The sequence below is a fragment of the Plodia interpunctella genome, chromosome 9 (assembly GCF_027563975.2).
Source record: "Plodia interpunctella isolate USDA-ARS_2022_Savannah chromosome 9, ilPloInte3.2, whole genome shotgun sequence".
NCBI classification, from domain to species: domain Eukaryota; kingdom Metazoa; phylum Arthropoda; class Insecta; order Lepidoptera; family Pyralidae; genus Plodia; species Plodia interpunctella.
This window is the reverse complement of record NC_071302.1, coordinates 8,840,917-8,985,095: the sequence shown is the minus strand read 5'-3', so window position 1 is coordinate 8,985,095 and position 144,179 is coordinate 8,840,917. Positions and strand designations below refer to the sequence as shown.

At 32.5% G+C, this 144,179-nt stretch overlaps 4 protein-coding genes, 5 long non-coding RNA genes and 1 other non-coding gene across 12 annotated transcripts; 5 read left to right on the top strand and 5 right to left on the bottom strand.

The window, feature by feature from the left end:
• The first annotated feature begins 3,991 nt into the window (after positions 1-3,991).
• On the top strand, positions 3,992-13,588 carry LOC128672431 (uncharacterized). The gene is made up of 5 exons (XM_064436140.1): positions 3,992-4,994; positions 6,099-7,926; positions 8,526-8,731; positions 10,486-10,753; positions 11,511-13,588. The coding sequence occupies exons 4-5, from the start codon at positions 10,666-10,668 to the stop codon at positions 11,765-11,767; spliced, it is 345 nt and encodes a 114-aa protein (XP_064292210.1). The 5' UTR covers positions 3,992-4,994; positions 6,099-7,926; positions 8,526-8,731; positions 10,486-10,665; the 3' UTR covers positions 11,768-13,588.
• Positions 13,589-27,318: 13,730 nt separating this feature from the next.
• Positions 27,319-32,795, bottom strand: LOC128672208 (uncharacterized). The gene is made up of 5 exons (XM_053749189.2): positions 32,390-32,795; positions 31,795-31,952; positions 31,118-31,235; positions 30,347-30,505; positions 27,319-29,183 (listed from the first exon to the last, which is right to left on the bottom strand). Exons 1-5 carry the CDS (start codon positions 32,595-32,597, stop codon positions 28,987-28,989), a joined length of 840 nt encoding a protein of 279 aa, XP_053605164.1. The 5' UTR covers positions 32,598-32,795; the 3' UTR covers positions 27,319-28,986.
• A 7,660-nt stretch (positions 32,796-40,455) lies between these two features.
• Positions 40,456-43,855, bottom strand: LOC128672205 (uncharacterized). Its single transcript, XR_008404933.1, has 2 exons — positions 43,083-43,855; positions 40,456-42,465 (listed from the first exon to the last, which is right to left on the bottom strand). It is a non-coding gene; the product is annotated as an uncharacterized LOC128672205 (long non-coding RNA).
• A 5,265-nt stretch (positions 43,856-49,120) lies between these two features.
• Positions 49,121-52,608, bottom strand: LOC128672687 (uncharacterized). The gene is made up of 4 exons (XM_053749984.2): positions 52,590-52,608; positions 50,455-50,760; positions 49,661-50,147; positions 49,121-49,370 (listed from the first exon to the last, which is right to left on the bottom strand). The coding sequence occupies exons 1-3, from the start codon at positions 52,606-52,608 to the stop codon at positions 49,891-49,893; spliced, it is 582 nt and encodes a 193-aa protein (XP_053605959.1). The 3' UTR covers positions 49,121-49,370; positions 49,661-49,890.
• A 637-nt stretch (positions 52,609-53,245) lies between these two features.
• On the bottom strand, positions 53,246-57,327 carry LOC128672206 (uncharacterized). Its single transcript, XR_008404934.1, has 2 exons — positions 57,261-57,327; positions 53,246-53,897 (listed from the first exon to the last, which is right to left on the bottom strand). It is a non-coding gene; the product is annotated as an uncharacterized LOC128672206 (long non-coding RNA).
• Positions 57,328-61,907: 4,580 nt separating this feature from the next.
• LOC128672202 (uncharacterized) lies at positions 61,908-64,309 on the bottom strand. Its single transcript, XR_010369997.1, has 3 exons — positions 63,906-64,309; positions 62,262-63,364; positions 61,908-62,159 (listed from the first exon to the last, which is right to left on the bottom strand). It is a non-coding gene; the product is annotated as an uncharacterized LOC128672202 (transcript).
• A 732-nt stretch (positions 64,310-65,041) lies between these two features.
• Positions 65,042-99,321, top strand: LOC128672204 (uncharacterized). The gene is made up of 5 exons (XR_010369996.1): positions 65,042-65,422; positions 81,620-90,699; positions 91,734-94,779; positions 95,433-95,495; positions 97,237-99,321. It is a non-coding gene; the product is annotated as an uncharacterized LOC128672204 (long non-coding RNA).
• Positions 99,322-101,048: 1,727 nt separating this feature from the next.
• Positions 101,049-107,067, top strand: LOC128672203 (uncharacterized). Of its 2 annotated transcripts, XM_064436160.1 has the most exons (6): positions 101,049-102,788; positions 102,952-103,238; positions 103,321-103,684; positions 103,772-104,252; positions 105,136-105,366; positions 105,958-107,067. In XM_064436160.1, the coding sequence occupies exons 4-6, from the start codon at positions 104,225-104,227 to the stop codon at positions 106,200-106,202; spliced, it is 504 nt and encodes a 167-aa protein (XP_064292230.1). In that variant the 5' UTR covers positions 101,049-102,788; positions 102,952-103,238; positions 103,321-103,684; positions 103,772-104,224; the 3' UTR covers positions 106,203-107,067. The 2 variants fall into 2 exon arrangements, 1 of the variants encoding a protein (XP_064292230.1); XR_010369995.1 differs by lacking the exons at positions 103,321-103,684; positions 105,958-107,067 and having other exon boundaries at positions 105,136-105,826.
• Positions 107,068-110,833: 3,766 nt separating this feature from the next.
• LOC128672207 (uncharacterized) lies at positions 110,834-111,899 on the top strand. Its single transcript, XR_010369998.1, has 2 exons — positions 110,834-111,272; positions 111,635-111,899. It is a non-coding gene; the product is annotated as an uncharacterized LOC128672207 (long non-coding RNA).
• Positions 111,900-117,390: 5,491 nt separating this feature from the next.
• On the top strand, positions 117,391-126,930 carry LOC128672200 (uncharacterized). 2 transcript variants are annotated; one of them, XR_008404929.2, is made up of 3 exons: positions 117,391-123,676; positions 124,706-125,707; positions 125,921-126,930. It is a non-coding gene; the product is annotated as an uncharacterized LOC128672200 (long non-coding RNA). The 2 variants fall into 2 exon arrangements; XR_008404928.2 differs by lacking the exon at positions 124,706-125,707.
• Positions 126,931-144,179: the final 17,249 nt, after the last annotated feature.

Below are 144,179 nucleotides of genomic sequence, written 5' to 3'. Positions count from 1 at the left end.
TAGCTAGAAGCAAAGAAAAATTAATAATTTGTTCACCCCTTAATTTAATTACAAACATTCATAAAAACTAATCGTTAATAATTACACCCTAATATGTTTTTTTTAATCAATGCATGGATACATAACTTGAGATAAAATGTATCAACAGATCTTAGACAATAATGTTAATGTAAACTCATGTTTTTGCAAATAAATAATCTTTGTCTTTGAGTGAATAAGCATTTCTTGAGCTTGTTGAACCTCATCTTTAAAGTCTATACTGTTTTCAATTGCTAAATTGCAATCGTAATGTCTATTACCTTGCATATGCAATTTAACAAGCGTTGTGTAATTTAATATTTTCGTGTTGTTTTTTCTTTATTTTCAGTCTTTTTATTGTCTATTTATTGTCAGATAGTTGTAAATAGCTGTAATAAAACTTGAGGAAAAAAATCGTTTTATAATTGTGATTGTAGTATGTCCAGTTTCATATTTGAGCCGCAATAATAGTTGTAGTTTTTTTAATACCTGTAGTGGTTTTAATTTTTATATAATTGACTCAATTTTTTTTTCGTCAGACCTCGAGATGATAACTTTAGACAACGGCAAAACTGTGTATTTGCATGAAGGATACATGTTCTTTCTCTGGGAAAAACTGAAGACCAAGATACGCTACAACTGCTATTCTAACTGTGCTGCCTATATAATCACTTCTAACGAGGGAAGAATTGTCGACAAATCTGTCGACCATAGCCACCAACCGCCAAACTTGTGTATTCGTGGTGATGGAACTTACGAGAAAATGTGAATTTGATGCTATTTTTTGTTGTTTTTTATCTAAGATTTTTAGATAATAATGACACTTTTTAAACTTATGCTGATATGGAAAAGGACATCATAATTAATGTCGTAATAAAAAAGTAATGTAAAAAAGAGCCCTCCTATAGAACAACTAGTAAAAAGTTTCCAATCATATGGTGACTTTGTCACATTATCAGATCGTAAACTTAGTTGTGTAAGAAACTGAAAACTGATTCAACTTAATTGATTTTCTGAATTAATAAATATAAATATCAATATATTCTTTTTATAACCAATTCAAATAAAAACTGATTGGTAAAATTGTGTTTCGTTGTGCGTAGAGCGACTTTGCTATTTACATTTCATAATTGAGTCAATTCGCAGTGAGACGCAGCTAACCAATCACAGAGGGGTTAGTGCGAATTAGCATTTCACTTCTCTCCTTCGAATCGATTGGAAGTGAAACGCAGTGAACCAATGACATTGCTGTGTGGTTGTCGTTGCGTCACAATGGCGTAATATGATTGGTTCGCTGCGTCTCACTTCGAATCGATACCTAGTAAGAAGTGAAATACAAAACTTCTACACTGCTTGATCGAATACGTCTTTATGTCCTTGTCTTCCAACCATGACTTTCAAGAATTCTTTGTATTTGAATTAACACTGGTATGTTATTTTACAGTAACGGAATTAGAACTAACAACTGGTGGGAAATATCTTATGTATATGGGTCATAGCTATTGCTTCAAATCAAAATCGACAAATGTACTTGTGTGGACATGCGTCCAGACTGAAAAATGCGATGCTATTATAAAGATGACACCAAAACGAAGGTTTATATCAGCTGAAGGGACACATAAGCATTCTCCACAAAAGTATCAACGAACTTACAGCGGCAAATATTATAAGATGTAATCAGTTTGCAAGAGCAATTGCTCTTACTACTTTCATGTCAATAAAGCTTAATGTCAGTAGTGAATTCAAGGTTTTAGTTTCCTTCATCGATAATGTCTAACCTATTTCTTGTAGATAGTGTTCGATGAAAACATGATCTGAGCCTGTTTTATCACTTTCTGATAAAATATCATATTGTAATCTGATAGAAAAACTACCTGCTAGATAAAATAAATCTTCCTGAAGTTATAGTAATTCCTAATAATGACAGATGTTTGTCTACAGTGTTGATATCAACAATAGTTAAAAACGAATCTTAAAGTTGGTAATTTTATAGCAATAACCATTTGTATATCGTGTTGGGTGTTTAATGTATTTCATGCACAGATTCAAACAAAAACAATACAAAAAACATTGTACAATGAAATGTTCGCAGTTCTGGAAATAGAAATGGTAAACGGGAGGAAATATCTGTTGTACGCCGGTTACACCTTCTGCTTCAAGGCGACCAACAAGCGCGGGGAAACTTGGAGATGTACCAGAACACAGGACTGCAGGGCTGCCTTGAAGTTAGACGATAACGGAGACCTTCGAGCTGAAACCGGCTCTCATTGTCATGATCCACCGACCTTGCATGTCTTAGAGAATGGAAAATATATGAAGTTGGGACGCAAGGACTTGAATGAAGCCAAAGATGGATGTTCAGTGTTTCATAGCTAATATTTTTATTTTTAAACGCCGCGCTGACAAGTCGCTTTTGAAGGAGTTTTTGTTAATCGAAATTTAAAATGATTTATTTTATGTAGCTTGAAAGAAATTCGTTGATATTTTCGTTTCTAATGACAATTAACGCCGAAGATTGTGCGAAGTGAAGAAGAAATTGGAAAGCGAAGCCTGGCCTTATTAGCTGAGGAAGAAACCAGGAATACTCTCAAATGAAAGTGAGATTTTAGTATGGTGATGTCAGTATATTTGTCATTCATGAATTTTGTGTCCGTCCGTATCTACAATATTTATATAGGTCGGATAAAAAATAATAAATATTGTGAGTTACTTCTTTTATTTATCATTCAAATAACTACATTATCGATGTCTAGGTGAAAATTATTTTTCGTAATATAATATTCGTCTGGACTTCATCATTGAATACAAAGACAAAATATATTATATAGCAGAATTTTTAATTACTTATTTATATCCTGGCTACGTTCATCAGAAGGTTGTCTACCAACCAGGGAAGGCATGGCTATGGCAAGGCTATGCAAGGAGAGGCCTTTGCTTTGAAGAACATGGCTTTATTTTAATATCGAAATTATGTTCGTATCATAAGCAACCAATTTAAGCATTTGCGGTGTTTAATCTAACAAGATGTATATTTTTTTAATTTACAGTCTTGAAGCTTATAACACCGTTATCTGGCAACACGATGAAAAGATTCTATCTGTACAAAAAATACACTTTCTCCTTTAAAACCAGTAGTCGGTTCTGGCAGTACTGGCGGTGTACCAATAGTAGATGCAAAGCTCATATCAAAGTGGACGACAGAGGAGTATTACTCGAGGCCTGTGGTGAGCACTTTCACCAACCGCCTGAATATCATGTTGCTGATGATGGAACGTACATTAAGGTTATGCGGTAGGCGCTTCTTGAAGACTGGTCAATAGTGGACAGCTTCAATAAGAAGATTATGAAGATAGAAGTTCGGATTTATAATATCGGCATACTCGAATGCTACCCGATATGCTTGGACTTGCTTTGACTATTTTTTATTTATTAGCTTTTAGTTCTTTTTTAAAAATTAAATTTTAACTTATTTAAAATGTGTTTCTATAATTAGTTAATATGTAAAAAATACTAAACATTTGTACGCAAACAAGGATAAAAAGCGTCATAATAAATCTATATTTAGTTCTATTGTTTTCTAAGAATTTGATTTAAAAATATATAATACTATCCTTAACAATTGACCTTTTGAATTGACCTTTAATATTATATTTTTATATATGTACTGTGAACCATAAAGTTAATTTTTCTTCTTCTATATCTGAGCTTTATTAAGCTATAAACGCTTGATTTTAACGTCAGATTCTATAAATATCAGTCAATCAATATCAGTATCAATTTGGGTACCTAATACCCAAATCACTATTGTCGAAAACAGAAATGTTTTATTGTTGTTTTACAACTTTTGCCCCGCGGCTTCGCCCGCGTTTTTTTTCGCGCGTCAGATCATTATTTATTATTGTAAACAATATCTTGGGTTCTAAGCAACGTATCGTGATGAAAATTATACCAGATTTTAAGTTGGGACAAAAAAATACAAAATCGACTTCCCATATAAAAGGAATATCAAAATAATATTATTTTGATTTTCATGCTTTGAATATTCAAAGCGTGAAAATTTCAACATATATGTATCATGTTACTCGTAATAATCTAGGTTTCCATTGAAACATCGTTTCTAAAAAAATTCCCTCACTTAAAAATGCTGCAATGTGTAAAGCCCCTAATGATAAGCTAGTGGATTTGTAGTATAAATTTTTTATTTCCAGAAAGTCATGTAAAAGAGATACCAATGGAAAACGGCAAAAAATATTACACATACAAAAAGTATACATATTGTTTCGGGTCCAAGTTGAAATCGGGGGTAAGGCTGCGATGTACTAACACCAGTTCCTGCTACGCTTATCTCAAAACCAGCCGGGATTTGAGGACCACCGAGAGTTTCGGAAACCACTCCCATCCACCGCCAGAGTTGTACCGCACCAGCTCCGGAAAATATATAAAAATGTGAACCAAAAGTTCTTGAAAATGTCAGGTCCAAGAACAGATTCCACGAAATCTCTAAACATGAGCTTTATTAGTGTGTTTATAACAATAATAAATAAAAATGTTACACTTGGTGTGCGTAAAAAGGACTTTTAATTCACCTAATAGTGTAACGTCCAAGGAAATTTAGAACCTAGAAACGTAGCTTACTAGAACCACCATCACATTTTTATATTTCTTCGCGTTAAATAAAAAAAAAATTATTATGCCACACCAGATAAAGAATTTTAGTAGAAAGTCTTATAGTTCGACTCCTTGATGATAGCGTGAAAATGCTCCTTGCTCTATTATAGTCTCAACATTTTCTAAATCTACGGTTTCAAGTCTTAGGTACCTATTTAAATTGACATTTACGTTTCAGTCTTCTTTGCACAGTCGCAGAGAGGTGGTCAGCTTCTAATTTTCCAAGATTACTCCTACAGTCTCCTCAAGGTTAAGAACGAGGTGGCCCAATGGAGGTGTTCCATGGTACAGTCTGGTACCCTAAAGAGGTGCACAGCTAAGCTATACACTAACATAAATTATAAGGTCCTGGAAGTTAGTGGCACTCATACGCATAAAAAGGCGAGGTTTGTCAAAAGAAACGACATGTTGGTGAGGACATATTGAAGTGATACGTTATTTTTGTTATTTTGTTTTATATATTTATTTTTTTCAAATGTTTGGTAATAAAATATCATAGTTAATCGAAGCAACGACTATATAAATCCAAATCAGTATTAAATCAAATGTTTTCTGCACGATTAAGACGATTAAGAGAGGACATAATTATTGGGAATTCGCTTTTACTCTTTTATTAGGTACCACTGTATAAAATCTAGAACTTTTTGAAATGCTATATGGTGGATCGCTCTTACATATTTCTTCTATTGCCTTCTGTCCAGTGAAATTTTATTATAATTCCAAATTATTTTTTATTTATTTATATTATATCTTCATATATTGTTGAGACTATTTAAACAGCCTTATTAAATGTTAATGAGCTTAATTTAGTGTTTGAGAGAAAGAATATTCCATAAACAAAGGATAGTTAAATTAATTATTATTGTAATTAATTCAGACGGATCAAGTAGAAAAACATGCCTTTTCTGTGCCTTTGAGGTTAACGAATAACGGTACGGTTGTTGCATTATTATAACTAAGAAAATCAATGAATATATAATTGTTTTGTGAATATAAAATGTAATTTTATATCTCTGTTATTTAATATATGCTTTTCTTATATAGATGTTTTCATCGTCACAGCACTCATATGATACTCTTATTTTGTGGGCACATAAGACACTATATTTCTTTTAATTTAAAAGCAAAAATTATATCAGTGATCTAAGCTTACATTTTTCGATAATGAACAAGTGAGATCAGAGACAAATGCTTATTTTCTTTTAACATAGTTATAATCGTACGTGGCGTGGTCAACACGCCCGCCAGCTATCTGGATTATCACCACTGGCAAATATTTGTCATGTACAAACACAACGTCTGTGGTTTTGGGTGTCTTGTGCTCGTTTCTGTGTTTATATCCACAAGCTTAGTGCTTACTATATGTTATTGTTTGCTTTACTTAATTCACTAACGCTGCATTTTTTCGACAGGACAAGCTTTTTTGGAAGGCACATTCCTGAAGACGAAAAGGGCGGGAAAGCATCCTCTTTTAGTGTTGGCGGGTTACACATACAGTTATCAGAAACGCAACGCAGACGGGAGAATCTCGTGGTACTGCTCGAGAAGGTTGAAAGGCTGCAGAGCGGCCGCCATCAGCTTTGGATCCAAAGCATTTGCTTACAAAGAGCATGATCATCTTCCACCGAGACTTCGAGAAACTGGAGATGATTTCTCACTTTCAGCCTACATCGGCGAAAGGCTTACCTAGTTTCCTTGATACTCGTAATTTTGATTATGTTGATGGCTTAAATCACGAGAGCATATACGAGTATGATATATGTGTGTATAGTGCAACACGGGCCTACACTTCACAAAGTGTTGCTCTAAAGTTTAGTTAAATAGCCTTAAAGTAGAGATGAAGAAAGTAAGAACAAAAGGCTTTATAATGTGATTTTATTTTTTTATATAGACAGCTTTTGAATAAGAATATAAAATGAGACAGTTTATTCAAAATATGCATTTATTGGCCATCAGTATTAAAGTATCACTTTAGATTTGCCTTTTTTGTGTACATAATACATAAACTGTTGAATACGAAAGTTGCTTGTGACAATAATTTGCTATATTTAATATATTGTTGCGATTTTTTTACATTCTTATAACGTAACATTTCTTTAATACATATTTAAGAAAAAATGATCATGTGTAATGCCTCATGTTTTAATATATATTATTATTGGGATATTTATTCCAAAAATGAAACGTTTATTATTGTTTAAACTATTAATGAGACCGCCGAAATTAATCATTATATATAATTGTAAGTATATATGTTTATATGATAGAAGCGGAAAATATAACTGTATGTATTCCATAATGTCATGAGTACTATTTATTAAAAGTAAAGTAAATATTAGTTGAATTATAGAATCATAAATAGTAGACTTTTAGTATAGAATATAGGCAACGCATAAACTGATATAATTAATTATTGTTAATTTGGGAAATGTTTGAATAAAATAGGTTTAGCCGTATGACAATAGAGAAAGGTTTAATTTAGATAGTACCGTGGATAATATTATGCAAATACTCATTTATAAAAATAGCAAGATAGCAAAAATTCATTATTTTCCTAAGAACATTTTATATATACCATACCACCAATTTTATGTAGATTTATGTATAGTATATATGATGACAGATCTCTGTTGGTCTACATTTTTCCTAAATGAGTCAAGTTATCCCTTGATCACGCCATAAATTGCGAATGACTTTATCGATTTCATTCAATATTTTTTTCATTCACATCACTTTTTATTTATTCGTCAAAAAATCTGAAATACAGATTTTTTCACAGATTCAGATTTTTTCCAATAATGTTGCGCCTACCTATACCACGACGAATTATTGTTATCTCTTTCGCTTGCTATGAAAACGAAACGATACATGACAGTTTCCCAGGAAGCGTCGCATGAACCTTCGTGCGATAGTGGGGGCGCAGCATAAAATAAAAAAATAATAAAAATTACATATCAGAACTTCTGTTGGCTCAGTTGGTATTTTTAATATTTTTTAATGTATTAGAAATAATGTCCCATGTTCCTAGATATTTAACTTTCTTAATCATATTGCTTAACTTGTTGAAGTTATATTTTTATGTGTTGTATTATGAAATTCGATTAATAGAATCTAATTAATTACTCTACTAGTGGTAATATTGTAAATATAGATGCTGTATTATTATTATTTAAAAACTTGTGCTGAAATATGAATGTACGTTCCATAAATATGTATTGGGCCATTCCTGTAGGTCACCATGTGAGTATTCAATAAAATTAATTCTCGTAAATTTGTTTTCTGTCTCACTTAATAATCATGAATTGAATGTTTTAGTGGTTAGACTCAGGGTACTAAGAATTAAGGCAATATAACTAAGGTAATTTGCGCCAGATAATAAGATGAGTTAAAGCAGAAAATTATAAAAATGTTATAAAACTCGTATCTTTCAGTGTCTCATCATAGCGTGTACCCGATTTAATTCAGGGCTATGACGCCTCGAAACCCGATGTCTATTTAAAAAAACTAAGCCTTAAAATTTTGAAGATTGGGTCACGATTTTACTGGTCGCCAGCCTGTCATCAACTCTCTCTGGCTATTGATGCCTATCAGGCTGCCAAGGCTATGTATTCCTTAGGCTTCTTCTTCTTAGACTCTGCTAAATTTGTCAGGACCACAGAACTTTCTGTGAAGTCATACAGGTCCTTCAATGTTTATCCCTTAGTAGCCTCCTACGAAATCCACGGGAAGATATGGTGTGGTACTATTCTAGGACGGGACCACACGCTACAATAAGTCTAATGGAGTGATTAACGTTTAAGTGTTTGAAGTAAATACTTAATAAGTAAAGCATTTTTCAGATTCAGGTCCGTTTCTAGAATATGGCAAGAAATCAAAGGACAAGTATTCAGTATGGAGTTTATTTCTACGAACTGCTGACGGGAAATACTCAAAATGCAAGATATGCAAAAGGATACTTAAGAATAAACTATCGACATCAAGTCTACACAAGCACCTGAGAATTCACGAAATAAATCTGATGTATTTGAGAAAAGTGTCCGGTGATGTAAGTAAAATAAATGTAATCAAAACTGATGATGTTGATGCGGATGATGATGATGATTTTTACTGGAAATAAAGAAACGAAATATAAACTTTTGCAGTGTTATATCACTTTTACGCGTAAATTGCTAAAAGATCTGAAACAATGATAAAGTCATCAAATAATAACATTATATTAGAGCATGAAGTAGTAAGTATACTATAGTATAATGGTAGTAACTATTATGGATGGGTTTCATTGATTATTATACTTGATAATTAACGGCAAAACATCACAAGTCCATTCTAATCATGGAGACACCAGAGTTTGATTTTATGGAAATATATACATAGTCAATTTAGGTTCTTCAAATCAAAATTTTGGTGCCTCCATGTGTCGAAAGAACAAATCGAAACTAGTTAGACAGGAAGTAACGTCGTTGTATATGGACAAAAATCTTACGGAGTTATGTAACTGTAAAAATTATTATCCGTACAAAATTATTTCATGACTCTTTATTCCTAGTATAACGGAAGTATGTTTTAAAAACGGTATTGGGATCAAAATTAAGATAAAATAGTCCATTTTGATAACTAGATGTGATACTATGAAGGAAATTTGCTTTATGTAGCTAGGTATGTGAAACATTTATAAAAATGGACCAAAGGATCTCATTTGATTAATGAATTATTATCGTACAATACCATTACAATAACGCAATGAAACAAGAATTCATAAAGGGAAATGAATGTAACATTATTACAGAAGCGCTTTGTCGACGTGGGCAAGGCGTTGACACAAAAAAAATTGTAGAATATTTGAAAAAGTCACAAAATGAGAATTCCGTTTGGTATTACTTTCTGCGAGCTGAGAACAGTTTCCACGTGCAGTGTAAACTGTGCTCAAGGATCCAAAAAGTGTGAACATACTACCTCATGCACGCACAAGCACCTGAAGTTACATAACATTAGATTGACCCTAAATAACAAAGTATAATAAACCTTCTTTCTTGTTGTCTAATGTCATTCTTTTGCACTTACTCCAGGCCTTTTTGAAGGAAGTCTGCATAAGCTTCAGGACTTCACCTAATTACAACTTTATTATTATTTAAGACTTATGAATGAATGAAAATTTATTGATTTATGTAACAAAGACCCAATTTTCGTTAGTAATGTACCCGATTTATAAGAAGATATTTCTAGAGACTTTGTTATAGTTATGCTGTTGTTTTAATTATTAAATATATATTTTTGTAAGCCTTTCCATTTGTTAAATAATACTATAATAACCACAATTCTTTCAAGGTATCGGTTTTATTTGTTCAGGGGTTCCAAATGAACCATTTTATAGATTTTGCCTTTACTATCCCTTAAAGATATCTATGTGAAATGGGTATTAATGAATCAACGCCAATCTGGGTGATCAATGAAGAATAACCACTGATAGTAATACAAATACTACTATACCTATTGCGTTTTTAAACCGCGACTTTTCGGGACCAAAGAAACTCTTGTTAATTTCATTAATTCTCGACTCCATGTTAATATATTCTGACAAATCACACCGATTGAGCTAGCCCCAAAGTAAGTTCGAGACTTGTGATAAGGGATACTAACTCAACGATACTATATTTTTTAACAAATATCCCCGGATATATAATAAGACCCGGGTCAATCAGAAAAAGATCATTTTCCATCATGACCCGACCGGGGATCGAACTCGGGATCTCTCGATGTTGTAATAAAAGATAATGTATCTGACCTATGTTTCTTCATCAGGAATGCTAATACCCTCTGGGAAGGGAAAGCACCCATTGCTCATATACAAGGACCACACATACACCTTCAAAGTGATATCCAGCAACGGTGTGTTATGGCATTGCTCCAGAAGGACTCGTACAGGATGCAAAGCATTCGTGAAGACTTTACCAGATCGGATGTACGTGGTTCTTGCTGCGTATGACCAGCATTGCCATGAGGCCAGACTTGCTGTTAGTACGAAAGAGAAGAAGACTGCCAAGCAACAGAGAAGGAGTCCAGACTAATGGCACGTGACATTTAGTCCATTATTGGTATTACTTCGTTATTTTTTTCTTCGTAGTATTTCTTCTGATGACATTTTATGTTTCGTGCAAATAAATATATAGGAACATATCACATTCACTATACACGGGACTCTTCCAGTATTACGACACACATGTCCCAAATTTCGACATGTGTCGCGACCTAAAATCGAAACGTTCGCAGAAAATTCCCGATAGTCTGTGTATGTTATGGGTACTAGAAACGGTCTTCTGTGAAATCACTGGTCTCGAAAGAGAAAAGAATTGGTTACTAATAAAAGTTATGACAACACAATATTTATGCTTTGTGTTAAATTTGCTAAAGGCATAAATCCGCTAGCTAGAAACTGAAGAGGGTGTGTGTACACTTGTACAGTTTGTGACTATTCTTTTTTTAAGCTGCCGCTGGCTGATATGATCTTCTTAATTCGTTTTCTTTGCTCGATCTATAATATTTTTAAAATATTTTTTATTTATTTACTTAATAGTAATATTAAGAGATTACTGAAATACAATAATTATATAAACCTCATGTTTTTATTAATTTTATTAACACCCTTTCGTTACGGGTATAACGACTGATTCTTCATTTATTACATACCTTACGTAGCAATAGACTAAAATACAATTTAAGTGATTTATCATTGTTATGTTGTATTTTGTATTAAAAAATAAGTAAACAATAAAAACAACAAAAAATAGGTGCAAATCATTGAAATAACACGTGTTTTTTATCCCCAGGAATTCTAATACCATCTGGGAAAGGAAAGCACCCGCTGCTGATGTACAAGAAGCAGACTTATACATTCAAAGTTCCCTCCAACAGTGGGGTCCTATGGCACTGCTCCAGGAGGAACCGGACCGGATGCAAGGCCTTCGTGAAGACGGATCCTGACCAGTGGCACATCGTGATGATGGCCAATAACGTGCACTGCCACGACGCTAAATCTGCTCCGAAGAGAAAGAAAAGGAAGCCGCAATTTTATGAACAAATTTAAAAATTAATTGACATTCTTATACTTAAAAATTCGGATTACTATTTTTATTTTCAAATTTAAATTTATTCAAAGTATACGTGACGTGAAAAAGTTGATATGGTATGATACGTATAATTTAAAATTATTTTTGTATAGGTGCTAACACGTTGTTTTGTAAGCTGATAAAACTAAAACTTATGATATAATTCATTATAAGTACATCAATCTACCCTAATTCATTGCAAACTCGCCGCTATTACCGCGGAGATATAGAGGTTCATGCAGGGCAATTTGATGTGCTGCTGACAGTACCTAATTAAAAATATCTTCGGCTCTCATGTTGGCAGTTGGTTGGTACCATGTATGTCAAGGACTACTTAAACTAAACTTTTGAAGGAATATTTTTATATGAAGCTCCAACCTATATAAAACTAGCTTTCGCCCGCGGTTTCACCTGCGTGAATTTCTCCATGAAAGCGGAACACAAACTTTCACCCCCTATTTTTTAATTTCGGGATTGATTTTTGAAAAAAAAAAATTAATTACTATGTTTCTCCGTTGCTGTATGTACAGCATACAAATATGTTTATACATAGGTATATTAGTATATTACAATGTCTATAGATTAATCTAAACGGAGAGAAGTTTTCATTTAGAAGCAATTCTACGCAGATATTTCTGAAAAGCTAGAAATCCATGCAATTTTTTCTGAGTATTTTTCTAGATATAGTTTCTTATACAGGAAATATGTTTGATAATTAATTACGTTATTTAATATGTCTTATTTAAAGCACTTTATTACTTATGAGAAAGTGGCAAAGCAAATTTTTATGGACACTAATGTTGATCATGATAAAATACATCTACAATGTGTTTTTTGTCATATTCATTTGGTATTTATTTTAAATTGTGATCTCTTAACCTTTGGTCGCCACAGAGAAGGTCCATATTAATTTATCACGTAGTATCTATTTATATAATTATTAATAAATCTAGCAATAATATATAGACAAGGTTAAATATCACCTGTCTATTTTACACGTAAAACTTATATATAATAAAATAGGACCTATCATAGTTATTGATTCAAGTCGGTTAAATTTCAAATTAGTTTTGCAAATAGAGTATAAATGAAAATACATATTTTGTTAGATCTTATCTCTTAGACTACTAGACTATAATAAATACCTAGAATAAGAATTACTGTTCGTTAATGTCTTTGAGTCCCGCACATATTTCCGAATATCACTTGGCCAGGTAGCAACTGAGAGCGAAGTATGAGACTATCGAGTCGAACCAATCACATTCCAATGTGGTTGTAGTTACGTCATAATAACGCACTGTGATTGGTTATTGGTGGCTTCGTTTCACTGCAAATTGATTCGGTACTGAGATGCAAAGAGCAAAGTCGAAATAACGCTTGCTTTTTTCCACGTTGCCAAACATTAGTTTTGGCCGAATCAACTTTTGTTGAATCATTCACATATTCAATTGACATAAAAATCCTATATTTAATCATACTAATCGAATTCAGGTTTGTCGACCAGTTCCGTCCCGGCCAGATGTGACTCAATTTCTTTACTATGTCTTAATTAATATAATAAAGCTAAAGTGTTTATACGTTTGGTTGCTTGAAAGATTCTTTATTTGTGTGATAACTACATTTATAAGACTTATAGCCTATCCAGAACACCTAATTTTCCAAGGAAGTGAAGCTGCGAAGCACTGCTATATTATAAAATGTTCTGTATTTACTAACTGGTTCACTTGCACAATAACTTAGTTATTTAAGCATACTTTTATAATTACTTACATGAATAAATTTAATGTTTCATAAGTTGATTTTATTAGTTTACATAAAATATATCCTACCATCAAAGTTTACGCAATGATTCAGGTGCAGCGTTGTTTAGTTTAGGAATTTAAAATTAATCGGATTAGTGCTTATTAAAGATTAATTTAATTGAATTGTTTAGGTTCTAAACTGCGATAGTAAGTCCTGTGAAAAACACTTCTAATGTCATGATCATGCTGCTACTTGTTGAGAGCGATAATGTGATTCACAGAAGACATCAAACATAATTATGTTTGATGTCTTCTGTGAATCACATTGGTTATAAATTCTAACGGTAAAATTATTATTTTACCGTTAGAATTTATTCTATCACGTCGCGTTAGGTCTCACGGATTCAACAAAGAATTTTGTATTATATTAATTACAGGGATCAAATATCTGCCCGGTAAACCGGGACAGAAGTATCCAATACTGTCCTTCGAAAACTACTGTTACAAGAGAATAAAGGAGAACAAGGCTGGCAAAGTTTACTGGCGTTGTGTGATGGTGCACAAGGGCTGCTCAGTTTACTGCATAGTGGGTGAAAGCATGATAGAAGTACACCACGAACACAACCACCCCCCTACAGTGCATAGGACCAAAACGGGACGCTGGTTGATGAGTCAAGAGAAGGCGCAGGTAGAAAGCGAAGAAGGCAGGGAATATAAGAAGTAAAAGCCAAAGCAAATTGTGTGCAATAGGTTTCTAGTATGAGAGGAATGATCACCGGTCTGGTGCTTGCACTGATTTCCTCAAAGACAAGTTAAGTCGACGTTATCCTAATCAATAAAAATTAATTTTCGAAACTAACGTTATTTTTTGCTAGTCAGTACCACGCGCTTACTCTATCCGGTTATGGTTAGCACGAACATTCGCACGAAAGTAGTCGTATCGAAAACGTTAAAATTTGTACGGAAAACTAGCTTTTGCCCGCCAATAATAATTGATTCATATTGTCCGAAAATATTTTTTTTTAAAGCGGGCTAATCCTTGCTACTATACAATATAAATGTGAGCTTATTTTCTTTATTAAGGGTCACAGATTGACAAACACGACAAAAATATTAAGGCCAATGGACCAATGTGAACACTAGCGCCAGCACTACATTTCACGAATTATTTTTAATCGAAAACTAAACGAAAATTATAATATATTCCGTTGATGTATAATCATAGAAAGACAAATTTAACTTTGATGTAGGAGGAAATGTTAAATTTATTTTTCAACCCCTATAGTGTCTTGAATTATTGTAACATGGATATCAATCCATGTTACAATATCATAAAATAATTTAAAAAAATACTTAATTTATTTTTGTGCAGGCTATGACGGCACAGAACATTCGTTTAAAATAATACCTTCAAAAAGAGGTGGTCAACTTTTATTGTACAATGGTTACAATTACATCGTGAAACGCAATAACAAGAATGGAAACAAGGTATGGCAATGCTCGAAGAAAAGCTGCTGTCATGCTACTCTAGTACTAAATAACAGCTCCAATGTTGTGAGAGTAGATGAACATATTTGTCGTTTCGACGCCACAGAAAATGAAATGAAATACATGATGAATAAATGCTACGAAAGAGCTAAAACTGAAACGACTCCAATATCAAAAATTTACGCCGATCTTGTTGAAGAGATGAAAAATTCCGGTATTAGTTTAGAAGACATACCAAAATTTGAGAATGTAAAGAATGCTTTTTATAGACACCGAAATAATAGCACTGCGCGTTTCAAGTAAGAATGAAAGTTATGACAACGCTAAAGGTCCGGCATTTCGGTACTACTTAATTATCTTTTTTAAGGCAAAAGAATAACAAGAAAAAATGCCTTTTATTTAATACCCTGTTATACATTCAAAACCGCATATAAATAGTTTTGATTACAACATATTATTTCATTTCACCTCTAGTTGTCTCATTCTGTAATGCCATGATAGTGGCAAATTGACATTACTTAATTATTATATAAAGTAACTTATATTATATAAAGTTCCTCGAAGTTCCTGGAAGTGCACCCTAGGGGGTGCAAATCCAGGATCACCAGTGTCAATGAGAACCCCATTTTTGGCATTGTGACCGCTGTTATGGATCATAACCATACTTGCCCATTTGATAATTTTAAGGATAAAAATAAAATAACGATCACTGACGTCCTTACATTGAAAGTAAGGTTATTAAATAGTTAAGGTGATATTATGATGTAGAAAAGATGCGACACGAATTCATAACGGGAGTTATCTACTTTTAGACGAAATCTTGCTATTCCAAGTTGAATTTATGATTTTGAAGTCAGATGTCGAATAGAATATTTCAGAGCTAATACATTGTTATCTATTATAACGAGGATTGCTTTTGGAATTTAGTCCAAAACAAAAAATATGCTGTTTCAAAATTTCGCAAAACGCATGATAAAGATTCTTCTGGGTTCTAAATTTAAAAAGTGCACATTTAGAAAAGAGCCCATTTAGAGAAGTGCTCATTCCATACAGTGACACTACGCTCATGGCCCTTGAAACTTCAATTAATAATACAAAATGAAATTTATTTTTGCAGTATTTTTCAGAACGTCCGCAAGAGGCACAAGACAGCTACTTATTGATGGATTCTCGTTTATCTGCAGGAGTTATTGTCAGCACCACGTCAAGAAAATTTGGAAATGTACCACCCACGCAGATTGCACAGCTAAAGTGCATACTGTGAACGATGAGATAATCAATTTAAATAAAATACATAATCATCCCCAATTACAAATAACGTATGTATGTGACGCGAAGTATTTATCTTGAAGTTATACTATAGAAAATTATAACCTTTTCAAATCTTGTAAATAAAATAAATCCTCGAACGCGCACAATAGTCACTCAACCGTGTATATGAGAACTGAAACGTAATTTAGTACAATCTATTTGCAATTTTAATTGTACTTATAAAAATGTGATTTATATGAATAATATATAATATCTCTTGTATATTTTTTGTGCATACCTAATATTTATTTTATATATTTATTTAATCAATAACTTAAATCTATCGAACTTACATATGACACAACGCGATATACATACATTTAAATTTTTTACAATGTGATATTATAAAGAAATCTTAAATTATTTATTGTATAAATAATAATATTCCTCAGAAATATATTACACAACGTCCCAGCGAGGTGGCACCATCTTAAACATCGGGAAATACACTTTTAATAAGAGACGCGAAAATGCAGGAATGGCTACGTGGTATTGCACCGATTACTACAATTTCCCCCCTTGCAAGGCCAAAGTGAAGACTATGGATAAAGAAATTATCATGTACTCCGGAGAGCACAATCATTGATTGATCGTTATTTTTTTATAGATGCGCACGTATATAATTTTAATATTTTTTTAAATCATTTCTATATATCACATATTTTTTAAAATCAATTGCATTTTGAAAAAAAAAACACGTTTGTGAAATTTATTTATCATTTTTATTGCATGGGCGATCTGTATCGATATAAGCCCATTATGAAAATTTTTACGTAAAGTAATTGTAAGAAGTGATTTGTTAATTGTAACATGTCACTATAATTTACTTTCACTTGATCTAAACTAAATTTATTACTAATCAATTAAACAATAGTAAACATGAGTAAAAATGTTATGATAATCGATTAAGCATTTGAGGCGAAATCTAACGAAAACAAAACAACATCAAAACACTTTATATGTCAGACATAGACCTCTCAACTTGGAAAAAAAAGATAATTTTATTAATACACAATACGAATATGAATTATAAAAGTAAAAGCTGTTTATATGAACGAAAAACGCTCGGTGTGCTTCGTTATATTACTGACAAACTTGAATTCGAGTGGATTCGAATTTAATATATCTCTATTTTACAGGTCAGATATATACAACGCATAAAGGAGGAAAGGTCCTTCTGCTGTCAGGATTTAGGTATCACAGAGAATATGGCGATCATAGAAGGAGCTATTGGCGTTGTACGAAACGAGTCTCGCACGGTTGTAAAAGCAAGGTTCGAATTATTGAAGGACGTATTCTAGCTAAGGGCATTCACACGCACATGTAAGGAAAGTTGGACTATAAGAAAATTGAATGAAGAAATGTACACTTTGTTTTTTCTTTTGAATGAATTACATGTGAACGATCTTCACAGCGCTTATACTTACTTGAATTTTGCTAAAAATATTTTTACCTAATATTATTATTATTATACATTCCCAAATTATTTAAAGTAATTAGTATTTTGATATACGAATTTTGCTGTCTAATTACAAAAGGACACGGTAATATTGTTAACATAATAAGACTTGTAAGAAATAAAGGGGTTTCAACATTTTCTTCTCAAAGATCAATTTCAAGAATGCATAAAGTAATATGCTATAGTTACGATTTGTAATAATAAGTACATAATCCAACATTTTTCATGTCACGGTTTCTTTTTTATTATGATATATGTAGTTTATCCATTTATTTTACTAAGTAAAACGAAACAATTAACTATGTCGGGACCAACATTGTTTTAATTTTTATTGTGAGAAAATATTCCGAAATATATTATTATAATATCTGTAATTTAATGAAATTATAGATATTTTATTTGTATAATTTAATAATAATGATAAAATATCGAAAGTGAAACTATAATGGTTTCCATTGGTTGATTTATCAATAAATTTCATAATTACAGCCACCGTTTTAATACTACTTTTATTATTTGAATTTTATAAATCTTTTTTTTTTTTATAAATTTATTATATAATTATTTTTATATTTTTTTTGTATGAAGTAATACAAATTCGCGCTTTAAATGACATGAAAGAAGAATTAATTTTTCAGAGCCTAAATATCTCGAGACGGATGACGGAATAATTTTACAATTGGAAGGCCACACATACTACGGTGATAGAAATAAAGCATATAGAAGAATATGGCGATGTGCCAAGAGAGATATGTCATGTCCTGTGATGGTTCTGAGCATCAACCACAAGATTGTCAAAATCGTCAATAAACATAATCATATGACGAACGTTTCCGATATGTAAAATAATTGTATGTTATCGTATATTAAACATAATTTCATAGTGTCGTTTTTTTTGTTTTTGTATAGTTATTGACAATAATGTAATATTCTGTGTAGATAATCCGGCATTATATGGAATAGTTCAGCAATTTAAGGCATTAATAAAACTAAATTGTGTTGTAGGTTCTAAAGAACAGCCTTATTATGATAACGGATCTGACGACGACGTCATAGAAGTAGTAAGAGATGAAGCACCTATCGAAATATTATCGGATGGAGAAGAAATGGAAATTGAAAACAATAAAGAAGAATCCACGAAAAAAGATGTAGATCATAATAATTCGTCCATGCCTTTTATCACAGACGTACGCACAGCCGGAAAAGACGACGACCTAGGCAACGAATGTTTGGAAGATCCATTGAAAAATGATGAAAGAAGTAAACTCAACGAATTTGAACTGAACAGTTTCGTAAATAGACCCATAGTTGAGGCGGTCTTTTCCTCCACACTGGAAGACGATAAAAGTCACGAAATTATAAATGTCACTAATGATAAAGAAATTGATCCTTTAACTACTATTGAAAGTCCACTTGTTGACGACAATAAAATAAAGAAAGGCGACACAACTACACAGGATTCTAATAAAAAATCAGATCTAAATGTGAATGAAGTAAGCAATAATAAAAATGTTCCTGAAGCAAATTATAGTGAGAATATTGTTAACAGAGAATAGCAAAGGAATAATTTATATTTTGTAAATGTGCAATTTTACAAAATTCGTTATATAGATCATTATAATGCTTTAGTTCTACTATTAAGGATAAGTTAATTGAAATAAGAGTGCAGTTTAGTTATTTTTCCATTAAATATTGTAATTCATTAAAATATGTTGATAAAGTATTACTAATAAATATTGCTGGTTTAAATAATAACGGAATCGTACCTTCTGATATATATTTTTAACTTTATTTACTATAATATACAAGGATTGTTCGCACACTGTTCGCCAATTACCTACAATATACATCACAACTGAAGAGCCAATAATTGAGAGTTCCGTCTGAGACCAAGTTTAGCTGTTGCGGGTTTATTGTAAAATTCACATCTGATAAAAACTTTTGACGATTGTAATCAGTTCAGTCCGGACCTTTGTGAAACAAAAACTGCTGTGATAACTAAAAATGTTTTACGTTATTTTTAGGAGCAAAACGAGCTGCTTTCATGGTAAAGAATGGAAGGAATGTTCTGATGATTGGTGATAATAGGTTCATGAGACACTACATTAGCAGACGCGGGAGATCCCGGTGGAGATGCTGCAAAGCGTTTGCTAAGTGCAGAGCCATCGCTATCACCGAGGGCAACCGCATCGTCAAACTAAACGACACTCATAATCATACTTCTGCCTCTTTTCAAGTGTCTGACACAAATCATTGATCCAGCGCAGATTTTTAAATTGCAATATTTTGACGGTCCATCTAGTGCTAAATTTGAACAGCTGATCAATGAAGTCGTTTTCGATTGCCGGTATAAATGTTCTTCGAAATTTTGAAGGTAACTTATCAAGTAGTCAGATTAATTAAAAAGATCTGTATCAAATTATGCTAGTGAGCTAAATTATATACCTACTATTTTGCCAGTTTTGCAGCCTCTGAAAATTCTACTCTATTTTTTTCACTTGTTTCATACCTTCTTTCTTATTTTATCTATTGTTATTTCTTACCTTCAAGGCAATATAAGCGAAATTTAATACATTTTTGTATCCTATATAAATTTAGAAGTTAAAAAAATTGGTAAATCTTTTAGAAAATTGTACTGAATACTCTAAAAATAGTTTTAAAAAATCTGCATGATAAAAAGTGCAAGTAGTTTACTTTATCTATTATATAGACCGCACTCTCGTCTATAGTAAAACTTAAAATTATGTAAGTTCTACCGCTGGCCGATAGATGGCGCTATTAGTAGTTTGGTAAGTGATATGCCGTAGTAAAACATTTTTAAAATAAAAAATGTGTGTGAATTAAAAATATTAGGAAATGTGCAATGTGGTTTTGGTAAAGATTTTATTGCTTTTTCTACTTTTTATATTATTATTGAAGAGCAGATAATAGTCACGTAGAATTAAGAAAATTAAATATTTAAATAGTCGATATTTTTTGTGATTTTATTTACATATAACTTTAATCACAAAATATTTACAACCAATGATGAACATATTATCATTGGTTGTAAATATTTCAATTTATTTATTCTTAAACGACACACTCACGTTGCTGTTGATAATGTATTAAGTTAAATTTAATATTGTATGGTACTCGAAAATATTTATCTAAATCAGAATATATTTTGCTTTATTTGTAACTTTTATATGACTGATTAATAATGACTTTTAATTTATCAAAATATATAAAGACAGCCTAAGATTTAAGAAGTATGTTTTAAAAGCTACATTAATTCGAAGTGTATCTAGTAACTCTTGAAATGTATTAATGGTCTAAGACAAAACGTGGTCGTAATATATTAAATTATTGTAATGTCCAATGACTGACTGACTTTTACATTAAATATTCTCTCTATTATTTTAATTTTGTTATTAATTGTGAGCAACAAACCGGCAATTGATTACCGTAATTAATGTAGTCGCAGTTTTATAAGTCCAAATTCCATTTCGGACTTTGCCATTAATGGAATGTTACCGCCTGAGTTACCATAATGTTGTTTCTTTTATTAAATAATGTTTACAATGAATATTTACTTTATTATTTTTGATATTTGTGAAATATTAACGTAGAATCATAGACTGGACGTTTTGTACGTGACGTAATCATTTTAAATTTCTTTTTTTTATTATAATCTTGCAACACGATATCTCGTAAAACTCCAATCCAGTGATTTCATAAATCATTAATTTTCAGTCTTTATTATCGAGTGTGTTTTGTTAACACTGATGTCAGATTGTATTCAAGTCTCCTAAAGGCATCTGACATGACTTGTACAATAACCTACCGTCATCTAGTGGCAACTAGTTGCACATACACAAGAGAAACTAAATAATTCACCTTTTCAGTAAAAATAATACACGGTGGCGGCTATCCTAAGCTCTTGTTCCACGGGTTTCTCCATCGGCCTCACAACGCGTACCGACACAGAAGGCTGCAGCTGTGGTACTGTACCTACCGTAAAAGTAGAGGATGCAGAGCCTGGCTGCGGACCCTGGACGGGAAATTGGTCGAAGCCTGCCACCAGGTCATCCATTCTTGCCAATTTCGCAAAAGAATAATGTATTAGTATATATATCATGTATTTTTTTATTGATAACTTCGGCCGAAGGTTCTAAGTTATCGATAGGCAAAAAGGGCATTAAACTTCCAGATAATTTCGAAACTTAAGGTATCAAATAGAATAGGTGTAAGTCCATTAATAAATGGAAATGAAATTTTGCTCCACAGTCAGTACCAATTTGCGCAGTGCAAGTAGGTGACTACTTTTTTTCATAGACAATGACTTCCACTGATATGTTCCACTTTAAACTATAAATAGTGTAATAGATTAATATAAGCTAATTTTGTTGGTATGAAACTAATTTAACTAATAAACATTCCATTAGACAATATTATACTGCTGTTATGTAGAACTGATCGTAAACAACTGTGGAAGAAGAACATTTTATATATTTGATTGTTATTTTAGATTATGTCGATTGTTCATTTATTCAGCGCACAAATATATACTTGCTATAACATTTATTTAATATAAAGTAGCAGCCCGTCCCGACTTCGCTCGGAGTAAAACTATAATAAATTATACACCTTAACCTTCGTCAGGAATCGCACTATCGCGCTGTAACGCGTCTATCTGTCTGCATTAAAAAGAAGTTCCCATGTCGCGTCTGCCTGTATGAACGCGATAAACTTAAAATCTACCGGACGGATTTTTGCACGGTTTTCACCAATAGATAATTTGATTCCTGAGGAAGGTTTAGGTGCGCAATTTATTACGGTCCTACCCGGGCGCTGCCGGGACGGGCCGTTAGTGTTTTAAAAGTAATTGTGCCAAAAGTACCTCTAGCGTGTGTTTACTAATAAAATTCATTAAGAAAACATCATCAGTAATTTTTTGCGTAGGTATGCGTTTTCTAGTCTTTTTTTATCTACATATAACCAAATATTTGTATTTAAAATATTTACCATTTATATAAGATATTGTTAAAATGTTCCTGTTAACGTGAAATCTAGTCGAAAAAAGTACTTAGGATTGTAGTTATAATAAACATAAGTGACGACGTAGAAAACAAGTGATAATTTCTACGATAAGCAATAATGGCCGTACTTAATTATATTCTACGATTGACAGACATGGCGTGTAAAGTTATATGTTGTTGATTAAAATTAATATGTACGTGTATAGCTTTGTTTTATTTTATGTGAGTGCAATATATATGTGGTTACAGAGTATAAAAGGCAACTAATGAAAGGTAGTCGCTTACTTCTTGAATCTATAATAAAAACGAGTGAAACAAAAGAAACAAGTGAAACGTCTTAAACGTCTTGACAACCTCGGTGGCGCAGTGGTAAGGTTCTTGCCACTGAACCGAGAGGTCCCGGGTTCGATCCCCGGTCGGGTCATGATGGAAAATGATCTTTTTCTGATTGGCCCGGGTCTTGGATGTTTATTTATATATGTATTTATTATAAAATATAGTATCGTTGAGTTAGTATCCCATAACACAAGTCTCGAACTTACTTTGGGGCTAGCTCAATCTGTGTGATTTGTCCCAATATAATATATTAATATATTAAACGACTTCCCTCCATAAGATACTTTTTCTCGTGAAATATCACATATAAGTACTTCATCATTAATAATAAATAACACTCCATCTAGAAAAATAACAAACAAAAAATAATAAAGTTTGTCTGTGCATTTTAATGAAACATTATTTAAATATAAAAGATTTATTTTTATTACAACTGTCTTCTAAACCTATGTAGTAATCACTAATTTAAACATATTAAAGCTGTTCGACAGCCTTTCAAACGCGCTAACAACTTTAATTGGATCGCAATTGAACTCAACGTTCCGCTATTTTTGTAACTGTTTAAAAATAGTTTGACAGATTCGTAAATCAAAACGTTGCCGTTATTAAAGCAAGTTTTGAAAATAAACTTGAAACCGAAACGGTTAAAAAAATGGCGCAACGATTGAGATTCGTTCACGATCCAGCTGTAGTTACGAACGCGATTGGTGGCAGGCTTTTGAGAAGGCACAACTTTGTTCTTGAAGGCACTTAAAATATCAGGAATGCTTACATTTACTTTAACATTACATTTAATATTATAGTAAAATATCAAAATACGCATTGCAACTATTTTATATTATGTTGTATTTCGACACTCGTTTTAGTTGTATGCTGTTTGATGCGATAATACACAAAAAGTAGTTTAAAACGGTAGTAAGTGTTCCCATCAAATATTAAATATGTTTTTATACTAACTTAATAAAATTCAATATTATTTTTTTCAGTCCATTATAGTTTTCATTTTTTTCTATTGTTCGATCTAATTATCCCTCATAACTCAATAAAAAATAGGTGATATTAAAAAAGGGAATAAATAAAAAGATAAGGAGAAACAAAAAAATGGAAATTCAGACATCAGAATCCAGATGAGAACAATATAAATGGACGTTACATAATTGTATAAATTAAGTAATATACAAATGTAGAATTTTTGGAAAAACTAAAAAAAATATGGTAAACAATAAGCCAAAAAGCTGTCGCTACGAATGATTATGAGTCAAGAACGATCTGACGATGGCGTTATCTGTCGAAGTGGTGATATTTGCTTTGCAGCCATACTGGATTCGTTTGCTGCATGTCCACCGCGTCTTCATCTTATAGTGTTCGTGTTTGATGAACTTATGGTCACCCACATGCACCACTAGGTGGCCTCGATTGGAATATCCAAAGCGAACTGAAATTAAAATTGGGATGTTAGGGCAAACAAAAAAAATGATAACGGAAGATAAGGTGTGAAAAAAAAAAAAACAAAAAAGCAAAAAAAAAATCGTAATAGGTCCAAGTGCATGGTGATTTTGGTAGAATTTGCATTAACTGCTTCTGACAATTACCACTGTCGACGACTACAATAAAAAATATATACATACTTGTTTAACATTTCAGATATTTTTCTTATTACCCTGAAAATATGGTAACAGTTTTAGACATAAACATTGTTCATACAACAAGACAGTAGGTATTTACCAGATTTCTAACATGGCAATTTGTTGCAGTTGGCTTGATCGGTGCTGGTATAGATTCCTTCGCGTCGTACTGCCTCAGCAAGCAGGGCAAGATGGGCATCAACGTCGGAGGCTACCGGTTTAGATTCAACGGCTGCGCTAGGAACGGGAAAATAAGGTGGAGGTGCTCCCGCGGACCCTGGTGCAAAGCTGCACTTCACACGTACAGGGGAAGAATAGTTTATATACAGAGCACTCATAACTGTGGACCTAAACCTCCATCGAATTAAATGTATAATATATATGCCAGATAATTTGCGCTGTACTAGTCTGAACTAGTGCGCAGAGTACACCTTTACAGTTGCCAGTGCGAAATATTCAGATTCTCGCGTAATCGAAGTTATATATTATTTATTTTAATTAATTACATGTAATTTAATCAATTTTCTCCAATTTTCGTCGAGTGTTTTAAACAAATTCACAGTCGAAAGTGTTAGATCGCGAAGCAATTGAAGTTTTTCGAATGTTTGGAGAAAATTATTGAATGATTACGTGAGAATTGGGCCCCCTGTTGAAAATATTGTCGATGTTATGTCGCTCAACTTTATGGATGTTCTAAAACTATCCCCACATTCTAATGAATATTTAGATAATAAAAAACAAATGTACAAATTGTGAAACAAAATAAAACAGATATTTACAATTATGTATTAATTTTATATTTAGAAAAAAAGCCAAAATGCATGTACAATAAAGTAAATTATGAATAAACAAAGTTTTTCAAATAAAAGTACAAACCAAAATCCGTGTCAAGTTACAATTAAATCTATTGTAAAATGTAACATCAGTTGTAATTTTTTATAAAGTTTAAATAATAGTTACCGGACGGTATGCATTGTATGGAAAAATCAACATGGTCATATCAGTGTAAAACTAAAATGAATGAATACCTCATTACCAATAATAAATTACAAACTTAATAATACAAGTAATCGTAAGTTGCTTTACATTAGTGTTGTGCCACTTCTATCGAACTTCTCTACTATAAAAGTTCATTATTTAAACTCGACAACCTATGTTTACATCTAGAGTTACAAATGTTTTATTCTATAATAAATTATCTTTTGTATTTATGTTTTAATTGATATTAGATTGTGTTTTTATTAGATAAGCACGCCGACTTAGGATCAAATACAGGGTCTGTTTACTCATAAGCAATTTTTGAATTTCGCGATTGTTTCAGAAATAAATAAATATTCTAGTTTATTGGATGTGGTATATTTAAATGTAACATTGTAAATAATGAATTTGTAAATTTTTGACTCAATGTTTGTTAGTAGTTTATGAGTTCTTAGAAAAAATATATGTTGATGAATCATAAAAGTAATCGTGAAGTAAATTTAAAGTGTATCAAGCAAAACAGTAATAATATTGTTCACATACAATTTTTTTATTGTTCATTTACGCGAGAGAACTCACGGACTACTGCTACTCGACTGCTACCAGGATTAGATCAAACAATTGGTTTTTGGAAGGGATCAGTGTTTGATATTGTTTTAAGTTGTTATATTTTTGTATGAAATAATTAGGACTTAAACGTGTTTTATTATGCAAATTGATGTAACACCCAAAGATACACATAATGACATGTACGTATTTTAAATACGCTGTTTTTAAATATCGTGTTTATATGATTGTAGTGAAAAGGTACTAAATTGAACCTATCTACCTCCAAAAATCGATTACGAACGGTTGTGTATTGGATTTAGAAATATAATAAAATATCATAGACGTATTAAGTAAGATTAAATGCCAAATTGTGTGTAGAAATAGCAACTATATCTTTTGATGTGTAATTTGATGTTTATAAAAAATAAAACTAGTCATAATTGTTGTTCTTTTGTATAATTTCCTCGGAACTTTAAACCCAAATTGCCAACACTCACGAAAATAAAAATAAAATAATTTTAAATAATAAGGATATGGTAATATTTTTTTGACGTTAGAACTGGCTGAAAAAATCCAGTAATCCGTTGCCATAACCCTCCTTATTCAAAGCCAACCAAAAATAAATAAAGCTAAAGACTTCAACATCGCATACAATGCGGCATCTTTATTCCCGTGTTGCAGTTCAGATGTTCGATCGACCGGACCACGGGAATATAATATTCTCCATATTTATACTACCGAAAAACATAACAGTTGTCTATTCACACACCGAATTAATATTTACGTGGCGTTGTAAAACCGGGTATATAATGAGGAACAAAATAGCGTTCTATCCCGTTTCTTTTCGTGTATTTCTAAAATGTGCCTCTTTCTAGTTTGAGCTAAATTAGTAATATGACGATATCTGTTAGTTGCTTCTGTTTAAAATATAAATCTTGCAAATGTACCTTAGAAATGGGATAGAATAATTTTATTTCAGGTAATAACATAAATTATATGAATATAAAATAAAACAAGTTCTATCACTCTTGTGTGACATATTTTATTTACAATTACCTAACCGTTACAAAATATAAAGATAGGTGCTCTATATTAACTATCAACGAATGTTGTTAAATCAAAATACACATATTTTCATTAGGCTACTTTTTAAAACTAAGCAAATGATTGTACATAATAATAGACCCGGAAGTTTTCAGAACTTTATAGTTTGTTAAAAAAAAAGCCATAACAAATCAATATTTCAAAATAAGGCAAAGGCACACGATTTATTCATCGTCAATATAAAACAAATCTGGTTATCTAAATACGAGTTGATTTAAAAGTATAATTTATTTCAGGGATTTAATATATTGGTCTTTACATGGGCTTTTTTAAATCGAAATTAACATATTTATAAAACGTTTACAAATTCTATGGTATGGTTCTTCCACAGCCGTTGAGCGTCGGAGCCCATATTACAATAATAATTGAAAGGCAGTTCTGGTAAGTCAAGGCAGTAATTTTATTAAAATGTTATACGTATTTTTTCAATGATTTGAATATTTTTATTCCACCGTGTTACAGTTCTATTCTATGAAATTAACAAATCATTAAATTTATTTGAGGTCGTAGTCATGATAAAGGCCAAAACCTCACCCAGACATTTAAAATAAGTCGTATTAAATATTGACAATTGATATTTCCTAGCTCGTTACACGTATCATACGTGTAAAAATTTAGATTTAAAAATAAACCATTAGGTATAACTTTATAAACATATATTAATTAATTAACACCTAAAATAGTAAGTATTATTATGAAAATTATGAAAAAGCTAATTATATTTTAAATTTATTCAAAAGGTCTACATAAGTAAAAGTAAAAACAAATGTAATAGTTAATTTTGTGAAATAAACGCTTTAATAAAATCAAATAATGATGTGCGCATAAAATAGAGTGACGCGACTTCTAAAATTCTGTTTCACCACTTTCCAATAAAAATAACATATTTTAATCGGACAGAACTAACAGCCAGATAAATCTGCCTAAAGTTTTGTCATGTAGCTCTATCCGACACTTGTGAAACACAACTTTTTAACATTGTTATGTTACATATAGGGTCTATCAGATACTTTATCAGGAAGCGGTGAAGCAGGCCCTTGGTGTTCTAATTATTTGTGTGTCCATATAACTTCCAGAATCTACACATTTTTAAATTAATACTCATAAACAAATTGTTATGAGCATTATGTAGTGCGAACAATTACGGGCAGTTGCATATTATTATAAATGGTAATAAATCAATCACAACTGCTTGGACAATGGACATTGAAATTTTATTTTTAAAGGACACGTCACTGCGCACCACAGCATGTTACAAAACGTTAAAAGCTACACGCTACCGACGAACTCGGACAGATGCCGAACGCGAATGAAAGAAAATTGCGTAGTTCGTTTCAAAGTTTTTTGTTCACCATAAGGAAAAACCAGCAATGTACATCGAAACCGCAAACTGTTTGTCAAAAGTGTACAACCGGCATAACACTTGTCCTTGTCCCACTTAAGTAACAATTTATTTAAGAAAAGAGACAACAAATGTCATCTAACATTGTAACATGCCGTGTTATCCACAGCTGAGAAAATATTCCCTGAAAACAGCATCGCAAAAAGCTGGCAAATAAAATAACATACCTTATCCCCACACAACTATTTACAACCAGCCGGAGTGATGATCTGGTCTCCGGAGATCACTCCGTGCTCGAGCCTCAGGTGGTTCAGTATGGTGTTGATGCTCATATCGAGGTCGTCCATCTTGAGACACTGGTACTGGCATATCTTGCAAGTGTAGAAGTCCTCTTCGTTCACATCGAACACCTTCCAGATCCATGTGTGGTCCGAGGATTCTGGAGTAGATATGTATGGTTTAAATTTTTGAAAAGAAGTCATTTTTAATTTTCTCTGCAATTTTTTTAGAATTCCGTAACAAAAAAGGTAAAAATTGAACCCCTATTGGATTACGCGTCTGTTAGTCTGTCAAAGCCTTATTTAGCCGTACACTAACGTCATCACATTTTTATTAATTTTTTTGCGGAAAATAAGAAATGATCGTGACAAGTTATACCACATTAGATAAATTATTGTATTACAAAAATTGTATTATAGTTTTTACACCTGGTTCCAGTGAAGGCAAACATGCACACTGGTTGACTGTCTAGTTCATATTGTGTATGCTACTCGTCACTAGATGGCGTTAGTCGTAAGATATGTCAAGGTAAAAGAGGCAGGTTCTTTTTTTCCATAGGTGTTGACATTGACGTGCGTCGACGTACGTCGAATCGCCATGCAATTTCTGCATTGTCCGTCGACGGATGTCAAAAGAACGGAGCACGACTGAGCAAAGGCGTCGGTTTTTAAAGTGACTTAAATGAAATTTTACAGAACACGGGACACACTAAATCTTTTTTATCGAGTGTGGATCTCGTAGAAATAAGTATTATTTTTAAAAAAATAACAATCCGAGAAAATTGTTGAAACTAAATTTGTGGTTGAGCTTTGCGATAGCTGACTCACGCGTCAACTCGTGAACATGCTGCCGGGGGGAATTGGTCAGCTCGATCTCTTATTAAAAAAGTTTGTTAAATACATTTTTTTTCCTTTCATCAACACTCGATCATAATCATAATGTTTCAGTGTACCTTATGACTATGTACTTTATTGTGTACGTACATTGTTATATTACTGAAAAAAAAATACATAAATTTATATTTAAAAAATGATAAGCCCTTCTGGCATGAAAGGGACCAACATTGTTTGAATGAGTTTCTTTCGGCATTTCTTCTCAGCAGTGGTCGTTCCGAAATGCTAGTAGCTTGTAGCATTGGTAAATATAATTGAATTTAGAATATGACGTGAAAAAGTGCCTGTGAAGGCCTAATTTCTGAATAAATGATTTGATTTTGATTTGATTTCGTGAGAACCGAGTATCTTTTGGAAAAATGATACAATAAATAAAAAACGGCACATGGGTAAAATACAAATAAAATTTTTAAATATAAACAATACAAACCTCCAGTTTTATTGTGCCTCATCTTGAGATGTCTGTTCATGTTGCCGGTGGCGTTCCCGCCGTGGCAGATGTTGCGCTTGCACAGCTTGCACTGCGCAAGCGTGCCCGAGATCCGGCTGAAGTACGTCCACACCCAGCTGCGCAGTTTGCCCGGGCTCTCTGTTAAATATATGACGTTATAGAGTTCCGTCACTCAAAAACTACATTGAAAATTTTGATTAAAGAATTTTCAGCCGCCCCGCTTATATGTGATTATCTATGCTGTTAACTGTACTTGTGTTGTTTTTTGTATTTTTGTGATGTGTTCTATTGCTGCGAATAAAGTTTTTTATCTATTGACAATTTAGTTTTAACTGTGGTGATTATGTACCAAATAAAGCATTTTTCTTTCTTTTTTTAGAAAATTTAACCAAGATGATGGCACCCTTTCATTTGCTAGAAAAGTGCATAGTTCCTTAGCTATGTTTGGAAACCGTCAGCTCTTTTATAGTGTCCTTACACTCTTGATTAAATTATCTTTCAAGTAAAAAAAAAACTAGATCAAACTCGGTTCAGCTGGTACGATGCCACGGAAAGACATACATCCTTCTGTTTTCGGGGGTTAAAAAACCAAAATCGTTTATTTCTTTAACTAGATTGGTACAAACTCTCTTGTTTTTATGACGAGGTGATTTTGGTTGTAATAGTTGGAAATCTGGAGAGTGTCCTAGGCTACTTTTTGCGGCGAAGCTGCGGGAAACTGCTAGTAATATACTCTAAGACTATACTTACCACTAGCAATAGTATCAGAAGCCATGTACGTCTCAGTCAAATCTTTATCTAAGATTTCCTGTTTGCAGGAGTCCATATCAATAGTAATGTCTTCATCCTTCTTCCCCTCCATCTCAAGCTGAAAATTTTATGAAATCATCGTTAACACACAGCGACATCTGTAGTCTATATAGATTGTAAATGGTTTTAATAATGTTTTTTGTTAGCCTATTGATGTTGGGCATGCCCACAGCAGTGGGACCCCTTTTTTTCAACAAATCTCTGTCGTGCAGCCTGTTGCCACCCCGCAGTGTATAATAATAGTTAAATATATTGTTTGGAAAGAATGTATTTTTCTAAAAGATTAAAATTGCAATCATGTTCAATAGTAGGCTACACCAAAGCGGCTGGGTGAGGTTCCCGTCCTAAAATAGGACCAGTGCATATTTTGCCATGGATGACAGCAGCCGGCAACAACAGGATTCCCAGGGTTCTTTTTTGTTTTATTTTTTTAAAACCTAGCCTTTTTCTAAAGAGGCAGTAGTTCCAAAAAGACTACTAAACTAAATACCTGCTTGATATGATAAATTTGGAACATAAAAATGAATTAATGCGGATACTGTATTTTTCATATTTTGTGACAACCCTGACTGCATTATCAACGCTGGCGACTAATGCTAGCTAGTTTTACATGTTACCTGAAAAGTCTTAGTGTGCTTCGTCCTCATATGTCTGTTCAAGTTGTTTGTATTGCAGCCTTTAATAGACAATATAGCGTTGCAGAACCGACAGCGGTACATGATGTTGCTCACTTTCTCGAAGTACTTCCACACCCAACTGCGCTTTCTGTTCTCCACTGAAATTATATTAGAGCAACAGATGGCTATATATTTTTCGGAAGCTCGTTGGTTATTTTCTTTAAATAAAGACTACTTCACACATTGACAGCTTTACGTCGGATGCACATTGTCGCCGAACTCTGACATAGGCCGATGCATGAGAGCTATTAATTACAGCCATCAAAAAGTAGCAATTTATACCAAATCGGCAAACTGCATCGCGATAATCGGCAAAAGGTATAAGACACATTGCACAATGTGGTAAATTGACTACACTCTCTCTTATGTGAACATATTCCGGGTATGTTTCATTGCCATTAGACGTCGGAGCCCAGGGTCCGCCTTCCTACATTGTCTTTGCATACATGGTCTTTGGCATCCTTATTTGTCAGACCAATGGCAAATATCCTTGATGACATTAACAAGGATATTACAATATGAAAACAATACTTACATGAAATACTTTTGATTGCTTTCTTCTTTTTCGTCACAATAATATTACTGTCATTTCTTGTCACAACAATATGGCTGTCGATTTCTGACAAAACATCGGAACTGTCTGTGACACCAGTGATCGGCTTCGCTATTTCTTCATTACCAGCTTCACATACTTCACCGATGATCACCTCACGATTCATCGGATCACTGCCATCAGACTTCATAACTTGAAGGAACTCAATACGAAAGCCAACAGAACTGAATGGATTGTCCCGATGCAGATCATAAACTTCTTTGTGGTTCAGTTTTATATGCTCAAGGAGGTCTGGTGATTTTTCCTCGGCATTTATTACGAGCTCGCAAATATTGCATCTGAATTCAGTCTCAGAGTTCTTCAAGAAGTAAATAAGCACCCATTCCGGTTGTTCTGAGAATGAAGTAGTAGGATGATGAGTTTAAATTTTTTATACATTAAAAACTAAATACAAATATACTAATACTTAATCCTTACTAATTTTTAATGGAACAATTTGTATTAGTATATTTCATAATATAACCATCAAATTAGCAGATTTACTTATTATACATATATCTATCTTAAACTTAATTTTAAAAAATCAGGAGAGAAATGAAAACACAAAAGTATTGGTAAACAACATTTTTAATTTCAAGATGTGTGCAAAGGTAAGAAAAAGAAAACATATTTTAAACTAATTATTTATTTATATTGAAATGAAGCTTCAGACAACTAATGCACACCAGTTTTGTTTTCCTATAAAATATTCAAAAGAAACAGTATAAAGTGTAAATTTCATGCAGTAATAATAATGACATCAATGGATAGTATTGTAAAAATAACAATAGGTTATAACACAACTCTTGGCTGAAGTTCGATAAGTTGCATTATTTACAATGCCATTAATATAGAACAATAACTTTTAATCAGAAAACATAGGCTTTTTGTGGTTATGGAAGTCTCTTACAACTTCTACACCATTGGCCTGCATATTTATTGTGGATATACAACCTGTTTTTTGGCGGAATGAACAACACCACTGCTCAGATCCGCACTGCAATCTACTTTTAAAAACATACGTGTACCCTTTGAATAATATTTGATGACCTTTTTTTGTAGGTACACACTGTACCACATCGTCACCTGGAATGGGAGAAAATAGTGTACAATATTTCACTAAACTAGACAAAGTATAGAAGAGTAAAAACACAATTCACTAAGTCACTTGTTGTCATTCTAACAGCCAAAGAAAATAATGACATTTAAACAGTGCCTTTATTTGACTGGCATTTTTATTATGGAATAACAAATATACGTAAGCACAATATAAGAATATAATTTTATAATTTCAATATTAAATAATAAACGGAGGGAAATAATTGTGAAAATAATATTCGTGATGCAACATAGCTGTCAAAAAGGGCACAAACAAGTCAAAATGACATTTTATTCATTTCTTTTTTAATGCTATTGTTGTGTAGCACACTGGCATTTTACCAGTAGAGTACAAAATATCACAAGTCCTTGAAACGGAACATAGTATGACGCGTGGCGTGGCAGTGGTGCCATAATTACACAGTCCAATCAGTAGATGTCACTACCAGTCCTAAAGGAGAGAAACTCACCGCAAATGAATATTTATATTATTTTCATTGATATTTTTCTGGGTATTGTATATTATATAAATAAAATTAATTGTATACCATTCAAAATGGGAATCAGACTGAGACTGAGTTGCAATAGTGTACTGTAGCTACCAAATTTATATAGGTACTATGATTACTTAAAAATTTTAAATTCACATTGTCATAATTTTTGCTTCTATTCTCACTTATATTTTGAGGCCCAGCTGCCACAATCACAGCATATAGCTGGACTAGTTTCCTTTTCCACACCAATGTTTGCGATTTTCTATATTATTAAGTTCTTTTGTCCTCGGTGGCGCAGTGGTGAAGTGCTATCCTCTGAATATATATATATGTATTTGTTATAAAATACAGTATCGTTGAGTTAGTATCCCATAACACAAGTCTCGAACTTGCTTTGGGGCTAGCTCTATCTGTGTGATTTGTTATAATATATTTATTTATTTTGTATTTTAATTCAAAAAACATAAAACGAAACACTACGTTTTATGCTATTGATTATCCTATTGATAACCAACAGATAATACTGTTTTTGGAGTTTTACCAGTCATTTACCTATCTAATTAAACTTTGAACATAAAGTAAATCTTTCATAGTTTCTGCTTTAGATATATATTCTGATTCCTTACTAAAGATCAAAGACTGCTTATGCGAACACCAATCTTTCCACCACTGAAAAAGATCACAAAGGATTGCTTTATACTACTGATAGTATGACGTATAGATACGCAGGTGACCACTAAGAAATAGTGGTCACCTGCGAAATCTGCATCACAATTTACTATCAAAGTTGTATCTATTCCCAGATGATGACAAATACCATTAAACTTTAAACCCCTCCTTCAAGCTAGAAGTGGTGTAGGTCATACAGAAGCATTATGCTATACATTGATAAAAGAATTAGAAGATAATTAGCAAAAAGTAATAAGCAAGCATAAAAATGGCACGAATTGACGCCAGAATTCATGTTCCAATGGGCAACATTTATCTACTACGTTTAACTAAATCACCTCTTAACTTGACGTTATTTTTACACTGCGCGATAGGGAAATGTATATTTATCCTACAACAGAGGTTTCCTGACATGTCGTGGACTTTGAACGTTTATCACTCGTACTTGTAATGAAATGACGTATTTGTAATAATGATTAATAAAGACATTTACTATCTTCTCTTTATTGGAAATAAAACGTTTCACGACAATATTATAATATTATTAAAACAGATGTAAGTAACTACTTACATTGAATTATACAATCACAAGGTCAAGTAGCTTAATTATATTGCTAACAAATGTATTCATTTGTTATCGACAAAATGCTAAATTGTGAATTCGGATCAATAAAAACTATGAAATACGAATTAGCAAACATAGGTACCTAAAGCTTAATTATAACTTATAAATTAAGGATGGAAATAGAAACATTGACATAGTAAACGAAATTCTGGGGTATGAACTAAGTATTGAGTATTTTTAACAAAATTCTTAATTAAAATTACAATATGTTTATTTGTAAATTATCTACTAGTATCTTAAACAAATTGTTGTGAGGGAGACCGCCCGCGGGGTAACCGACTTCTTTACAGTGCCCCAACCTGACCTATCTAAAGAATCATCAAAGAAACTATGACTTCATTAGATTACATACTTTTTTTTTGAGCTCATCCAATCTTCTCAATAAAACAAGAGTCTTAAACAACTTCTCTTTCTCAGTAATATCGTTTGCTGCATCAAGAATGTCATTGGTGGGCGCTTTAGAAATTGTTGCAGAGGAGCTATTTTTATGTGGGTCATTTGCAGTTATGTTTTGTTTTTTGTTTCTTTTAGCGTCATGTTCAATTTTTGCATTGAAACTTTTCTTTTGATATTCAGTATAAACTGCCAATGGTGGCTTAAATAGAACATCTCTACTGTTCACTTCATTGTTAGAATAATTGCTTCGAAGAGTCTGGTTTTCATCTTCTTTATAGGAAACCGTCGAGTCAAAACTACCTATAGCTGTGACCGGGTTAACAAAATTTTCGTTGTATTTTTCATATGCGCCACTAGTATCGTTAACTGTTGATGATGTATGTTTTTTATTCCTAATTTCATTTCCATGTAGATTAAAAATTTCGGTAGCTTCATATTCTCTTAAAAAACATTTGACACACTTTAATTCCAATAACTTGAGTCTTATCTTAACTACGAAAGCTGTCCTGTTTTGGTTTCGCATTGTCATCAATATATACCTACTTAGATCTACGAATCAGGTTAAACTACATATTTTTAAGTTTTGGTTGCTAATAAGATAGAAGAACTAATGGTGGTCTATGAAAATACGATGTGAACGAGTAAGATTCGAACTTATCGATCGCAGTCGACTACGTTATTCATTATAAATGGATAAGGACATTAATAAATAATTTATTAGCCTTTAGTTTATTAGCCACTTCAACATTCAAATAAAACTGGAAAACCCATGAGGGTTCAAAACTCACGGTAAACACGCCTATCGACCAATTGTCAATCTCTGGGTCAAAAGGCGAACGCACTGACCTTTGAACCACTGACGCAGTTTTAATAAAATGAGGTATATTATTATAATAAGTAGGTACATAAAAAAAATGTAAATAACTAAATATGGACATTATTAAACTTCATTCATTTCATGCATTTGGGAACTGCGCCGACGCGAAGCTCGGGTAAAATTGTGAACATCGACTGTGGTCTTACAATCTGTCTATACCGCCTGTCTCAAATTCGAATTAAAAATTATTTATTCAGTTTAGGATGATATACATCACTTATTGAAAAAAAAAAATACTTAAACTAAGTCTACTGCCGGCTTCCAAAGCGCAGGTGAAGAAGAAGCAGCGCAACAAACTTCACCGCAGCCTTTTCTCCAAGGACGTCAATTAACAAATATACATTATTAAAAATTAGGAGGACGAATTTACATCATTATTAAAAATGACAAAATTTGAATGAATAAATAAAATAAAAGTTGTATTTCCAATAAAATTATTGAAAATTGTCACACACAATATATATATATATAAATATAAAAAGCTAAATGTATGATCTGATCGTCTGAGGTCTGACGTCAAGCGTCCTTGGGAATTCTATTGATGCTTACGACATTCACGGAAAGATATGGAGTGGTCCTGTTCTAGGGCGGAACCACACGCTACAAAAGATTTAAAGGATATTATTAAACATTTATTCTACATAGGATCTAAGATAATAGGACATAAGGTCTAAATCTTTGGTGGTAGATGTGTAGGCATAATAACGTTTCTTATTCAATAACGCAAAATTTACTACACTGATTTCGACGAAATTTGGGACAAAAGTAGAATATACTCAGAAATAGCACATAGTGGAGGGTACTTTTTATCTAGACATTCCTACAAGATCGGAGCTCCAATCCCCAATAGAAGTAGCTGATATAATAATAAAATTAAGTAAATAAATGATATAGGTAGGTACTGTAAGTAACTATTTAAGTATTGTAAGGTTGGATTTTAGAATTATACCTCACAGACGGGTATCGTCTGATCTGTCAATGAATTATAGTGTTTTGCGTACAAAGAAGATCGTTCTTGTGTCTTGAAGGATGAGACGGTTTGATTTGTGACATGATGAGTCACAAGAACGCGCAAGCGAATCAGTTATTATAATTTAAATGCGAAATGTAAATTTTAAAAATGTAAAATAGGATTATTTTAATATCAAACGAACACTTAACTACGCTCAATGAATTATTAAATTGGTCGAAGTACAAGGTGACACGTTATCGCATAGTATTACGTTAGTAATGCTTTTGATATACAAGCTTTATCAATTTATATTGTGATAGTGCTTTGTTTACATTAGATTCCGGCAATTTGTGAAGTTACTGAGAGTCAACGGTTATTGTTACAATGCAAAACGGTGGACAGTGCCGGGGTTAGACTAACATATGCTTGTATGTCTGCCTAGGGCGCTAGATATAAAGGGGCGCCTCAGTTTTTTATAGGTATTATATAGTCTACATGTTCACAAAAACTATTGATTTATCTAGCAGGAAAACGAAAGGAAAACATTCTGTCGACCGGTTTTCGCCGACTTACTTTGCAATTTCAATTACCATAAAAAGTCATTGATAAAAAACTTCATAAAATATAGCCTATGTCCGTTCCGACATTCCATTCTACATATTGATGATTTTTTTAAATCGGTCCAGTAGTTACCCCAAATATACAAACACTTCCTCATTTATAATGTTAGTGTGGATTCTCTTTGTTGCATATACGTTCAATAATATACCTATTAGAGGTCTATAAAAACAGAATCAACCTATTCTGTGTACCTATGTACCTACCGACGTACAATAATGACGACATTGTTTCGTAAATGAACTTTGCACTCATACGAGTTTTAAGGATGTTGTATTCGTATCAGGTACATATGTACACTTGTTAGTGGACTTTGATCATCATGCGATTGTAATAACTTATTTTTAGTTCTGAACTTTAGTTTGATAGCTCGGACAGAAAAACAATACTTTAGAATCCTATTTTTACTGCAATGTATTCTATACATATGTATAGTAAACAGTAAGTGGGCTTTGTCTGTAAATTATGGAACTAACAGAAGAAGCCATAACATTTTTTTTAGAAACTTCGTATCTCTCTGTATCTTTGATGAAAGAAATTGATTTAGAACAAAATTTGACCACAGAACAAAATTACTCCGTAGTAAGTCAGAATGTCGTACTGGGAACTATGGAAGTTGTTCACTATCGCGCTAAATAAATGAGTTTGGATCTTTACCGCGCTTTTTAAACCCCCGATGACAGGAGTAAATATAAGTTTAACATGTATGTATATGTATGTATTCCGTAGCATCATAACAAGCCAAATGGCTGAACTGATTTGGATCTAGTTTGTTTTATTTAAAAGGGAATTTATTTTAATCGAGACTGTTCTTAGCTATGTGTGGAAAATGTGTATTCAGCTAGATTTTATTTACTGTTTCGGTTACAAGTTTGTCTTCGAAACTTATTGTATTTACTACTTTTAAACTTTCGCGTTGCATAATTATATAGTAAAAAACAGGTATTAAAATTAATGTATGTGCGCGTTTAATACCTGTTATTTAGTATATAATTGCGTACTTTGTATGAGTGCTATGCAGCAATGTATGCCTAATCCGCCAAGTTCGGCGAGTCCGCTATAGTATGCAACGATCGAGATTCAACTCCGATCTAGCTAAAGTTATTATAGTATAGTGCCTATAGTTATTAGCGTCATATAGCTCTCTAATTAATCTTCAAATTCAATTTCTCAATTCCGCCATCGTATTATGTATATCTATTTTAAAAAGTCAATATGATTTGGAGGGCAGAAAGTTTACTTTGCCTAGAAAACTGAAAAACCCAATAAGACATTTACATGTTACACGACTTTATGACTAACACAGATAAGGTGGAATCAAATTCCACGTTTATCCTAATCGATTGTTGTGGAGATTACCTCGGTTATCGTTACGTTTTGATAATTATCTGTGTGAAGATAAGATTTTTTTGAACACATTTCACTAGGTTACTACGTGTTATTATATATGTAGATGGTAATTTAGCATTCATAAGGCTAAAGGTTGCTTCATTCCTTACGGGGTAGACAAAACCAACAGGCCTAAAACAAGAGGACCATGTTTAGATATAGCTGAATAGCTAACATATGCATAAAAAATATTATAAATGGGAGTCTTATCTATCACCCTTTCACGGCTAAACCACTGTACCGATTTTGATGAAATTTGGTATGCGTGTATTTAAAAACCCGAGTTCAACATACATTAACGAATATTCCAGTCATTAATAAGATCTCGTACAAGTGAGCGAGACACAAAACAATTCAGATGATTTATTTGATCTTGCTGATCGATCGGTCATCTCATCTCGTCTGCGATATTGATTCCTACTGGCTCATAAATGACTCATTTGTACGCCCTACCAATTGGTACTTAATGATGGTTAAAAATAAGATACAGTAGACATGTACCTATTGTCTACTCCCATTTTTACGGGTCATAATGTATGTGTACGCAAACTCCACAGTACTTATTGTTGAATTTTGTAGAAAATAAATTAAATGTTAGTACAGTCAATAGCACATCAACCTTCAGAAATTCATTGCAAACTCGCCGCTATTACCGCGCCATAGAGGATCATTCAGGGTAACTTGATGTGCTGTTGACTGTACAAACCTATACGTTCTAAAATAAAACAATAATTATCCATGAAAGTTTCTAAAACGTCTATTTTAATGTATCTTGCTGTGAATTAATAAAATGATATGGTAAGATTGTTTTCATTATAAGTGTTTACATAATAAAGACTTAAGAAAAACAAGAGTTTCTCAAATAAATAAAAAGGCAATAAAACACACTAATCAAGGCTTTTGTCCATTTATATTCGTATTTGGTTTAAATACATTAAGGCACAGTATACTACAATATCAAATGGAACTTTCGTTCTGTTATTCATTAAAAAGATAAAGCATACTATAAGCTAAAATATGTTTTCTCGCTCTATCAATGGCAAATATTGTGAAATGCGACAGTGACATAACATACTTTAGCTTGAAGTATGCTTTAACTTTTTTAGGAATAATGGGGTATATAAATATTTATCACTGATAAATTTTAAAGCTTAGCAACGCAGTAGCCTACCGAAGACAATTGCAGTTTTATATGGTCTAATAAGATTTTAAAAAATCATCTATTCCAAAGATCTCTTAGAAGATTATCTGCACAGGGGATTTTCAAACGTAATCTGTAAAACTTTTGACCAAAAACAAATCCAATGAGTTTGTAGATTATCAGTCCAGAAACAACCCCAGTCGGGGGTGCGAAAGGAGTTTTTGGACAAAATGTCTGACAATCAAGGAGGATGCGTGTCAAAGGTTATAAAGGACGCCGAAGACCGTGCGAATTTAAATCAAACGAGGTAGGCGACAAGTTAACCTTTCGCCTATTATTCCCGGTTGTTCTTTAAAACAACTGGTAAGAGAGAGGACGAAAACACTGATAATCGTCTAAGGACTATTTGGAATTAGACAGTAAATGGGGAGTGTCGCTAAGATAAAAACAATCAAACTATACATGATACATACGTAACATAGCAAAAAAACCCTGACAGAGACCACAGATGTTATAAAAAAAAAGTAATACATATAAGATTTCGCGGAAATCTGGTATAGTAGTAAAATAAGGTATTTAAAAATACAGAGGTTGTTAGTAGTAATGGTAGTAGATTAAAAACACAAAACGTACTGTATTTTAAATGCACTAGGTAGATATTATACCGATACACACATACATCTATCTACGTTTAAAATCTCTAGTGGTAGTAGACATTTATTGTATTATAAAGATGAATATTGGCAAAATAAATAAAAATACCATAAAATCAACATACAAAATCAGTAAAATACTGAAGTCTGACAACAAATATAAAACGAAAATGCAATATATTCAATAACATTTTTTTTAACTAATTTAAGAATAGATTAACATTAATAATATTTTGGAAGTATACATTTTTAAATCTTCAAAACAAAGGAAATAAAATACAAAATATAGGAATGATAACATAAATTTTCTTTTTTTTCTGTTTGAATGAGTGCTTTAAACATGGCTCTATATGAACAAAAGCAATGCTGCCAATATATAAACTTACATCAGGTATAGGTAAGTTAAATCTTTGATGAAATTTGTATATGGCAGTACAGTTGCCTTGTTTTGTTCAAACATTTGTAAACAAAAATGACTAATCATAAATAAAATTATACAAAATTAGCAACAAAGATGACAAATCTTAATATCAAAACTTTAAAATACACAAAGTAGATTTTAACACTAATATTTTTATTCACATTTCATAATCCTCGAGATCTTATTTTGACAATTATGTACATTTTTAAGAACTGACTGTAACTTTAAATGTATCGTTCTGTCCTGATGTCAAAACAGGTCTCTAATCTAGTTATACTTTAAATAGTACAAAAACAGTTCCACTTTTTGCAAGCAAATTCGCAAAGTAGGAAGCAGTTATTACATTCACAACAAGATTAAGGGCAGTGAAACACAAAAAGTTTCAAAATACTTTTAATCGTTAGTTACACTGTCATGTTAGGGTGTAGTCTTGTCCGGTATTGGAGGGAGACTGTATGACTTTCCATCTGGGGTCATCCAGCATGTTGGTGGATCATGGTTGTGTCTTCCGATGCTTTCCGTAACCTTCCCATTGTTGTTTATTCTTAATTTTGCCGGACAGCATCGACTGAAGAAATACCAACAATACCATAGTTGGCTACCATAAGCTTTCTTGTACATGAATCTAAATGTATGATTTTGGTAAATAAACAGCTTCGAATTCCCTCTTGTGTTGATGAAAATACCTGAAAGCATTATTAAGTTTAGGTGAATTCACTCATACAAGTGAATAGACTTAAATTTTAGGTTAATTCTTATAATTAATAAATAACCAAGACACTAGGGATGTGAACTCCTGTATATTTATTATTAAAACTTTGAATTGATTGTTTGCTATTCTTAACAAGTAAGCTTGTTAATAGAATATTAATGATCTCAGATAGGAAGGAAAATGAAACAAACATTGAATCATGTTGTTTATTAGCAAAAAACATCTTGTTGAGTTTTGCCAGCGTGGTGGCCTGAAACATAGTTCAAAGTACATGGCAATATTTGTATTCAAAGCCGAGGATCCTAAGGGAAAATTTTCAATTACCTATTTATTTGTTTCATAATATTTTAAAAAATCTATTTCTTATTATTTACCTTAAAAAAATAATTAAAGAATAAAGAAAGAGTAATTGTTAATATTATAAATTAATTTTAAATGCTTTTTCACTTTTGATACATATTATCCTATAAATATACTATGTGCATATGCACAAATGTTTATTTTAGTAAAATATTTACTATCTACTGTAATATATGAACACATTAGATATAAAAGAATTAGATATGAGACAAATATGATTGTAAACTTTACCATAGGTAGGGGCATCTGATGAACAAAAACATAGTGTAAAATTATTAATTTAGCGTTTATACCTAATTAAAACATAACCTAATTAAAATTGATTTTGTTGGTAGGTAAGTAATTCTTCATATGCACAAATCAAAACATCACAAAAACCATTCTTTTTTATTCGACCTGCTAAAAATGTTTACGTGATACACTTTATTGTTTTAATATATACACACAATTATATAACTAGCACAATACATAGCAGGTTTGCAATTTTCTTGATGCAAAAACACTAATATTTTTACAAGTGCTATTCGGAACTTTGACACAAGTTAACTTTGCAAACTTTGTGATATAAAAAACACAATTTTACGAATCAGTTCCTTTGTTAAAAATGCTGTAACAATACATTTCTCTTGGGAAGAAATATTTCCGAAAGGTTACATTTTCCGAAACACAATTTTTCTGTTCACTAGGAAGACAACCTCGACTTCTACTATCGATATCCAATCGACACTTTCCTTCATCCTTTGCTTTGCTGCTCACATTTATTTTTATAAAATATGATGACATTGACTTTGACGTATTTTTTTTTATAGACCAGACACATAGGCAAGACGACATACTTATTTGTACAGCGAATCATACGGAGCCCTCGGTGTGCGAGTCGCACTTGACGGGACGTATTTTTCAAATTATTTTAACTAAAATAGCCTATCTATCAAACAAACACATCATCGAAGATTGAGCGCTCGCCTCACAGACATTTTATGTAGGCGAGCATTACGTTTTGGTTCGACCGCCGCACACACACAGAATTTTCATTCGGTTACAGATTAGTATTGTACAAAACGGCTTAAAATAGGCAGTATTACTGCACATTTATCCCGCCAGAGTACAACACTGTATGTTAGGTACACAAAAGTTTTGCCGCCTTTTGCTATGTCGATTAAAACGTTTATTTTAGAGTAGTGTGTCATATACAACAATGTAGCATATTCGGGTGCCGAAATATTGGGAAAAATCGTTTTCCATAAGATAAAAACTTCCAAAACTATGGGATACGCCTCATGCTGTAAAATTTTCGAACCAGTAAACGGTCGAAAAGAAGCTCGGAACACTTCACACGTGAAGACTTATTAAAATATGGACTTCATACAGGTAAGACCTTCAGTCCAAATCAAGTTTATATAAGTTTATGACCACAGTTGAACAATTAATGCAGAACATAACCGAAAATAGTGTTATTATTTTCAGGATAATCCACTAAATCCTTCCTTTTAAACTCGCACCACGATTGCGTAGGAGATATTTTTGGTCGTAGATCTGCAACAATATTGAAAATGTGCGCATTTTGCCTCCATTGGCAATGTTTGTGTACCTTATTTGTACCAGTAGTGCCATCTGCGCTGAGCTTTGCGTAATATGCCCTATTCGATTGTATCGTGAATTAATTACATCTTGTTCTAATATTTATTTAATGTATAAATCATACACAGTGTATTTTTATACTAAAGTTCAAATTTTATTTGGTATACAAAAAAAAAACAATTGTTAAAATATTCACCAAAATAGTTTTTAAGATAATATATATTGGAAAATGGCTGTTAAAACTTAAAACTCCTCAAATCTAGCTACAAAGTTAAAGTAGTTAACTGGCAACACTGTGGATCTGAAAAATGAAATAGGTTATATGAAAGCGTCCTGACTCGCGTTTAGAATACAAGATTTACGTAAACCGGAACGCTGTCCTCATCCTGAAACGTCAGTCCAATGAAAAAAAAAAAAAGCGAGTGAGTGACCGACACTACAACAGAAAACACAACAGTGAGCTGAGCGTGCATTACATCAGTCAGCCTGCATTCTGTGTTTATTTGTGCTTCGTAGTTTTTTTTTTAATTTTTAGTGTCACTGTACTTTTTTGAAACTTATTTAGGTACTTTGTTATGTTAAACAAGCCTTTAGCTGTATAGTGAATATAAATAAAGTGACGTCAATGTGTGTTGGCTGGTTGTGTGCTTTGCTGGAGACAATTAAAAATTATTATTGTTGTTTCTAATATTAATAAAAAAATTAAATTGAGTATGTAGAGATTTAGCAAGAGTCTTGGTAAAATGTAGCACACTACAATGTCTAAAATCAGATCTTACTACCTACAAAAAGTACCTATTTTTTCCTTGTCTCAGAACAACTCCAAGTCTTTTGCAGGAGTTATTTACTATATCATAAATAATGTAATATTTTCTTAGTATGTACAATACATACAACTTTTTCATTTAAGTTTTGCCTTTATGTAGTATTCATTGAAGTTTTATTAAAACAATATAAAATCTATTGAACTTTTATTTTCCAATTATCATCCTATACATATATATATATAAGCTATTATTTTAGGTATCTGCTGCTATATATGATGCCATATTTAGCATCTGAACATATATTTTCTCAGTATTGAATTGTTTCAAATTATGGGTATTCAGTCAAGAATAACTGAACCTACAGTTGCTTTTACTAGTACCACAGTATTGTCATTTATGAGGTTAAATTATACTTTAATTAACACTGGGCTTTACCATACAAAACATAACACAAATTTAAAATTTCAGTGGCAAATTTTGTACCGACAAGAAAAGGCAGTTTTCTTTTGGTTCATGAAGGATTTGCTTTTCGTCTGAAAAACAAATTGGCTTTCGGGAAGAAACAATGGTACTGCACATCACGGACAAAAACTGGTTGCCAAGTGGATGTTACAACTGCAATGCTAGGATTAAGAGCTGTAATCAGCCGGGTGAGGAACCAGCATAACCACCCTGTTCCAGGATTCTACCGAAGAAAAGATGGTTCCTTCAAAATTGTTTGAAAAATTTTCTCACTTCTACTAAGACTGATTTTGTAATTTTTACCTCATTTCGTACCTTTTAGAATTATAATTTTTTTATGATAAATTTTGATTAGATTTAATTAAAATAAGTTTAAATTGAAAATTGTGACTGAAGAATTAAAAAGACTGTTTGCATAGAATTTAAGAAGATATTTTTATAACTTCATTACATAGTTCATTGTAATTTCAAACAAAACTTTAGGAGATTTTACTTTTAAGGTTTTAAAAATGTGACTGATATTATCTACCTCTTTTTTTAGTTATGTAATTGTGATAAGATATAATAAAATACATTTAATAATGAATATTAAGCATTTTAATTTTTAAGAACTTTGATAGATGATTTGGACAAATAAATATGAAAGTCTATAAAATATTCAAAATTTCCTGATTATCAAGTCATCTACATAGGATGATTATCTTGATTTAAAATTTCAGAATTAACATGTTTTGATTTTTAGTTAAGAAAAAAGCGCCCATGTGCTAGGAACACACTGGCGCCCTCAAGTTCATTCCTATTTGTGTCACACCGCGATTTGTAACACTGCTACACATCGGGAGAATAATTTCCATTGTGCAGCAGTGTCACACAATGCAAATATCTTCCTCCTAATGAATAATACTTTTGGAGTAATAATACTGAATAAGTCTCTTATATTTTCTGATATCCCTGACTACTTTGTTTACGCTGGCGGCACCAGTAATTGGCAAGGCAGTGCACGTGCTGAATGCGAGTTTTGCATGCACCCTCTTTCGACGTCTGGGAACACATGAACCAATGAGGCAATATTTTATCTAATCATTGAAATATGATTTTAAGCTCTACAAGATGTGTTCATGAAGGAGAATGAAAAGAAATATCAAAATATAGTCATCGTTTATTAAAACAAAGATACAAATGAAAAAATACCAACAATTTACACATTGTAAATTACTCTCACTAGATTAGCTTTTTAAATTTTCGTTCGCATTGCTCCCGCGGGAATTTCAGAATTTTAGTCTTTGGACTTCCTCGTGAGAGGCAAAATAATCATTTTTCATACTGGACCAGTGTAGTTCCAGATTTGTGCGCGATTAAACAAATACAACACTACATCATTGATAATATCGATTGTATAGGAATGACTTAGTATCGACCCGACTATGCATATGAGTCCCGTACGCAGCCAGCACTATATTATTGTCGTCTGACGTCCAAATGTGAGCTCTGCAGTTCTTTACTTTCGAACAATACCATCTCCATCCATGCTTGATACGGGTCGGATACCTCGAGTAAGTATAACCCTTATACAGAAGGAGAGGGCGACCTCGCTTTGATAACAACTCAACAGCTACTAAAAATAAATGTCTTGATAATTTATCCAAATAAGTATGGCTTGACTTATTGAGTAAGAATAAAAAGAAGCCTGTCACGTTGAATAATTAGATATTTCACAATTTAAAAGATGGGTAAAATAATAAAAGCCATTAAAATGAAAAATGTTATTACTTTATTAAGGTTTTTTTACATAGACAAATTTTGATTTTATGTAAACATGCTTTTGACTTAATTTTGCTTAACCACAAACACAATAATTATTAATATAGTATAAACTAAATAATTACAACTTATTTTAACATTATCTATTAAACTAAAACTTTTCTTTGTCTCGGTTATCATTATCATCGAAACAATGATTCTTCGATGGCAAAGAAAGGTTAAAAAATATTTCGTGATGCCAAAGAAAAATTTCCATCTATTGTCTATTCCTATACAAAATTTTGTCACTTAGCAGAATAAACCTTGAGTTTCGCAAATAATTTAAAAAAATATTCCATAGATAAAAAGTAACAGTTGAAATTAAGGACTAGGTACATAGATATTTAATATTACTAATGAAATAAACATACCTATATATATATCTTATTTATTTTCAATGACGTCAATAAAATTTATTTCAGAACAATAGTGGTCACCTTGAAACTGAGTTTGATCACTTCTCTCTGATGCTCTCGTAAAGGAAATAAGACCTGACCAATAAAGTCGGCCGTAAACCCAACTAGATTATAATTGGGTTTACCACGGACTGGTCAATAAAATTTATTTCAGAACAATAGTGGTCACCTTGAAACTGAGTTTGATCACTTCTCTCTGATGCTCTCGTAAAGGAAATAAGACCTGACCAATAAAGTCGGCCGTAAACCCAACTAGATTATAATTGGGTTTACCACGGACTGTTTAGGAAGAAACTGGGAAAATACTGGGCGTAAACCCATCTTTGACGTTACGAACGCGTCAAAGTTTTCATGTTTTTAATTACTACGATTACTGGGTTTCATACAAAAAAGGTTGTCTAAGAGCTCCCATGACATTATCTCGTTTGAGATAGTACTTCGGTGGAGGATGACAATGTTGTTCAGAAGTTGAGATTATGTAGTTATCGCTATCAGTGAATACACAGCTTCGGCAATTCTTCATGGTTGAGCATACCCACCTGGCCTTGTCGCCTTTGACATATTGCTGTCGATATGTGTACTGGCGGAATAGCAGCATCTCACGGCCTTTACGAGACGTGATGACTATTGCCGTGTCTGTAATAATTGAACACCATATTTTTTCAATCACATTCTTTAAAAGTGCTTTTAACAGTACAGATTATAATTAATTTTGTATAATTTATTTACTTCCCAATAAAGTTAATACTTTAGGTTCGTCTGGGTTCAGATTAAGTTCTCTCAATAACACTTCCATTATTATAATATTTAACACATCACATCACAGAGGATATTGGTGGACACCATCAATGACTCCGCATTCGTCACAATTTAGTGAATTAGTTTTTTTCGTTAGGAATCCAAATTTACCCTCGATTGATAGGTAATGCCCTGAACATCGTGTAGGACCACTGTATGTCGTACTGAGGATGTCATAAAAGACGACTAAGGGAAACAGTCCGGGGTGTTGATAGACAACAATAGCATTTCCAAAGATTTTACGTATGTCAGGCCGACATGTTTTTAAATCACACTTAAAATTTTTAAGGAAGTGTCAAAAGCAAACTTTTTACACTGACCTCAAGCTTCTAGGCAACCGTTCCTAGACGTCATCATTTTGACTCGCAAACAAGAAAAGTACTTACCATCTTGATCCAAATCAAATTTGTCCACGCGGGCACCAGAGTGACTGTGCTCTTGATTTGACATTATGATTTCATCGTCATCATTTAGATACACGAATGCGTTACACTGCTTGTTCACTGAACAGACCCATCGGACGCCAGTCTTTGATTTATAAGCTTTCCTATATCGGTGGCCATTGAATTGCAATATGGTCTTTCCTTTTCTCGACTGAACAAACACGGGTACGTCTTCACCATCGTACTCCTCTACATCATCGGCTTCGTCCAATATTTCAACATATTCTTCTTTACCTTCTTCTTCACTATCATCTGTTGACAACAAGATTAATTAAGTATTTAAAAAAAAAAAACATATTGGGAAAATACCTAGAATAAAAGCCATAACAATTCTATTACTTTATTACGACAATTTGGAAACGTAGACCAATTTATTATTCTTCAGGAACAGAACAATTCAACTTGGATAAAATTACTTACACGAAAAATTTTTATACTTGCTGAATAAATAGAACATTTGTAACAATAAAATTATTTTAATTTTATATAAAAATTATATACGATAAGTATTTTAACAACATTTACAATAAGTAGGTACTTACTAATTTTACATTAAAAGTGCATGTACAAATCATATTTCTGTGCTAACGTACAGATAGCTGAGTTATTGCCTTTTTGCCTTACTGCAGCACACAAATTCGGCTAGAAGTTATTTTGTAAAACTGTTTATTGTAGCAATACAAATTAACGTTTTCTATATCTATGTTTAAAAAATTGCAGGAGTACTTGAGATTATATAAAGTTTTTATTTTGTCTTCACAACAGTTTCGTATTAAAGTTGTTCTTTAGGAGCTTCTTTGACATGTTCTGGTTTGAGGTAGTACTTCGGAGGCGGATGACAATGATCTGGACATATCTTGATGACGTACGTGTAGTCTTCGCAGTCCGTGAAGATGGAGCCTTTACATTCCTTCTTGGTTGAACATACCCATCTGGCTTTTTTGCCCTTGTTATATTGCATTCTATACGTGTACTGATCGAATAGCAGTATGTAACGACCTCTGAGAGACGTGATGAGTTTTGCCTCGCCTGTAACGATATATTTAATTATCAATTACCATACATCATCAGTCTACCATGTTACAAATGCTTGTTGTAATATCTACGAATAAAAGTATCATTTCGTAATCTATATTATAACTATATAATAAAAAAAAAATCGAGTTCTTTGGTACCTATTCCAAGATATTCGAATGAAACAAAAAAAGAATATTTTATTAATGGATATATGTCTCATACTAAATAAAGCAAAACCAAAATCTATATATCCATCACCCGAGTCTCATTATCTAGAAGCTATACATAAAGGCACTACAAAATAGCAAACGGCACTCACCTATTCGTTCCATGATCCTGTTTACCGCGTTGGTAGAGTGTTCATGCTTTTGATTGTCCATTATAATTTCATCATTATCATTGAGGTACACGTACGCGTTGCAGCGCTTTTCCACAGAACAGACCCATCGGATGCCAAGCTGTGTTCTGTAAGCTTCCCTATATCGGTAACCATTGAATTGCAATATAGTCTTTCCTTTCTTCGATTTGACGAACGTGGCTACGTCTTCACCGTCACAATCATCTGCATCAGTCTCTTTTTCGCTTTCTTCCTCACTTTCTTTGTCACTTCTTTCTTTTTTAATACCTGTCGCCAAAAATGTTGATAAGGTATATTATTCGACTTGTTCTACAAGTGTTTATTCGACGTTTATGTAATTTATTTAAATCTTTTCATCTTAAATGAAAGAACGTTTCGTTTTCACGAATCACGAATTTAAATTCGTGATGTGTGAGGGATTTACATCAAATGAGGTATATCCTCAATTTATATCACCTGCTAATTGAATTTTAATTACCAAACTAGTCACAAAAAATAGTTTCGTAAAACATACAATTAAGGTTACTGAAACTATTTTCAAGCTACTAAAATCGAAATGGTAATTCGGTTTCAAGATCTTGAAATGGAACGAAAGCAAATAAAATAAAACTGCTACCAAAACACAATAGTACTTATTTAATTTAAAGTCTAAAACAAAAACAATAATAACGAAAACAACGCTAAAACAGTTATAACAGCAGCAGTACTTATTTAATTTAAAGTCTAAAACAAAAACAATAATAACGAAAACAAAGCTATAACTATTCATTTACATAAATGTGACATTTGAAAACCAATTTCAAATGAGAGGACAAGTTTAATTCACAGATATAAGATATGTAATGTTCTTGTAACTGTGTTTTAATGATATGAAACGAAAACAGAAAAGAAACTAGTAAAAAAATAAAATACAACGAATAAAAAAATAAAACACTGAATTATAAAACAAAACACGATCAGTTCTACATTATTCGATCCTGAAAAGTGCGACATAGTATTGGTTCATGATTGTGATTATTCCTAATCAATATCACCTCGAAATGTTCATTCAAATAGACAAATACGGTGCAGTTTGTTTGATTATTATTAGGCTCGTTGCAACGCCATTTTGTATTCTTATCAATTGTGATTTCCTTTTCAAATGTATAACCATTGACTATGAGCATTGTTTTTCCATCATGTAAGGATATTACTGTAACTAAAGAAATAAAAATGAAAGAATAAAAACAAGTTTTAATTTTGAAGGTACTACGAATCTATCTACTCTCAATCTACTAAATCTACCTACTTGTTTTACAAAGTGTGTGAGTATAAAATGAGTAAAAAATAGGACAGGAACTTAGAAATCCTTGGAATTTGGATAGCTTTCAAACAGGTTTTGTGGTTAGGTATCGCATGGACTCGTGACTTTCTTTGATAATTTTAATACGTTTCTATATCTATATTGGGATACTAGTTCGATGTGTTCTGTTCATGATGATCATCACGATCTTATTTTGTAAATATACTGCCAAATAAATGAAGTACTTAATAATCAACATCGTTTTGTTAGAATACATACAAAAATACAGTTCAATTAATAGCTACGACGTAAATGGATTTTATTTCAAATTTAAAATTCTTTATTAATTTAACATCAGAAATATTAATAAAAAAATAATTATTTTTTTTTAATTTTGGTACCTATTTGAGTCAGAATCATCTAGCTAGACTATATGCGTAATTTGTAAGACCTCGACCCGATCGCTCTGTTGTTCTCCGTTGTTTTGAGGTATATCGATGGACGACGCATTGTATATGGAACAACGGACCGGCAACGCTCACCTGGACGTAACGGAGCAATGGAGTCGAGCCGTAAAGCGTGTTTTTTTTGCTTTAGCTCTACGTCTCAGTAAGAGATGTTATCAAAGCATGTGACACATAAGGTTGTTTCGGACAACTTGGACAATACGTGGTTACATTCCGTTCCCTGTTTTTGGCTATCTTACTTAGTAATTTTCTTATAGCATCCACGACAGCCGCGCCCTTTCTTAGGGTTACTTATTACAAGAATGTGACTGAATACATCAGCATCTGAAACGTTCATGTGGACTTACTACTCAGAATTAAATTCATTTTGGGTCCAATTCGCCAGACTTTGGCGGAATCGGTATACATTCCTGATTTTTCATTGCGGCAAATAAAATCACTCATACAAACTACGCAATGTTCATTCGCGTCGGCATCTGTCAGAGTTCGGTGATAGTATGGAGCCTACATAAGGCAAAGCCCCAAAACTCACACATCTTCTGGAGTCGGCAGAACGTAAAAGTCCGCCAAAGTATATGGCTAAATGTACATCAGACGCATGTCTAGATACCATTACCTACACTACAAATTTCTTCGTCGTCACTGCAAGAGGTCGATGCAGCTGAAATTCTGTCAGTAATTTTTATCTGTGAAAGAAAACGAAGCAACCCGCATGAGCTGAAAGTTAACCTAATATGATTAGAAAGCTTGTTTGATCTCAATAATTGTAAGTAACTATGTACTGATTGATTGACTGATTTGAAAAGAAAATGTCACGAGGAATATTATAGGTATTTAGATAGCTGCCGACTACGTAGCGAAGCCGCGGGTCACTTCTGTCTCACCGATCGTTTTCTAATATATTTTTACATTAATTTAATACCTTTTTACCATAAAGGTATTAAATCCAGTCCAGTCCTGCCAGTCTAAATAAGTTGCCATATGAAAATGAAATCACAAAATCTGTTTTAATTTATCATTAATTTATTTTATAAAAGCAATACAGCCATCTTAAACATAATCATTACAAATTCTTTAAAAACAAACATAATACTGTCGCTTCTAAAAATTAATACTAACGATCACTATTGGATTTTCACATTATAATTTTCCATGTACTTAGGTACTTTCGATGAAGGATACTTATAAAGTAAATTGAAATCATGTTTTTATTCCTAATTATAGTTCATATTTAGACTATAGATAATATGGATATTACTATCACATTAATGCTGAGCCAAAAATAGGGCTTTTATTATCACGGCTAAATTTTTTGTAATTATAAAGCACAAAACTAAATAACAAATTTATATTGAGAGAAAAGATTGAGAATGATTTGATAAATCAAAAATACAAATTTTTATCAGTAATTTTGAAATAATACTCCATTTTTTTTTACATAAAATACTGTGGCGGTTTATGATTATGAGTATTATAATATGATATAATTTCACCGCCTTCTTTGCTTAGTCTCAATTTCGCTTGGCATTTCAATCGGAGCTTCTCGCTGCAGTACCAGTACCTTATGTCCTTATTGATTTGGGCGAATATGTAGTTCCTGAATCTGATCAACGACCGTTTGCCGGTCCTCGATGGTATCACGGAGTACGACAAGTCTGTAATTATATAATGATGACGTCACTAAACCTAAATGTTCTGACAACTAGGGATGCCGACGACCGTGCGAAGTGGAGATGAAAAAGTAGCAAAGCGGGCCTCGGGCTTCGACGCTTAACGGCTGAGGAAGGATACGAGAAAACGATCAGATGAGAGAGGGATGACGATTATTTTACAAGAAGAAGCTACATTATTCTTGAGTAACATATCTTTTCTCAGATTATCCCGATACCAGTGAGACGCGGGTGACCGCGGCGGTAAAATGTATGTAGCGGATAGCTCTCCGCGTCGCGGCCGGCTCCGCATCGCACTGAACGGCTTGTATGGGCTACATGCATTTTACCGTCCGTCGCCGACGTCCGCGTCGCACTGACTCGGGCATTAGTATACAAACAGCGTCCACATCTATTGGATTTCCACCGTTCATTTGTAATTAATGTACTTAAGTTTTACGAAGAAGAAGGAAGGTTACGGCCAGCAGTGGGACGGTAGATTATGAGCCATCATACAAAAAAGTATACGAACAACCTACTAGAGAATATAGCACGTGGCAGTGGACTAATCGGCAACATTAAATTTTGTAAGAAACTTAAAGAGCTATGGCAGATTTTTTGGTCAAGGTTTTAAAAGCGTCTATAAACGTCGGCTATATGAAAGATCACAAAATATTTATTAATAAATTATCAACATATCAATAACTTTCAACAAAGCTAGGTAAAAAAGTGATCCTAATTAAAAATAGTTATAAGGACACCTATTTGATTTTACAGGACTCGCCATTTGTTATTGTCACAGTGTTAATGATTAATAATATGTGAATATTAATGATTAAAAAATATTTCTAATCAATAATATTTTTCTTGACAAAATGATGTATGGGAAGCTGCCATAGCTCTTTTAAATGTTTAGGAGCCCTGTTTCCGTCGGACGCTTAACAACTGAGGAAATAGAAAACTTACATGCTGTAGCAAGCTCCTACATAAAGTGGGATAAGTGTAGTCAATAAAATATTCATCGTTTGGATATTTTACATCATGTTCTTATTTTATTTCGTGATTTAAATTACAAATAAGTAACACTATATTATGATAATACTGCGCTATGTAATCTATATTGATTTTATTATGTTTACTGTTATTATAATAATATAGTAATTATTTTTAAATTATTATAATTTACGTACGTAATTATTAGGAAACATTATTTTATAGATGATTATATTATATTTTTACCCCTAATATACCCTGTGTATAATTTTGGTCTAATTATGATTTGTTGATACATGTATTTATAAATTTCTATACATCTTTATTCATTTCAAGGATAAAAGATCTTCTTAATTATATTTAATTCAATTGAGAACAAGAATTGGGTTCAACGAACGGGTTTATATAACACTTAAAGCAACTTACTTGAATCTCTTAACTTAGTTTGAGCAATTCTTAAATAGAAGACATATTTTTATAACAATATCTTTCATAAGAACAAGTGAAATTATAAAAAATATACTTAATTATATAAAATATTTTTTACAGTGTATAACATATCGCATGTCTATATGTATATTAGTATACGTATACAATGTTAGTTACAACTTTGGTAACGGTAGCAGAAATACCTATGATTTTACTTTTTCTCTAGGTACTTTTTTTGTGTCATGTGTACAACAAAATTATTTCAAACTTTGCTTTACAAGACCAGAACATACATTTATGTAATATTTTATATAGCCGTTACCTATATCCATCTATTACCGAAAATTACGTCTAAAAATGTATTCGAAAGTGATGTTCAATTGAATACTTTGATATTGAGAAGGTCTACAAATAAATGCATGTATGGGCATTCACAGATTCCACTGCGAGTACCTACATTGAAAAAATGCATAGTGGAAATCTTCACTTAACAGCTTCAAGATACAGACCATCGTCTCTTTTCTCATAAACCGGTGGGCTGTGCGTGTGTTCGTGTGAAATGCAGACCAGTTCATAGTCATCGTTGACGTGTAGACACACTGGACAGTTCCACTTGACCCTTCCTGAGCAGTACCAGCGTTCGCCGCCAGGAACCGGTATGGGATTGGCGAAAGAATACCTGTTAAGCAACAGGAGTGATGCCCCGTCTACCGCAGTCACGATTCGCACTGCAATTCAGATATTTGAATTCTAAAATGTTTATTATCATGTATTTAATATAGATAAAGTATTTATAAGTATATCCATTTCGTCGTAGCGTTCGTCTTTTTGGAATTTTTTTATTCATGTGGGGTTCGGCAAATGAAATGGTGAGATACATTTAATAAGAAATATTTATTTAATTGTACCTAAATAAGTGTTAATTACTTGGTAAAAAATTACTGCGCATTAATTTTATACACTATACTTACCGGTATTTATAAATCATATTTGTAAGGAAACACCATTAAATTATTAATTATCATAGTAATTTATGCCCAACTAAATCTAGCTCAGTTCAAGTACAAATTTAATTTAACAAGCCACTCCATTGCACATCCAAAATGCTATAACACAAAATCGATCCATATCTAGAATCAAATTTATATTAAGAGTAATATTAGGTAGAATAATCTTGATACTGTGGTATACAATCTTTATTATATTAGGCCATTGGTGAGTGTGTGTGTTGGTACTTGATCCACAAAAAGGCGTTATTGTAATCGGTGTAGATCCTTGCTTTGCAGAGCCGGTAGTTGGAAGAACAGTACCAACAGATTTTGTCGGCCGTCATGTGGTGCCTCCAGTACGTATAATTATTATGGAGCAGTAATGTATGGCCTCGTGGAGACCTAATAAGCATTGATTTACCTGTGGAGAAGCCTCACATTATACGTTTACATTGTGAACCTGTACCTACATTGCTGAGTTTCAATGTGAGCTCTGTTTTGACACAAGACAAAGTTAAACAACGTATAAAGCGTTACCGTGACGTTTGGAATAATAAATATGTCTAAAAATTTTCTACCGATGTACGTACCGTTATAACATTTGGAATACTTGCCAGCCACTTGTATGATTTGTTTTGTTTTTCTGTCACATAGTATACAACATATTTGAGATAGAACGCAAGACACACAGAAGGTACATTCACGTACAAAAGCAAAAGTTCTTATAATATGTAAATTTGAGAAAATACTAAAGTTGTTTCAGATTATGTAACAGTGGGTAAACAATATGTAATTTAATGTTTTTTAGGGAATGCTATAAAACAATTTCTTTTGGTAACACAGCACAAATGAATACCTATCGCACTTGGTGCAAAGGGTACCTACTGGCTTAACCCTTTTAGCAATACTTACACCTCTGATACACCAAAGTTTTGGCCAATGATCTATTAAATCATACCGAACTGCATCTGTGGTCTTCTTCTTGGTAGGCTTTTTTATTTTCTTGTCTTCAGGTACCGATTCTGGAATATGTATTATGAATATTGATCGATGATGTTCTGTCCGATCCGCAAATAGTTCAAATTAGCTTTGTTTGAGATGTATTTTTAAAATATATGTAAAAATGTCTTTTCACATATGTTTGAGAGTTGTCACTCTCAAGATCTTAGCGACTACCAAAAAGCTAGGCGTCTATGATGCAGATTCGAGTTTTTTTTTAAATTTGGTTATTACAACATTAAATTCATAGTAATAATAAACAGAAATACAAATAAAAACGACTTCATATGTTACAATTAAAATTATTTAATATCTATCAAATTATCTTATTCTTAGCACATTTTTATGGTAAAGTCTTATTTAATTACAATGTAAAATTATAGTACTTGAGGTATTTTTCATCATTTTGTCTTAAAACTAAAGAGAACTTTATAAAAAGACATACCAAAATATGGGACCAATAAAATTATCAAATAAATTTTTACCTATTCCTTTCTAATATGTATGTACTATTAGAGCTATATGTATCAAGATACCTATAGCATACCTTAAACGAAATCAATTTTTTTTAATATAAAATGAATAATACGTAGAAAGAATAAAACAAATTGTTTTACTTAAATTAATACATAAGATGTTAATTTCAACATTATCATGTAAATAAAATATTGTAATATAAGTATTATTGTCTCACAAAAAAGTACTATATTGTAAACAATAATTGATTTTAGAAAATTAAATCCAAATTACAGGCTAGATGCGTAGACAGTTTTTATGCTGTAGAGAAATAAACGTGCTTTGGTGTCTCTTCCGTGCTGGTCCTTCCGTGTGTATGTTCGTTTTTGTATTTCTTAGATTTTAGCACGTTCAGATTATCATCCGTGAGTAACTTGGCATTGCACCCCTTCGCTTTACTTTCAGTGCACTTCCAAACTATGCCCCTATTTGACTTGGCGCTCCGAGAATATTTGCAACTTCTGTACAATAACACATATCTGCCCTTCTTTTTCAGAAGCACTGGATCTAAAAATAAATGTAAAAATGTGTGATATAGTTTATAGGCATTAGAAATATACCTCGTGCCGCTTTCTTTTGATTGAAAGGATGAATAAAAAAATTGTGAAGTGTAAAAAATGCGTAAATACATCACTTTATTGGCATTAATTAAATTAGTATTAGAGTAGAAGTATTTCAGAAATGAAACATGATAATGGAATCCCATATACATAGTAAATAGTAAACAAATATTAACAGTTGGCTATAAAGTAATAAAGACATTTTCAACAATATAATTTACAAAAAGTAGAATCACAGTTTAAAATATAACGAACACAAAAAATAAAATACTGGCTATTTACTTTTAACTATTTTTATTACAATACAAAAGTCACAACAAATAAGTCATTGATTAGTTTCAATCGCTTTAGGAGATCTTGTTCAAGGTGAATACGACACGATCCATGAACTTGAATATTTCCGAAGTATTTTTCGGAAATATTCAAGTTCACAAAAATCCCCACATTCCAATTTAATCCTATAACTAGGATTCAATGGTAGATAAAAATCCACTCATCATCATCAAATTAAAGAGCGAGTCTCTTGTCGTTGGACTTCCTTCACTTCAATACGCCCACTTTTTCTTTTATTTGCCTGATGTATCTCCCTCTTGGTATTCACAATCCACTACACAATATAATTTTAACGGCATTGCCAATCTCTACAGTAATATACATCGAAATCAAAAATATATCATTCATGCTTTAAATATCGGTTTAACATTACACACACGTTATATATTACAATATTATGGAAAGAAATAATATTGAAAAAGTATACATAACATACGACGCTAATCATAGCTCTGTAGTAATTTCGGTAATTTAATGAATTGCTTAAAATACAGTAAAGTTTAGATCCATTGGAATGAGTTCATGACGTCTACTTCTATAGGAATATTAGAGGTAAAGCCCTTTTTTAGAGCGCTGTGTGTATGTTCACCTGATATGTTTAGCACTATGTAATTATGGTTTGTGACTACGTTGACCCTACATCGCCTAGAATTTCTAGCGGAACAATACCATTTGATGGTGGTTGCTTTAGTCGCTATGTAACTTCTGTTATATGTGTAACCTTTATGTAAAAGTTTTGGTTCGCCACGTGTACATTTCATTAAATTCCTGTAATATCAATCAGCACCTAGTTATGCCCTAATTGTTTTCTTACGCGGAACATCAATGTAACACAGATGAAGCAGTAAAAAAAAGGAAAATTATTTTAAAATATTTATTTCATAAAACTTGTTTTATACAAAGCGTGTGTTGGCATTGAAGCAATAGGAAAAAAAAATCGTTTACTACAACGATAAAAATTTCATATCACAGTGTACGCCGCAATTATTAAAAATAAAGACATGGTTAATATAATAATTAAAATTACAATTCAGTGACTACAGGTCCTAGATGACTTTAACAAGACAAATTACATGAAACATGTCAACGTTACTCATATGAATGAAATGTCCAACCAAATAAAGAAAATCTATGTACTGCTATTTAATATTATCTAGAAAGTGTTCCTGTTCCTCCATATCTTCTATCTCGGTTTTCAATTCAGTTTTCAGTTTATCTAATTGCTTCTCCGAAATCCTTACATATTCGCCATTTTCGTTTATATAGAAGATAGGGGGAGGATGGCTGTGATGCTTATTCATCACTTCGAGTTCTCCACTTTTGGTCAAGGCAACCTGAGCGTTGCACTTCTTTGAACAGCGAGAGGAACATGCCCAACTGACACGGTTTTTACTTTTGCAATTTTGCGCATAAGTGTACTGCTCGAAGACGAGTAATTTATAACCTTTTTTCGATGTGATGAAATGTATTTCTGTAACAAATTAAACAAATTATTAGAATTGTTATTGCATAAAATTGTGAATATATTGCATTTATTTATAAAGGTGTTCAAGCACTATGTGTTTCATAACTTTGGTGTTCTTAAACCATACACATTGGGATATATAGACCGAACAATTATCAAATAAACACAATTTGTATATATAGTATCACATTTATTAAAATACGCACTAAGAAATATACAGGTAACAAGGTCTTATCAATCGACAGGACTCATGATACTGATCGTTTTAAAATCAATGAGTATTTACCTATATTTCATGAAATATAAAATTATATTTGTAGACGAATCAATAGGATCTGTAAGGATCGCCATAAGTTTCAAATGTATAGTTTCGGCGGTAGTCCTACATAAAACATTTTTTTTTCTAACAAATCACAGATACTGATTCGAAATTCTAGTTCTACAATCAATATATAAGACAAATCTATTCGAAACGAGACACAGCGAACCAATGGCATTACGCCATTGTGAAGCAACGACAACCACACGGCAATGTTATTGGTTCGCTGCGTCTTACTTCGAATCGATTCGATGGTGAGAAGTGAAGTGCTAACACCCACTAACCCCTTAGTTCCAAGATCGAGAAAGCAGACGCGATAAGTAGCCATTTATTAATTAGCATGGCATAATCTTGTCCAATGTAATTTAAATGGCCACACTTAAGTAATTCCGGAGAAAAAACGGCCATAAAAAGTCCGTCACCTGTATTTTTGTACGTGACCAGTAGTATACAAAAGCGAAGAATGCAAGAAATCCATTTCGATTGCTTTCCCGCGCCTGTGGATTTTGTCAAAAGTACAATCAAGAGACATGATTCTTAGCTCTTTTTTTATTCTAATAAAACTATTAATAACGAATCCTGATGTGAGGAAGAAAGTGTTCCATGTTTTTAACTCTTGACTCGGAATTTTTTTCTCAGAGTGTTTAGTGTGAGTTTCCAGTTTCAAATAAAACAAAACATAAAGTGGGAGGCAGCAACTAATCATAGTATGGCATTGAGTCCGAACAAATTATTATATTCGGTTTCGGCCTTAATATTATAAGTTCGGTTTCAGCCAATAATTCATTGAAATAGTTTTCTTATATAAATAAAATAGTATATTGGGCTAAAACAAATAATGTATTTTTATTTAAAATAATATATCACTATTAGACGATACTGCGTCGGTTTCTGGCAAAAAACGCGGTTATGGCTACTTCGCAAACTAGCACTAAGTATATGTATTCCCAAATTAGTGGCGGACTAAAAACTTATCTTGCTTTTTGGCGCTATAATTAACCAGTTCGTATAGAATCTTATTATATGCATATTATAGTCTAATTTCTTATGCTTTTCATATTTCGAGGTACCATAATACCACATGGTGTGTCGATTATAATAGGGATATTATGGTTATGGGAACCTTTAATTAAGACTATTTTCTTTAATGCATCCGTATGAATAATTGATGTACAAGACAAACTACTATACATAATACAATACCAAGTTTGGGTACCATTTTTAGTCGGTTTGCATTGCTTTCTGTAGAGATAATTCTTGAATAATAGTCTGCTTGTGCCGCGTGTTGTGTATAGGTAAACGGCTGTAAGAAAAAAATGTTAGGTATATTTATTTTATAAATTACCGCGAAACAGTTCGCCGAACTTGGCGGATTCGCCAAAAATCATCTTGCTTGATGCTTTCGCGTCGTCATCCATCTAACTTCGGGGATAGTGTGTAGCCGGCATTACAGTCTTCACTGAACGACGGAGCATTGAACTACGACGTGTATAGGTGCTCTAATACAGCGTGTTACGAAATGTTAAAAAACATTTGTTGTCTTTTTTCTTAAACACATTCTTGACAAAAGTGTCACAAACACAAGTGTTATATAACATTTTGCAACACGTTGTGTTAGAGCACCTATACACGTCGTACCTTATGAATACCCCAAGCCACACGTATCTGTAACCATGTACACAATAAATTGCGTAAACGATTTTACAATATCTTTATATGATTTTACAGCAATAAGTATAAATTTAAATATATTTTTTATGAAATTACTTTCGCGGTTAATAAATCTTTTCATAAGAATGTACAGGTTTGAACTAGTTTTTGATTTATGTTCAACTACATGTAAATCTGTTCGTGAAAATACGGACTTTACATAGGTACAACCGTTTGATACTGTGCGCTGTCTTGTCGCATCTATAGATAGGAAGCCGCGTCACAGGTGTCCGCTGCGCGACGCTACCCTGCTCTGTCTGTCTCAGTCATGCAACTGACATGTGCAAGAGACAGTCGTGTCGTTGTTTTCTTCCTCACGTATATGTGTGATTGAAACAAACCTATCCGTGCACGTCATTCACCGACACAAATTAAATACATATTTACAAAGGTAGTAAGAAACGCTATTGTTGGAAATATACATGCCTATGATTTTTATTCAAAGAGTTCAATAAACCTGTAGACATAAAGGGGTAAACCATAAGAAAAAAACAAGGAAACCACAGCCGAAATGAAATCGGGAAATTCTCAGAGAGAGAGAGAGAGAAATGTAATTTATTAAACCTGCCATTGAAAAAGAACAGGTCCACACATTACCATGAAAACAGCATTGCTTTTACAGCATAAATTTTAAAACATATTAAATAGTCATATTCTTCATGGCTAAGGATAGTGATCATAAAGTGCTGAATTAAATACTTCCAACTATGTTTTTTCAATATTCTTTCTTCGTCAGACCAATACAACTGTCAATAGTAAATTAATGGTTTGCCATTACCTTCTCCATTTCACACAGTAAATAAATCACAACTCCGTGGTCGATAAAAACTTCCATATAGAATTAAGATTGGTTTACAAATTCATGCATAGGATTTGAACATTTCAGGTAAACTGAAATTTTTTTACTGAATGTATTGATGTGGATAAATAAGACTAATTGGAACATTTAAAATAAAAATAAATCAAAAAATGAAACAACTAGTTGTGCTAGAATCTTTATTCAGTTGAAATTATGTTGTTTGAAATAATGTTCACATTTGATTTACTAAGAAAAATCACTTCTAACTTAACTAAAAGTATATTTTAATTAAATTGATGACTTACCAATATGATTCAGGAAGACAATTGATTAATTTCCAATTTTATGGTCTTACACTTACCTGCAAATAATGATTTAAAAATGTTAAAAATTTGACACATATATTTTTGAAGAAATCATACCGCAAAAGGTAAATATGGCCAACATTTTTGGGACATTTATGATTAAATCTAATATAATTATATAATTAATGTACACTGACTATCTGCATCCCTGGTTTTAACTACCATAGGAATCGGATAAAACGTTGTTGTACCTATGTGTTATTTTAGGTTATAATTTTATCTGTCTGCTATACCCACCAATCTGCATTGGGCCAGCATGGTCTATTCTCCTTGTCCATTCATATAAAAAACCAGTGCCCCAACATTGTGAATGATTAAATGGCTGATGATGAAATCTATCTTTGCACCAATTTTCATAAAAATACAACAAGTAGATATTGCATGATTGAGTAGCCTAACATCCTCCATCTCAGTCATTAAAACTTTAGCATTTATAGATTTTGGTGAAGTATTTAGTATAATCATAATCACAGTGACTGTTACAAATTGCATTTTGGATAAATGAGTAAAAATTTTAAAATTCATAAAAATGTTTACCTCACTACGATGGCTTGACAACATATCTGACACAAACACAAAACTATATCACTTTTCCATACTATCTAATAATACAAAATGAAATTAAGGGTTTACTTGTATTAAATATAGTAAAAAACTAAACTTTCAAACAAGTTAAACATAGCAAAACTTCGTTGTTGCTAAACTTATTTACACAAAACAAAGCTCCACTAGTAACAACGCACCTTTTTTGTATCACACACATATGGTATACTCTGATCACATTTGCAATATAGTAACTTATAAATATCACAGATTTAATACATTTTACCAAATATCGTCAATACAAATACAATATACGAAGAATTACATTATTTGAGGTTATTAAATAGCGTCAATGAATAGCGTCGATAAAAATTGTCAAAGTCAACTTTACACAAACTTCAAACTTGTACTCATGGACGTATAAAAAACATCCATGCTTGTACTAGGTACTTTTTTCAATGCTTTTTTTTGCTAGGTCAACGCTGTCAAACAATATTTTGATTTTTTTTCTTCCACGCAAAGACTGAAGCAATACACGGACAAGTTAGTTACCTACTAAACTACAAAAGCATTATCTTAAAATATTATGTGTAAAATCCTACTAATATTATAAATGTGATATTTTTGAGGATGTATGTATGTGAGTAACATAACGTTTGTCACTCTTTCACGCAAAATCTACTAGACCGATTGCTATGAAATGGTACACGGGTGGAATATTACTAGGAATAAAATAACACGTAGAGTACTTTTTATCCCGAAATTCCCACTAGTGTACCTATACCTACTTATTGTAATAGTCCGATCAATATGTAAATGAGGAGAGGTCACAGATATAAGAACATTACTGTTTCTGTTCTTATAACTGTGGGACAAGTTTAACGTTCTCATTTGGTTTTTCGCTAAATATTACAAAAACGTGTGTCGCGTTTCCGTCGTAACGTATCGTATCGTGTCGTCGTTCTTTACTTTCTACTACCCAACGAAACCTTTGGAAATTTTGTACAACTTTTGTTTTATATAATACATTCTTATTTACCAATATGTTTTATGTGCGATAAAATAATATATGTCAGACAAAACATAACTTGGTGCAAATGAAACTCAATGGAACGGGAACAAATTTAACAAATGAAAACGGAACGCATCGTAGCTTTTGGCAGCTACCTACCTATCTTATCTCCGTGTTTCTCTTATGTGGTTGTAAACATTTAATTACCTATATTTCTACATTATTTCGAACTTTGATAAATTAATGTGTAAAATCAGTGGAATAACATTTTGTGATATATGAAAAAACTAAAGTTTATCAAATATTACGTGAAAATAGTTTTTGTTGTGACAGGAGTATAACCTAAAAAGTGTTTCTTTAAGTTATGTTTTCTTTGCGAATATTGCAATAATTTTGTGTTATATATAGTGAAAGTGGGTTTTAATATGAGTATATACGTATGATTTATTAGAAAAGGTGCATTGTGAATATCAACGGAGAAGGCGGCAGTCGTTTAATGGTAAGTACTTCTGTGGACCCCTGTGTTTATATATGTTGTTTATTTACCATGTTTCTATGAAGTTTTAAAGCACTATTTATGTTGTATACGATACTTTATCTTTAAGAAGTGCGTATATATTTAATTTCTTTAAATTTCATCCCTTGATGTTGTTGATTTTATTCTAATATTTTGGCAGTTGCAACAAAACATGATCTTGGGTTAATAAATTTGAGTTTTGAATTGACCAAGTACCTACTCTATTTTCAGTTATTAAAATAAAGTATATGATCACGATTGATGATAAATGCATGTTCTTAACCAAAATAATAAATTTACAGTCTTATACCTATTAAGATAAATGAAAAAGTGCTTAAAACTAAAATGTGTGTAAAATATTTAATGTTTAAAAGGTTCTGTTTGTAAATCTAGTATTAAACTCACCACAGATGCAATATATGTGAACAGTGTAGTTAATGCCCATAACCCTGATCCGGAAGAATATTGTCGCCAAATGGTACTTTCATTAAATATCCTGCAATGAATTCAATATTGCTTAAGGGTGATGTGATGTGAGTTGGAGGATCAATTTTTTTTTTAAATTATTTGTCTTGATTTTGAAAATCATTTTTCAAATTAGCGAATAAATGATTTTTATGCACTTACCTAAGTAGGTATTATATTTTGATGAATTTAGTAAATAGTAATGGTTAATATTATAATGAAGTCAAAAATTAAAAAGTTAGATACACATAACTATTACTTTTTTAACACAATTTAGTCAAATATGATAAATTTACATCTTAGTATTCCTGCAACAATTTTTTACAAACTGATGTACAGTCAACAGCACATCAACTTACCCATATTCATTGCAAACTCGCTGCTATTACCGCACCATAGATGTTCATGCAGGCTAATTTGATGTGCTCTTGACTGTACTTATCAAATATTATTACTTAAATAAGACTAATTTACCACAACTGTGTTTTTAAATCATTTCAAATTATTATAAGTCTTAACTATTCCAAATTCAATTTTTGAATTACAGCTGGATATAGTTTTATTCCTATGGCGAAAGGGAAGGACTTACTTGCTTTTGCTGTTAAGCAAAAGTAAATTTCCGTTAGGTTACACATATTCACAGATGAAATTTATCAACAATTACTACTGATCAAAAAAACAGTCTGGCAACTGCAAAGCTGGGGTCAGAATAGACCATGAGGGTAGGATAACAAATGCTAGTTACAGTCATACACATTCCTCCACCATTGACTTATGCATTAGCGAGAATTTTGTAATAAAAATGTAATGTTATCAACATTCGTGATATTCAATGACTGTTCAACATTCTATTCAGCCTCGTTTGCCCAATGAAACTCTGGTGCAGTATGTTACATTGCAGTATGGCGCAGTGTGTTGAAATAGTACTTACTTTTTAACAGGTTGTACAAATATTGGTTATTGTTTTAGACATATGTAATGCAATCTTCTCCTTGCATATGGGTACAGAAGATGTCTTTAAGACTTGTCGCACAATAGTTCCACCTCACATTTTTATTAATTTCTTTTATTTATAAGTGAAACTTTAAATAATATACTGTTAAGTATATTGATAATAATATACATGTTATACCACACTCTACGTAAGGATTTTAGTAGAAAGTATTATAGTTTTTCATTGCCCTTATCAAGGGTTCTTAGTTTTAATTAATTTATTAATATGAATGTATAAAATTAATTAATTGTTATTTGCCATCTATTGATCACTATTTGATTAAAAATAAATTAAATATTGTTATTAATCATTTGTTTTATTTAAATGAATTGATATAGACTATAGTCACTATGAGACTTTTATTTAAAATTATGTGAAGGTAAGAATTAATTTATTATTTATTTAATTTTACTTCGAATAAAGGATCCTGATATATTTTATATATAAGCTCAAAAGAGTTCACAAGTAATTTGATTATTATAGCATTGTAATTTATTTTAAACTTTGATTTATTTGGAATAATTTGTATATTTTGCCCAAGGTATCTGTCGCTTCGTACTGACGTCAAAAGGGAAGCAGTTGTTGATGTATGATGGCTTCACGTACTGTAAACATATACGGTCTTTGAACTACTACTGCTCGAAGAAGAACTCTGGCTGCAAAGCCCGCATTAGATTGGATGAAGATGGTTCTTTCAAACATGGTTTTACTGTTCACACACACGCGTGCCCAAAGTTTATAGTAACTCCTTCAGGACGATACTATAAAGTATGAGCTCCTATAATCCTTTACCCATTGTTCATGGCTGGATCTACGAGCGTTTCGACCACCGTCATTACTGTCCTTCTAATAAAGTTTGATTTGTGTTCTAAAATCAAACATTTATTATTTATAATTCGGGTACCTATTAAATTTATTATTGTCTTTGTTTTATTATGTGAGTAATAGTAATGACAGCGGCGCTGGGTGGTCAAAACGCTCGTAGATTCTCACACAAAAGTAAACGCATTTTATCGCTTTCGTCATTAACAACAACATGACTTGGGTTCTGTTGTCTGTGGACAGTGCTCAGAATGCGGTATATATATTCGCAATAAAAAATTTAAACTGTTACTTCTCGTGTATCCATTCAAACGACAATGCTTTTTCACGTATGTTCTGTTCCGTCGCATTTTTAACTCGCGTTGAAGCTCGTGCTGACGACGTGGGTTATGCCGGGTAGAATATGGAACGGCCTTCTGCCCTTATCTCTTTCCGTTGTATGATTTCACAGTGTACCACCAATAAGAACGTTAACCTTCGCAGCATCGGTGTATAAATTAGTTTAGACCTAAGTCGCGATCTCCACGTAATTTATACTAATTTTACCTTATCATTTTTGTGTTAGATGCCAAAGCTACTGAACATATAACTCATATGTTGCTTTGTGCGTGCCATTTTTTGTCCAAATTGTAATAAATTAAGTATGTACCTTTTATAATAAAGATTGTTTTATTTGTATTATCATTTGTATATCATTAACATTAATTTTATTATAATTAACAGTTTCTACGGTGCAGACTACGTATTAAGCGGGAAGGGGCTCAGATGAGAGAGAGAGAGATTGCTTATACATACATATTCATTTATTTCAAAACAATAGGCACGACTTTTTATATTTATCATCAATTATCACACCAAAATATTAAAGCCGTAAAAACCAAAAACAAAATTCTTTTTAAAAACGTTTAATTTTTGGTATCTACTTTTTTTAATGATCTTATTCGCACTTTCTGTGCGTATCTAGTGGACGTGTACGCGGAAAATCTGTAACCTATTTACATTTCACCCACCCGTGGAGTCGATTCGCTGTCAGCCGCAGCTAACCAACCACAGTGCGCAACGACAACCACACCGCCATGTGATTGGTTTGCTGCGTCTCATTTCGGATCGATTCGATAGTGAAATAGTGAATAAATTAAATCCATTTTTCCAGAGATGAGCTACACTTTAATACCCTCGAATAAAGGTGGTCATCTATTGATGCTGAACGGATTCACTTACCGAAAATGCAATAAGATCTACTACTGTTCGAACCAGAGTAAAGGCTGCAAGTCGCGAGTGAAGATGTCACCAGAAGGTGTTATATTATTCGTTGATGGAGACCACGCTCATGATCCTCCTAATTACGTTAAGACGGCTGAAGGGAGATATGTAAAAGTATAGAAAGACCTGTCTGAGAAGTTATTATTTTCTATTTATTTAGCCCCATCAGAGGTTCCACTGCTGAGCAAAAGCCTCTCCATTCTTTCCATTTAGTCCGGTCCTGTATTGTAGTTGTCCAATTATTACGGAACCTGCCCTATCTGTTAGTATGATAAGCCGGTAACCCTGTATTTTCTGTACTTTTTTCTCATATCTTCAGTATTTTTTGTAGCATGTGTATGTATCAGCGTACATGTTTTTATTTAAGTATGTTGTTTTGTATTGATATAATCAATTTAATACTCATTATATAACAATATAACAATATTTAAGTTATTTTGCTGTGTCAGTTTTTTGCTACGCCAAATTACTCCATTTATCGAAATGGTTATCTGGGAGTTAGGTGCTAATGCTTTTAGAAATTATTTGTTTATTCGTTTAATAAATAAATTTAGATTTTAAATGACTCCTTTCATTATAATTACACACTGTTTGATTATTTTTTTTGTGATAGTATTAATATTCGTCGATCATCTGCCAAGTTGTAGCAGAATATCAATCAATGCTTGGCCCATTCACTTTAAGTATTTAAAGTATATCTGGCTTATTAACTTTTTAACACTTGTAACTCAAAGTGTGTGTTTAGTGTTACTTGTTTTGTGTTTTTTAAATTACTTGTCTGTGTGTTTTAGTTACTTCGAATACCTTATTATTATATTCCATTCTAATCAACATGTACAACACTGCTATCATGATTGTGATGAAAAATCTTTTCAGAATTGAACTATACTCTCATACCGACAAATAAAGGTGGTCATCTACTAATGCTGAACGGTTTCACATACCGCAAATGCAATAAGAGTTATAATTACTACTGTTCCAACCTGTCCAGCAAAGGTTGCAAGTCAAGAGTCAAGATGTCACCTGATGGTGTCATATTGTATGCAGATGGCATCCATACCCATGATCCTCCTAAATATATTATGACGACTGAAGGGAGATATGTTAAAATATAGATATTATTCAATATTAAAGAGATTTTCGTTTAAAACAGTATGTAATAAACATAACTAATATAGTTATGTTTATATTTCGTCAAAGTACTAATTCAGTTGTTAAATAAACATTCATATTTCATTTGCAGAATTTGAATATCACTTTATACCGACACCAAAAGGCAACAATTTGCTCATGTACAAAGGATACACGTATTCAAGGGATCATAAAAGTTTGACATTTTATTGTTCAAAGCGGATTGCCGGATGTAAGGCTCGAATTAAGTTGGGAGCAAACGGCGATATAGTACAAGCAGACACGTTGCATATACATGAACCCCCTTCTTATGTGAAAACTTCTTCTGGTTATATAAAGGTTTAATAAATAAAACATATTTTTGCAACAAATATTTCTAATAATTTATGAGCCGGTAACACAAGGTTCTCTCTATTATGAACTTCGTGATGGCTGCTCATAGTACCTGAACATTGAAAGAAGAAAGAAAGAAAATTAGTTTATTTTGTTACATTACTATAATCCTAATTACGGTTAAAATAATTGCGTATCCCTACTACTTATGCATAATAATTATTTTGTACACTCATGGCGCAATATAATTAATAAGACGTCTATCAGCGGGTTTGATTCATACATTATGTCGAGTGTCTGACCTTTGGTCATGGTCGATGCACCCCTACATTCTAATTATATTTATTAAATCAGTGTCGACAAAATTATATTTAATTTTTTCATAAAATGTGACAGTTTACTATCTGGCTAACAATTATGACCTTTGTATGGTTTTCGACAGATTCTGTTCTGACTCATATGTTATCTAGTCGGAAACTATCAAGACATTATACTTTGATGATGTTTTTTATTGATTTTATAATCGAATCAATAATTTTCAGTAGCTCTAAACTACGAGTATTTTCCATCCGGTCGAGGCAAGTACTTGATCATGCTCAATGGATTTACTTATTCAAAGGATAATAAGAGCTTGAACTATTATTGTTCAAAGAGGGCGGCCGGTTGCAGAGCTAGATTCAAAATGTCGGATGTTGGGAAGATAACCAATGGTCATTACGAACATATTCATGATCCTCCTAATTACGTCAAGACACCTAATGGGATGTTTGTAAAAGTTTAAGTTTAGTTTTTTGTGTGTCTGTTGTGTTCTTTATGATGTTATCTTAAAACAATCCAAAACATACATATAATATATGAACATGGTAGAGGAAACTTTACATTTGTTTTATTTTCTGTGTAGGACGTAGCTACTTACTTGTAGTATATATTGATTATTATTCTAATTAAAAGTCAGTTTATTTCAGCAATATCGATTTTAAGTCCCACAATTACATCCACAATCATTTTTTCAGAATTGACGTACCATTTCATATCTACTATGAGAGGGTCTAAATTGTTAATGTTAAAAGACTACACTTTCTCCAAGGACAGCAAGAGCAATAACTTCTACTGCTCGAAGAAGTTGTCAGGTTGTAGAGCGAGGGTCCGTCTCAACCAGCAGGGGAATGTTGTTGCGGCCAGTCTGAAGCATAACCACGACCCGCCCGCGTATGTCAAAACTGCCACAGGAATTTATATCAAACTCTAATTTATCAAGTGACGTAACTGTCCAAAACCATCAGTGCTTAGACATCAGATGACTTGTTCGTTTACCGTTTTATTCGAAATTTGAAGTTTGTAAAGGTATAACACGCGAGTGTGTTGTTATGTAATCTTTAAAAAATGTATCGGTATGATACGTGATTGTTGATACATCATTGTTTTATTTGTTACTTAGCACATCATGACCTATAATTATTCTAAGTAGACTGTTATTATTTTATTGATCAACATCAGTTATCCATACGTTTGTTGTCAATAATGTCGTCGTTTCGTATTCCAGAATTGACGTACCAGTTCATCTCGACTGGGAGAGGAGCTAAATTGCTAATGTTGAAAGGCTACACTTTCTCAAAGGTCAACAAGAGCAACAACTACTATTGCTCAAATAAAAATTCAGATTGCAAAGCGAAGGTCCGTCTTGACCAAGAGGGGATAGTTGCGGTCTGTCTGGACCATAACCACGATTCGCCCGTTTATGTCAAAACTGCTTCAGGAACTTATATCAAAGTTTAACCTTTGGGCCCAAGCTGTCCTAGTCAAAGACTGAAGAATAAATTCATAGCCAAAGAATGAAGAAAATAGAAGAATCAAATATTACAGCTAAAGTTAGCTATCAGAAATGTGGGTTAAAATCAAAGTTTTGTGTCTACCAAAGTAGACACAAAACTGCTATAGGCATATAGTCTACGTTTAATATTAAAACGTTATAGTGAAAACCATATCTTTTATCTGTATCTCGTGTTATGCCTACCAGTAGCTCTAACTATAATAGCAGCTCTAGAGCGCTAAAATAATATTTAGAATATAATACACTTTTAAGTATATAACAGGAAAGATTATTTTAAAAGCAATCACAAAGTTTATATAAAACTATAATACCTTGAAAGTGTCGATATCTGTTAAGCATATTGTAATCTGATCTTTAAATCCATTTTCTGTGAACTTAATATACTGATTAATGAAACATCTTTTTTTATTTGCTATTGGGCACCTAAGGACTACTATATTTTTTAATAATAAAATTGAAGTAAGTGTTATGTTGGTCAATAAAGTACCTTAGAAATTTAAAGTCCCAAAGTTACGTTCATTATTGCATTCCAGAACTGAATTACCAGATAATATCGACTGTGAGAGGTTCCAAGTTGCTAATGTTGAAAGACTACACTTTCAACAAGGACAGGAAGAGCAACAATTACTATTGCTCGAAGAAAAATGTCGGTTGCAGAGCGAGGGTCCGTCTCAACCAGCGGGGGATAGTGGTTGCGGCCAGTCTGGAGCATAAACACGACCCGCCAGCTTATGTCAAAACTGCTACAGGATCTTATATCAAAGTTTAACATTTGAATAAAATTCCTGTAAGTCCTATAACCTGTCCTAACCAAAGGCCTAGATAAACACAAAAAAATTGAACAAACAAAAAAATACAATAAATAGTTTTTTATAGATTGTTTATGTATCATAATCCTATTGCTGAGCAAAGTTCTCCCTTTTGTCTTTCATATCTTCTGCAGTTTGTTGACAACTTTGTTACATTGCCAACAAATATTACGGTTAAATTTATGCATCATTTTAATGCTTACCAAACCCTTTATAGCGCTCCAAGTAGTACACCAGGACAAGACTGCTAAGTATAAAAAAGAACAACAGATTTAACACCGTGGTTTGTGTAACACTATTACACATCGGGAGAAAAATTCCCGTTGTGTAGCAGTGTTACACAGTCAATGGTACCTACTCTCTATTCCCGTTCAGTTATACTTATGTGTTTTACGAAGATCGTAAGCATTATTAAACGGGAATACTGAGTGCCATTGAGTATTCAGCATTGGGAGAAAGATAGTTGTACTGTGCTACACAACGGTATTTTTTCTCCCGATGTGTCACAATGGGTACATACACAACTTCTGCATCACGTTTTAATGAACACTTGACTTCTACAACAGTCAAAGAGGTGGTATTAAAGACTAATTCCGTTGTTCATAAAAATTTGAAGCATACTTTTAAGCTGAGAAATGTTTTGTCGCTGTCGCTCTTTACAATATTTGACATTGGCAGAACGAGACATAACATACTTAAGCTTAAAGTATGTTTGAAGTAGGTACTTTAACCTCAACACAATGGTACGTATTAAAACCACAAAAAACCAATACTTTCAAAAATCCTTGGTTTTCTTAGATTGTTGGTAAAATAAAAGAGCGTCTAATAATGATTCGGCTTTCTATTTTCTCAAAATGTTTTATTGCAATTATTTTTCAGAATACAGTCTCATACCGACAAGAAGAGGCAATCACATGCTACTTTTAGATGGATATACGTACCATAAAGATAAAGATAGTTTGAATTTTTATTGTGCCAAGAGATGTTCGTGTCAGTGTAAGGCGCGAGTGAAGTTGTGTCAGGATGGAACCATTCTATTTGCCAATCGTGATCACAGCCATGATCCTACAAGTAGAAAATTCAAATTACTGTATTAACTTTTACTTGCTTTTAGTTTTAATGCTATATATATATATAATATATAAATTACCTATTGTATTTAGCACAACTCCTAAGTTTTTTTGTAATTATAAAAGTTAGTTTATTATACTGACGACGACTTCCTAATAAAAGTTGTTTCAAAAATTTAGTTTTTAACGACGGTTGAGTTTGTTTTTATAATTCCATTTTTTTTAAATTGGCTTTCCAACCAATTTGAAATCTTCGTCGATGCAGCTGATCAATCTGCATTAATGCAGTCTATGAATTATTATAATGATCCAGAATATATCTATTTTATCTATTTGACCCGTATGACATACCTATTGAAATAACTGTGCTCAGTGTGTTTGTTCAGATTTCAGTACGTATCGATTTATACCGACTCGTAGTGGGAAGTTTTTACTTATGCTGGAGGATTACACTTATTCACAAATGAAGGACACCAAAAACTATTATTGCTCTAAGAAAGATGCCGGATGCAGGGCTCGTGTAAAGTTAGACGTTGATGGAAAGATAAGGGAACATTTAAATATACATACTCACGCACCGCCGCGATATGTCTTGTTATCCAACGGTCAATATGTGAAAACATAAACAACCGAGGCTGAGATTATCCAAGATCCAAATCCATGGACAGGCAGTTACATAGTAGAATATTGCCATAATGGTGCAGAGGGAAAATGTTGCCAGCTTTCTTAGAATCATTCCTTGTGACCACGTTCGGGAATAGCTTTTTTGTATATAGAATAAATGAATTATTCTATATGTACTATGGCGCATTTAGACGTTGACCAAATATTGTATTTCTAAAATACAAACATTCATTTAAGATTTTAGAAAATTGGAAAGTAAACAACCAACATTTAAAGGAATGAAAATTTAGTTACATTACAATATTTGGTCAACGTGAACATGCAATAAATGAAATTGGATTCGTGAAAGTTTTAAGAGTCGTGATTATTTTAGGCATAATATAAACTACTAGTTTCGAATTCGTGTGTGATGCCTAAAAATTTTGATTCATAAATTTATCGATACATAACGATCTTGCACAGAGGGATCAATTATAAGATCATCGCTACTACATTACTTCAGTAACGTAAAAAATACATCTTCTATTTAGTGTGCACGTGTTAAGTAAAATTAAAAGTATATACGAAATAAAAAAAATATTGTTTCATTCATCATCCGCTTACCAAGCAACTCAATCACCTCAACTTTTCCCTACTTGGTGTTACTGATCTGTTATTGTTCAAGTATAATAGTTATAAGAAAAATATCAGTAACTATAAAACGATGAAATAATAAAATGGAATGTTAATTTAATTGATTTATTATGTAATTATATATAATGTCATTTGATGATTTACCATGGCCTAATGATCATCATGCCGAACTGCTAAACTGGATTGGACTGGACTAGACAGGTCCTGGGTTCGAACCCTGGTCAGATCCAGGTGGAAAATTATCGTTTTCAGTCAGATTGACCTTGGTTTTGGATTTATCTATATACATATATGTATATTTTGTAAAATCTAGTATCGTTGAGTTAATATTCATAGAACCTGCAATGGGGCTGACTCAATCTGTGTTATTTGTCTATATATATTTGTTTGTTGTTTATTTATATTTAGAAAATTTGGTCTAATCTGTTATTTATTACAAATTTAAATCATGTCCAACAGTAAGTTTTCTAATTATTCAAAGAAACAATATCTAAAGTTATTCCATTCGTTGTATTTGGCATATTATTAGCTGATAAATGTATTTATAATTTCCAATGCTCTCAACAGATCTGCAGTACGCCTTCATACCATCGAAAATGGGCCACCAACTGCTTCTAGTCAACGGCTATACTTTCTCCAAAACTAAGAATACGCAATATACGTGGGTCTGTTCCAAGAAAAACGTGAGGTGTAGAGCAAAACTGAAGCTTAACGACGACGGGATTATATGTAGCATAAATAATATCCATAATCATCAGCCTACTAGTAAATATTATAAAATGCCTAGTGGCGAATACGTGCGTTATGTGAGAAAGCAGTATTAGGTCTGGACTTTGAAAATCTCACAATGGGTTGTTCTCAAAATATATATAGTCAACAAATTTTAAGTCTAATTAGGCAATTAAATATAATCTACAAACTATATTCCCATGTGTATATATGACTTGTTTTTTAAAATGAAAGAAATCACGAAACATTTTAAATTTGGAAATAACGTGGAAATGAGTAACTTCAGTAAGTTACTCCTTTAGTTAATTTGTTTGGTGCCCTTTGACCAAATTCTATAAATAAACAACGAACGTACCAACGCAAAAGGTGTTTGACCTGGTAACCAAAATTGGAAACTGGAGAAAAGCAGTTTGAAAACTCATTCTCATGTTAAATTACTCATTGGGCCTGATTGCCTGTAGTAGGCAATATTCTGTGAAGTTAGTGATGTATTTTTTATTCAGATCAATATGTATTACATAGTATTAATTTGAAAATTGTACAATAGTAAATAAATATCAAAAGCCAAATTATTATTCTCGTCATTGTCATAGGTACATTCAATAAATATGGTTTATATATTGTTTATTTAGTCATAATTACACTAGGCTACATAGATTTTATCATTTTTGTGACAAGCAATATATTTTTAAAATACAGAATAACAAATCCATCTTTATAAATTTTATTTATTGTTTGACCCAACTGTTCTAGATTTATTTGTATTTAGTCGAGATGTATTTTAAAATGAAGTATTGTACAATAAATATTGTACAGTATCACATTGCATGTATTAGGAACATATGTCCTACCAACTGTCTATTTAAAAAACCTTATCGATTTTCCCTTCAGGTATTTCGTACGAACTTTTGCTATCAAAAAGGGGGAAGTCTTTAGTATTGTTGAACGGCTATACATTTTATAGTACTAGCCGATACAGATGGGCTTGCACGTCACACCCTACCTGCAAATGTACGTTGAGGAAGAATGAAAAGGGGATAGTCACAGAAATGATAAACCAACATACACATCAGCCCAAAAATATAGTAAGAACCTCAGCGGGGGGGAAGTTTGTGAGGATTTGAAAGTTTTTTTATTATTTTTAATTGTTGAAATAAAAGCGATGGCACGTCAATAAATGTGTACCTATTTTATTTTCAAACCAATTGAAATAAAAGTAATCTATTACCCTGTAAAGAAAATTTACAATTTTGTTATTATTTTCAAAGCATTGTTTTATAAAATGTTAAGGCTTGAAAATATATATATCTCGATCAGTATTTTTCGTGTACCTACGTATCTGTCATTTTATGACAGTGAAGTTCATAAAAGTTCATAGACCACATTGAGGCGGGTATTAAATGAAATATAATTGCCTATTCAGATTTTAGTTACACACAAGTGCTATCGCAAAGAGGGAAGCCGCTCATATTGTACATGGGGTACACATACGCAAAAGCGAGCAAAAAGACTTGGGTATGCTCTGGAAGATATCCTCGATGCAAGGCGAAACTCCTGGTTAATTCTGGCGAGGGATTCATCTTAGCTGTTCTCAATCAACATGATCATAAACCTTCGAAAACGACCATAAGGCATACTTGTCTAACCCAACTTAAAGAATAGTTTAATACAATATTGCCTGTAGACAGTAGAATACTGTGTCTGGTTAGATATCCCTGAATTTATTAATTTATTTACCTGTAGTTCCTTTTATAACCTTTTACTATCTTTCGAAGTATATACTGATATTTTGTCAAGTTTCGTGTCTGAAGAATCCACTAAGACATGGTTCTAAATCGAATAAGAAGTAATCTTTCAAATGTCAACAAGATAGGTCAAATCAATTAAAGATTAATGCTCGTATATTACATTGTGTTATTGTTATACTTATGAATTTAGAAGAAAAGAAACTCTATGGTTAAAATAGTTTTCGGATGTTTTTTTGTATTTTGATGTGCCTTCGAAAGTCTTAAAAATAAAGGTTTTCCGTTTTCATCATCCAAATACGAAATTGGTTAAATTTTTATACAGGTCTTACATTCGTACAGGGAAGATGGAAGAACCCAATACTCATATGCGAAGGGTATAGTTTCTCCCAACAGCACTCCAAAAGACATTGGTATTGCTCCAAGAAGAAGAACGGCTGCAAAGCTAGATTGCGGCTAACCGATGACCAGGAGATCGTTTTCAGTTATTTATTGCACACGCATCCACCTCCAAATGATTTGCTTTTCCGCTTGACGTAGATCTCTATCTCCTATTTATTTTTTCCTGGTTGTCAAGCTATATTTTCACAAGCGACATTGTAAGTTCAATCCTTTTCTTCCTTACACTGATTCCAAGCGTCATCATTATCATCGCTTCAGCCTGATTTTTACTTCATCATAGGCTCTACTTACATACATGTATATAGTGTGTCACATAAAATGTCTACAATGTGCAGCGGCGCGTTATATGTATTGTTTTGTCAATTAATGACCTCCCATACCAAGTACTAACGTTTTTGTTGTAGTCGTTTTTAATTTGTTGTATATATTTTTTTAGTTTTTGTTATTTCTTCCTGGCCAGTATTTTTTTTTATATAAATCGTGTATATTTTAAGTAGAACAAGAAAAGTGAGTCGATCTTATTAAAATTTTATTTTCATGATAAATGTAGTTTAATTTACTCATACCTTTTTAAAAAAATATATGTTTTGTGCCGTTAATATTCATTTAACATATTCCAGCCAACACTATCAAACATAGTAACTAACCAAAAGTAACCTTTGCACTGGCTCTGTTCACAGGTGTAAAAGTCAAGTTTGTTCAAACCAGACGGGGAATCCTCGGCTACCACCTTGGTTATACATATTCCTTCGCCAACTGTAAATCTAATCTCCTTCGTTGCTCTAGGGCACTCCGAGGACACACGAAGATAAAAGTAGACAACGAAAGGAACTTTCTTTATGGGTTAAGAAATCAACATTATATACCTAAAGTAAAATTTGAGTATGATAAACGTATTGCGAGTGCGTCGTAAAATGTTTTGTTGATTAGGAATTCTGGCTAGTCTCATTCTTATCTTTATATCAGGTCTCCAATGTCGCCAAATTAGCCAATCAATTCAGCTACATCAAAATGGAACCTTGATCGTGGCGGCATTTTTGTATAATTACGGTTATAAATATCATTGTTTTTCTCAATTTTTTTCTAATTTTTATCAATTCAACCTTTTATCAATTCAAACCTTTCGGCGATACCGAAATGGAAACAAAATAGCGAAGCGATTGAGGTTCAACGGCGATCCAGCTGAAGTTGAGCGATGGGAATTCATGAGTTACGATTATCTTCAAGACATTCATTTCATTATCGATATTATTATTTTGATATCGCAAACAGTACATGCTACGCTTTTTTGGCCAACTGTGATGTTTCTTCTCATACGTCTGTTGTTTTAGCTTCGTCATTTTAAAGAACATTAATTTATTTAAAATCTGTTGACGTTTTATAACCTTAGTAATAGGAGTTTGTGTTATAGTTTTCATTTTCCACTACAGAGGCCTAGATCTTGCATAATATTGTTTTGTAATGTCTGTAGGCATAACGTAAGGAGAATTATTAAAATTCATTCATTATCTACAATACTGTTCTCACCGGAGTGAATTATCTTATTAATCTTCAATGATGTTTAAATGAAAATGTTGGTGTATGTAGCACTAATTTTGGAAAAGGTTTTAATATTTATATAAAATGCTGCTTGGTTATTTTTTAAATAATAGTTGATTAATATGAACATTATTCGATTTCAGTGCTTAGTTTTTTGCCATCTACCAAAGGGATCATCATCATGTATAAGGACTACACGTTCTCCTATGAAAACAAGTATAAAAGTACACTAAGGTGTTCCAGGTATCTGAGGGGCAATTGTCCTGTACGACTGAATGTAGATTCTAGTGGAAAGGTAATACTAAGTCGAAACGAACATAACCATCCACCACCGTCTCTATATAAAACTGCTGCGGGAAAGTACCTTAGAGTTTAAGCCCACTGTAGCGGTAAGAAATTGATTGAACTCATATTAAATCAACTTCTTCCCGCCATAGCGGACCCTTGGCATTTTGTGGTGTATAATTCTGTTCAAGAAATACTGAATCTGACGTCCTTGGATGGATAGAACAAATCCGCAATCACATTATTGTTGAAAGCGACTTAAATCTGTTTTCTTAACATCTAACAAGAGACGCCCAGAAACTACACGATATGTTCAATCCTAAGCCATGAAGAATATGACTATATATAAGACAAGAATAAGTTATCTCCCCTAGATGTCTATAACGATCTAAGGCAGATCACGGTCCAGTGGAAAAAGCCTATCCGTTGGTGAAAGTTTGAAAACTTTGAAATTAAGCCTGCAGTATCGTCAAAATTTTAACTGAAACGCCACTGGTAGCGCGTTAGAGTTTGGGTGATTTATTTAAATGTCAAACGTATTTTTAATTTATTCATTATTATGTTAATTTTATGTTGATTCATAAACATGTATTGCTTTTATTAAATTCCATATTCCATATAAGGCTTTTTTTTCATTATCATGTGAGTATGTGAAGTGTTTTGCCCGGTTCTAATCTTGCATTTTGAATCTACTAAATAGGTTCCCATCAAAGAGATATTTTCATCGGCAAGCAATTAAGATCTATTTTTTTCTTGTTTACTAGATATGCTTCAGTTTTTACCATCAGTCGGAAAAAGGAAATTCATTATATTTTACAAAAATTACACGTTTTGTTACGAAGGGCGAAACAAGACCACATTGAAGTGCTCAAAATGTTCGACTTCTTTCTGTCCTGTTCGACTAAGGGTCAATTCTAATTCCAGAGTTCTTGAGACTTTTGGTAAACACAATCATACTCCACCTAAACTTGCATTCGACAATGGAGTGTATTTCAGACTTTAGTGTTTGTCCTGGTCTAAAATATTTATAAACTATAGAAACTAGAATTCAAAGAGATTCAACACAAATTACATTTGAGGAATTGTACGTTTTCGCATCTTTATTTTACTTTCTACAAATCTACTTTTACATGTTAAATGTGTAGTTATATACACATTAAATCATTATTTCAAATGTAAGTTGTTTATCAAATTGGATATTATATGGTATATTTTCTATCAGTCTTTTGGGTGTCTTAACTCGAGCCAATTCTCTGGGTATATAATTCTCAATTTCGTTTCAGTTCTTTTATGTTTAAATTTGTGTTTCTATAATTCGTATTGTTTAATTAGTTGTGAATAAATTTATATTTGTCTTCTCTTTTTATTTCCATTCTTTTATTATCATCGTATTTTTTAAAATATTGGTACCTTATTTGGCATAAAAAAACGTAAAAGTTATTAGAGGTTTTTTTAAGTTTAAATTTTTTATAAATTCAATCATTTATTTTCAAATTACTTTCAGATCTTCTTCAATTGGTGATGACAAAGCAAGGGAATACACTGTACTTATACAATGACCACACATTCTCTACCAAAGGACGCACGAAGAGATCCCTATTTTGTTCAAGATACTTCAGAGGGAAATGTCCTGCTAAATTGACCTTGAACTCTGACGGGCAAATCATTTTTCGTAATACGGCGCATAACCATGATCCTCCTAAATACACCATCACAAAAGATGGTCAGATTGTGAAAGATATATATAAGCCCTGGGAAGACAAGAAAGACAATATTAGTGCAAAGGTTGATGTTGAAGATAGTGACAAATATTACTCCGTTCCGATACGAAATTTAAGATCTAATACCGATCCTTCTGGGGTATCCACAACTAACGTTACGCGGTTTTTAAATTCCGACTCCCCTCCACCTTTGGTGAGATTTCCGCCACCTCCCAATCTCACATGAGATTTGTCAACGTATTGTGTTTCTAGTAGCTAGTATATGTTCAAAAAAAAATTATTTATTCAATACTTTCTTTAGTCGTTAGTTTTTGACAATATAATACACAAATCAATTTTTAACATTTTCGCACAGTGTGGGGAAAACAAATGCATGACAACTGTATCTCCAAAGTATATTTAGCTCGAGGAGTTCTATGAGAGGATCTTTCTCCTAGAACTCCACATAATGCATGGGCAATACACTTCAATCAATAAAATCAATATTATTCGTAATACATATTAGCCAATGTTTCATGTATCTAAAGTTAAAATTATAAATTGTCTGATGATAATGAAATTGACAATTTTAAATAATTATCTGTAATTATAAAAAAACAGGGCTCACTACAACATTACAAAGGCATAATATTGAAATGTAATAGTACATTCTTGAAAAACTTTAGTAACATTTCTGAATTATTGAGGCTGGGTCTAAGGAATCATAAAATTAACAATTTCCCATGTTCCGGTCCCGGCAATTATATCACACCAGAGTTATATTTTGCAAAGGTTTTTTTAAAATTATGATTTAGCTAAAAAACAATTGTCTATCACTCACATCAATCTATGTATTTTGTTTCCTTGCCGTGTCTTTTTATATTCTTAGTACCACGAGGGCATAATTGTTTTTAATTATTTAGATTTCATATTATTATGTTGCATGATGACAAGGTCTATGTACAAGTAATAGGACGGTCTCACTGCTTCGTTGTACTACGTTACGTCGATACAGGGCGTTGACGCTCCTTCGTTTTACGTGGGTTTGAAATTGACGATGACATTGTCAATATTGCCCTATTGTTGACGGAGCACAAAGAAGCAATGACGCCTTGCTCTAAATCACACGTGCATTTATGTTCGTATTAGTAATGTTGGGTAGTTAATTTTAATTGTGTTTTTGTTGCTTTTTATTTTTAGTTAATAAAATAATGATCGCTAATTTTTTTATTTGCATAGCATGTAATAATTCTCCTTGGCGCACGGGCAATAACTACACGTAGCAAATATAATGATCCTTAGGGTGGGTTGTACCGTCATCTTTGACAACTTGAACATGTGCAGACAATCGCAAAGTATTATAGAACTTATGCCATTTTGCCGAAATGTCAACGACGCGCCGGTTAAAATCAACGTCATGTTTGACAACTTTTGGTGCAACTCAAATCAACTCTAAATATGAATTGTCTACATTATGTTTTGTCTCTTTCTGTAAATGGCAAATATTATAAAGTGCGACAGTGACAAAACATATTTTAATTACCTAAGAGGGAAGGTCTCTAAACATCTACAATTTTTTGTTATACTCGTATAGCATGCTATTTTTACTACAAATGTAAAATTTGCATTTCAAGCTTTGATACTAAATAATCTCCTTCCAAAGTATAAAGGGTGGACACAGAACATACAACGGAAATAAGTATATAATTTTTATGTGTATAATAAAATTGAAGTCAGTTTTCACGATAAAGTTAAAATGTTCATGCTAATAATGTTTACATTATATAATTTTCTTTATATTATATTACATTTAAACGTTTTTATCGCATACAATACCTAACCTAAATGTTGTAATTTCATAACCTGTATTTACAGAAATGCTGACGTATTTACCAATGGAGAACAACAAGCAAATCATTATTTACAAAGGCTATAGTTTCTCATTTCTAAATAAACAGAAAAAGTACCTTCGGTGCTCGAAAAGGCTAGTTGGGAAGTGTAATGCTCGATTGAAAATTAACGACTTTGGTGTTGTGGTCATGGAAGATACACGTCACAATCACTCTCCACCGAAGTTCACACGTACGTCAAATGGATTATATTACAAACTGTGAAGTCTGCGCACAAATTTGTAAGATAATTCAGATACCTAATAGGCGCAAATATTAGTCGCGCATTTAAAATTTAACGTAATTAAAAATGTAACGAAGCGCATTTTGTTCTTCAATTTAAGCTTTCATCGATGTTTGTAAGATATTGTTTGAACTAATGTTTTTTCTAGTCTTTACGGAAATACCGTTCCGATTTTTCAAATTTCTTACAGGTATCCTAACTTATCTCACAATGGCGGATGGCAACCGAAGTGTAGTTTTGTATAAGGGCTACACGTTTTCTTTCCAAAATAAGTACAGGAAAAATCTTAGGTGTTCCAAAAGAATCATTGGCAAATGTAATGCTCAAGTAAAGTTAGACGCCAACGGTTGCATTATCATGGAAAACACGAACCACAATCACGCCCCACCGGTGTATAAACGGACGATGAACGGATTTTACTATAAAGTGTAATAAAAATATGTCATATTTTTTAAATATAAAGAAAAATATTCCAAAGGCTAGACGTAGTATTTGTTGATCAATTATTTGGATTTTTGAAAATAAAAACATATGCATATGCTAGAATGAGTTTGATTTATTTAACTTGTTTTTGTTCGCAAGCTCCCATCAACACTGATGAAAGAAAAACTTTGCATTAATGTTTACAATAAAGCTATAAACAATAAACATTCATAATTGTATTTTCGAGCTTCAAGTAAAATCATCTACAAAATGTACGATGCAACTGAAATTGTAATATATCTTTTTTCAGCTCCATACGAACTTCTTGACGCTAACGGTGATCCGATATCCACCGAAGGAGATCGTATTCTTTATGAAGGCATTAAATACAACAAAATCGGTACTGATGAAAATGGAATATCGAATTGGCGCTGTGCTATTATTATGTGTCCCGGAGGGTTTCAAGCCAGGAATTCAACTGTTCTAAGTAATATAAAACACGGCTGCCCCGCTGGCAATATAGATTTTATAATAAAGGAAAGAATCGAAGAATGCAAAAAAAGAGTTCAAATTGACAAGCGTTCTATCACTGTTATCTACAAGGAAATTGTAGATGAATACAACAAGAGTGGCAAGAACAGAGTTAAAGAAATGCCCGATTTTTCTAGCATCAAGTCGTCCTTATATAGAAGTAGGATGAAAGCAAAGAACATGAAGTAAATGTTACTTACTATCCAGTTACAGTTTTGTAATTGGTTTATACATTTTAACTTTCTTTATTGGTGTATTTCAAAATAATTGAAATTATAAATTACTATCCGGGATACTAGTGTCTCTATTCTAATTTACATTAAACTCGTGTACTTAATTTCATAAAAATCTGTCTTAGTAGACTCTTCGTTACGAGTAACAAACACAGATCAATGCATTCTCACAACTAACTTTCGTATTTATACGGTATTTTAATATGAAGTGCGATAATTTGGAAGAACGCCAGATGACTACTGGCCATTTATCGGTAGGGGCCCGTGACATTTGAACTTTTTCATTATACTATTAACATTTCGAATTCCCATCGACAAAAATCATACAGAAAATGAACAGCGCCTCTGTGTATGGAACTTTTTGTCGATGGCCATACCATTACGCATTAAGTTCCTGCAAATTTCGTGCTCGTCTATATTTTATTGACGTTAAACGTAAATCGTAACTTAAACGTAAGTCATCGTAACTGCGCCTTTTTGAAAATCTGGTTTAGTCAGTTTAAATATTTAGTATTCATTTAATTTCGAATGTTGTCATTTCTATGTTTAAGAATAATCAAACAATTGATTTTTTGCATTTATTGTTGAAAATGTTATTGTAAAAATTGTGTTTGAAGTCTTAACCCGCCTTTTTGAAAATCAGGTCTCGTCATTTTAAGTATACCTAATTCATATTTTTTATTAGGTATGTGCTTTGTTTTGGAATTATTCAGTCATTATATATTACTGCATGTATAATGGACAATTTTAAATGTAAAAATGATGATTACATGCGAAATTAAGATTCATGACTTTCGCATGTAGTTATGTGTGTATTTTTTAAATGTGCATGTTAGATTTTAACTTGTATTGTTTAACACTGTTCTCTGAAGCATCCGATTTTAATAAAGACTTTTAGAATATATTTGTGTTTCAATGTTTAGTTTATGATTCAAAATGTTTTCAACATATTTTTTTATTTTCAATACATAATTTAAGATTGTGGTTCTCGTTTAAAATAGTTAAATGCTTGCCTGATTGATGTGATCATTACCAAAAGATCTTGAAGTGTTTATATTTAAGGTCTTGAAGTGTTTATATTTAAGGTCTTGAAGTGTTTATATTTAAGAAACGACATCGTGTTTCTATCAGCCAATCGGAAATTGTCTTAAATCCGTTGTAGATACTAACAGCATTTTCGAGCTTAAACTAATTGATTAATCTGATTTCAGTTCCATACGAACTTCTGGATGCTAATGGAGATCCGGTATCCACTGAGGGAAATCGTCTCCTTTACGAAGGTATCAAATACGATAAGATTGCCGTCGATGAAAACGGAATAGCAACATGGCGCTGTGCTATATTAATGTGTTCTGGAGGCTTCCAGGCCAAAAACTCAACCGTTCTCAGTCAAACGAAACACGTCTGCCCCGCTGGCAACATCGATTTTGTTATAAAAGAGAGAATCGAAGAATGCAAAAAAAGGGTCCAAATTGACAAACGTTCCATTACTGTCATCTACAAGGAGATTGTAGATGAATACAACAAGAGTGGCATGAACAGAGTTAAAGATATGCCAGAGTTTTCAAGCATCAAGTCGACCTTGTACCGATACAGAATGAAAGTTAAAGAAAAGAAATCAAAGTAATGTGTTTATGAAGTTATTGTTAAGTACATGATTTTTAGTATTTCTCACGACTGCCAACTATTTTGCATAATATTAGCTCTCTTCTTGATCTCTTCTCTATTATAAAGTTTTTTAAATAGGAAGTAATTGTGGTTGTTGAATTTTTAGCACGTTAAATAGCATTGTAGATCGTAGACGTCTAACATATTTTAAAAATTTGCTTTTTTTGCATTTAATAGTAAGGTAGTTTTAAATTTATCAACGATTTTACTTTACATGACTTTACCTACCTCACAGAGGTAGGTAAAGTCATGTAAAGTAAAATCGAACGCTTGCTATAATTAGGTAGGTATTACGTAAATGTAGTGCACATTCACGTAATTTGCTTACGAAAAAGTAAATTTGATGGTATCATTACTTATCTCTTAATTGTTACATTATTAACATACAATATAATAAGTGTAGTGGTAGTTCATAAGAATTTTACAGGAGGTATTAGGATACCTTCTGGCCATATACTGTTGCAGAACAATGTAACAATCTTATCAATTACAGATATTTTAATATTTAAGAATTTACTTCTGACCTACTCGTAGATGAACTTACTATCACGTTTAAAATCTTTGTAGGTATTAAGCTTTGTAGGTATTAAATAGTTAAGTTTTTTTTTCTAGGTGTATTTGTATTGTAACGAATCAACAATTTTTTAGGCGAATTAATTCATGCATGCTGTTTTTATAACTTTTTATCTCGACAGATTTTTTACTATTTCGTATGTATTTTGAGAGTTAAATAAATGCTTTTAACCAAGTAAAAATATGTTTTAATGATTCATATAAATGATTGACGGAACATAAATGATCAAATTCAATTTTGAAATTTTGTACAAATTAATCTATAAACTATTAACATTACATACGTTCTGATATTTTCGTTTTGATAAAATATACTAAATAACTTATACGTACAATATCTGTTTTTTTATTTTTTTATTTCAGTTCCTTTTACACTTGTAGACGATAATTATGGTCCAATTTCGATCGAAGACGATTGCATAATTTATGAAGGTATTAAATATAATAAATATGGAACCGATAAACTTGGAGTAGCAACTTGGCGCTGTGAAGATAATACATGTTCTGGAGGATTCACAACCAAGTATGCAACAGTTATCAAACAAACAAAGCATACATGTCAAATAGGGAATGTTCGTTCTATTGTAAAACTGAAAATAGAAGAATGCAAGAGAAGGGTTCAAATTCAGCCGGATCGCTTTGTTACCTCTATTTATAAGGAGATCGTACAAGAATATAATGATACTGGTTTGAATAAAATCCAAGAGATGCCACCGTTTTGTAGTGTCAAATCAAGTTTATACAGAAGCAGAGACAAAGTAAAAAAGACAAAATTACCTAAAAAAGAATTGTGTAGTTAGGAAATTGAAATCGTTTAAAATTGAATTGAAATATCTCTAATTATCGACAGTCAATGTCGACTATAGTTTTGATCTTTTCGCAGACCATTCTCAGGATGAGTATTTAACGTATTTAAATTTACTATGTTTCTTTCTCGCATTATATTTAATCTATAATATATTTAATTTATAGTATAATAGTAGGAAAACGGATTATATACATTTATAGTTTTTGTTGTTCTTTTACTAACACCTATAGATGTGAAAACAAATAGACACTAAGATTATGTATATAATGTTCCAACTTTTTTATGTAACTGTGTGATTTTGTTTTAGAAACACCATTTATTTTATGCTTCGTGCCGCCTGAGACCACTTCAAATGAATTAGATATAATAACTTCAAGTAGAGGAAACGACCTACTTATCCACGATGGATATAGTTACATTAAACGTTCGGTACATAAATCTGGTAGAATAAGATGGCGCTGCACTGAAAAGAAAATATGCAGCGCGGGAATCAGTACTTTGGGAAATAATATTTTGAAACGCTCCCAGCATAAGTGCAAAGCGAGTATAGTCAAAAATGAGATTAGGAAGAGAATACAATTAATGATGAAAAGAGTTAAAGAAGAACCTTATGCGAGTCTTCGAAGTATCTACCAAGATCAAGTGAACAAATATAATGAGTCTGGTTTTAACCTAATTAAAGAAATGCCGAATTTCACCGGTGTGAGATCAATGTTGTATAGACAAAGGATTAAAGCTTTAAGAAATCTCAAAGACACAATTTCAAATGCTGATACGTCGGCATTATCTACGATCTATGAGGTCTTTTTGGAGGACTACGAACTTGATTAGTAACGTTACGTTTGTTGTTATCATTATTTTATTCATTTTGTTACAACTTGTGCCTGAAATAAAGAATTATTAAAATTATTATTGCAATTACAGATTTCATCTCCCGTGACACGATTATACGATATTGAAGTTTATTTACACCTGATTTGAAGATAAATAATTATGTAAATTCTTATAATAAAGTTATCTTCTGTTTTTATTTTAGATTCATATGACGATAAGGATGCACCTTTTAAAATAATCCCATCAAATAAAGGAAGTCCACTTCTTATTTACAATGGCTACAGATACACAAAGGCCAAAGTTTGTTTAAATGGCCAAATCACCTGGCGTTGTACAAAAAGAAAAATTTGCAGCGCTTCTTTAGGAACTATGGGGAAAGTAATCACGAAAGAGAAGCCACATAAATGCGAAAAAAATACCATAGAGAATGAAATTAAAGTATTTGTTAAAGAATGTATAACTAGAGTAGAAAATGAACCTACGCCCTTCCGCACAATATATGACAATGCTGTGTTTGAATACTGCAAACGTGGTTATGATACTATTAAAAAGTTTCCTAGCTATAGTAGTCTGCAGGACACTTTTTATAGGCATAGAAAGCGCGCGTTGCAGACCGCAGGACTTTATGAGTATTTTGACGACGCTGAATCTAAACATTCATCGGAATCTACATCGGCAGAATAAATACAAAAACTGTCAATTGTAATTTTCTTACATTCAATTTGGTAACATTAGGTCATGGGACTTGGTTCATAGGTAGCATTGCGGTCACTTACAAGTTTGAATTTTTCCACAGCAAAAAGATTACGTAGACTCAAGTGTTTGTTTTTTTTTTCAACTTGATACCTCATACGTTCCTGAGAAAAAGCGTCTTGATTGACGTACAAATTATGAGCAAGCATTTTGTTGCTGGACAATAAGGTGATTCAGTCCCGTTCTGATCCCGTTTTTACTACAAGTAAAAAATATTGTTAAGTTAAAATATACTTTTTAAATTTTCAAAAGAAAAAGTTTTCTATAGCAGAGACACGATAAGTGAAGGTGCTGCAGATGGTCACCCTGCAGTAAAAATACGTTATGATATTTCTATAAATGTATTATGTAATACTTTCTTATGAAATAATTAATAGGAAAAATATTTAAAATGTTTTGAATGTGTTAATGTTTTATACAGTCTCGTATTCTGGCTAGAAATGACACGAAAAGTGTGTTTTCAATGTAAATAAATTGAATCTAAATAAATTTCTTATTTTGTTTTTATTATGTGTTTTTTCAGTATAGCCTAGTTCAACTTTTAATACATTTCTTTTGGGCAATCTAGACTTTGAGTTTGAGCGTGCGAGTAAGGACAATACCTTTTGTTTTCACTCGCATACTTTAAAATTTTTGCTAGTAGCTCGCCATTTTTATACTATTGCCCGAAAAGGAGTGTTATGTTTCAAGTTTCATGTTCTGTATGTATGTGAGATTCCTTATTACACCTTATATATTACCTCCTATATACCTTGAATGGATGAGCTATCCTTAGATTTTATTATTCTGATTCGGGGTAACAGGCTTTACGATTGCTTTATAAATTGTTGTAAAATTGGGTATTCATATGCTGAGTTCACATTTTCATTTCTTACAGCTGAAGTTGACTACGAAGGTGCACCATTTAAAGTGATTCAGTCAAATAAAGGTAAACAACTTCTTATTTATAATGGCTACAGATTCACAAAAATCTACGTTAATAAAATTGGCGAAACGCGTTGGCGATGTACGAGAAGAAATGATTGTCACGCATTCATAACAACAATGAATAAAATCATACTCAGAGAAGAACCTCACAGTTGCGAACAGAACCCTATAAATAATGAAATTGAGATATTAGTAAAAAAATGTATTGAACGAGTAAAAACTGAACCTACTCCATTTCGGACTATATATGATGACGCTGTGCTGGAATACAACAAAAAAGGGTATAATACAATAAAAAACTTTCCTAAGTTAAATAGCCTGAAGGACACTTTTCGCAGGCACAGAAAACTCGCTTTGCTAAAAGCAGGATTATCAATAGGAAGTTCTGTTTTGTCAATATCAGCAACAAAAGATACAAAATAAGACTTCGAGGCCAGTGAAAATGCAAGTATTTGTTTTTGGAAACCATATGGAAAACAGCTTAAAGTTATGTTATTAGTGATATTAAATTTACATTTGTAGAAATGTTCATTCACATACGTAGATGATATACGGCTAGGATGTGTAAATAGAAAAAAAAATGTCTGGCGTAATAAAAGCTAATAATAATTTGATTGTATTATATATTTAAAACCTTTAAGTATTTATTTGTTCTAGAGTTGTAAATGTATTGCCTGATTGATTTTATAGACTTCATAGAAGCAACATTATCGTTGAATTAATTGGCGAAGTGCAGACCCTGGTTTCCGAGGCTCACCTGCTGGGAAGAAACTGAGAACACGCTCAGATGAGAGAGAGAATTGACATGCATTTGATACATGTGGACTTCGATTGGTAACATTCTTCCTCTGAATTTGCTGCGATCTATGAAAGTGCTTTCATGAAAAGGAATGGAGGCAACGCCTACGTATATAATAGCAGTATTATATTATTAATTTTAAAAGAATAAAAAACACTGCGTCATGAAATGTCTGATGCTACACATAAGAGACTTCTGGTAAAATTCTCAAATTTATATTTAATGAATTATTACAGCCGAAGTTGACTACGAGGGTGCACCATTCAAAGTAATCCAGTCAAATAAAGGTAAACAACTTCTAGTTTATAATGGCTACAGATACACAAAAGCCTATGTTTATAAAAATGGCCAAATACGTTGGCGATGTGTGAAAAGAAATAATTGTACCGCATTCATAGCAACTATGAACAAATTAATACTTAAGGAAGAATCTCACAATTGCGAACAGAACAATATAGATAATGAAATCAAGATAATAGTGAAGAAATGTATTAAGAGGATTGAAAGCGAACCCACTCCTCTTAGGACCATATACCAAGACGCTGTGGTGGAATATAACAAGACTGGTTATAATACAATTAAAAGCTTTCCTAAGTTCAATAGTCTAAAGAACAGTTTCCACAGACATAGAAAACTTGCTTTACTAAAAGCAGGACTGTCTTTTGCACGGACTCAAAATCAGCAACAAAAACAGAATGTAACATAATATACTTCGCCTCAACTCAAAGGACTTTGTCTTAGTATCATTGTAAACTAAATGGAAAGTTTTAACTAATTTCAACTTAGAGATTTATTACATTTTAAATAAAGAGCCTGTAAAGATACTAACCTTATTAGTTAACTCAATTCTTGTGAATGCTGTCCCATGAAGCTGATTAATCTATTAACATGTTTATATTGCTTTAGGTATGAAGCAGGAGTTTATCGATTGCAAACCTTTTACTGTTATTAGTACGGAGCGGGGCCGCGATCTTCTTCTTTGTAACGGTTATATATATACAACATTCAGAATTTAAAAAAATGGTCACCTTGTTTGGCGCTGTGTAAATAGGCCTACTTGTAATGCATTACTTTTAACCCATGAATCGTCATTCAAGAAAACATGCATCGGTGCATACCAGACGAAGCAGATAATGAAATAAGGAAAAAACTAAATGAATGTCTGCGCAGGATTCAGGTAGACTCTACACCATTTCGTCAAGTTTATGCAGAAGCAGTCGATGAATATAACAGAATGGGTTTTAATGCCATCAAACCGATGCCAAGTTTTGATTACGTCAAGTCAACGTTTTATCAACGCAAAAGGAGAGCTATACGGAAGACTATGAAATATTTTGACAGTGAGTCTGGGTGCTCTGATACTAAATTAAATAATTAAGAAATTGTAATAGCAGACATTTTAATTAGAATCCTGTGTTATACTGAATAAATAATATATTATGTAGGTACATTACTTACTAATAAAGAAATTACCATAAAAGAAATAAAAATCTCACAGAGCAACAAAAAGAAGTACAACAAAAAAATGTGGAGAGAGAGAGAGAAAGAAAAAACAATTCCAGATATAGATTATTAGAACGTTTTTGTCCAAAAAGAAAGTAAAAAATAGCTTAGTAAATCTTTTCAATGGTGTAATAATAAACATTAAAACGTCTACAAACACTATAGAAAAACAAATTGTGATTTTGTGAATTGACTAGTCTAATTCAAACTTTTATAGAACAGTCTTGTCTAAAAGGCGTGTGTGATGGTTGTCATCAATGTTTTTTTTTTAATTTGTCAGTTGTTGCATTTATTTTATCTTAGTTATTTTAATAATACATTTTATTTAGTTGGAGAGGGTTAATCAAGCTTGACTTTTCCTTAGTCTTACTTCGGGTTTCAATATCATCGGATTTGCCGTAAAGGAGTTAAGATTATGCTACTTAATGAATTTATTAAAATATTTAATTTTGCTTTAGGTATAAAGCAGGAGGTTGATGACTGCAAACCTTTTACTGTAACAACCACGACTCGGGGTCACGATCTTCTTCTCTGTAACGGTTATAGATATACGAAATTCCGTGTTAAAAAAAATGGTCACCTTGTTTGGCGCTGTGTCAAAAGACCCGCGTGTAATGGATTAATTTTCACTCATGAATCAACTGTCATTCGTGAAAATATGCATCGGTGCATACCAGACGAAGCAGATAATGAAATAAGGAAAAAAATAAATGAATGTCTGCGCAGGATTCAGGTAGAATCTACACCATTTCGTCAGGTTTATGCAGAAGCAGTCGATGAATATAACAGAATGGGTTTTAATGCAATTAAACCGATGCCAAGTTTTGATTACGTCAAGTCCACGTTTTATCAGCGCAAACGGAAGGCAATAAGGAAAACGATGGAATATTTTGACAGTGAATCTGAGAATTCTGATAAAAAAAATGAGATTAAGAAAGAGTGAAACATTGTCATAATGTAGCGTTATTGTTACTATTTAATTGTATAAGTATAAGTATATTTATTGTAATTTTTACCATAGTCTTTATTAAAAATATTTAAAACTGAAGGCCTTTTTCTTGAATAAGAATTTATTTCGTTCAATAAGACTTTTCTTCTAATTTATATAAATACAGTTTAGTTAAATCTGATATTATCTCGTTAATATGGCGCTCTCTGCTCACTAGCGTCCCAATCACATTTTCATCGTTACCATTTCTTATAATAAACAGCGAAAACTAAAAAATAAAATTCCACAGGAGATCATTCTAGACGAGATACATACCTACATCACATAGTTTCCATTGTTCAAAAATATAGTAGTACTAATTTATGACATATTTTGGTCCAACTGTCTAATACTAGTAGAAATCTATAATACTATTTAGTAAAATCAATTATCTAGTGTAAAAATGATGGTGGCGCTAGTGTGCGGGTAAATGAATTGGCCGAAATCCTCGAGCTTGTTTTAATGTATTTCTGATTGCAGGTAAAACCATGTGGGTTGACGTGAATAATACTGCACCATTTACCATTATTTCCTCGATAAAAGGCCATGAGCTTCTCCTTTATAAAGGTCACAGATATACGAAAAATCGGGTAAATAAAAATGGCGACATCGTGTGGCGTTGCTGCCACGTCAAGACGTTGTCTTGTTTCGCAACTGTAAACACGCGTGGTAAAGTGGTTCTTAAGGAAAATGAACACAAATGTCAGGCGGACGAAGCTGGAAATGAAATTAAGAAAAAAATATACGAATGTCTTCAAAGGATACAGCGTGAATCTACACCCTTTCGCAAGGTATATGCTGATGCTGTCAACGAATATAATAGAATGGGCTTTGATGCTATAAAACCTATGCCAAGCTTTGCTACCATCAGGAACAGATTCTATAGTGCAAAAAAGTTCGCAATAAAAAAAACAATCGAGTATTTTGAAGGGAAGTCTGATGAGCTTGTTGTAAATAAAATCTCAAAATAATTTAAATTCCAGATTAAACTTATGGAATTGAGTATCAAATAATAGATTTCTTATACTTTAACATGATGGATATGGTGCAATCTCTCGCACAATGTCGTTTACCCATTCGAAGAAAAAATAATTGCATAATATAGTTAGTTGCTGTCTTTGATGTTATAATGGATAATATGTGTACCAATGGTATGAGGCTATGTATGATGTAGCTAATGTTGTCGAAGACCGTATAAAGTAGAGGGAAAAAGTAGGAAAGCACACTCTGGGTTCAGATGCTAAGGAAGAAACCGGGAAACGCCCAGATGACAGAATTTAGTAACTTTCTAACGTATATGGCGTTAAAAAATAGTACTTAATTGTGGCGTAGTAATTTTTGTGAAATCATGTTATAACTAATGTATTTATTATTAATCTAAAAAGCAATTAGTGCAATGATTATATACTGTGACTTTAGTAGTAATCAAAAAGTTTTCTCTAAGGATCAAGTATCATTGCTGGTGGCATCATTTCTAGAAGAAAAGGAAGCTGTGGGTGACTTGTAGGTAGGTCTTTGTCTAGACTTTTTAATAGCCATAGTAGTTTTATATTCACGTATTTGTGTATATATTTCATTCCATTCTTAAAACCATTTATAAGTTTTATACCTATTTATCACACGTACGCTGTTATTGTCTAGTTGAGACAACAATATCAATAAACCTAGTCTTACAAATTTAATCACATTTGATGTAACTATTTAAATAATTACAATAATAAAGACATGAGTTTAGACGATTTCCTTTATTGTTTCCTGTTTAAATACAAGTATAGTTTTTTACAGCATGTCGTGTTAGTCGTACTTTTAAAAATATTTTAGAATTATATCAACTTCCACTCTTGAACAGAGATCGGTTTATGACCAGTATTGGCGCCCACCCACCGAATTTAATTTAGGATTTTAACAACTTCCCCGTCATTGCGGCCAATCGATTTGTTTTTGTAAAACTATACGTGCAGTTTGTGCAACCGAGTGACCGCATGGAACGAGGACGACATAACCATCAAGAAAGGAATATAAAGGAAGTTGAGGAAGGAAAAAATTATATTATGTAAAAATAAATGATTTTTTTTCAGGTATAGAAATGAATTCGTTTAACATAATTTCATCATGTCGTGGCCAGGATCTGTTGCTTTGCAATGGTTACACATACACAAAACATCGTCAAAATAAAAATGGCGATTATGTATGGCGTTGCGCGAATAAAAAAATATCTTGTAATGCTATGCTTGTTACTACTCGAGGCTCGGATATTATTAAAGAAATAACACACAAATGCCAGGCAGATGAAGCGTGTGATGAAATGAAGTATAAAATTGAAGAATGTTTTCAAAGGATACACCAAGAAGCTTCCACACCCATTAGTCAGATATATGCTGACGCTGTTATTGAATATAATAAAATGGGTTTTGAAAAACCTATGCCAAGTTTTAATACTGTTAAAAATAGATTGTATAATTACAAACATTCCATGAAGAAAAATACGTAGAAGTGTATGTCGACAGGGCTAATAAGCTACCGCTGACAATAATCGAGTAGGTAACATCGCTTTAACCGCTTTGAAAATATGTGATTTCTGACAAACTCGAAATGACATGAAAATATAATGAGTTTAAATTAGGATTATTTTACTTATTTTTATGTGTATGTATATTGCTGGCTTGTAATTAAATATGTGTATTACTGTTGAACGCTTACTAAATACGTATGCAATATGTTAACAGCCTAACGTGCCTTCATATACATATAGCTTAAAGACTAAGAAAAATATAGACTGGAGTTAGCGTAGCCACATGATAACTATTCATTATGCTTAACCGGCAGTTTGCGGTAGGTTTTACTTGAATTTCTATTATGCGCTTCTCATTATTATAAGAGAAATTGGAACATATAACTATGTCTATGGTTTTCTTTGTCTACGATGCGCATACTTTACTAGGAAACATTCCTATTCGGACACGAACTAGACATGGTTTAAAAATGGTTAAGATTGTTTTTTTAATAAAAAATATGTTTTAATTAAAACTTTGCCATTTTAAATGGACAATTTTATTTATTTTAACAATGCTTTAAAATTTTAATGCTTGAAAACACTACGGCTCCGAGATATTTCAAAAATAAACAAGAGTCGAAGAAAGTAAAATAAAAGTAAACTAAGACATGCAAATCGAAGATATAAGGTACAAATTTGAAGAAAAAAATATTTGGTCTAATCTAAAGTATATAAAGTGTAATCTATTTTTTAGGTATAACGAAAGAAGGCTTAAAAAATAGTACACTAGTTAGCATCATTTCGTCTACTCGAGGGCAGGACGTGCTTCTTTATAAGGGTTATAGATTCACAAAACGTCGCGTAAATAAGGATGGTTCCATTGTATGGCGTTGCATCAACAGTAGATACGAACGAGGTTGTTACGCGTCTGTCACCTCTCAAGGCACAGAGATAATAAAAGAAAATACACATAGATGCGAAGCGGATGAAGCAGATAATGAAATCAGGAAAAAACTCGATGAATGCCAAAAGAGAGTACAGCACGAATCTACACCATATCGTCAAATTTATGCAGATGCAGTCAATGAATATAATAAAATGGGGTTTAATGCTATAAGACCTATGCCGAGTTTTGCTTCTATCAAGGCTAGATTTTATAATAAAAAAAAGGCAGCAATCAAGAAAACGATTGAGTATTTTGATAACTCCTCTAGAGAATATTCTAATATCAATGAATTGCCTGCGTCCAGTGTAGATTGAAATACTACATGGCCAATACTAGATTGGACTCACAGTTTTCAAGATGCTCTAAGGCTTACAATTTACTCCCTTCTACACCGAATGCATGATACTGCATCTTTATATTTTTGTCAGACGCCAGGGCATATTAAGTTAAGTTTGTAACTTATTTTCTGGTACCCAGGAGTTAATGATAATCCAATAGATGTTACGACTAACTCCATTTAGCTCACCCTTATAAGTCCCGTAATGTGCTTGAAATAAATGAAAATGATTAAATGGTTTGTTATTTTACCATATTTTTAAAAAATTTAAATAATAAGATTGTATGCTAACATTAGGGAAAAAATAAAATATTATAAGTTTTTATTCCCTTGTGGGGGATTCTTCAAAGACTAGAAACATTTTAAGGTTGACTTTAAGTTTTACCATTTGAAAGTTGCAAAATATTTCAGATCGAAGTGTCTGTTAAATATTTTAAGGTGTGTGCATGTAACTTCTGTTACAATGACGGAGGAATACCTCGTGTGACGAAGTCTCCAGTGCACGAGTCCAACTTGCTGAAGATCAGTTTTCTTAAACTAATTTTAAGGTTTTTTTTGATATAAAAGAGGTGGAATATAATAATAACCCGCCATGTAACATTCTTTCTTCGGGTCGAGGGGGTCGAGAGGAAACTCTCTTATATAAAGGCTACAGATTATCTAAAAAACTAATAAGAAAGAATGGAAATTTTGTATGGCGTTGCAACAATTATAAGACAATGTCTTGTCACGCGACCGTTACAACTCGTCGCGGAGTTATCATTAAAGAAAATAAACACAAATGCCAAGCAGATGAAGCTGAAAATGAAATTAGAAGACAAATTGATTATTGCCTTCAAAGAATTCAGCATGAATCTACACCCTGTAGCCAGATATATGTAGATGCGGTCAATGCATATAACAGATTGGGTTTTGATGCAATTAAACCTATGCCTAGTTTTAGTTCTGTCAAGACTAGATTTTATGAATATAAAAAAAATAAATAGAAAACATTTTTATTTAATAAAGATTGAAAATTGTAGGTGTGGTTTATTAATATAAAATAATTTACTATTTTTCGAAGATCCACAATTTTTTTTCATCAACTTTAAAACAAAACGTCAAGTACCATCATGTAGTATTGCGAAGGTCCTCAGCATTCATCTTTTTCATTAGTATTAAGTATGGCATCGCAGCGCAACGTAATTTTTTCGATTTACCAAGAATAATTTTTAAGAACTTTCTAATTTATTCCGATCCATCCCGTTACATCTTGGAATTAATTGGCAATCAGTCGATTTTATTTCTCCGTAACAAATTTTTGTGTGTTATATGTAAGGGATTTTTTCAGGTACAAAGAAAGAGGACTTAAAAAATAGTGCATTAATTAGCATTATCTCCTCTCAACGAGGCCAGGACGTGCTTCTTTATAAAGGTTACAGATTCACGAAACTTCGAATGAATAAGGATGGTACTCTTGTATGGCGTTGTATAAACAGCAGCAGGCGCGACCAAGGTTGTTATGCAACACTTACTTCTCATGGTACAGTAATAATTAAAGAACAAATACATGTATGCCAACCGGATGAAGCCGAAAATGTAATTAGGAAAAAAATCGATGAATGTCTAAAAAGGATTCAACATGAATCAACTCCATTTCGACAGATATATGCAGATGCTGTCAATGAATATAATAAAATGGGTTTTAGTGCTGTTAAACCTATGCCAAGTTTTGCTTCTGTCAAAACCAGATTTTATAATCACAAAAATGCAGCAATAAAGAAAACGATTGAGTATTTTGAAGGAAAGTCCGAAGGGCATTTTGATAATGATAAATAAATAGCAGCTGTTGAACAGTTTTTGTGAGGGAACATTCAATGTCTCCCTAGTGGGGGTTGAAATACTAAGTGACAAATCTGATATCACATTTTTCAAAACGCATTAAGGTTTTTGGGACAGGCACCATGTGTGGCACAGTAATCTCCGATTAATTTATCATCTATTTAATCGATAATATAATTATTGAATATACTGCGGGAATCAATAAAATTCGTGCTAAGTCCCGTTTATTTAATTGTTTTATGTACTGTACAAAATGTAATTACGTTATCGTCAATAAAATAATAATAAAATTAGCATACTTTTCTTTTTCAATTTCGTTCCATATTTTTGCTTTGTGAATGAATGCCCGACAGAGTAAATTTTGTACTTCATTTATAAACAATGTATTAGTATCTAAGAGAACTGACGTAGTCGTAAAGCATTATCTTTATGAACGATATATTTTTCGTAACGTGTTTGCTAGTAGAACATGATGAGTTTAGGTTGACCAATTATTTACCCTATGATTGAAATTAATGCTTATGAAATGAAATGGTTTATAATGTATGTAATAAAAATTACTTACTAAACTATTTTTTGTTCTACAGGTGTTAGTAAAGGGGACAATAGTAGTCCAGCTCCATTTAGCACTATCACTTCGCGTAGAGGGGTAGTGCTCCTTTATAAAGGCTACAGATATACTAAACTACGAACACATAAGAAAGGTAGCGTTAACTGGCGGTGCATCAACGCTAAGAGATTAGGTTGCTATGCTACTCTTCTCGTTGACGGCACAGAGATCATTCGAGAAAGTACACATAAATGTGAAGCGGATGAAGCAGAAAATGAAATAAAGAAAAAAATTGATGAATGCATCAAAAGGATTCAGCAAGAATCGACATCCCCTCGTGAGATATATACAGATGTCGTCAATGAATATAACAGAATGGGTTTCAATGCTATTAAACCTATGCCTAGCTTTTATTCTGTCAAGTCCACACTTTATTCTTATAAAAACGAAGCAATGAAGAAAACTTTGGACTATTTTGAAGGGAGCTCCAAAGGTGAAACATGAACATATTAAAAGCTAGATCTACCAATAACAAGATTCATATTTTACCTATATTTAAAGTTTTAATATTGCGTAATTATAACAAAAGTATTATCTCAAACGTATTATATTATCTCTTTTAAGCTTATGGTGAAAATCAAATATCTTAAATACTATTTGTAGTATCTATATTGCTTCTGGTGAAAACTTTAAATGTTTCCAACATTCCAAAAATGTTTGCACTATTTAAAATAGTCTGGTCTAGTCAAATCATTCATAATATTAGATTAGTTGTAGAGTAAAGATGGAATGTTGTTAATTAAAAAAAAATACTAAAATGTTAGAATTAAGGAATTTGTATTGAACATTGAATTTGGTCTATAGTATTAATAAATTATATATAATATTATAATATATAAATTAAATACTTTCATTGTAAACTGACGATATTTTTTTCTTAGAGAAGTAAATTCCTTTGGACTGTTTATGTTATTACACAGTATGCAGCATTACCATGCTGTATGCGCAATTTATCGTCTCTCCAGAACCTTGTAAACACGTAAGTACATAGGTACACCTACACCACCAGACTATCTCTATCGACATTATATTAGCTTTGTAATGTGTAACTAGACTAGACATTAACCGCTTTTTATATACCTGTATATACTATCTCAATTTTTCGTCTCAGAGTTAAATCTCTAAAGCGAGTTTAAATACATTTTCTTGTTTTCTCCAGGTATTAAAAAGGAAGAAAACGTTATTGATAGCGCTCCATTTTCTATTATTTCTTCGAGTAGAGGTCGCGATCTTCTTCTATATAAAGGTTATAGATTTACGAAAACCCGAGTCAAAAAAAATGGCCACATTGTTTGGCGTTGCATCAATAGGACTTTTTCTTGTTACGCGGCTGTTACTACTTATGGCATTGAAGTTATTAGAGAAAATATGCACAGATGCCAGGCTGATGCTGCTGACAACGAGATTAAGAAAAAAATAACTGAATGTCTAAAAAGGATAAAAAATGAATCCACGCCTTTTCGTCAGATATATGCAGATGCTGTCAATGAATATAATAAAATGGGCTTTAATGCCATTAAACCTATGCCAAGTTTTGCTTCTGTGAAGACCAGATTTTATAATCACAAAAATGCAGCAATAAAGAAAACGATAGAGTATTTCGAGGGAAAGTCCGAAGGGCATTCTAGTAATGATAAATAAATAGCCGTTAAATGTTAGTGATATTTTAACAATTCTATTAGAGATTATTATGTGACAATACAGACTGTTTAGAATAATTTCAATGATACTCATGAAAATTATGTAAATATTTGGAATAGCTTTTAATTAAGTATGAAAGCTTTTGTCACTACCGTTACACTAAGCTTCCTTATTTATAAATAACCCCAACGTAACGCCCAAATATTCGCAACGCCTAAACCTTGTCATCTTTTAGGAAGCAAGTAAAGTCTCATTATGTTAGTCTTCTTTAATATATTATATAATTATTTATTGTTCTATATCTATAACAATATATGTATCTATAACAACAATATCTACGCTTGTCTGAATGTTTATATATTACTCCTATATCTTTTTTATTTAAATATTTTATTTTTTGTCTATTTATTTAATACTGTTAAGTTTACTGCACCCTCTTAGTTTACTTGTGTCTCTTTCCACCCAAAGGTTGGCTGGAAGAAATTGCATTGGCGATAAGTCCGCCTTTGCACTCATTATGTTTGAATATCTTGTTGTAACTTGTACTCCTTTGTGAATGATGCAATAAAGAGTTTATATATCTCTCTATCTATCTATCTAACCCCATAAGTAACCCAATTTGAGAAGATCGATTTGGGTTTTATTCTTGTAAATACGAATACTAGATGCTTATCGTTTATAGGTCATCAGGGAAACTCTTACCGATGTGGTGATTTATTAGTTGAGATAATCGGAACTCCAATAAAGACTGAAGTTAATTCAGACAGTGATATGCTAGACATTGATGACTCCTGCAATTTATTAGAAGAGAGATACAATGTTCTAGTAGACCCTGAATTAAAATCGGATAGTGGTATGGCAGTTATTGATGAGAAGTTTCCAATAAAATCAATTAAAGATTTGAAAACAATGGATAAGAAACTCCGAAATAAGGATTACGAAAAATCATTGGTACGTAGTTTGTTTGTTTGATCGTTTGGTCTGCTTTTCGATTTCTGCATTTTCGATTTTTGCATTTATTATACACGTATTGTCTTAAACTTATAAGGTACTAGAAAGTACTTTGCATTACAAATTGTAATATAGAAATCCTTTTTCACTTCTTATATTTCAGGTAGAAAAGTTCTTGAAAGTGTGTGATAGACGCAGCTCAATGACATTAAAATCTGATGGACTATTCTTATTGAGCCATATCATTACCGACCAATGTCTTAACATGTGTGTGTGGAAAGGTATAAAAGGCTATAGTAAAGTACCTTTCGTTAATTTTATTAACATGCGAGAATTTATTTTCAAAGTTATTAACCAAGCAGACGAAACATGTAGTCGGAAAGATGTTGATATATTTTTGCAACACACCGCTATAAAAAGCAGCTACCAAAGATTAAAAAGAAGAAAACGGTTAGTATCGATGTATGTTTCCATTATGAGTGATTCTTTTATTGCCTAGTCTTTGATTGACCGAAATGAGGTTCATTTTCAGATCCACATAAGCTCCTGATATTCATAAGAATCCTGCAGGATTCAAAGTAATTAGGTCAAGTGGAATACAATTAGGAGAAAATAAAAATAGTTGCTAGAATGCTGCTGAAAAAATCGTTAAAATATGAAGAATGATGCAATAACGAGAAAAATATTAATCATGAATAATCAAATATCAAGATATTTCCTATTATGAAATTTGATCTTATGCACTTTCTAGATTGTTCTACTTTGTAATCTACTCGTGTGAAATATAGTATCATAAATATGATTAATACGAAAACAAATGTAACTAGATAAAGTAGTACATTTTATTTCGTATTACTGTTGTAATTTTTAATTTTATCACAATGACAGTGAATTAGGTAGGTAATCCATGTATTTATTAAGACCTACAATTTTATATTGTTATTTAATACCTTTGATTTCATACAATTTTCATGTATTTTTAGATACAGTGAAGGAAGGAAGTGGAGAATGAAAACGTACAGAAGAATAGTAAGAGAAGCAAAAACGAAGAAAAATTAGATAGATTACGGGAAGCAAAAAGAAGGAGAAATCGAAACAAACGTGAAAAAATTAAAAACAATCCCGAATAATACGAAAAAGTTAAGGCCAAATATAAAGAAAGAATGAAACAGAAACAAATAAAAATGAGTTCTGACGAACAGGTCGTAAAACAGATGAACCTTTAGAGCTATAGAGCTCGAAAGGTCAATCTGAAAAAAAAAGTTAAGCTAATTAGAGAACAGATGAAATTCTCGCTTGTTATCGTCAAGGATGATATACGTGCCAATGGTCTGATAACTAGTGATGCCGACAACTTTGCGAAGTGGAGAGTGTAGGAACGCGAACCCTAGGTTCCGACGTTCAACGGCTGAGGACGAAACTGGGAAAATGCTAAAATGAGAGAGAGAGAGAGAGCTACAAAAGGTAAATCTGTTCGCGAATTAGTTTAACCCAAGGAATGGCAACCTATTACCCATCAATATCTCGAAGAAGCATTAATCATTCTACACATAAGACGTTACCGTAGAATATGAATACCGTAATATCGTATGTTTGTCGATTTATGTATTAAGCTATTTTAGGCACACAGTATTTTAATTATACAGTGAGCAAAGGGATTCATGATAACATTAGAATTACTCAAGTTGTAATCGAAGGCTAGTCTTACACTTGTAAGTTTTATTTAAAGACTTACAGTTATCCAATTTATTTACATTTACAAAACTTACGTAAGAACTTTCAAATTCTTATTTTCTTTTCTACTATAGGTATACTACTATAGCTGATATTTTTTGCCCTTGTTATATTGGTATCAATTAGGAATTAGATAAATACCTACTATCGTAGATTTCATTATTCCTAACTAGGAGCCCGTGACTCATAAATAAATCGAAACTGTTAGGCAGTCGGTTATCATAAGAAAACTAAGTAGGCATTATTGAGTATGATATTATTATGAGCTTTTAACATTTTTAATGTATGAATAAAATGATTTTGCATTAAAATTTATTTGTACTGTAACAATTTAAAAAAAAAATGTGCAATTTTAATAATATGTAAATAATCTTGACCACAAAATATCCTTCACGATTTCAAGCCCAGAACGTCGTTACAATATTTAATTAATTAATATTTTTAAAAGTAGGTGGGTACCTACCTATTTTATTAGTTTTTGTACCAGTTCTCTCTTTGACCTTCACATGGACTTTTTCTTGTCAAATTTTAAATGATATAGTATTTTTCAAATGGCTACAAACTTATTTGAACAAATGTAACTAATGTAAATTGCAACACGTCGACCTTACAGACTACAAGTTGATACCTGCCCGTTCACGTCAAAAGAAAAATCTTCTCATGCTTAATGGATATACCTTCGCGCAGAACCACACACCACGCCTTTGGTATTGTTCCCAGAAACGAAATGGCTGCAAGGCCAAAATCAAGATGTCTGATAACGGATATATACTGCGAGCAGACACTGACCACTGCCACACTCCTCCAATGTACTATATCAACAAACTGGGCGAATATAGGTTATGTAAGTCTAAGAGAAATTGAATTTAACACTAGCAGTGCGCAGTAGAATTGTCTGAAAATACATAATACACAATAAGTACCTACATCAATTAATATTAGAAGAATATTAATCAAGTTATCATTGAAACGTTGCCCGGTATTCGCTGGTGTAAAAAAGGCTGTGGTAACATAAACCAATGTCGAATCTAGTCAAATAAAGACAAAGAAAACTAGAAATAAGAGTAGCCTATGCTACTAGAGTAGTCTATGGCTATCCATAGACTACTCAATACAATATATACTTGTAGAAACCGGCACACGATTAGAGACAAATAATTTGGGATCTGTGCCCCTTTCCTCATGTAATTCTAATTGTTGTATAGTGTCGGCAAAATAGGAGAATAGAAAATATCTATAGTTTAGATCTACATTATATGTTGAAAATAATGGTGGTTGAAATTAAATGAATTCATTCTCTGAATTTGTATTACTAAAACGATTTTCATATTTTGTGCACGATTTAGTAGTTTTTTTTACTAAATTTTTTGATCCAAATAAATTATGATGATTAAATCAATGGTCAGATTTTGAATTAGCTGTTATTTTTTTACAGACTATAAGCTTATACCTTCCCGTCAAAAGAAAAATCTTCTCATGCTTAATGGATATACCTTCGCCCAGAATCACTCACCGCGCCTTTGGTATTGCTCTCAAAAAAGAAATGGTTGTAAGGCGAAAATCAACATGTCGCACAAAGGAAGAATACTTTATGCAGACAAGGACCATTGCCACACGCCGCCGGAGTACTACGTCACCAAAACGGGGGAATATGTGTTGATGAAGTCCAAGAAATGTTAAATTTAATATTAGTACTGCTGCATCTTGTACTTCAATCATCGTACATCCACTGCAGAGTGTCTTTTCATGCACACCATTCCTTACGGTCTTAAGCTCTCCTCATCCAGGTCTTTCCCATTACATTATAGATCAATCTAGACTATGGTAAATAGAATAGTACAGTACCTATATAGTTGAATACTGTCTGTCTGAGTATAATACAAAATCTGATTCGCCAAGTCTCTGCACGAAGTAGAAGTAGAATTAGGCATAATGTTGTTTAACTCTCATACAAAAACATATAATACAATTAATACTACATTCAATAATAGTTTATTATCAAAACAATAGCGTAGATGAATTGTATAATGCATAATCGAGATAAATACGTAGATATAATTGGGATCATTTTCTGAAGTTACAGAATGAAAAAAAATTGCCAAAATATACAGTTGGATCATTTTACGATGATTGAAAGTTGATTACAAAGTCCATTTCAAAAATATGATTTTTATAAAAAAAGCTTAACCACCATTGTAAAAAAAAGAAAATGTAATATCTTCTTTGTTACGAAGTTACCTTTCAAACAGGCAATATTTGGGTTGTATCGTGTATAACTTCTCCTTTGAGTTTTATTTAGTACTAAAAACGTCCAAAACAGCTACGATAAACATATTTTTGAACTCGTCCAAACGTTTTAGTACTAAATATTGCCCTTATCAAAATGGTTGTTTCATAGATATTTAGGAATGTACGGTTTTCAAATGTCGTATACCAGCTAATAACTAGTCGGATCTAGTCAAAAATATGTTAAATACTCTCATTTTGTAATTCTTAATCTTTTTTCGTGTATTGTATCGATGCACTATATATATATATATATATATATATATATATATAATTAGATAAAATGAAATAAAAATCTAAATAGTGTGTGGCAGAATTATTATTTAACCTATAGCATACAAATTCTTATTCAACTTAGGACGATACAAATTATTTATCAATCATGACATTTACGAATGTAAAAGCTCAAGCACAAGGTCAATGGCACCATCAGATACGATAAGTCAGGACGTAAATATTACACTGATGTTATATGGCACACAGTGCGTTGAAATGGCATATTTGTTCAATTCAACGTAAAAGTTTCTTTGGAAACACATCGCGTGTGCACCATCAGGATTTAACACAATTAATTTCTATTAGAAAATTAATTGATAGAGATAACAATTTAAAATACTGTAACATATATTTTACAATTTTCATTAACAGATATCAAAGTAATAACAATGTACAACGGGAAGAAGTTCTATATGTACAGAGGGTACACATACTGTTTCTGGTGTTCGGCCAAGAACTACATTCGGTACCGCTGCACTTCAAGATGTAAAGCATTCATAGTCGTGTCTAATGATGGCGTGCTCCTCCAAGAGTGCTCAGTCCATGCACACAAGCCTCCGAAGTTCCATGTCACCGATGATGGAAAATACATCAAGATTTAAAAGGCCAAAAAATTTCTGCACTAGACGCTTTGGCACATTTTTTTTACAATAATTTTATTTGTTATCTTATTTGAATTGTAAACAATGTACAGATATTAAACGCTCTTGTAAGTTTTTATTCGTTTATTTTAACACGCACGTACCTAGCGCATCTGCATCGTTGCATCGTACCTTAAATTTCTCAGACTCGCATTTGTCATAATTAATCCGTTATTGAGTCACAGATATTAGTAATTATGATTAGAATTATTAAAATATCATATGATATATTGTATTATTTTATGAAAACAATCGTAACAATTTAATGGCTATACATAAACTGATTATATATACTGTCACTTAATGTAGTGTCTAGAAATAATCATAATACTTTCTTGTAGTGTTAAGTTAGTGCCCTAATCTTGAAAGTTGAAAATTTCTTATTTTCATAGGTTATATAAATAATTTTATAATGACATCACAATAAATTGTTGAAATAGTTTGAAAATATTGTAAAATTTGTGATTTTTTAAAGTTTTAGTTTCGATTATTTTTCTATAAATGACATTATTACAGATTGCCTTTTTATCCCTGGACCTCCTGGTAAGAAAAAGCTGCTCATGGTGGATGGGTATACCTTCTCTCAGATAACGAAACGGCACTACTACTGTTCACGGAAGAAGATTGGTTGCAAAGCCAGAATGATACTAGACGATACAGGATGTATCAAAGTGGCTCACAACGTCCACAGTCATGAGAGGCCCCACTACCACGTGACTTCAGCAGGAGAATATATTTTATTAAAGAACTAGGCAATTTTACGGATGGATGTAATGAAGTTAAGGTTGTATGATCTCATCCTCCCGATCAGATGGGACTATCTGAAAGGCTTGTTGTGGAGACCTAGAGATTGATCTCTCATCATAACCTCATTTCACTTACAATACACCACTATCTTGAGCAATATGTGGTCTAACATACATTAGGTTTTTAATTGTGTTTTCTACATATATTTTACTTTGATCTACAGGTAGATTCCAAGATACTTTTGTTTTCTTATATCCCCCTGACAACAAAGTACGAGAGGTTTATATCAGATCACAACATCTATTTATATAAATGAATCGATATTTTTGCTTTATCAATACATTAGGGTAAGTAATTAAATACCAATGAAAATTATTATTCCGGTCGGTATAATATTCAAACAAAATCAGTAAAAATATCATTTTTGTTTTAAGATCATTCATCATAATTTATCATACGTGCCCACGTAAATTGGGTAATTAGGCGGAAGCATCAATAATCATACGATGTATTAATCAAATCTGTGACAGTCAATAAAATTTAATTTTAGCTATTTTTTTTCTTTTCATAAGCCGCGACTCGTCCGCCCACCAGTTTCACTCACCAATCCATGAGGAAAGAACAAACCAAAATGTTATTATTTTTTATTTGTATCTACGTCATTTTTGCATTGCAGAGTGCTTTTTCATCCCAGCAACACCTGGTAATAAAAAACAGTTATTAATGTTGGATGGGTACACCTTCTCTCAAATACACAAGCTGCACTACTATTGTTCGCGGAAGAAGACCGGGTGCAAAGCCAAGGTGAAGCTGGATGAGAATGGTTGTATAGAGTTCGCGAACAACAATCACACGCATGAGAAACCCTTCTATCATGTCACCCAGGCTGGAGAATTTGTACTGGTCAAAAAGTAAAAGATTTTGGAAGGATATCTCCCCAATCCAATGTGAAAAAACTGTGATTCATATTTTGTATGTGTCATTAGAAGAACTGTTTGTAGGAAAGTGTAGTATCTAGGGTTGCCAACACATTTTAGACCGAATTTAGCAGTTTTAAATTCAGTATGTATAAAAATATATAAGTTAGGGAAGTATTAAATAATACTTTCATGTATTTAAAAATATACGTTATTTCTTATATAAATGTTTTTTACAATGTTGAGGTTTTTGGTTTTTTCAAGACCACTATTATTAGTATACTGATAATATGTAGTATTTTGGCCTCTTATATTATATATTTAAAATTTACTAATTATGTATAATTATAGTACTAACTTTGTTTGACAAATAAATTATTGATTGATTGATTAAGACTCTTGAAATAGTAGAATAGAATATATTTTTTATAGTAGAGGTGGCAACCCTTATAGTAACCTACGGCCGAGGTAAGGAAGTCCAGTATCCCAATAATGAGGACATTGTAATGGATGAACATGATAACGATAAACCATTAGTATCAGTCGACCTGGAATCCGATGACACAAGTGTTATATAAAAAAGTTATTGTTATAATAAAGATTATTTTATATTTATTATTATTATTGAACTTATTGTTAAAGCAGTGAATGTGTTGATAAATTGGATGTTGCAAAATAAAATTTTGTGACTGACTTCTTTTGTGACTGAGATTTTTGCACGTCTCACCGATGTAACTGGCGATCCAAGGATGGCAGGTACTTTGCGCAGAAGATAGTCACAATATATGAGAAGATGTCGAAAAGTTTAGTTTTTCTATTACTTAGTTTTATTTTGACGACTACGATGGCGCAGTGGTAAAGTGCTTTGCCTCTGAACCGAGAGGTCCCGGGTTCGATCCCCGGTCGGGTCATAATGGAAAATTATCTTTTTCTGATTGACCCGGGTCTTGAATGTTTATCTATATATGTATTTGTTATAAAATATAGTATCGTTGAGTTAGTATCCCTTATCACAAGTCTCGAACTTTGGGGCTAGCTCAATCTGTGTGATTTGTCATAATATATTTATTTATATTTATTTATGTTTACGCAATACCTCCAACAAGCGGTAGAGTCTATACAGATATCTCACGGGAACTAGAAATTGAAATAGCTAAGAAGACACAGTGTCAATCTATACAAAGTAAATAAGTACTTGGTGATCCATTGTCAACAGAAACTTATAATGTAGGACAAACACCAGAACAACAAAGTTTTGATTAAATCAAATGTTAAAAATTCGACCTTCCTAAAATCTATGTCATCAATTATACCTTAATATGGCATTTGTCAGACCTACATAATTTACATGAGTCTGATACGGTTCTCCGACAATTGCTTCGTCTACGAACGTTTCGACATCGGGCGTTTGAACGACAGAACCCTTCATCTTCCCATTTCGTCGACATTCAGTGGGCCTTCATTATTCGACAATAAAAAAATTAAATCGTGCACTAAGTGCTCTAAACGTGCTTTTTGAGCGTGCTTGATAAATTAAACCTAAAAAATTGCAGAAGACGTAATCCAGTTAGCGCCAAGCAATCGAGGGAAAGGCTACGTCCTCATGTATAAAGGGTGTACTTTCTCAAGAAACAACAAATGCAACAGATGGTACTGCTCCAAGAAGTCGGCTGGCTGTAGGGCGCGACTCTTCGTGTCGGACGACTTCAAGACAGCGGAGCTTTTGATGGGACACAATCATCTCCCCCCACAATTACCTACATATTATAGCACTAACTATAGATTTAGAAAGTCTCCGCGAGAACGTGAAGACCTATGATTGAGAGATAGATGCTATAATTAATGTATGGTACTAACCAAGCCAATAAATACGAAATAGCAATGTAGGTATATAAATACTGTTATGTCTTTAGACTTTTAACTTTCTTTTTTCGAAAAATGAAATTCTCAGCTTGTGAAGTATTTTGAACGACACTAAAATTATTTGGTGATTTTCTACAAGCAGCAACTCATTATCGTACCAAAAATACATTTTTAAAATTATGTGCTTTATCTGTATGTATTTCAGGTCAGCAGGGCTTAGAACTCTTGATCATAGATGAACTCTGAAACTACTTCATAGATGATGTCTTTTGTTTCCTGTATGATTGTTGTGGCTGATATGAAGTCGTATTACAAAATGTATCTTACATATGTTCTATAAAATAAACTCTGAAGATTTCAATTGACCTTGTATCTTTCACAGACAAGATAGAGTTGATACCCAGCAAGCGCGGGAAAGGTCACATCCTCGTCTACCAGGGGTACACGTACGCTAATATGGGTAACAACAACAGATGGTACTGTTCTAAGAAAGCTTTGGGTGTAAGGCCCGCCTCCTCACCATGAACAACTACGAGAATGCAGAGTTGTTGGTAGATCATACCCATCAACCGCCGACGTTGTACAGACTACCTGATGGCTCGCTTTGTAGACTATAATCGTTTTACAATAAAAGATTTGATGTCTAACTATTTTTTTTTTCTAAAATCTCTTCCTTGCTCTGCTGAACGTCACCAAAGCCCAGTTTTTCTTCCACTTTGCATGGTTTTAGCGGTTTTAGTTTAAGGCATCCTTTCTTGTCAGACCATTGGCAAGCATATAATCTTTGACCATATCTAGCCAGATTTGTATGGGTTTGCTCCTCTAGTCAGGCTAAGGATGCGACATAACGTCTGAGCATAATCATCCTCCACCATTGATCCACAAAACTTCTAATGGGTTATATATCAAAATGGCAAAATGAACAGCTCAGAAAATAAAAGTGTTAAAACAAAAATCCGATACGAATGGCATAAACAATAAAAAAATGTTTAATGAGTTACGAGCAAATCTAGCCAGTGACGAATATATCTGATAGTATTAATAAATTGTTGAAACTTTTCTAAAAAAATAATTATTTTTTATTTTTCTTTGTAATGATTGATATGAGATTATGTTTATATGAAAGCCTGCATTATTTATAATTATCTACTTACTGCAATAAACTTGTCAAAAGCTTTATCATTTCAAGTAATTTTAAGTCTTATTTCACATTATAGATGGTTTTCCAGAGCAAGTCCAATTTCTCCCTATCCAACGCGGGGGCGCAATTATTATGTACAAAATCTACACGTTTTCATATCGCAATGGGAAGCGTCAATTGATTTGCTCCAGTCGGATCAGTAAAGGTTGTAGAGCGTTGTTGAGGGTAGGACCAGATGGGAAGACTGTGGTGTCGAGCAACTTGGACCATACCCACCCTCCACCCATTTACCACAAGACTAAAAACGGATTCTATATTAAACTTAACTAGATCAACTTTTAGTCGGCAATGGTACACGAAAATTTGTAGGATCCGATATTGACAAAATTTATATGGAAGATCAAATTATTTTTGGCCCTGATACAATAACTTTGTCGCAAATATCCTTTAGCACCACTGTACCGACAAATGAAAAACGAAACTTTTGTAATGTTACTATTTTTTTATGGAAGATATAATGAAAATTAAAGGTCAGCTTTTCTTTTACTTCTCCTTGAATAATTTAATTTTTCCTTTGATATTTTTTAAAATTGATAATTATATTTGATCTAAAAGGCACCAACAATATCTACCTATCAAAGAAAATCTATATAACTTACCTATGTAATTGATTTGTTTTTCTCAGAAACATACATCGTGGTAAAGGTTAACGGCCGAGGAGTTACTCTCTACAAGGGCCATACGTTTTCCCAACATGGCCCGTCGTTTCGCCACCAATACTGCTCCAAGAAAGCCTCGACCCAATGTCCGGCTAAGCTTAAACTGGACAAAGAAGGCAATATACTCGAAGCTGTCACCAACCATAACCACGATCCGCCTAAGTTAGTTAAGACTGCTGATGGAAATTATTTAAAAATATAACATATCTTAGTTTTTTTAATATAAAAAAGCTCCACATATACTTTATTTCTTACAGCACCGCAGACCACATAACCTATTGTTCTTTTATCTAACTTTGCATTGTCAATCGAGAATGATTCCAAAACAATCGTTTCCCACAGTTGCTTCAGCGCAAACTTCTGGAATTACGGTCGAAGTCGAAGTGGTCGCTTCTACATCGAGAGCTGAACTAGAACAGGCTGAAAGAAGAACAACTGATATTGAACAGTGTGAATTAGAAGAGCCAAGAAGACGTACAAGTCGGAGAAACATAATGTGTGATGTTTGTCAGCGACAATTTACACAAATTTCTAGTCTCAAAAGGCATCAAAGAAGTCACACAGGTGACAAGCCTTATGAATGTAGCGAGTGCCAGCGTCGGTTTAACGAAAAAAGTAAATTATTGATCCATTTCAGAACTCATACTGGTGAGAAGCCTTACCAATGCAATCAGTGTGGACGGTCATTTAGTCTTAAAAGCAGTCTAATAGACCATTTAAAGACTCACACTGGTGAAAAACCATTCCAGTGTAATAAGTGTGTTCGTGGGTTCATCAGAAAAAATGGTTTACTACTCCACTCACGAACTCACAGCCATGACGATGAGAAACCCTACAAATGTGACGTGTGCCATCGTCGGTTTAAACAAAATGCAAGTTTGGTATTCCATTTTAAAACTAAACATTCAACATGATAAAAGCATTTATTAGTTTCATCTGTCCAATATTCTTTGTAACGATACTCTTACCTTATTCTGCTACTTTTGTGATACAGTTGAAATGAAATATGTGTTAAGTTTCAGTGTGCATATGAGTGTTAAGTTTCAGCAGTCGAATTTTAAAAATATTTGTACAACATGCACAATAATCATACACGTAAAAGTTGGTAATTAATAAATGCTCACACGATTTTATCCATGAGATTTTTAAAATCCCAATCCCAACTTCGCAACTAATATTATACATGTGAAAGTAAGTTTGTTACCTCTTCACGCATTATCTATTGGACCGATTGTTATAAAATTTGGTACACGGTTAGAAAATAACCTAGAATAACACAATAGGTACTTTTTCTCCCGTATTTCCCACGGGAGCGAAGCCCCGGGGCGCAGCTGGTACCTACTTAATAAAATCGTTTAATCTCGTTACAAGATTGAGTCTTATACATTCTTATAAACTACGCAAACATATGGTGACAATTCACTCTTGTTCGAAGATTAGTTAAATTTAGTTTTTTGTTGTACGGATAGCTAGGCCCTTTCCACGGATTGCATTGTCTTTATGATATAAAGTGAATGTTGCTACTTTAGAACGAATTCGGCATTTTTAAACAAGCAAAAAGATACAGGTATTGCATCACGCTTTTATCTTTTACGGGGTTGATAGGGCCGAAAGTTGCAAAATTTGAAGGCTACGTTTAGCTGTAAGATGAGCTTGTTGGTGGAATTGAGTTTAAGAAAATTCAATAATTGTAAATGTTATTTATTAGTTCAATTTTTGTAAAGTCAGAATCCCTACAAGCCCTACGTCCACAAAAAATCATCTTGGAGATCCATTGATAGATTTTTTTGAACTTTTATGTCCACTTTAATCCATGTTCTTTATTTCATCTGGGATCGGATCGGAGTGGGCGTAGAAATGCAATAATCCCTCATGAAAATATTGGCATTTATGATCAATAGAAGTGGATATAATTTGCTATATTAATTAGATATGACTTGCCACGTCGCACACGCCTAAAAATCTGCTGTAGGAATTTCTGGAAATTCATATTCATGCTCCTATGTATCTTTACGTTCTATTTATTAATTTATAATTAGCTACTGAAAAATATGTTTTAAAACCAACAGATTCGTACGAGTTCGTCACAGTGGATAACAGACGCGTTTTATATTACAAAGGTTACACATACTCCAAGCAAGGTCTGTCCGATCTACTCCAATACTGTTCTAAAAAGAAAATGCTGAAGTGCACAGCCAGACTGAAGATAGACGAATTTGGATATATCACCAAAGCTGACACGAACCACAATCACCCCCCTCCAATACTTTATAAATGCTCAGAGCGGAAATATAGCAAAATTACTTAATTAATTAATACTCGAATGGGGTGTCCACAGTTCACAGAATCACTCTTCATCGAAGTCACGTTTCGTCGAAAAAATGTTTGGTATTTCAAAATCTAGATAAGCTTGAAAATAATCATCGATAAATTTAGTTCTGTTTTCAGTTCTGTTCAGTTTAATTTTATTAGAAATATTGATAATAAAATTGCCGACGCGTGCATATTCTTAGTACAATATTCATGCGCTTTTATATACTCAATAATAACTAAAATAACTTAATACCTATTACTGTTTGCATTACAATATAAAATGTGTGAAAAAATGGGATTAGTGCGAGTTTGCAATTAGATTTCGATTGGATCGAAACTTTTGGCAGTTTGACGCAGAAACCATCGCCAACTAAACTAGTGTTTGTTATCGCGCCAAAATGTTTACTAAAATCCCAGCTCAACTTATAAATTCACTGTGTGATGTTTATCTGTGTTATTTAGAGTATTTAAAAATATAGATTGGAATATACAAGTAAGCTCAAGATTCTATTTGTATAAACTCGCGTTTTTAGTGTTCCGTAGTCCTACAGACAAGGAACCTATAGTTTCCATGTCCGTCCTTGCATCAGTCCGCGGTTTAACTTAAATGATGTAATTTAGCATATACACATGAATCACGCTGACAGAGTGGTCAAATAGAATCTTAAAACAATCGAATTTTTAGGGTACCTCTCCTATACGTGAAGTGTTTTTTTAAATATCTTTTCTTTCAAAATTATCAAGAGGTGTGGGAAAACCGTTCGTAAATTATTAAACTTTTGAAATGTCAATTTTCGTTAGAGTCAAGTATCCCCCCGCCACTAGTTTTATAAGTTTACGAGTAATAATTGACCTACTGCATTCAGAAAGGAGTTCCCCAACAATAAATAAAAAGCTTGTTAATAAAATAAAACACCTGCTTATTTCCAAGTTTAAAGGTATGTACATTCTTGATATCTAAAAATAAAAATAAAAAATGTTATAGATTAATATGTCAAAAATAGCTTTTGCCTGTGCTTCGCCCGCGTGAATTTTGCCAACAACTGTTTTTTTCTGGGATGAAAGGTCTTTCTTTGTACTTCAAACTATGTGTACGCAAAATTTGATTTGAAGATTGGATATGAAGAAGATTGGTTGAGAATATAAAGCGAGAAGAAGTTACAAACAAAATTACTCTCGCATCCTAATCCTATACATCTAATCATAAATTCTGAGATTACGGGACTTGTCGTCCATATCACAAGTGCTAATGCCAACTGTTGGTATTTGACATAGTTGGTTGGTAACTAAAAACATAGTTGGTATTTTTCGAAACAATTTTTCTTTGCTTTCTAGAGTTTATATAAAATTTGTTCAGAACGTTCGTGATAAGGACGGCAGAATATATATCGACACAAATAAGTAGATCTAATGTTTAATTGTTAATGTTAAAGTTAAATGGCAAATGCGACTGTCCTCGTTTTTACAGAGAGTACATTTGCGAACGTATTTTAGGGGTAGCCATTCACTTTCAGATTGTCACTCCTCCTTATTTTGACAAGCCACACAATCGTGGCTTGTCAAAATAAGAAAAGAGGACGTCCACCCAAAAACAAACAAGCAATTATTGTACCGTGAATAACGCTATAAATAATGGCAAGTTTGTTAAATTTTAATAAGTAATAAATTATTTTATCAAATATATAAAAATGTTATTCTTTGTCAAATAACATTAATCAAAACTATATTGTATCGTATCGTATCGTATCGTATCGTATCGTATCGTATCGTATCGTATCGTATCGTATCGTATCGTATCGTATCGTATCGTATCGTATCGTATCGTATCGTATCGTATCGTATCGTATCGTATCGTATCGTATCATATTTTGTATCTGAATAATTTTTGAGTTGAGATTATAGAAATATGCGTAACTGAAAACTCATTCATACGTATTTTTACCCATGGAAACACATTGATTTAATAGATATAATATGCTTACAGAATCATTTGAGATAATCAGACTGAACAGTAAGAACGTCGTTCTATACCAAGGGCACACATTCTCCAGACAAGGAGGCTGTTTCACCAACCAGTATTGTTCTAAGAAGAATTCGCTGCATTGTTCCGCTAGACTCAAACTGGACAAATCTGGAATTAGCATCCTCAAAGCGTTCACGGATCATAATCATCCACCACCAAAAATTTTTCGAACTCCTCAAGGAAATTATGTGAAGCTATACGACAGATAAATGACATCGTGTGTTACGCACAACTTCTCTCTAATATAAGATGTACAATAAAAATTAAAATGTTTAAATAGAGTCAAAGTAATTCTTATGATCTGATAGAAATTAATGACACAATCAGTTTGATTTTCGAGCAGAGATGAAGTAATCATGTAAATGGTATTCTTCCAACTTTATGATGTCCATTGTGTTAGATTTACCATAACACGGACTCCATAACTGGACTCCATTATAGATTAAAGATTCCCGTCACTCTTTTATCTCGATGATGAACTACTCGATTAGTTACTACGTCAGTCATATGGCAACAGAACTTAAAGTACGCTCTCCTATTTTACCTGGTCTTCAGCATACTTCATTATCGATGATGCGGGTGAAAGATTCCTGTCAGAAAATAGATGTAATTCGAGAATTCGAAAAAAAAATAAAACAAACTTGTTTATGTTTTAGATCTTCAGATTACGTACATAAATTCCGCCCGTGGAGGTCAGCTTATGGTTATTAACGGCTACTCCTTCGCTAGAGTCCACAGGATGTCCAGGTCTTGGCATTGCTCCAACAGGATTTCTAAAAATTGCAGGGCTAATTTGAAAGTGCTCAATGGAATTGTATTGTCATACGATTTGAGTCATACACATTTTCCTCCGTATAAGCGATGACCAGAGTAATTAATAGTTATACATGTTTTGCTAACATTGTTTATGGTAATGTACAATAACGTCCTTGTCAGTGAGAATAAGTTTAAAATATAATATAATATTAATTAATATTAAAAGTATGTTGATGGTTTGTTACTGCCATTGATATAACAATAATAACGAAATAAGGGCGACGAAGTGATTATTACTTTCTTTTCGTAATTGTATTTGTTTTAGCAAATTCTTGTTTGTTTTGATATTAGCAATACAATTCGTATGTTTGTTTGTTCGTAGGTATTAGAATTTATCCGTACATTAAGGGGTTCCAAGCTTAAGATCGTGAACTGGTATTCATTTGCTAGGAACAACAAACATTGCATTTATATATATGAGAGCTTACTAGAACATTGACTTTAGTAAGCTCTCGAAGAAGGGTAATACCAAGGTACAAATCACATACAATATAAATTATCACAGTATAATTTAAGTCATAATAAATACACAGGTCGGCAATCTTTTGGCAGGCAAAGGCTACAATGTGGTAGAATAAAATAAAGCTAGTAATTTTATGCCTAGAAATCTAATCCTATTGCGTACAATTGGTCATCCTACAGATCCATAATACTCGTAAAAGTTTATAAAAACTCTTCCACCTTACTTATTTATACGCCACGAAATAAATGTGCTATTTTCAAGTATTTTTTTTATTCAATGATAAAATAGAACTTTTTTAAACCGTTTTTATTTATCTCCTATTTACGAAGACTCCAATTCTTTAGCATTTGTGATTTTTACCATTGATTAAAATTTAATGAATTAAATGAAAAAATGTTTCATAGACGATTTATTAATTATCGGCAGGTCTAAAATTCGAGGTTATCGAGTCGAAAGGCAAGAAACCATTACTGATGCTGCAGGGTCATACGTTTGCGAGGACTACAAGCGACCAGCGTTACTGGAACTGCAGCAAGAAGCTGTCCAAACAGTGTCCAGCGAAACTCCGATTCAACGAATCTGGGGAGATTGTCTACTACAACTTGAGCCATAGCCACGAACCCCCGAGGATGTTTAAAACACGGGACGGGAAATATGTTAGGCTTTAAAATGTTTGTTACAATTACAAAGTGTTGCACTAGTCAACTTGATGTTAACTTTAACTTGCGCGTCGTCGTCGTTTAGATGGAAATAAATGACGAATTTTCCGATTTTCGTCGCAGATTAAAGTTAATGTCAAAGTAAATGTAACGCACCCTTAGAAAACATATGTCGTATGAGAGTATTTCAGTGAAAATTAAACTGGACCTACGGAAATCACCGCCTATATTGAATATTTAAGATCTTTGCGAATAAAAGTTAGGATAATATTATATTTGAAAGAACACATTAGGTTAACTAAAAAACTCAACAACAGAAAATGCAAATTTTAATCATTAATGTGTATCTTACTGTAGTTATATAGACGTATTTCAAATATTGAAAAATCTGTAAAACATAACTATGAATTTGGTGTTTAACGCTGTTTTTGGGTTACATATCTGGAAAAGCACATGTTTAGAATACCTTTAACATATGTAAAAATATTAATTAATAAATATTGTCAAATATTTTCTCTCGCATGTTTTTATTCCAAAAAAGAATTTAACTTTATCTGAAATAATCAAACTACTAATATATATTCCCATGTAAGTTTTTGAAAATAAACGTTCGTTTCAGCAAAAGAAATACGAAAACAAAACAGAAACAGAAAAAGGAGAAAACCTGGATCTCGGGGTTACAAAAACTATACTGATAAAATGCTTCAACTGGCAATAGAGAACGTCAAAGCAAAGACAATGTCGACAAGATTGGCAGAAAAAGTGTTTGGTGTGCCTAGACGCACGATCATTGATAAACTGGGCAAGAAGAAACATAGCAAGGCGTTTGCTTTAAAGGTCCCTGTCAAAGAAGAAGCGATAAGCAAGCTAATAATAACTCGTGTAATAGATTGTTAGAAGAGTTTTGAGAGTAATGAAGTTCCAGACCATGTATTTAAAGTTGGAATTAACGACTTTTAAGAATAAAAAAATACAAATAAAATATCTAACTATAGATAAAAGAAATTATCAAGAATTAATTGCAATATCAGTGCAATGCGCAGTATATAGCGGGATAGCTGTTAATTATTATTATATATTATGTTAATAGGGAGGAAAAAGTAGTAAATAAATTATTCTGTTTCTTTTCTTTAGCGACACTGTTTTAGATTGGTTTCTCTCTTTCGTAATGTTAAATGATGAAAGAGATAAAGAAAAACATATTGCTGGAATTCACTGAAAGAAATTCACTGGAATTTGGTCGAAATAAAAAGTGTATATTGCGTCTTCAATAAGGCATAAACAAAAAATATAGTTATACCAAAATTGGCGGAGATTGACGTCTGTAGAAAGCAAACGTTTTGTATGATATTATTTATTTAGCTTTAGTGGTTCCTCGTCTTATTTACAATGTAGCATTAATTTTCTGTACGTTTTCAAAAAATGTCATTACAGAACGGGAATTAGAGAAAATCCGAAGACAAATCAGAAATAGAAGGAGAAGAAGACCCGGCGCGAGACGTTACAAACACTACACTGATGATATGCTTCAACTGGCAATGGAGAATGTCAAAACAAAGACAATGTCAACAATATTAGCAGAGAAATTGTTCGGTGTGCCCAGACGCACTATCCTCAATAAACTAAACAATAAACATTGTAAGAAAGTCGGCAGGCCACCAAGGGTCAAAGAATAACAAAGAGAGAGTTAATAATAACTCTTATACGTACAATATCTTACTTATAGTTGATAAGTTAGACAATAAAATTACAAGATTTGAACACATAACTTCATTATTATATTAACGGGACTTGAATTTATCTTTCTGAATCTGGAAACCAGTGATTGCAAAAATTTAATCATGTCAAACATTTTCGGATAGAATTTCAGATACCGACCCAAAACCGATCCAAATATGTCTTTATAAAACAGCTTTTACCACAAATGTTTCAAAGGTTTAGTTTTAGTTGCTATAATCTATGCCGCTTGTTGTCAGCCCATCTTGTAATAGAGGCTCATCATATCATGACGATAGAATATCAACCTCCCTCCATCATATAGTGATGTCATATGTAGTTTATAAAGATAGAAGAATGTTTTTCACATATTTGATAAAATAGCTAGCTTTTGCCCGCGGCTTCGCCCGCGTGTATTTCATAGTATAATCTCGGTCATTCTTTTATCGCGTATTCTGTAAGACTGGTAAACATACAGAAAATATGATTAATACAGCCAACTTAATCGAAACGTGTTCTTGTTTCCTTCAACCCAATTCAAAAATCCTTGAACCACAAATAAAGTGTGATAAAGAGTTCGAGGTGAGTGTAATACATAGATAAAATATATATATTATTCTTTTACCTATGGTGTAACAAGAACGGATAAATTCTAAGGTGCGTAATCGTATCGGCGCGAATCTCCTAGCGTAGAAGTTAACCATACTTTAAGGCCTGTACGTACAGACTACAGATCTAATGTGGAATCGACACATTTCTAAGTATGTTACATTATTCACTTAATAAGTTTTATATTTTTGCAGATATTTCATACGAAATTGTTAACACTTCAAGAGGTGGTCAGCTTATAATGATTAACGGTTACACGTTCTACAAAGTGAACAAAATATCCAGAAACTGGCTGTGTTCGAACAAAAGTTCTAATCGGTGCAGCGCCAAAGTTAGACTGAATGCTCTAAACGAAATCACGTTCCACTATCTTAAGCATACACATGCCCCTCGCAAATATATTGTGACTAGCGAAGGAAAGTACTATAAAATATAAAATAGGAGAGATTTGTATGTAACAAACATATATGGATTTTTTGAAATGTGATTATTTACTGCTATTTATTCAAGTGGCGTCTCTATTTCTGAGTCAAAAGCATAATATAAGATGATAAATAATGAAAACTAAAAAATAGTAAATTACGTAGATACACTGAAGTGCCATTAAATTGTTTTGTTTTGTTATTTGAATACTTTTGAGTTTTGTTTATTGAGTGGTTTGTTCGAGTCACCTTTCACTTGCGCGCCGCTGTCGTTTAGATAAAATTGCGTGCTTTAAAAGTTAACATTAAAGTTTACTGGTGCAACTAACCCTAAATTGATGTAACTAAATTAGTTATCGTCGAACGGAGAAGTAAGATAGGCAGCGTGCGCAATATTTTTATTTTATTTAAAGATTTTGTTTTAGTTAGAAAAAGGGCCCTTACTGTTGCTGAACGCGCGAGAAGATATAGAGCGAAATTGAAATTAGATCCAGAGAAATACGAAGAAAAAAGGAAACAACATGCAGCACTAGTTAAAAAAAATAGAAAGAGAATATTTCAGCTAACAGGTGAAGAGAAAGAAAAAATGCGTAGAATGTGGAGAAACCAGAAACGGAACCAGCGGCTGAAAATATTACGTACTAAAATAAAAATTGAAAAATAACCAGAAATTTGGATACTTTGTTGATCTATTTCTATCTTTCCTATAGGAATTATTGCGCTGTTAACATACCTACGGCAAGACCTCTTTATCGTAGGTTTTTAGTTGAAGCCGAAGCCGATATCTGGAATCTGAATGGAATGGAATCTTAGTTTTCGTTCTATATTGCCACTTGCAAAACTTTTGAATATTTTAGCCATGGATTGGCCGAAGCCGAGGCTTCAGTAGGACAAAGTATAGGTGTTAGGTGTAATGTTGCATAACAATTTGCTTGTCTGGAGAGCATATGTGATGAGATATAGAGGAAAAAAGTGAGATTTGTCAGGTTCGTGGCAAGTAAAAACCACTAGTCTCTGCTTGCCTCTCCAAACAGACGTCATAATAATTAGCTAATTTGGACAGAAAAAAAAAAAACATATTTGGAAAGGTAGTGGGTTTATGGATGCAAGTAAATATTGGATAGATATACATTCCTATTAGGGTACTTGCTGATCTCCATTTCTATGCTAAAATTTGATGTAGGTAGGTAGGTATGATAGATTACCTGTAACGAAATGTGCTAGCTGTCACAATGGTGACAGCTGACATTGAAAGCAAATTACTTCGGTTGACGTTTCACGTCAAGTGTAATCGAACGACTCTAATGATAAACAAAACATTTACGTATATATTTTAATTATTCTCATAAACGTATTGACTAATTGATAATTATTCAATCAATGACAATATCCCGTTCAAAAGTTCAATGGTAGTTCAAGTGTACAGTAGTAGACTATTATGTGAAATTAAAATGTGTGAAACCTAACCTAAAAGATCGAATTTAAGTGAATAGTAATAATGTTAACTTATCACTGTGCGTAACCATTTACAGTTAGTTTTCACGTAAGTAAATGCACAATACTCATTATATTAAATTTGCAATGTTTGGTCAAGTTTCCTTTGAAACATTTGTGGTGAAAGCTGTTTTCCTAATCAACAAAACACTAAGTAGGTCATCACAGAATTTACATTCTGAAATTGTTAGTGCAGATATATCTACTATTGGTTCTAGAATGTAGTATAGAGTAGTATATTGTCCATGTGCATAATTATCTTTTTCTTCTTCATATGCTCATGACAGGAAAGTCTTGGCCAGGGATGTTGTTTGGAGATATGTAGCACTGTTGTTGTACAAAATCGTATTTGTTTTATTACAGCAGTTGCTCTGGTTGTAACTTAGTTAATAATTACTCAGCATTTGCTCAAAGTCGACATAACTACTATTAAATATTATGATGATGCCTTGAATTCGAGCATCTAGATTGTATAATTATTAGAATGTTTTGTTTGATTGTAAACAGTGAATGGATCCTGGGCTTTAACACTTTATGGCTTAGGGAGCAACTGGATATACATGCACTTAATTGAGATTTTTTTATCATTTTAACGTCTACCTTACAAACCAGTGTCTGGTAATGTATATTTGTGTGATTTGATTATTAAGAAGATTTATAGCACAGATACAAAAATACAACATAATATGATTGTGTTTACATAATATATTGTCTAGTTTATAATACCTACTCTGTGTTATAATGTTGTGCTGTAAAATAATATAATATTTTAATATTTCCTGTATATACTGTACAATACTTAGTGTCTATTTGTAAGTTTTTTTAGATTGTTAAAGTAATAGCAAGATTAGTATCCTAAACATTTTTTTTTTAAGAAAGTACTTGTTATTATTGATTAGATTTGTTCTACTATTGGAGCATTTAGTAAAAAAGTATTTGAAATAAATGATATTATAAATATTAAAATATATTGTCTAATTTCATATCATATTTCATTTTAAAAATTAACATTACAGTTATTGTAAAGTTTAAAAATAAATGTTGTTTAGAAATATTAATCATGAAGTATTATTTACAGGTGTTAGGTTATTTGACAAAAATAGAGTTGCTCCGATGAAAAATAAATTTAGCGAGAAACTTGAAATAACTGTTGGTAGAAAAAAAGGCAATAGTATATATTTTATTGATTCTGGACGATATGAAGAGTTCATCTCTCAAGTAAAAGACATCAAGCAGCGATATAATAAGTCTTATGAAGATTACAAAATGCTCGCTAGTTATGATGTAATTGAAATTAATGGGAGAGAGCGACTAATTAAGCCACAAGACGAAACAAATCGTAATATCAAGTTTTATGTGTGTATAGATGAGTTGTTTGGAGTGCTTCACACTATGCATTTGCTATTTAATCATGCGGACAAAGATACAATGGATGCAGAGTTGAAAACTAAATATTGCAACATTTCCAAAGAGGTTATTAAGATTTATCTGAGTTGTTGTCAATTTTGTAATTGTAAAACATAGCTATACATCAATCCAGTGTTCAAAAAATAGTTTTAAAGAGAGTTTTAAATGTTCTAAATATATTTTTAAAGACTGTTTTGGGAAGGTCAATGTTTTTTGCCGTTTTCTTTTGCGTCGACATCTGTACGAGTTCAATATTATATCGCCCTTGTTATGAATATATCAATGCCAGGTGTTCTGTGTGCGTAGAGCTCATGATAAAATAGGTACCTACCGCACGTGCTCTCAAATGCATAATTTTATCTTTTAGAAATTCGCGATAAAGCACAATAAATAAATTGGAAGACTGCCATAAATAATAACTAAGGTATAACTCAGAAGAAGATAATATATTTATTAATTTAATTTAACTAATCAGTCAAGAATACTTTTAAAACTGAAATACTTTTATGTTCGAATTATTGTAATGATTGATGTATGTTACCATTTCTTGTGCGCCTTTTTATAAGATAAAAATTTTAATAAATAAAAGTTATTATTAAGTAATTATTATTAACTTATATTCAGATCTGAGAACGGAATTTGGATGACGTCTGACATCTAAAGGCTGGTAAAGGTAATACGAATGGTTTATATAGTCACTTATCGAACACCCTTACTTAGCTTGGCAATCGTGGGAGGTGAGAGGAAGGTGGGCATCTCCCCAGTAATAGAGTGCCATCCCAGAAGCTAGCAGAAGATTCGTCAATATCAAATTTGGACAACTGTATGTCTTATTAAACTGTGCAATATAGTCTCGTTATCATCTTACACTATAATTTTCTTGCAGCAACATTCATGATCTCCCGGGACGGGGAGAGGCTGATGAAACTCGGCGACTTCACTTTCATCAAGGACGCTCCTGGCGACCACTGCTATTGGTCGTGTTATACCCACAACGATGGGTGTCCAGCGAGGGTCTACACTCAACAAAACAAAGTCACCTACGCGAAGAACTCGCATAACCACCCACCTACAGAATTTTTTGTATGACAGTGCACAGGTTTAGGATTTTTAAATTGTTCTTCAGGAACCTTACCTCGTTTGGGAGCTAGGGCGTGGTTCAAAATCGAGACGTCACCAGGTGACGGAGTATAATATATCTCTATAGTCAAATACAAGTATATCTTATGTAATAGTTATGTAACAGCGACGACTAGAGGCATGGGACATGGCAAAACGATCTTGTGATACGTAACTTTTGGGTGTATTTGATTTATCCTTTCTCACCACGTCGCCTGGTAAAGTCTCTGTCTTAGTAACGAAGTTTCTGTTCTTTTTTGCTAGTTTCTTCCCATTTTGAGACTGATAAAAACACTTTTCGATACTTAAAACTAAATTATCGTGGAGTATACATGACTCCAGTATATTACACGTTTCATGTAGAATTTTATAAACGTACAGGGTAGAGTTAGACGAAACGAATTTATATTTACGTCTCGAACTGCTTTTCAAGATAATTTAAGGCTTATTTCAGATTGTTAACAAGCAGTTTGATTCCACTTTAATAATGATTATTAAGTTAAACTTAGGCATGAAAATGCGTTCAGTCTGTATTTTTTCATATTGATAACAACATTCTGTGTTATTACGAACATTTTCATGGCTGAGCATTTAATCTTACGCTTTGTTGTATAGGTGCTAATTTGTGATAAAAACTAAAGATGTGATCTCTTTATATCTTGCCCTTTTCTTAATTAGGTTAAGTACAAACGTGGCATATCTGATATGTTTTCAGTATTAGCTCACTTGTGTTCCATAGCTCTCTATTTTAAGAAATATATTATTTTTTAATATTTTCTTCCATTTGTTTCCTTTGCTTTCGTGCTCATTGATTTATCGTAATTTTTACATCAAATTGCATGCGATGTTCTTTACTAAACTGGTATTTTCATTTTGCAGGTAAAAAGGCATTTGTGATTCAATCTTTAAGAGGCAAACCTCTGATCGTATATAACGATTTCACTTATTGTCGGCATTCCGTGCGCAATGGCATCGTGCGCTGGACGTGCTCCACCCATTCTTATAAATGCTGCAAGGCGGTTGTTAAGACAGCAGGTGCTGCAATCATAGAAGTCAAAGGCTATCACAACCACGACGCTTCAGAATTGTTGATCAACCGTGGAAAAAGCTCCTTTTGCGGCAACTCCTTGTCCGAACAGATAATAGTCAAGTCTTGCGATGAAAATTGCGGCGATGAATCTGTATTTTAAGTACTTATTAATATTTTGCGATAAACTGTAGATTTTAGATTTGTATGGAAGAAACTACGTATTAGGAGCGGACTAAACTTTTACAATTTGAATTTTTTTAACTCTAGTCACTTTGTATAAAGAAAATAGAATACTGCAATACAATGCTAAATAATTTAATTTCATACCTACTTAAATACTTTACAGAGTTGTTGAAGAAGTAACGAACAGTCTTACTTAATTTTGCATTTATAATGTTACTTTTTCAATGCAAATCTTGCCGATTTTAGATAGATTTACAAAAGTAGCATTTGCAGTAATTACTTGTGTAATGAAGTTTTTTATAAGTAGAGATCATTTGTAATTGTAACGTTATTTAGAACATAATAATATCGTTATTTTATACTCTAGTAAGAAGTAAAACCATACGTACTACCTATATTTAGCGAAATTTCTAAAGCCTATGTTAGAAAATATTTTCTAATAATTATTTTATGAACTTAATAGATTCGACTCCATTTCTGCATACTGTCGTTTTTACGAGGGTAAAAACGTAAACAGAACAGCCAAGATAGAAATTTTGGAAAATCCAAACCTCCCTAGGCACTATTTATTTATTTGGAAAACCTAAAAAATTACGAAACCTATAATAAAGAACCTATCTGCAAAATTGTCAGCTTCAATCAGTATCAGGCTTTAAACAATATACTTAAAACTATAGCTTTATCGTTTCTGATAAGTTGTGAATAAGTCTGAATTTCATTTTAGGGATTACTATAATAACTTTCTTTTACACGAAACTTCACGTTGAGATACTCAACCTTTACAAATCTTGAAATATTGTAGGATTTATAAATAGTTTTAATTTGTGGACTAATTTTGGTTGTGATAGTATTCTACTAACAATTTGAAGACTGGAAATATACTCATATCTCAATTACTTAATTTTTACATTACTTTTGAATTTTTAAAAAAAGTCTGTAATGGACCAATGTATTTCGGATCTCTTTAGTGCATATTTATGCAAATTCTTTTAAATTTTATTTATTTTACACTTGGTTTAGTAATTTAACCTGATTGTGTAGTTACATTCCTAATTTTACCATAGATTTAATATCTTAATTCATCAATTGGAGATTTTTCAATATAAAGAACAATTAGCCCGTCTTTTCCGCCTAAGTTTAACGAACTGTGAATTTAAAAGTATAATTTGAGTAGCAGATTTTTTTTAAATAAACCCAACTCAACAAATAGTCTTTGTCCTCGCCACTTCTCGCTATATGGAGTCTGCTTCCAACACAACATAATTTTATGAGTATTTTATTTATTAGATGATCTATTAATTACCTTAAAGTTTTATTATTAAATAATATTGTTGGGCAATTTATTAAACACTCTCACTTTAGTGTAAGGCCCTGAGCTGTGAAGTGTACAAGTTTCGAGGTTACCTGGATGACATTATTTGATCTGCGGAATGGTCTGCGAGGGACTTATAGTGCTTTATAAACGTGGATTTTTTCCCTAACAATTGTGCGTAATTCGATAATATAAGTATTTGGCAACGTCAATATTTTAAGGTCATTGAAATGCTACCTGCATTCTTCTCGCAGGTATATGTTAGTCAGTATTTCTGTAGCTCCTACATAACTATCGCCCAACATTTATTTATTTATTAGAACAGCAAAGAAGCTACAATATATATAATACAGATGAATAAGAATCGAACAAGAAGAGTTACTAATAATATAGCCCACAACGTTATTCGCAGAATTGCAATAGACTTCGGGGCTGCTAACTACATTATGACACTAAAAAACTTAAACACTAAATAAAGACCTAGTATAATTTGGCCTAGTATTAAAACAAAGATAAAATTATAATTTATTTATGAATTATATTTTTAAATTTAGAAACACTAAATGCAAAAATATCAACATCCACAAAGTCAACTTCTATAAAGCCACAGATAATGATTTATCAGTCTCGTCGCATTGGTTACTCAAAAATTTTGCCGAGGCAACACTTTGAGAAGAAGAAAAATTGTGTGTAATAAAATGCAAGCACACTTTGAAAAAAAATCTGTTCCTATGCCACATAATATAAATGGTAGGTAATAACATATAATAGGAAATAATTTATATACAGTAGTATATAAATTATTTATTTGTATATGCATATGATTGAATGAACCTCGAGAAAATTTTGATGAAATCTTATATTATTTTGCTTCCCAGATATCATTATCCCGTCGTTATTATCATCAAAAGACAGAAGCTTATGTCCCGTTTGTGGAGATAAGGTCAACGGGTGCCACTACGGGGTCTACACCTGCGAGTCTTGCAAGCACTTCTTCAAACGATCAATCAGCATGAACAAGATCTACGCTTGCTCTGGAGACAGGACTTGCATCATGACTCCCAAGACCAGGTCTCGCTGCCAGTCCTGCAGGTTTGATCAGTGCATCAGGGTAGGCATGATAACAAATTTGGTAAGGCTGACGAAGGAACGCGGGGGCTCATTGCCGAAAACCGTGTGTATTTCGGACAGAATATACAAACATGAAAAAAAAGAGCTTTTACCGTAAGAATGTACCTATGTAATGAATAAGGTGATTTAATCAGATTTGTTACTTTGTAGGCTATTGCCCTTATTTGGGGATTTATCATTAATGTAAGTAATTCTGGCATGATAGGGACCAATACTGTTCAATGAGATATTTTTTTTCGACTAAGGTGCAAAAATCGATTACGCATAATGTCCCCTAATCGTAATATGTCTCTTTCTCATATGTCTTTCGCAGAATGTCTCTTTCTCAAAATGCCGCGACAGCGATTTTTTTCATTTTTCTTTGTGGATGAAATTTCTATAGAATTAAGTAGTGTCTTTGTACTTAGTTTCCTATTTGTAAGTTTTTTATTTACACTGTTATGTTGTATACATAAATTAATAAAATAATATACCCAGCTGTTTATAATCCTAATATAATATAAATCCAAATATCCTAGTTTTTGGATTGTTAACGCGATCGATAATCGAAACAAATAATTTGTAATAACATCCTGCCGAAGATTTTGGTTAATATATCCAGAATTTTATTGAAACCTATTACATTATTTATATAACAACTAACTACTTAGGTAATTAATTTGGCGACTAAAAAAAGAAATATGACTAAGTATAATAATTTCCTATAAAATGCCAATAATAATTTTGTCTACATATAATATTGTCGAAATGTAAAATTGTCGACAATAAATATAAAGTAAATTGTATATGACATTCAATATGCGCATGTGAAACTGTTCAAAATCAAATGTTAATAATAATAGTGTTTTAGGAACTAGAAATATTACAAAGTAAATAATAATTTGTACTATGGGTGCAATAAATAAATGTCTTTTCATTTTACTTTAAAAAAGGAAATCACTCTTCCTTTTTTATGCCGGTGAGTATACCGTTTAGTGTATTGCCATAAAACCCAATGGGCAAAATTTAATATTAAAACCTCTTCTCTCATGAGTTTGTTGGAAGAAATTTCATTTGAAATAAGTATCATCGTTATACTCACTTTCATATTTACTGTATCTCTTGTGTCTGTACATAAACTGTTAAATAAATTATAAATAACTTTTTATTAAAATTTTTGGTAATTTTTAGTATGTGTTTATACATGTTTCAGCCGCAGGTTGTCCAGTGTGTGGGGATGTGGTCAGCGGTTACCACTACGGCATTGTGACCTGCGAGTCTTGCAAGGGTTTCTTCAAGCGGACCGTTCATGGGAAATTGTATGCCACGTATCAGTGTAGGAACAACGGCTGTTGTAACATCAATTTGCTCCGGAGGACAATTTGTAGGCATTGTCGCTTCCAGAAGTGCCTGAATGTCGGCATGTTGCCTAATCTGGTGCAATGTCGAAGGAACCAAAATGTTAAAATCGAGAAAAATTGAACATATATTGTTAACAACATCGTGTTGTGATAGGTTACGTTTTTATCGTTTAATTATCTCGTCCAATCACAAGTACCGTCAATGCGCTGATAAAAAACAGTGACATTTAACAATTTTATGGCAATTCCTTAGGTGCTAAGTTTTAGCTAGAACTGTAAATGTACGTAAAATATAAGATGTCAGTGGTAACTACGTAATTTAGGTTTGTAATCTTAAAATCTCTGTTAAGGCGTCTTTTTTCCTGGTGAAAAAAACTATTCTCTATAATAAAGTTGTTGTATTTGAGACATTAAGTGCAAGTGGTCTGCCAAAAATGTTGTGTTTATAAATAAGGCAGAGTAAATATGTTACGTAAAAAACTCCAGACTAAGAATGAAATCTTAGAAAAAGAAAGATTTAAATACAATAATGTGACATTGTATGACCTTTTTTGATTTTATTGATATTATATTTAAAAAATATTAATATATTGTGAATTCATCAAGCCAATGTTGAATGGTGCAAGGTAAAGTAGGATTGCAAATATTTTATGCAATTACAAGAACTTTTTATACTTACATAATATTAATTGATGCAATATTTTTAAATACTTAGGTACACATGTATTGAATTTTTGATAATGTTGTTTTCAAATTGGGGATATAATATTTTAAAAAAAGTAGTACTTAATAAAATAAATTTTATCTAATGTAATATTTTTATTTTAGTGGCGTTGTAGAAACGTACATAATGTGAATTTATCACATAAATATCTTCATTACAATACAGTGATATTTTTGAGTAAACGTTTAAATATGTTTCAGGATCTCTCCTTCCTCAGTACTGCTGGTCTCGACACGGGAACGCCATCATAATGCTTGGGGAATACCGTTTTAAAAAACGCTCTAAACATACAAATCAGAAAAAAGAGATACACTGGGTCTGCAATAAATCTGATAAGGGGTGCAAAGCAAAACTGACCACACTGAACGACGCTATAGTTAAAATTTATAATATACACGATCATCACGGCGTGAGGAAAAGTAAATTAAATTTATAGCCTTTGAGCATTGGATTGAAATCCATTTTTAGGATTTCAAACCAAAATATAAAATTGTTCGTCTGTCTGTTAAAAATATTGATATTATGTAACTATTCTTATTATCTTATACTCTTATTGTTTATAATTGCATTACAAAGACCAAGTTTAATAACTGTTATAAAATTATTTTCAAATAAGTAGTATAACATAATGAACTTCAATTTGAAACCTTCAAAATCTACCATTCCACCAAATAAAATATATAAAACTAGATTTATGGAATTTTATTTATCTAAAGGCACTTGAATGATATTTTTTTTACATTATTAGAATTAAGTGTAAGTACTTATTTATTTACATAATTTATAATTTAAGTAATTGGAACGCAGACATAGTAAACTCTAGACTTCGTCACGTCATAAAAACCAGAAATGCGTATTAAAACTACACGAGAAGAAACGGGACAGAGTGCTAATGTTTTGTCCATCACCTCCCAGCCCAGGCACTTGTATGGACGGGGTCTTTAGTTTCTTTGTTTTTGAGTGAAGTGACTTTCCGTTATTCATAAAATATGTTTTGTCACTATCATACTTTGTAGTATTTGAAGTCGACAGAAAGAGACAAAACATGCTTTAAAAGTGTGCTTAACTTTTTTATAAATAGCAGAGTATGTCTGTATATAATACTTATAAATGATATAAAATTAAGAATATGTTAACACATATTAATTTTATATTTGTTTTTTGAGGTCAAAATACCTAATTGAACATTATTAGGCCCTGTCCGTAATCCGATATTTCACCGAGCGGTAAGTATTTATTTTCGCAAATTATATTCCGAACTCGTACCGTAATATTTTTTTCGTTCCGCGCGAATGTTTTACCGCCTCTTCGAATATTCTATAAACGATTCAAATGTATTGTGATACAGTGAATCGTTTACAGAGTATTCGAACAGGCAGTGTAACATATTGCGAGATATAAACCGTGCGGAGAAATATCGCTATAGGACCTAATACTTCAAAGTTTCTTAAATAAAATAAGCATAGAACTAATATGTATAATATTACGTCGGAATCTTTACAACTAGATGTTTTTTTTTCTCATTTGTTAAATAATTATTAATTACTTATAGATTTACATTCATGTGATCTGAATTTTCAATTTTACTTATTAACATTAGTTTGAGCTACCATGAAAGTGGTGAGGACGGGCATCCTAACACTGTGATAATTGTTATCTCTTTCTAATCATGAAAAAAAAATCTTCCTTATCCAGTGTGTAATTGCAAGCACCATGGCGCCTAAAGACATGTGACATGACTTTTGGGATCTTAAAAATTTATCTTATACTATCGCCGGGCAACACCCGGAGCTTCGCTCCCGTGGGAATTTTGAAATACAATATAGCCTATAGCAATCTTGGATAATGTACCTTTCTAATGGTAAAATAATTTTTGAAATCGGTACGGTAGTTTCAGAGATTACCCGCCTCGAACATACAAAGTGACAAACTCACAAACGCTTACCTCTTTATAATAATAGTGTAGATATGACATTGTCTATGAACAAAATGTGATAACAATAAAACGTCGTAACATTCCATAGATTTTAAATGTTATATAATCTTGTACTAAATTGGTAAGTTTTTTTGAAATACATATAAGTAATATTGTGTTATGTTTGTGTATGTTTTATACCTACTACTTATAACAGTACAATTTTACTTAATGTGTTGTTACCAACAAATGTTATCAAGTTAAGAGTACCTACCACTCTCTAATGAAAATACTGTACGTCGGCGTAAGATGTAAAGAGATGTTCAAGTCCCGCTCGATTCTAGAATTTTTTCATCTCATTATTATTTTCAAAAAATGTTATGAAGTATATTAGGCATTAGCGCTTCGTACATGTTAAAAAATCTATATACTCCTAAAGGTCAAGTCTATCTCTATGCCAAATTACATCAAAATCGAGCTAGTAATTTTACAAAAAATCGAAAATACGTATGATATGATAGTCTGACTGAACATCATCTGTGAGTAATCATGTACGAACATGTAGGATAAAAATATTGTGTTTACAATTGCAGTTATCATATATCTTTTGTTGACAATCATGTAATAAATCATTGAAATTAAGAAATAAATTTAAAGTTTATTCAGTTGTTTTATTGAATACCCATGTTCTATTCGTGTAGTGGTATTTTATTTATGGCTATCTATACATATAATAAAACTGTAAGCGCGTTATGTCTGTACATAGAAGATATTAAAGAAAAATAGGTAATAATAATTATGACGGGATCTTTATGGTTTATAATTAATGAAAAGTTTAATTATAAACTTTAAGAATACATTTTATGTTAATGGAAAACTAAACCCTAACATATATCCAAATACCTCATTACCCTAATCACTATGATTATGCTCATTGGAAATTCTGTGTAGTTTATTATCGATGGTCTCAGCAATGACCTTGCAGCCGCGATAACTTGTCTTTGAACATTTCCAGCGCGTGATATTAGTTTTGTTAGAATATGATGACTGGGTAAACTTGAACCCGTACAGGAACAGGTTCGAGTGACCCCGCGAACTCTTCAGGATTTCAAATTCTGGTGTCGGGCCGTGTAATAGTTCTGCCGTGTCTGCTGCTGGGGATAATGAAAAGTGAAGTGTTTTAATAACATATCTAAAACTATACATTACTTAAGCTATAAGGAAACGAATACTTAATAGTTTTTCTACCATTATGAAAAATATCTGCTTGATCTGATAAAAAATTACATTACGATGTTGTAAGGTAGAACAGAGAACGAGGAACGAAGAAGCTCCTTAAGACACAAAATGAAGAACGAAAAAGAAAATGTTTTTAGTTTATTATAGATAAAATTATTCAGCAAAAAATCATATACTTACGAGGATTTTACTATATTTTTCGATGTTCATTGCAGTCTTGGGTTTCAGACGAGAATAACTCAGAATAGTACCCAATTAGAATAGTTGGCTCGCTGCCCATCTGGTGGAGAATGGGAAGGAAAAAAAAGTAATTGAGACTCATACGTCATGCCAAGAACGAAACGCCCACTGCCACACGTCCACTTTAGTAGTGACATACATATCTCGTTTGTATGAGCGCGTGCCTTGACATTATTGTTTATCTTACATTCACCTGTATGTCAGTCCACTCTACGAATATTTACGAAGACAACGTTGCGGATTTTCAAGTCGGTTTACATAATAATACTGTTGCAGATTATTACAAAAGTAAGAAAATTTTTAAATTTTCTTACTATGTACTATATGAGATATATGACATAAAAATTAAACATTACTTTTAAACTTTCGCTTTACATAATTATACACTAAACCTGTCGTTTAAATACCAGTCGTTTAGTCTATAATATTAAACATTGTATTAACATAAGCTATGCGTTAATACGCAAGCGAGATACTAGGCACAATTATACAAATATTTTATCACATCCATGGATTAATGTCACAACGGGTGGTCATGGTCATGCCCAAAACATAAGCGAGCATTTTCAAACGTTTCAGTTAACGTTCGGAAATGCCGTAGATGTGAAAATGTGACGCCTGAGACTGAGAGTTCATTTTGAAGAAGGTGACATGCGATCCATGGAAATGACAAATTAATAGATATTTTATATAGAGATTTAACAAGTTTACGTCAAAAAATCTCTAGGATCATGTTTGTTAAAATAGGTTTCTAGAAATCCTTCCCGGGGCATTTGTTTTATTTTGGTTTCGCGTTAGAATAAGGGAGATTTTTCTGAGATGACAGCTTGCCGTAATTTGATATTTTTAAATATTTTAGTTATGAAACCGAAAATAAAAAGGCGTAAAAAGACTAGAGAAGAGAAACTTAAAGCAAAACGAGAGTGCGAGCGGAGGCGAAGAATACGCATAAAACAAAATGCTGCCTTATACGAAGCGCTTAAAGCAAGAGACAGAGAACGAATGAAGAAGAAAGTGAAGCTGGCAGCTGACATGACACCAAGCGAACTTCGGAAGCAGAGAAAACTGTGGAGAGAAAAACAATCAAAGTGTCGACTGAAAAAAAAACTTGCATTGATAACAAAATTTATGGAAAACACTTTAGAAAGTGCTGATGAGGCAGATGTATCCATCCTACCAGAATAATCTTTGTGAAATCATCTAGTATTTGATAAATATATCCGAATCATGTATAAGTTCAGTTTTAAATCTGAGGCTAATAATTGAGACGAGAGGCGAGAACTTCTAATGTCTGATGAAAATATTGTTTCCTTTTACATGTTCTTTCATTCGGATAATAGAGATTTTAAATGATAAAATATTGCAACGTTATATTTTCATGATTTTATTGATTGCATATGTTTTGGGAATTATGACAGCGGACTCTGGGCTCCGACGCTCAATGACTACGGAAGGAATCAGGTAAACGCTCAGATGAAAGAGATGAGAATTGTTCGTCTTGCGTAGTGCACAATAGGGCCACATCATCATTACTATATTTATAAAATAAAGTCCTCTACTTTGTCTGTCTGTTCGCGAAAAAAAGTCAAAAATTACTGCACGGATTTTCATGTGGTGTTCACCAATAGGTAGTGTGATTTCTGAGGGAGGTTTAGAGGTGTAATTTATTATGTTGTTACCCGAGCAAAGCCGAACGGGCCACTAGTAAAATATAAAATGTACAAAAAGTAGGCATTTTAACAACAATTTTAATGATTTTAGTTAATTGTCATTAAAATATATTAGGTCTGCGTTTTAACTGTGAAACATTATAAAATAAATATGATACTGTATTTGTTTGGTTGTTCTTCTTTCACGTTAGTTGGAGAGCGGGAGGATGACATGGGCTAAGTATTGACGAGCTGAGCAGAGCTGGCAGGCGACGTGTAGTCAATAATACAATACTTTGTTATTGGATTAAAATTGTATTTATATCTAAATATAAATGACTACAAATTCTGTCTACAAGTAATGTTTCTTTGGCCTAAGCATCAACATAGATTTTGGCGAATTCTAATAACAAATACACAGGAATGGTTAAATTTCACGAAAGGCGCTCTAAATAAGTTTCCTTGTTGGTGGGTAGATGATTATGTTGATTCATATATTTAAGAATATTGGTGTATTTGTATGTGTGGACCACCGCTGCACAACCCTTGTGGTGGTGAGTAGCGCAGCGCCACCTCAATCTGTTGTTTTTGTTTCTATGGCAGCTGAATCTGTAGTCCTTCATTACTAGTATCGGCGCGCCTCGAGACGACGTCGAAAACAAAATTTCTGCAATGGAAATATATACAATATTTAGTGATACTTTGTGTTGGAACAACAAGCATAGTGGATATAGTCAAAAGTTATTAAAATAGAATTAAAATTATTTTAAATAACAAGGAAAGTTAGGTACCTACAATGAAATTAAAATTACGATCCGAATAAGTATTACATATTTATTACTTCCACACTAACATTGCAGGCTTATACCAAATGTGATACGATATATTGTATTTAAACATAGACATTTACATAATCAATATTATTTTTATTCTATATTTGATAAAACTAACACACCAGTTTTTGAGGTGGAAGACAAGGGAAGCTATGTATGTGACAAAAGATGTGATGATGAATGTGGTCATCCACATATGAAGAGGATGATAATACCTATGTTACAAATGATATGAGTATGAGTTGTGAAAGGAAAAGATTCATTACGAAAGCAATAACCCATACACTTTTTTTTCTCGATGCATATTCCCCATCGTCATTTGTGACGATCCACGGTACCTTATTGACGTTTTTATTGTGTGACTTGCGTCGGATTGCTCGTGTTCATGGACTGCAGTGTCCTAAAGCAACTCGCATGTCCGCAGTTTGTTGACACTGCACCCCGTTTGTCCACTATGCTATACAGGGCGACTTTTTATACATTGGCAATATTTTGTCTACATGCTCAGTCCATGATTCTGAACATCTTTTAATATGGGAGTAACTCCGAAGTCGCGAAAAAAAAAAACTATACAAAACTAAATACCTAAGTTGTGGAAAATGTATGGATCAGCTGATTTTTTTTCGCGATTTCAAGGTTGCTTCCATACGTAAAGTTGTTCAGTAGGTACCATCGACTGAGCATCTAGATAAAATAATGCCGATGTATAATATATCAATTGAACAACTTTTGTACAGGACAAAAATTGTTCAAATTTTTGAAAGTAGCAGATTATATGCGTAACTATAAATTGACCATACGTTTTAAGTCACGTCACATTTTAAGTTGTAATCATATCTAAGAGCCGCTTCGTATATGAACTCATACACATGATGACGTTTTGTGATACGAATATCAATTAGTTCTACGGGCAATGATTATTATTTTAATTATTAATAATCATCATTGACCACTGATCGAAGTGAAATAATGGTGGGAAGCTTTTGCCAGTGATTATGTGTGTTCACAAACTTTATGATATTTTTGCCGCAAATATCGGTGTAGATAGCAGCCTTGCACCCTTGCATTAAATCGGAGCAAATCCATCTGATCTCCTTACTGTTTTGACGCTGTTTGAAATACTTATGTCCATCTACGACGAGAAGAGGGTTACCACGACTTGACAATATATATTGGAGTGCTGAAACGGAAAATAAATAATCATGCTCGTCATAACTTCATACATTTGTTTTGCGTAAATATAGATAAAAGTGTACTTTTACTACTTAGAAAATAAAATCTAGTCCAGTTTTCTGTTTAATATATTAATCCAAATGAGGTCCGATAAACAATTTGAAATAAACTATGCTCTAGAAATTCGCACTTGAGTAACATTATAAATTGTTAAAATTCACAGTAGAACTACTCAAAAACCCATAATTCGAAATATAATTTCATTTTATTAGATAGATAATCAACATTCACTCATCGACGTCAAAATTTACTTAAAATTAAATCTAAAGCCAAACAAACAGTTGAGAAACTTCACCGCAGCCTGTGTTTCAGAGAATAACTATTGATTTATAATGCTAGTAGTGTCGCGGTAATATTTATTTATCAGATAATAAAAACAATGAAAATAAAGAAAAACAAATGAGATAAAAGCTGAATTAGACGATTTAAAACTACACGACATACGAAATACGTACGATGTACACGATGAGGGACAGAAGATATTAACTCTCTGTCCCGTTTCTTCCCGTGTATTTCTAATACGCGTTTCTCAGTCTTACGCGAGCAAAACGAAAATCTCTGTCTACGCTAGTTGTGTTAGCTCTTTTATTTTAAAATCTCAATGGTTGTGTTCATTCTTATACTTTACAATATCATCTTCAATAGTGTAAGCATATGCGGCGCAACCTTTGTGGTGGTGGGTTGCACAGAACCACCTGGTCTTCACGCCTACGGCCATCTGACGATAGAACTTGTAGTCATTAATGTGAAGCACTTTAGCACCTCGTATTGTCTGTGTGAAGAATACGCCTGAAAAGCCAGAGAAATTTTGAAATTTCATAGGTTCTTTCTAATTTTTCAGTGCTTTGGTTTATATTTTTTAATTCTTTATTTATTACTGAAGTTTAATAAAAATAAGTTCCAACTACGTTTGTCTAATATTTAATTTGAACGACTAGCTAAATGTTAAGAATATGACGTCATGTTTATTATTACCCTATCGTCTCGTCGTAAATTCTTTGTCATTTTCCACATATTTAAATCACATATGCCGATAAGGTGGTTTAAATGCCCTAATCTCTGGTTCTACCGGTTCGATTTGAGAAATTCCTTCAATTCTATAAGAAATCCTATAATGAAACTAGGTAAAATATAGCTACAGTTGTGCTGAATCATCTTCAGGGACGTGGTTGTGTAAATTCCTGCTTTTGATGATTCGTCCCTCGTGGCTCATATACACGACTGCTGCACATCCTCTCCGGCGGTGTGTCGCGCAGTACCACCTCGTGTGGTTCGGGGTGCTCCTGTGTCTATGGAACTTATACCCGGCTAAGACGAGCGTGAAGGCTCGACGCCTTTTGGATACCATCCACGACACTGCAGGAAGAAATATGTTTAGTTTCTTCTTATATCATTTATTCACCGTTAACCATAGGAAGACTTTTCTAACATAAACATAAAAAAAAAAACAACAATTTTTGTGAAATGAAATAAAGTGTGTCCTACCATATCAATATTAATTATTTAATACACTATAATTAACAGGTACAAAAGACTTATTAAATAATTTATTGTTTTAGAGTCATCCGAGAATGAAAATACATCTATTTCATCCATTGAGTCTACAAACAATTGTGAAGATCATTCAAAAAAAAGAAAAAAGATTTCTCGAAAGTATTTAGGTAATTACAGACGTCGAAATTCTGAAGATTGGATTGACAAGAAGAGAAAAAAGTTAAGAAATTCAGGCAAGGAATATAAGAGTCGAGATGGTACGATAAGACCTGCAAAAACGTTAAAACCAATGTGTTCGGATTACTGTAGACAAAAATGTTCTTCGAAAATCAGTAGCGATGACAGAATGTCAATTTTTACTCAATACTGGAATTTAGGTGACAGGGAAAAGCAATGGACATTTTTAGCTCACATGGTGCAGAAACGAAAAAAGCGACGATCTGTTGCTGGTACAGCATCAAGACGTAACTTTACGTTAATTTATAGGTTGCTGGTGAACAGAGGCGGTGAAGACGAATTCGTGGTTGTTTGTAAGAAGACATTTTTAAATACTATATCTATTAGTGAACATTCTGTCTACACTGCTTTGGAGAAGCATGATTTTACTAGAGAGAGGTTTAATAGAAGTAGACCAGTGATAAGGCCATGAAAACCACGACAGTCGTCGAAATTTGCTGCGATAGACATAATTAAGATTTTTTTATATAAATTGTTTTAATGTATTCGTTTATTTTGTTTTTGATATGTAAAATAAAGCCGTGTTAGTTTTAGTCGTTTAATGTACATTCATGAAATTGGTACTTTTTGGATATAGAAAAACTTCTACTTTAAAATGGTACATGGTCTTAAACGCTTCGACGGTAGTTTTTTCAACATTTTAATGATTTCAAGTTGTTACAAAGTCAGCATGTCTAATTACTATGTGCTATAAGGGGATAATGATTTATTTATGTCATCTTATTACACCAGCGTATTGTTAGAGCCCTTTGCAACTACGCTAAAATATTTTACAAATTTGAACTTTGCATCCACTTTCTGACAAGTAAATAAAGACAGCATCACTTAAGCAGCTTAAGGATGATTAATTAATGAAATTATTTGTGTAATTTTGAATGTTAATTCTCGATACAAATTACATAGTAAGTTTGTTTAAGGATCAATAGAATTGTGTCCTGGTTTTCCCGAAGTCAGATCTTATTAGATCAATCTTGAAGGTCACAAATATCGTTGTTCAGCAGACACAGGATCATGGCTATGTGTTCCACGAATCTCCACCACTTGGTCCTTTACGGTATAAACAGACGCGTAACAATTCTTAGAAGAATGAGTAGAACATCTCCAACGCTGTTTCCTAGACCGCATTCCTTTGTTCGCAACCGCTGAATACGTATATTCTTGGTACTTCAACAACTTGTTATGTGTTCGAAGTGATAAGACAAATTCCACTGAAAAAAAAAAAGTATGTTAAGCCTTGATCACAAGCGTCGACGCTGTTGCTCGGCCTTGACCAAATAATCGTTTACACACATTTTGACACTTGCAAATTATTTTTAGCTTCATATTTATATCTCCTTACCTCAAAGTAGCCTGGAAGAGATTGCACTAGTGATAAGGCCGCCTATTTCTTCGTCTCATCCTCGTTTGTTGTTACGATAGTACAGAGGCTGAATGGTCTGTGTATACAGTAAACAAGACATACTTTGTCATAATAACAGTTTAATCAAAAATACATTTGAAATCACAACTTTTTACTTAAACTCTAGAGTCAATGGTTATGGTTGTCGTTTAAAGATAAGATTGTGTCCTCAACGGTATACATTCTGGCTCGGCAACCCTTGGTTACATGTGTGGAGCATAGCCACCGAGTCTTACCACCAGTGATCCGATTGTAGGAATATGTGTAGCCACTGAATCTGATCATCCGTTTACCCCTTTTAGAAATCACGAAGTCGACTGTAAAATAGAGACATTTAATATATATGAAACCTTGTTTCTCGGTATTTGGCGTGTTTCTAAAATCGCCGTTCGCCGGCTACACGCTATCGCTAAACTCAGACAGACCGCAATGAAAAACCAGTAATATATACCTAATCTGTCAAAGTTTGGCGAACTGTTTGGCTATTAGACGATCTCAGTACAGGGGATTTGCATATTTTTCGCCCAAAAATTCAATTCTTGAGCAAAAAAATATGGAAATTCCTCGCCGGTTTTGGAAGGGTATTGTAGAAATTACATAAATAAACCAATTAAACAAGGTACTCCACAAGTTATTTTTGGAATGGTGTTTTGATAAATTTATACCCGTGAAAGTTTTTTTGTTTATTTATATTGTTTTTGTTTATATTTTACAAAGTTATTATTTCTAAAACGTATGATGTAGTCTGGTCTTTGAAGAGTTTCATTTATTCACATATATTATAGTAATTTCCATTATTGTATTTATAAAATAAATTGATTTTATTCTAAAAAAGAAAAACATTTCGATGGAATTCGATTTATTTTATTATATAGGTAATTAAAAACGACATTCATCGAAATTCTCACAATAGAAGATCATACAGGGCAAGTTAGCTTTGCAAACATCAGCCATCATTACACAGCCGGTTTGGATGACGTAATCAAGCATTCAAAGATATTGAACTAAGTATAGCAAAAAGAAATAAAATTTTTGAATGGTTAGACAAGGGCTCTAACTTACCCATTGACCTGTTCGGAATTGTATGGAAAATAATAAGTTCTTTACAAAAATGTCATTTTTGACACAAGCTTTTTATTTAACTTTTTTGTTGTCATACAGGTGTACATTTTATGTAGGGAAAAAAAAACGCCATGTCTGTGCAGTAAACCGTTGGGGAATTCCCTATAAGTTAAATTAAAGCTTGTAAAAAAAGTTTATTTCTAATCCAATGCATGGAATACATTAAAAAATATATTTCATGTACGTTTTATGGGCCTGCGCGCGGGGCCCTTTCCAAATCTATGGTTTTATATTTATGGGCTCTAACAGATAATGATTGGACCATAGATTCAGAAAGGTGCCCGATTGGACGATAAGTACGCACAAACGGCGGTTCGTGTTCATGGGCACCTCGCATTGCAACAATTTCATTATTTATGGTCTGAAGAGAAGCCAGACAGCCCTTGGAGTAATGTGTGGAACACCGCCACCGTATCTTGTGGCTAGCTTTACTATTTGCTGCTGAATAAGTGTACTGTTTGTACTTCAACAGCTGATTTCCGCGTTGTGATGACACGAATTCCACTGAAAAAAAAACATGGTATTAAAAATACAATACAGGTGTACTAGAGTCTAGCCTACTTGTGTAAGGGTGGGTTGCATCAGTCAACTTTAACGTTAACTTTGACCTGCACGCAGTCATAATATCATATCAGAATAGATAACACTATCGCTAAACTCCGACAGACCTCAATGAGAAACCAGTAATCTGTCAAAGTTTGGCGAACTGTTTAGCCGGTATTAGACCATGTCAGTACAGGACATTTTCATACCTTTCGCCCAAAAATTAAATATTTAAAAAATAATAATATGGAAATTGCCCGCCGGTTATGGAAGGGTATTGTAGGAATAAGTTTTTATTTGTATTTAAAAAATAAATGTATTTTGTTCCAAAAAAGAAAAAAAAACATTTCAAATTCCATATTTATTTTATTATACTTACATATACTTAAAAGCGACATTTAT

What these genes read in the sequence shown, in the direction of transcription:
- LOC128672203 (XM_064436160.1), top strand. Translation starts at nt 104,225, where the DNA reads ATGAGAGAGAGAGAGAGAGCTACAAAAG. An exon ending in GAGAGAGAGAGCTACAAAAG is followed by an intron (nt 104,253 to 105,135) that starts GTAAATCTGTTC and finishes TCGACCTTACAG; the next exon opens with ACTACAAGTTGATACCTGCC. An exon ending in ACTGGGCGAATATAGGTTAT is followed by an intron (nt 105,367 to 105,957) that starts GTAAGTCTAAGA and finishes ATTTTTTTACAG; the next exon opens with ACTATAAGCTTATACCTTCC.
- LOC128672431 (XM_064436140.1), top strand. Translation starts at nt 10,666, where the DNA reads ATGACCAGCATTGCCATGAGGCCAGACTTGCTGTTAGTACGAAAGAGA. An exon ending in AGAAGGAGTCCAGACTAATG is followed by an intron (nt 10,754 to 11,510) that starts GCACGTGACATT and finishes TTTTATCCCCAG; the next exon opens with GAATTCTAATACCATCTGGG.
- LOC128672687 (XM_053749984.2), bottom strand. An exon ending in CAGGATCATGGAACGAATAG is followed by an intron (nt 50,148 to 50,454) that starts GTGAGTGCCGTT and finishes ATATCGTTACAG; the next exon opens with GCGAGGCAAAACTCATCACG.
- LOC128672208 (XM_053749189.2), bottom strand. Translation starts at nt 32,597, where the DNA reads ATGAAGTCTGATGGCAGTGATCCGATGAATCGTGAGGTGATCATCGGT. An exon ending in AGCAATCAAAAGTATTTCAT is followed by an intron (nt 31,953 to 32,389) that starts GTAAGTATTGTT and finishes ATATAATTTCAG; the next exon opens with TGGAGAACAGAAAGCGCAGT. An exon ending in TTCTGATACTATTGCTAGTG is followed by an intron (nt 30,506 to 31,117) that starts GTAAGTATAGTC and finishes TATATTTAACAG; the next exon opens with AGAGCCCGGGCAAACTGCGC.